Genomic DNA, 144,179 nt, shown 5'->3' on the forward strand with positions numbered 1-144,179 from the left:
ATTTACTAAAAAATATCCATTATTTGCCTTTGCTACTACTCTCATGCAAACAAGCCATCCAAGAAAAGTGTAGGATATTCAACATTCATATATTCCTAACTTCAAGATTGAAGCTCCAAAATTTTTGGATTATTTAATCCTCACTAGAACTTATCGTTAACTTACCAAAAAGAATTTTTAGTGCCAATTTAGTGGATATTAAAAAATGTTATTGAATAGATCCCACATAATGGAGATTTAATAAAGCGATTGTTTGATCAAATTAAACAAATCCATAATAGATTCCCTACCTATTGTTGTAGTGGAACTTGGTCTTTTAAAAAAAGATCTCTCTTTCAATTGGAAGAGACTATCAAGATTAATCGTTGGCTCATAGATTAGATATTTATCTAGGTTGGATAGAAGGTGTGTAAATAAACTTGTGGTATGCTGATGGGTTTCCATGCTCTCCACTTTGGTATCACCTTTATCTATTCTACTTTCAGTTTACATTTTGCCAAAAATTGGCTAAAAACCAAATATGGGATCTAGTAAGATGGTTTTCTCATTGTTATAGATACTAAGATGACATTGTTTTGCTCAATGTCCCTAGCCCTAACTACCTTTCTTAACACAATCAACACTGATAAGGATACACCTTGACTAAACTAAAAACCAATTCTATGTATTCCCATTAGATCACTTCATCTATACTTGAACAATATTTCTTAATATGGAGATAATTGTTGAGAAAAGAGACCATCTCATAAAACCCTTTGACAAAAGGGATCTTTTAACACTCCCTTGTGTCAAATTCATTCAAAACCATAGCAAACAATCCCTTTTTTTTCAAATCTCTCACATGTAGACATTTAACAAGATAAGGCTTGTATAAGCCTTGTTTTGCAACAAACATGCCACACATAACATGACTATTTTATCTCTAAAACAATCACTTTCAAGAGTTCAAGATATGATAATGATTCTTGAGGGATCTAATGTATCTACGTTTCTCATTTGGTATACATAAACATAAATAGCCAAACATGTATACATGGACTCATATGTGATTATTTTGAGTATGGTTAATTATCATGTATAATGTTAGAATTATCTTATATCTATAACAAATTACTCATGGAAAAATAATAATATCCTCTTGCCTAAGAATGATTTGAGGTGTCTAAGTTGCACTAAAATTTTTGAGTAAACTTATGCCTATTATGTACAACCATTCATGGCCCTGTTGGTAAGGATTTATATCAGCCATTCTCAAAATATCATTGTAATTGCAGAGGCAAAGCAGAAGCAGATAGAGAAAGAGAGCTGAGAGCAAACACAATAATTGAGGAGTTCGATAACTCAGAGCTGAGTGTTTGACAGTGATAGTGTGAGAGTGAGTCGTCAGATGGGTGTGTACCAGTGTGGTACACACAAAGAATAAAAGAATGTATTTATACTTAGGGTACAATACACTTACACCCGTTAGGGTGGGTTCATATGTGTGAAGTAATATATACACGGGAGAGTGCGTAAAGGGCCTTTACGCCCAACAACCTCCCACTTAAAGGTCCTAAGCAAATCTTTAACCAACTCCCACAAATCTAATGCAATGCTCATGTGGAACCTTTGCAAAACTTTTAGTGAGAACATCTACAGGGTTATCTTGTGATTTGATCTTAGCCAGGGTGACTAGACCACCATCCAGATTCTATATGATAAAATGATACCAAACATCAATATGTTTGGTATGTGCATGAAACATGGCATTCTTAGCTAGGCATACAATGCTCTGGCTATCACATCTAAGTACAGGTGTTTTGGTGGGCAGCCCAAAATCCTTGACCAAACGACCAAGCCAAACTACTTCTTTTGAAGCTTTAGTGGCTGAAATATATTCAGCCTTAGTGGTAGAGAGTGCTACTATTTTTTGCAATCTCCAACACCAAGAAACTGCCCCACCCATCAAGGTAAAGATATACCCGCTAGTAGTTTTGCAAGTATCCAAGTCACCTGCCATGTCTACATCACAATATCCTTGCAAATCCAACGTACCCTTGCCATAGCAAATACATTTTCTTTGTGTGCCCTTAAGGTACCGTAAGATACATTTCCGTGCTTCTCCCAATGTGCTTTGCCAGGATTTGACATGAACCTGCTTACAACTCCCATTGCATAAGCAATGTCAGGTCTAGTAGCAACCATAGCATACATGAGTGAACCGCAAGCTGAAGCATAGGGAACACCCTTCATCAGACATAGAAAAATGATCAAGTACTTTGCTAATGTACTTTTCTTGTGAGAGAAATAAGTGTTGTTGCTCTCTATCTCCTATGACATGCATGCCCAAAATACGATTAGCTGCACCCAAATCCTTCATAGAAAAGGTTGAATTCAGCTACCTTTTCAATGCATTAATCTGGCTTTTATGCTCACCAAAAATAAGCATATCATCCACATAAAGCACAAGGATAATAAGGCTTCCATCATCAGCCTTCTTAATATATAAGCAATGATATGCACTACTCCTTTTAAAACCATGTGAGAGCATGAAGGCATCAAACTTTTTATACCATTGTCTAGGAGCCTGTTTTAAGCCATACAAGCTTCTCTTAAGCTTACATACCAAATGCTTCTTTCCATGTATAACAAAGCCTTCGAGCTATTTCATATACGACTCTTCTTCTAGATCACCATGCAGAAATGTAGTTCTAACATCCATCTGATCAAGTTCAAGATCCATAGATGCTACAATGCCAAATAACACTCGAAGAGTGGTCATTTTGACAACAGGAGAAAACACTTCTTGAAAATCAATGCCCTCCTTTTGTGTATAGCCCTTAGTCACAAGTCTGGCTTTGTATTTGGGTTTGCCATCCACACATTTGATTTTATAGACCCATTTGTTAGGAATGGCTTTTCTATCCTTGGACAATGTAACCAAATCCCAAGTATCATTATGATACAATGACTTCATTTCTTCTTGCATAGCCAACTCCCACTTTTTCTTTAACTCACATAATAAGGCCTCTTTATACGTAAGGGGCTCTCCTTCATCTGTGAGCAAAATGCCGTCCAAAGAAGGATCAAATCTTTCTATAGGTCTTCTTACACGTGTAGACCTTCTTATCCAATGATATGTGTTATCAGGTAGTGGATCCACATCCAAGGGAATGTCAATGACCTCATTGTTTGATTGCTGAACTGCATGTTCAAGTTGCTATACTACAATTTTAGGCTGATGTAATTCATTTTTAGCATCTTGATTTTGGTGCTCAAGATAATGTTCAGCCTTCCTTTGCTGCCCATTTTCATTTGGCTAAATGATGAAACGTTGATTGTCATAATCAGCATAAAAAGGTGCTGAATTTTTAGTAGTAGCTGATGGCTGCTCAAGTAACTGATCATGCTGAAATTTGACTTTCTTTTTGTCTGAGTCATTAGATGTGACATTTTTCAGCAGCTTTCACTCATTGAATATCACATCCCAATTGCATAGCACCTTTTTTATACTTGGAACCCAAACTCGATAGCCCATTTCACCTTCACCTCCATAACCCATGAAGATGCCTTTATGAGATTTCATGTCAAGTTTGGCTCTACTATCAACACGTCATATGAAGTAGGTTTGCCAAGCCAAACCTCTTTAGGGATGCCACTGTCAAGTGCACGATGTGGAGGTCGGTTGCAAATATGCACCGTGGTTTTAAGTGCCTCTCCCCAAAATGATTGCGAGAGATTAGCTGTGGATAACATGCACCTAATCTTCTCACATAGCGATTCATTTGCTCAACCACACCATTAGAAGATGGATTGTAAAGAGCTGTAAGCTCTCGTTTAATCTCATTGTCATCACAAAACTTATTGAATTCTTTAGATACATACTCTCCCCCATTATCTATTCTTATGCATTTTAACTTTAGGCCTTTTTGAGTATTAACCAATGCATAAAACCTTTTAAAAGCATCCAATGCCTCACTTTTTTGCTTAAGCAAGTAGACCCATAGCTTCCTAGAGTGGTCATCAATAAAAGACACAAAATAATGAGAACCACTATGAGTTTTTATTGGCATGGTGCAACATCAGAATGGACTAAATCCAAGATACATGCCTTCCTAAAGGCTCCATGAGAGTAGGGACTCTTTACATGTTTACAAAAAATACAATCATCACAAAAGTCAAGCTTTGAGATTTTCACATAAACTCTTCCAAGTGAAGAGAGTGCTTGCAAACCCTTTTGGCTTATATGTCCAAGATGGTTGTGCCATAACTCCATGTGTGACTGTACTTCAACAACTGCAACAAACTTTCCAGGAAGTGCCTTGCAGTAGAGATAATACAGAGTCCCCTTTTTACCACCTCTAGTGACTAGCATAGATCCTTTCTGTATTTTCCACATACCACCACCTAAAGTAATGAAGTAACCTTTGTTGTCTAGTTGCCCAACAGAAAGCAAGCTCTTCTTGATGCTAGGAACATACCTAACAACATGAAGTATCAATTCCTGACTATTTTCTAGAGCCAGGTGTATGGTTCCCATTCCTTCAATATCACATGCATGATTGTTGCCAAGGTAGACTTTTCCAAGATGACCTTCTGCATAAGTAGAAAAACACTCCAGAGATGGAGTTACATGATGCTATCAACAATCCACGATTGTGACAAACCATCATGAGCTGACAACAAGGCATCTATCACATCTGTTTTGGAGATATACATGTCCTCCACTGTCATAGCAAGCAGATCTGAAAATGCAACTAGCAAATCAGCATCTTTATCATCTTCTATCTCCTCAATAACAACACTAGATACCACATTTACTTTTTGTATCTTTTAGGGGTAGAGCTACCATCCTTGTCATTCTTTTTGCCTTTTGCATTAGCATGCTTCTTACGTTCTTGTTCCTTTTTAAAGTACTTGTAATCAGGATTTTTATGCCCTTTGCGACCACATTGATAACAAGTTATATCTTATTGTTTTTCCTTGCTTTTGCTACGATTTTTGTTTTTATTTGCACCATTATACCTTTTTTCATATCTTCCTCTTACATTGTAGGCTGATCCACTGTTTTCCCCACTTGCCTTATGTCTAATCTCTTCATTCAAAATAGAACCACACACACCATCAAATGTCAAGTTGGGGTTATTGCTCAATGACACAACCAATGCTTCCCATGAATTGGACAAGGTCATGAGCAAGAAGATAGCCCTCAATTTAGAATCAAAAGCTGGCAAACTTGCATCCTGTATAACCGACTCAAAATACCAGTGAAAGCATTCAAATGCTCTAAGGTAGGTTTGAATTCATCAAGCTTCAAGTTGACCAACTTCTGCATGAGATGTACCTGATTGACAGGAGTTGTATTCTCATAAGCAACCTTAAGCTTTTCCCAAACTACATAGGTAGTATCAAGCCTCTTTATATCAACCAAGTTATCATCTGTGATGCCCATTTTAATGTAAGTAATGGCCTTTTTATTCATTTTAGCCCAATCCTCATCTGACAAAGCAATAGGCTTATGTTCTTCTAAAGCATCATCATAATCCTTTAGAAAGAGTGTACCATGCATATGATCTTTCCAAAGATCAAAACCATTTCCGTCAAATTTACGAATCTCAAAGAGATTCTTTGTGTCAGATGTAGATGCACTACTAGCCATCTTCAGCAATACACAACTACATTAAAGGGCTGAATGCTTTTAGCCAATAGTAAGATTTTTGAATTATAACAGCAAGTACACACTCTTGTACTTCCAAAGTGTCCAAGAAGCAAATGTTTAGCTGCAAATTTTAGTCTCAAGTACTGATTGTAGCATGTGCACTAATCAAATCTGATACATTTGCATTAAGGATAGCTCCCACTTCAGTAGCACATCACCAAAATTCCCAAATACAATGACCCAAATGCTGTATTTACCACTGTTTTACATTGCATAATGAGTATTCAGCAATGCATGTACCAAGAGAAGCTACACTTTTTCAACATTTGAAGCATCAAAACTCTGAAGACTCCCACTCAACAGTGAATCTGCTGCAAATTTCACTGTCCAGTCTCAAAACGACTAAAAAATACATCACCAATGTGAAAAGCCCCAAAATTTCTGCAGTGAATCTGCTCCAATTGCATAAATACATCATTCCGAGCATCAAATGCGGGCTATGTAGAGGTCTTCGTGCAACCTCGTCGGTTGTCGTGTAGCCCATTTGACATCGCGTTTAGGTCCCGTCCGTCTGGCCGCATGCAGATCCCGTTGCGCTGGTCTTGATTGCATGCTAGTCTTGAAACCTGTGAGTTGCCTAAGCTAGACTATGGTCGCCTGCCACCTGTCACATAGTCCGTTTGACCTATCATCAGTCTGCCATCGATTGCACCCATCAGTCACCTGTTTGTCAGTTGTTCTTTGCTTACCTGTTGTTTGCCCCTCAACAGTCTGCCAGACTGTTACACTATTATGCCTGCACCAGTCACTTGACCTGATGCATGCTCGTCTACTCCTCAATGGCTTGCTTGAGCCATTGGCTTTGATACCAGTTTGTAGAGGTGAAGCGGAAGTAGATAGAGAAAGAGAGCTAAGAGCAGACACAATAATCGAGGAGTTCAATAATTTAGAGTTGAAGAGTGTTTGACAGTGAGTGTGTGAGAGTGAGTCGTTGGATGGGTGTGTACTAGTGTGGTACACACAAAGAATAAAAGAATGTATTTATACTTAGGGTACGGTACACTTACACCCATTAGGGTGGGTTCACATATATGAAGTTATATATCATAGGAGAGTAGGTAAAGGACCTTTACACCCAACAGTAACATTAATAAGTGTGTCTCTTTTATGATTGATATGTGAGCACCTTGAATATCTATACCTATGCTTATACATCTTTTTAATGCAAGTCTTCAAAAATGGGTCTTTAGATAGAGACAATGAGTTGCCTATTATAATGAGACTCATGGTGTATAGCATGCTTATGAAAAATGTTTCAACAACAACAAGACTACAAATTCCTTTGAGATTGGAATTGTGTCTAGCCTAGGATAGGCCTCCAACAACAACTATACTACTTCTCAAGATCTTAAAATGAAAGGAATGCTTCTTAAATGTAGCATTAGGGGAGTTTTGAGGTCATGAAAGTGCCTTTTAAGATGTAGAGAGAGAGTGCTCTAGATCAATACGAGTAATGCTTCTGTAACAAAACTTCTATTTTTGAAATATAAAAAAACTATTTTTCCAAAAGATATAAATATTTATAATTACAAACTTTTTCTTTGAACATCTATTTTTTACCTCTTGTAATTGTAATTATGATAGCCTTAACAGTAATGGTAGAGGGTTTTTATCCACTTCATATTAATGACATGATCATGATTGAATGTAAATTCAAATCCCAAAAAAGCTTGGTGATTCAAACTTTCCTCTCATCTTTCCCCTCCTTTGGTTTGCTTCTCTCTCTCTCTCTCTCTCTCTCTCTCTCTCTCTCTCTCTCTCTCTCTCTCTCTCTCTCTCTCTCTCTCTCTCTCTCTCTCTCTCTCTCTCTCTCTCTCTCTCTCTCTCTCTCTCTCTCTCTCTCTCTCTCTCTCTGTGTTCACATTGGAGCACCTCAGTATTGGACCTTAAATTTAGGAAAATATCTTATGAGTTCCCTCAATAGTTTCCATGGGGATGTTGTACCTTAAATTTAGGAACATGTCTTATGAATTCCCTCAATAGTTTCCATGGGGATGTTAGACTTAAGTATAAATTGAATTTGGTGTTGCTAATGTATCCCAAGTTAACTTCAAATGACTATCATAAGCATACTTTACAAGTTTTCAAAAAGAATATTTGTTGCTCTTGAGAATAAGTTTCTAGTGCTAAAAATGGATAAGGAGTTTTTTGTTTACACCACCTTGCAAGTCCCTCACCATCCAGACACATCCTCTTGTGGATGAGGATGGATACAAACATTTGATGTTCAATAAAGCACCCAAGCTCTTAGATCACATCCATACTAGTGTTTAATTCATATCAAGATTATGGAAAATGGATCCATACTTAATTCAACGTCTTTAATGACAAACATTTGTGTTAAGATTTTTTGTAGATATCAAGAGGAGGAGAAGACTATACAATGCAAGGGTATTTATGCGGATATCCCTTTACATTCAATATAGTTTCAAGTAATCATATTGAAGCAAACCTCATTGCTTTCATCATAATTACATATAAGAGTATTTACAAGGCAATAAGAAAATCTATTACTTTTTGTGAGGACTTTTCCTAGAAGAGACATCCTTTCTAGGAATCCTTTAGGTTTTCTTTAATACTTTAGTTGCCATAGGTGTTGAGGACATGCCTTTAGTTGATGTGATTTTGACAGATATTCTTCCTTGTTAGGCTTTCACACTCTCCATGGGCTCCTTGCTTCTTTGATCAATATGATCAATATACTTTTCTGTATCTTTTTTAAAAATATTCTTGCCTTGATCATCTTTCTCTTGTTATGATTGGACTACAATTGTTGTTCAACAACTTTACTCTTAGATTGGCAAACATGCTCAATACTGTAACAATCCCATGAGGACTCTATAGATTTGAACAAAAAGAATGTAGTTTACCATTATTTTGAAAAGGACTAGCTTCTAAGTAAAACTCTATCTTAAAGCTTATTTTCTTTTATGTTATCTTTCTAAGTTTTTTCATTAAGAAAAATAAAATGAATCAATCTTCTTATATTTGTAATTACTCTCTAACCACATGAATGGGTATCTTCTTGATGAGGAATTTGAAATCAACAATAAGGGGTGATTATTTCAAGTAATTTATGGTAGTTTTTATAATCAACTATATTAACATCTTTTGATTAAGGACTTATCACAACTTGTCTATACTCCACCTTTGTAAGAAGATAAAAAGGCATTGGAGAGCTCTTCAATCAATCTTTTTGTGCTTCTATATGACAAATAAAATAATTAAAAATACTTTATAAGTAGCAAAAGTTCAAATGATGAGAGAGGCATTGAACCATTGCACTTGCATATTGGCATTTCCATGGGATCCCTTTAAAGAAGTAATGAAATAACATTGCTTGTCCTTGGAAGTTTGGTTGGCTTTAAGGCCTAATGAATCTTCTGAGATAATTGTCTAGGATTATATTTTGTATTCCTAGTAGTTGACATTGTTCTTGCTATGCTAAAAATGATTTATAAAACAAACAATGAAAAAAGTTTGTAAGGTCTTAGAATATTCATTTTTATTGATTGTTTTGCAAAAAAGAAAATCCTAATTATAGAAAAAATAACTTGGATCTAATAATACTCCATACCTGGTTTAAAGATGTGAATATAAAAAAAATTCTTAAAATTAGAAAATTTATTAAATTTGACCCCAACATTGAGCTCAAAAGGGCCATAAACCTCTAAAATTACATATTTTAGCTCTAGATAAAGTTTCAAGGTTGTAGTACTCAGATGTGTCGTTAAAAGTGAAATACCAAGAAGGTAAAGTAATACAAGTAATCATATTCATGTTTTTAAAGATAATGGTAAATAAGAACACAAAATTAGATGTGCTTACCCTTTTCTTAAGAAACATGATTTTGTCAGCCTAGTAATAGCATGCACATACCCCCAACAATCCTATTTTTAAAGACAATTGACTAGTTGATCATCAATCTTATAAAACTACAAATTTTTTACTTTCAAACTCACCAAACTCATAATTTTGTAGATTTGTTCCACCATCAAAGTTAGCACCAGCTTATTTTTACTAATTCAAAGTGGAATGAGAGTAAGATATCCATTTCTAAGAAAAGCAAGGCTTGCAATGATTGAAAGCCTAGGCAGTAATTTATTTAGCAATATCCAACATTAAAGTCCCACAAAAGCTTAGGAGGTGGAGGTTAGACCCATATATTTGTGCATGTCCCAATGGTTGATATCTTCTAAGAGGTATGCATTTGCCAAGATTAGACTTCTCCTTGTGGAAAATAGGTTTGAAATCAAATGAATTAAGTCCTTGTAAAAGTCTTCTTTAGAATTGAGAGATTTTTGATATAAGACTTCTAAACATATCCCTAGATTTTAAAAAAATACCACTTTTTCAAAAGGATGCACACTTTATAAGGCTAAAACAACTCCTTCCAACAACCCCTCCCCCTCGACGGCAAATTTGGAGTCCCTTTGTAAACCCTCATTTTTCTTCCTTAGCTAATTTCTTCTAAGCACTCAAACAATATAACCATAAGTAAGACATGATTATCAAAGCCTCTCATAGGTGCCTATTTGCTCCTTTGAGATGTTATGAATTAAAGCTTAACTATTTCTAGATACATTAGGATAAATATTTACATATTGAACTACAACGAAATGTATTTTATTACAATATGTGTTTGCTATTAATGTTGAGAGACTTCTTGTGAAATATTTTTGAGATATTTACATTCAAAATAAAACTTGGTTGTTCCATGAAACATTGATTATATTTGCCCCAATTAATGGTGTACATTTATATTTTTCATGTCTGATAACAAGATTTGGTCCATTTAGTACTTGAAATCTGGTTTTTCTTCCTTGTATGAAGAAATGCAATTTTAGTTCATGGCTCAGCAACCTATCTCTAAGAATTTTGCATTTCTTATAAGAGTACTTTTTGTATGGGTTTTTGTTTTGGGCAATAGAGAAAAGACACATATTAAATGTTTACGATAAAAATTGATTAAAAAATCGCTATCCTCTAAAGGGATGGAGCATGAATTGATTGAGAAGACAAGGGATGATATGATTTTTTATTTTCTTCACAAAGTAAGAAATTCATCTAACTTGAACTATCTCAAGGCAATGTTAAATGTTCCTTTCAACCTACAAGAGCTTATGGAAGATCTTATTGACAAGCTTCAAGTTACAAGGAAGATTATATTATGCATTAACAAGCTTCAAGTTACATAGAAGATTATATTATGTATGTAGAGAGTCTTACAATTAATAATTATGTGCATTACATTGATTCAAGCAACAAATGCTCCCAAGACATCTCTTATTACCAAGTGGAAACTCATTAATGAGAAGTTTAATATTAGAATATCTTGGAGATCTAATGAATGGGGCCTTTATTGACAAAGTAGGAATTAATCTAAGTTCAACTATATCAAGGCCCTTCAAGAGCTTATGGAGGATTTTATTTACAAGCTTTAAGTTTATAAGGAATATTATATTAGGCATGTAGGGAGTCTTGCAATTGATCAATATGTGCATTACATTGATTCAAGCAACCAATGCTCCCAAGACAACTCTTATTATCAAGTGGAAGATAATTGAAAGTAGGTTAACCTTTACTAAGCAACATGTCCATGGACATGCTAACTAGCACAAATCTAGCATGTGTTAACTAGACTTAAATATAATTGAGAATGTGAATTTTTTTGTCATGCTATATACAATTGGAAAGCTCTTTAAAAAACAGATCTTGATGTGTAATTTGCAACAAGCTATGATTTGATTTATGCAAATGTTACCATATACCTATTTTATCATGATAATTATATTTTTTTGATTTTGGAGATGCTTATTTATTAAAATTATAATATTAAAAAAACCAAAAAAAAACTTTCTTCCCATATATTTTCTCTCTCCAAGATCTCTGGCAGGGCTTTTTTGAGACCTCAAAACTCCCCTAATGTTCCATAGCTAAATTGTTACTATTTGGATAATCTTATACTTTACTATTGAGCACATTCATGTCAAAAGGACTATCCTTACAACAAAGCTCACTAGACAAACCTCTTCAAATCACACATTGTAGCAAGCTACTTGATACATGAAGCCTATAAACAACTTTAGAGAGTTCTTCTTTTTGCTAAATCATCCAAATCCCCCTGGTTTTTTAGAAGATCACTTTTGGATGGAAGTTTTGTCCTTCACCAAAAGATATTCCCTACAATTCTGTAGATACTTTTTGTAATCCTCCCCCACTCTACTTGTAATTTACCTTAGTATAAAAACTAGTATTTCAAAGTCCTACTCATGTGGATATTATAGACATCAATGTTATTAATGAAAAAAATTTAAGACTACTAGTATCTAGAGAACTCAATCACATACCTTCCAAAAACTTTGATATTAATGAAACCATGGAGTCCCTTTTAGTTGGCTTTGATAAATTTCTAGATATGTTAAGACTAGATAAGTATCTCTATATGGACTAATTTAAGTCTTACATTTTTCAAAAAATTGTAAGTGCCATAAAATACAATAATAAAAAAGTGTTGACATGTCATATCTTATTTGAAAACAAATAACTTTAGCCTTAATAATGATGTGCTTAAAGTTATAAAACACAAGGTACTATTTTACAAGGGATTAGGGCCATAGACAACCATACTGACCTATTTCTTGAATGAAAAAAAAAACTATAGGCACATCTAACATTGTACTTAACAACCTACCAAAAGACTTGTGTCCAGCATTACATGCATTTCATGAAGGACAAATGCAATTTTACCCACAGTTTTTTCCCCCCAATAATCTTGGGATCTAAGAATTTATATGCATTACGTTTGTACTTTTTGTACACCAATAAACATGCACATATAAACACACTATATTGGCAAAAAAAACCAAGCTACTAGTGGTTGCAAAATTGTGGCTAGATCTCTAACTAGCAACTCTCTCAATTTATTTGACCTCTTTTTGTATGCTCATTGGGCGTTTTTTTTGCCAATGTCTATAGCTAGCCAATATGTATGCATATCCTAGACTTGCTTATGAATTTTTGTAGCATATGTTATAATCTATATACTTATGTAACAAAAGAAATTTGAATAGCAAACTAAAGTGTTGAAGCTATAAAATAACATAGAGAGTACAAATGATAAATATTCATATTTTTCAAGCAAATTAAGAAGAACTAAAGAAGCAAGAAGAAGATAAGAAGAGATGGAGAAAATACCTAATTCTGGAATTGAAGAAGAAACTCCCTCACTTTCTTATCGATGCATGCAATGTTCCTTTAGTTAGAGATAGATTTCACTCAATGACAAACTTCAAGCCTATGCATACAAAGTCACTTTCTTATTGATGCATGCAATGTTCCTTTAGTTAGTGATAGATTTCACTCAATGACAAACTTCAAGCATATGTATACAAAGTAATATAGGAAAAGAGTATATTGTCTTTTGTTTTCTTGTTGCACTACTCTAAAGCTATATACACAACTATAGGCACTACTATATATGTTTCTATACATTTACACAAGAAAAGGAAATAGAATACATAGCTGAACTATCAAAACCATGAAAGAACATAAAGGAAGAACAACAAACATCCATATTACTCAAGAAACATAAGAAATAAGAAGTAGAAAAGTAAAAAGAAAAGAAGGGACAAATATCTTATATTAGAATTGAAGAAGAACCTTCTTCACTTTCTTGTGATGCATGGACCCTTTTTTACTTGAGATAGAAGAAAGTGCATCCTTTGTTATTTTTCTTGTGCCTACATATTTTCATCAATCGATGATTTTCAAGATCACGTAACAAAGTAATATAAAGAAATAGTACCTTATTTTATCAATTATATGCACTATCACCTATATGAATACGTTTATTATTATATGCACATTTATATGTACTATTACATATGTGTTTGTTGCACTATTCTCTACATCTTACAGATAGAAATTGTAGAATTAATGTACTATTAAGTGCAGTAATGTGTGGTCTTGCAATACATTCCAGCATAATAGAAGCTTATAACATGCTCATAAATGTAATAAGGCAAGGCTAGAGTTGTGATTTTAAATGCCAATATAAGCACAACCGAATAGTATGCATCTATAGGTGTGCTTAAATATATAGGAATAGCGAAAACTTTTGGGGTGTTTAGAACTGTGTTTAAATGTATGTGAGATACACTTTAGTGATTGCAAGTATAAACACAACACAATTGTTATCGTACTGTTAAACACACTCACTAATACACATAAAGCATCTATATATCTGATTTGATTATGTTGTAATGAATCCACAATCCATTCTTCTAGGAATTTAAGTGTATACATCTTACATAATGGTGCACTTGAAAAGACTGTGGTTGATTTGTTTATTTTTGGGATTGGACAAACCAACAACTCATTATCAAATTTACAATATCGAAAGGTTTAATGGTAACAACTTTCAAGATTGTTACATGGACGAGTTTTCCATTTGCTATACCATTCACAATATGTTCACCTACATTTACCTAGCACTCAAATGATCCTTCTTTATAGGCATCTTTAAAGCAAACAAAAACAAACTCAGACGGCTTAATAATGCTACCAATTGTGTGTACATACAAATATTGCTATGATTGCACATGTTCTCTCTTCTTGCAAAGAATTATTGATGTTGTTATGTGCTAAACATGGTGAATGCCCTACTTACAATAATAAATACCCAATCAATATGGATTACCAATATTAGTCAGGATCTTTGATCAATTTCCCTAGTAAAATTTTAGATGCATGCTCTACAAACATTAATAAATGTTACAAAGATTTGGTCTCATTATAGTAATCAATACTATTATGAAATTGACCTTCAAATATAAAGCTAAAAACTATCTATGCATCCACAATGATGTTGGCCATTGGTCCAATATGAAACCAATGCAATAACCTTCATTACCACTCCAAGGTTGTATACATCTCAATTTCTACATTGTCAACAATATTTTCATTGCACTTGCTAGTAGTATTAAAGGGCAAATACATGGTATTTTGATGGGTTTAGTTGCTCTTCCTTTTGATGCACTAGCATACTTCGAATAAAATTTTGTAAAGGCCTACCACAAAGCAACATATATGACATTTTGAAATGCTTTTCTCACACATTCAAGTACTATCATGATCTCAAAATGATTAATGTACCCAACCCCACCTTATTCCTCAAAGATGATCCAAATTCCTTCTTAAGTATCTATAAAAGTATATTAGAACAGTTTTATATTTCCCAAAACTCTTTCTTCTTCCTTGAAATAGGACATTTTGTCTTAGTATCCACACACTTCCTTAATGTGGAACTCTTGTGTGAAAGTGGGTTCACAATAATAAGGACATATGACAAAAAGAAGGTGATCCCTTTTACCTATGGCAGATTTATCCAAGAAGTAGGACATTGGCCAAATTGATGGTAACATAGGCCTATCCTCTATTCAAATAATCACATGCAGATACAATATATGACAACATTTGACTGTTGGCTAAAAGCTTTACAAGAAATGGATCGTGTAAGACTAGACTTTGGAAATTCATATAATAGAGGATTTATCTGAGCCTTTGAAGGTGCAAGTGTGGTATTACAGGCTCCATGCAATTTTCTATCCTACATAGCTCTCCCCAAGCACTACGTGATGAGCCTAGTATCTTATGTGCTTTGAGTGAGATGGAGGCATCAAGCCTAAACCAAATACCAAAGAGAGTCACTACCAAGCGACAGAGGGTACTTCCTTACATTTATGGACTACACATTTGTTGGTGTTGACTTTTGAAGACAATAACATGGGACAAGGGTAACCACCAAGCCATATAGGCTTCCCCTTGCAATGGATAGCCATGCACCGCTTAGTGGTGACCCTCGAAGATAATAACATGAGATGAGAGTCACCACCCCAGTGATGGAGGTTTTCCCTAGTAGTGGGTAGCCACACATTGCTTGGTAGTGACCGTTAGAGACAATTACATTGAACGAGCATCACCATCAAGCCATAGAGGATTCCCCTAATTGAGGGTGGCTATGTATAGCTTGTTGGTAACATTGATGATATGGAATGCGGGCCACCACCAAGAGTGCGAGGGAGGCTTCTTGTGGCCATGGGTTGTGAGGCTTCTGTTGGCAATGTTTAGCTATGCACCACTTGGTGGGGATCATTGGAGTCAAAACCAAGGGATGAGGGTTAGCATCGAGCGAGGGAGACAACTTGTGGCAAATGGATTGCTCCACAGATCACTCAGTGGGTGACCCTGAAAAACCATCCATAAAGCAAAACCCTAGTGCGAGGATAATCACCATGGGAGAGAAAATCTCAAATATTGGTGGTGACCTTCGAAGACAATAACACACAATGAGGGTTATCACTAAGCGATGGAGACTTCCCTAGTAGTGGGTAGCCATGCACCGCTTGGTGGTGTCAATTGGAGACAATTCAATTGGACGAGGGCCACTGTCAAGCCATAGAGGCTTCCCCTCACCGAGGGTGGCTACGCACAACTTGGTGGCCACCACCAAGTGATGGAGGATTATCCTAGCCATGGGTCATGAGGCTTCTATTGGCAACAGTTAGCTGCCATGCATCGCTTGTTGGTGGGGACCACGTCGGAGTCAAAAATAAGCGATGAGGGCCACCACTGAGAGTGATGGAGGCAAGTTGTGGCAAATGGGTTGCCACAAATCATTGGATGATGATACTAAAAGACCATCCACCAAAGCGAAACCTTGGTGCAAGAACCATCGCCATGGGGGAGAAAATCTCAAATATTTATTGTTCGAGGATGTTTATTGGAAATAAAACATGGCCTTATTGACGAGTAGGTCATGATAGAATTAGCATTAGTAGAATCTTTGTTTGGCACGACAGATTCTTGATGCGGATGGGTTAGAGATATTCTTCTTCTAGGGGTGGGCTTAATATGAGGGCCCAACAGATCAGAGGTAGAGCAGAGACTAGGTGAAGGTGAGAGTCAGAAATCTACAAAATGCATGTGTAGAGTCTAGTTTGGAGGATCTATTGTAGTAACTGGTTCATGGCATGAGCATCGAGTATTTTTCATTAACCTATTAAGGGTGTGGACATTAGGTATCGAGTGATTTTGCATTAACATGCTATATTTTTAGCTTTGTTTTGGATGGGTCCCTATCGGGACATAATGCAGGGCATGACAGAGACACATGCTTATTTCTAGGGGTTTAACAAAAAGTAACATAAAGTATTACTAGCAGAGAATAGTTGTTGAGCTACATATATTCAGGCCATTGATTCCCACTGTCTGTTGATCAATTTGGGCATTGATCCTCATGGGAGATAGTGTTGTGGTCCACCACCATTTTGGGAAAAAGGAAGATAGAAATTAGAATCCTAAAAGGGGTTCCCTTGTCATTATGTGTCTATCATTTAAAGACGTACCATTGAGCATATATGTGCAAATAGTTTATGGTTTAGGTGTGTGCCTCACACTCATGCTTTCTTGATTTCCTTTGATCATGTTTCCTCTCTTGCATCTAGTGCATCTGTTCTCATCTTTCTCCTGCTTCAAGCTTGCTCGATTACACTTGCTCCCTCGATGTTGTAGAAGAAGGAACCCATCTAGCGATGGATGCTAGATCTTCAAGCAAGGTGACATTTGACAACATAGTAGGTGTGGGCTACTTATAACTTTGTGCCATTTCTAATTCTGTGAACAAAAAGTGAGAAGGTCTATGAGAGACAAGTGAGAGGGGCCTCCATGAAGTGGTGAGTCATCTTATCATTCTCTGTTGGCTACGAAGCCCCCGTAGGCCTTGAATGCACTTAAACACAACGTGGGTTAACAACAACCAAGGGAGGCATCTCCCTAGGCTAAAGAGCTCCCACAAATTAGTATGGGTCACCACCAAGTAAGGGAGGCCCCTCACTAGGGCGAGGGCAAAGAGCATCACTTAGTGTTAACCTTCGTGTGCACTTGAATACACTATGGGTCACCACCAAGAAAAGGAGGCTTCTCCTTAAGCTTAAGAGCTTCTATATCACTTGGTTTTAATGCTCGTGTGCACTTGAACATATTATGGCTCACCACAAAGCAAAGGAGGCTTCTCCTTAGGTGTAAGACCTCCCACATCACTTGGTTTTAACCCTCATGTGCACCGAACACCATATGGGTCACCATCGAAGAGGGAGGCTTCTCCCTAGGGTTAAGAGCTCCCACATCACTTGGTTTTGACCCTCGTGTACTTTGAATGTCATATGGATCACCACAGATCAAGGAAGCCTTCTCCCTCGGCTTACAGGCTTCCACATCACTTGGTGTTGACCCTCATGTGCATTGAAGGCCATATAGGTTGCCATAGGGTGAGGGAGGATCGTCCCTAGGCTTAAGAGCATCCACATTGCGAGGTGTTGATCCTCGTGTGTACTTGAACATAGTATGGGTCACCATTGAGTGAAGGAGGCTTCTCCCTATGCATAAGAAATTCCACATAGCCTGGTGTCAAGCCTCATGTGCACTTGAATGTAGTATGGGTCACCACTGAGCAAAGGAAGCTTCTCCCTAGACGTAAGACCTCCTACATAACTTGGTTTTGACCCTAGTGTGCACTGAACGATGTATAGGTCACCTCAATCTCCCTAGACTTAAGGGCCCCACATTGATTGGAATGCACAAGTAGGTGCTAGTTGACAATGACGACTTCCTTACTTGATCAAGGGGTTCAAGGACATCGGCTACTAGTAGCTCTAAGACAACAGGCCACAAAAAACATGTGACTCTCTCACGATACATTGGTAAATTGGATTATACAAAGGTACATATATGCAAACACACTTTCAAGCAATATATTCCAAAGAAACATTTGTATTGATCTGAACAAATGATTTTGATGTTACATATTATAATTTTTCATAGTGAATATTCTCCAGACAATGCAAGGCTCCCCATTTTTGTGCTCAAGGTATTCATTAGGTTTTGTGGAGGATATGCCCTTCTAGTGAATGCAGAGAAAATAATTTTCGTCAAGAAGTGGCATGCATTGTGGATGTTTGGCATTGGATATAGATTCCAATCTTTGAGGGCCCCTTACTAAATATCATATGCCACTCATGCCATTTCAGCGGGAGTCCAAAAACTAAGAGACTTATACAAAATGAGAAGTCTTGTAGTGGAAAAAGTGTAGGGTTCCTATAGAGCCTGCCCCTCCATGAGTGCTAGCTATAGAGCCATTGCCTCTAACAGAGCTAGCACCACTTATACAGCTGCCGACCTCGAGTGACAAGGGTGATGAGGATGAAGAAATTTCACTAAAGAAGATGAAATCATCCCCTTGAAGCCTATCTATAGCAAGGAATGAATGCCTGCTTATCCGCTCCGTGAGCCCCATATCTAGCCTTGTCTCTCTTTGGAGGCCATCCATTGTAAAAAAAATTCATTTTTACACGAGTTATTGTATGCTTCTTATACAGCTGCCAACCTCGAGTGACAAGGGTGATGAGGATGAATAAATTTCACTAAAGAAGATGAAACCATCCCCTTGAAGCCTAACTATAGCGAGGAATGAATGCTTGCTTATCCGTTCTGTGAGCCCTATATCTAGCCTTGTCTCTCTTTGGAGGCCATCCATTGTAAAAAAATTTCATTTTTGCACGAGTTATTGTATGCTTCTTATCTCTTTTGTTTCAATATTTTTAGAGTAACAACAAGGTTTGAGTTTTGCGAGTCCTTTTTCCTTCTTCTAACCTCGTTTTATGTTGAATTAATTTGTAAAACCATTGGAAAACTTCTAGTAGGCTATTTTCTTTTGTGTACCACCACCGTGTCTTGTATGCCTAAAGTATCTGGTCCTTGCTTGGTGATGGGACTTCTCTATTCCCTTGGTGGACCAAATCAACAAACTTTCATACTATCTCACAAACCAAGGATCATGGCTATAAATAATATGCTCTCCATAACAAAAGAGATTTAATTGGTTAAGTGTTAAGTAGTAAGTTCAAAGCCTAGTGAAGCTCCATATGAAGTTTGAAAAAACTCAAGTGCTATCTACTTGATCATAGTTCATTGAAATTGATTATATGTGTCATTTACTTATCATCTACCTTGAATGGAGTGAGTTGCATTGTTGGCACCTCATTCCTAGAGAGGATCAGAACCAAGCAAAATGGGCCCCTACGTTAGTGAGGAAAGTCCCCATTTTGCATGGTAGTGACCTTTTTTCATCATCTACCTTGATATTGGTGAGTTGTAGTGTTGGGGCCCCTCATTTTTGGGGAGGGTCACTACCAAGAAAAAAAAGCACCTCCCTCAAAGAGGAAGGGTCCCATATCACTTGGTAGTGACCCCTTTTGTAGGTGTCACTAAAGCCTCATATTTGCTCTCTCTTTCGCCCAATTTTTTTTTAAAATCAAAGGAGCTTCCTTATCATATAGTGCGTGAAATAGTTTTCTCACCAGGAATCCTTCATGTAGGTTTTGAATTTGTCGACGGCCTTCTTGAAGGCCGAAAGATCCTCAATGGACCAAAGTGTTTTGTTACAATAAATGAACACTATGACCAACATCTCCAGGACTTCAGCCTTCCTGTTCCTTACTCTTCCATCATCCCCATGATCTTTGACTGTATTATGTAGCGCTTTCCATTACCTGTGATGAATGCGAGAAGAAATTTTTGGGCTTGCAATGGAAGCCCAAAAACCTTCTTGCCTTAACCCCACCTATTGAGAGTGTTTCATGGGAAACACTATTTCCATTTTTTGATCTCTAAGGATCTGCCTCAATCATAACATTCCCCCTACGGAGACTAATGTCTGACAAAACCCTCTCAATAGTCTTGATGGCACCATCCCTGGCCTTTTGGGGTTGCAATTTCCATGCAAATCTAATGTACAGATGCACAATTTTCTTAACTATTCTGCACAAGGCATGCAATGTGCACATGTGGATGTTTGTTAAAGGGCTATCTAAAATGGCCTAAAAGTTTGGATCTTTGGTGTGTCTATCAGGCATCCTGTTTCAACTACTAGCATTGCAATCCTTGGCCACGTCCATGTAGTAAATACAAGGACTCTTAGCAGTAGCACTTATTGACATATTATACAAGCACTTTAGTGTCTTTAAATATGCGGCTATGTGCCACTCCACTTTATATTTCCCAAACCCTTTGATGCTTAGTTCCTCCCTTGATTGTTGAGCACTTATTACCTCCGGTATAGAAGTTCATTGAAACACCTAGTTCAACACGATCTTTTGTGTCAACCTGAAATGCTCCCAACCACCAGATGTCTTGCTCCATTTGCACATTGAAGTGCATTGAGTCCTCGGAGCCTTCACTCCCCTCAGTAGGTGGCTGAAGAGCCCTATTCATCAAGGTGATAGAAACTCTCTCCATTTTCTTGCCCTTCACAATCTTTGTTTTATTCAGCTTGATAATGAAAAGGGCAATCCCATTTGTATTTGCATGCTCTAGCATATAAAACCTAATCATTGCTCTTTGCAATGTCCTTAAGTCAAATAATATGTTGTTACACCTGTCATAGTTTAGCACTCTTTTCTTTCCAAGATAGCTGTCTATGATGTGAAATGGCTCACAAAGACTTCTAAGACTCGCTGGTTGATGCTGTGTCTTGTTTGTTGAACTGAAACTGGCTTTGGAAGCAAAGACCCCTTGACCCCTTTCTTCTTCAATGTCTCTTGCATAACTTTGAAAAATTGGGTATATTTGTCTACTATTCCCCACCCTATCTAGGGTGCTTTGGATGTCCTCTTTGTCTAGGCAAGACCCTTGCAAGAACTTTTCAACACATTGCTCCTTGGCTTTCTTAAACCTCTTCTCAATCAACATGCTCCTTACAATTTTGGGAGGAATAATGTTGCTACAGGATTCCGATGCTTTTCCCACATTCCTTGTTTCTTTTTCGGGTGGAGAATGGCCTTGTTAGTTACAATGACCATGTCACATATATGAGAGTGGATTCATAACACATTCACAGAATGGCCACTTACTTCAGACTTGATGCTCCCTCTCGACATAAAATGGACTAATACAAGTAGTTCAGGGCGAGTGACCAACTATTATCATATTGTTCTGCAACCTTCGCTTTCAAGCTTGAGAGTCTTGATGTTCTTCAGAATTCTTTGCCTCTCACCCCACCCAAGTGTCGTTTCCTTCCGCCTAGCTACATGCAGCTGGGTTTCAAACCTCCTTATTTTTTCTTAGCTCTCCTCCAATTGTTTTATGATTGTAGCTCTCTCGTGGAGTAACCATTGGTTCTATAGCTTCAAAATGTTTGAATGGCCTACTAGATTGTATGTATAAGCTAGAAGCCCTTGGTTGCTATCTCCAACAAACCTCAGTAATGAGAAACATGATGAGAATGAAGGGGTGCTTCTCGTTGTGGGATCCACATGATATAGTCCATATAATTATGGCTACTTGACATGGAAATTACATATAACAATGGAAAGCATGGTAAATTCATGCCTCTTACCACTTGAAGTTCAAAGTTATAATAGAGAACCCACTTGAACCCTTAAGAGTAAAAATTTTAGATGTTTATTGAGCACATATTATATGATTTTTTAAAAAAAAATTTGGATGCGCATTCCTTGTTATTGCCTATCTATAAATATTTTTCCAAAACCCTTATAGTTCCATATATATTGACTATTTTTTAGGTTAACAGCCTAATGAAAAATTCTATGTTATTTTGCCATCCCTATATGACTAGTTGGTGACCCTTGAACTAGCTTTGTATCTCGAGTTTAATCTTGCTACATAAATCTTTGCTTCCCGAACCTAATTGAATAGTCAAGTTATCTCAATGGTTTCCTAGCCTATACTCTCTTAAAGCTAATCTTTATGAGCCAGCTCGAGGGAGGGTCCATGACAGCATGATTGTCTCTATTTTTGCCATGTTGATTTTAGAGCCAGACAAGACATCAAAGTCTTCATATATCTGAAGGAGTTCTTTCGTGGAAGGTTGCCCCAAATCCCATCACTTGAAAAAGATTATCCTAAAGCCCATCACTTGGAGGATTCCTAGTAGAAAGGATCATGAGAGCCTATCATAAGATTTTTCGAAATCCATGATTAAAAGGAGGTCTCCAATCTGCAAGCTTTTCTCACCTCTTGAACACAATTCTCATCCTCACCACATACAAGGGTCATGAGTCATGACCATGCGATATGAGGGCCCTCCACCATTGACATGGGGATCTCTCGCTTAGTGGTGACCCATACGGGGTTTACCTCACAAAAGGGTCACCACCAAGCGATATGGTACTTTGCCCTTGGGAGGGCCTCTCTCGCTTTGTGGTGACCCATTGTGGATTTAAACCACACAAGGGTCACACCCGAGCAACAAGCTCATAGGAATTGAAATAGTGAGATCAAGCAATAATGTTGCTTTGATGTCACATTTCACCACTTGTGCTAGTATAGCAAATTGCATGAAGTCCTAGCTAAATCTGAAAAAACACAGAACAAACAAAGTGAATCGCAAACAAAGTAATACCATAGAAGCTCACCTCTAGGTTTGTCAAGGACTTGTCTTCATCACCAAATAGGACTGATGTTTTCTTGGATTGCTCCATGGAGCAACCTTGCTTGCACTAGTGTTTGGGATACACGTCTCCTCCAGCACGGACCGTTGTGTCTTGTTGATGTTGTGAGGGGATTTCGTCCCCTCCTTATGCTTCATCATTGGGGGCTTCATTGGGATGGATTTAGCAACCCCCTTCCTTGATGGAGTCCTCATGGCAACAAGCAAACAAGCAAACTAGGTGCAAAGCACCAAGAAGAGAGTTTAAGTGGCATAGCAAAGAGCCTTGGGGGACTATGTTGAGAGCTTGATGGCTAGAGGGGGATTGTGTTGTATTTGGGGCAATGAGCTTTAGCATGTCTCCTATGCCCCATCAATTGGATGATGGCGAGATTCGTTTGCGGGATAGGACATTTCTCAGTAGTTCAAACTCGAGTCTACTTGATTGAACTCCATCCATATGTGATCATAATGATACCATATACGTATGTCGTAGCTTGACATTGTCTGCTCTGGTGGTCTAGCGATGTGCTCAAATTTTTTTACAATTTTAAATTTTCTTATCTAGGGATTTTCCTCCAAAATCCAAATTAAGAATTAATGGAAGCACCAACCAGGCACATGAAAAATTGTCCTTTTTTCTTATACCGCCAAACTATGCTTTCATGTATCAAGGGCTAATTTTTTTCTAGATTGTCATTTTTTTTCAATGGTGTATTTTATAAATTGCACAACACTTTCTCTCTTCTCAATTTCTTACAAGGCCAAAAATTGACCTCAAATCTCCCCTACTAAAGGTTGTCCCTACTTGTAACCAAAGTATAGGAATCGATATTGAGAGTCTCTTAAAATTCAAACTAGATGCTTACATTGTAAGAACACCTTTAGAAACTCCATGTCTACTTCAATAGCAGAGATACATGATATGAAATGTATCTTAGCTGATGAACCATAAGGAATATGTAGGATACACTAAGCTTGTGTATGGCTACATAATATCTGAGAAAAGGACAATGCATCTTGCATTGCTCACACATACAACCGACAAGTATCCATACATATTTGGTGGATAGAATGCATGCATATTCACATGTCGGACCAACTATGATGGCTGTTACATAGTATAGAAGAGAGCTGCGATATTCGACCTTAGAGGAGGATAATGCTTCATTAAAATTGCTTTTAGAGCAAATGAAAAAGAATAAAAACATTGCAAAAGCAAAGTTATAAAGGTGTAAGGAAACTCTCATGGGTTATAAATAAGGAAAGGAAACATCGATTACTACCAATGCCATTATTATCCTTGAATGGTGAAGCACGAAAAAGAGGTGTGCAAGCATTAAGGTTTATCATTTTCTATTGAAAGACATCCTAAATCTACTACATTCCATGAATATGCCTCTTTTTTTAAAGGAGCTTTTTAATGATGTTGGAGGTCAAGTATACCACGGAATATTCATCATGCTCGGTCCAACATGTGATATATACATGCTACGTCTAATAGGTCTATCCTCGCCCAGTTCCATAGCCATACATGATCGGCAGACCCCCTGCATATTATGGTCTACACTTGCCACACATACGGCACTTGATCATGAATGGATGGTATACATTTGCATAGGACACCCCTATCATAGCTTTTAATGTCACATTAACAATAAAATATTAAATTGGTAAAAATTATTGTCAATCAAAATTCTCTTATGGACTACAAAGTTTTAGCTTCCAACAATGGTCTGCCATAGCCTTGGAGTGGCAGCCCGCCAACTCTGATCACTAGAATCGCCAAAAACACCTTTGCTTTGTATTAGTTCAATAATGTCTAGTGTATTGTGCAAATGTAAATCATGTTATAGGGAAGGCATACACTTGGTGGGCGGGTCTACACTCTAAGTTGGTGACGTGGGCTGATTTTCAATCCTTTTTTCAAAAACATTTCTCTTGCATGCTGTAGCATATTGTCCAAAGGAATAGCATACACATAGGGTGTGTTCAATTTTGGTAACCTTGATTACTAATGAAATGTGGCTCCTACTCTTAGGAGAAGAGAATGTGTCAAACACAAGAATATATCATTTTAATCTAGTGCATGATGGGATTGCCACCCTTAGTATATTAAATGGGCCCTTGTTGCCTATTTCATCCTAATAGATGGAGTTCGCCCTATTGAATCTCTATATCAACTAAATCTACAAAGCTTAAGGATAGCAAATATGATGCTCAATGTTTCTATGGTATTTTTAATTATTTGAGACCTTTCATAAAATGTTCTTGTGATTTAGAAGATCACAAGGTCAAGTATAAAAATAACTCCAATTCTCTAGTTCGTTCATGCTTTGTGGCTTTTTCTCAAATGAGGATTTTGAAATTGGACATGAACATGGGCGTAATGCCTTTATACACCAATTGGATAAATTTTTCCAAAGAATTAAAAAAATAAACTTATAATTTTTTTGATTGGTTGCAAATGCAAAAAGTGCACCCTTGTTTGCCACTTTACAAAGTAGGCAGGGGAGACTCCCAGTCCAAAAGTGGGTGGGGAGTTTACTTGTTTAGTAGGTAAACATGTCATGTCCTCTCTAGTGTGTAAAGGGTTGTGGATGCCCAACACTTAAATATGTGTTTTGATTTGTTAAAGCTTACATTAAAGTGGGCATATGTTGTTTGGTGTGTAACCAGCTTTACTCATTTCATTGGCATTAGATCTAACTTTTTTATAGATTGGATAACAGATGTATTTGCTCTCACTCGACTAATAATTGAACATACAAGTTTATGTTTACAATAAATAGGTTTCTCTTTCTTTAAACTAATTGCTAATAAAAACACAAGACAATACACAAAGGGTAATCGATGCATGCAGTTTGAAGTCTGCTTCTGATTAGTACAAATATGAAGTGATATTTCTTAAATTACTAGTATTTATGCTTTGATATTGATATTTATTCCTAGGAAAAGTAAGTTTTGTAAACTAATTAGCCATGGTTACATATTACTGAAAGATTTTCTTTAAAGTGCTCAAATTGACTCGTAAATCTACACAACATTGAAATAGCCTCAACGTGCTTCCTGCTCCCCTCATATTCATCTACCCCTTACACCTGCTGCTTTTCCTTGCAAGTATAGCCCTTGACTGGTACGATGCTTCTCAAAACCTCCAGCTGGTTGAACCTTGTGAAAGATCGAAAGGGCTGGTTGTTCGACAGTCCCGCAGAGAGGCCCCAATAGAGGGATGGTCATGCCAAAGCCGGCAAAGCAATAGATCATCTGTTGCATTACATGAATCTAAACATGACCAGCACAGCTAGCGAGTATGTGGGTTGTAGCCAGGGGGGAGTCACCCAACTCAATATCGACAAGGTAGAAGAAGGACAGAAAGCCGTGTAGCTCTTGACTACACTCCAACTCATTGACAAGGTAGAAGGACAGAGAAAATCATATAAAGCACCATGACTCAACAAACATCCTTCACCTTCACTAGCGTAGTGGAAGTATTGTTCAACATGAATGGGGGAAAGTTTATAGTTCATTTCTCCACAATCAAGATTGGCATGCGCGCCCTTTGCACGAAGCGGCAAGTGAAGTTGCTGTCACTCCAATTTATTTATTCTCTCTCTCTCTTTAAATTCCCTATGTCTAATTTTCTCTCTCTTTTTCTCTGCCTTTTATTTTAGTTTATTTTTTCTCCTCTCCTACTTCTCTCTCTCTCTCTCTCTCTCTCTCCTTTTATTCTCCGCCCTCTCTCCTCTCTTTTCCTTCTCTCTCCCTCTCCTCTTTTCTTTTTTTCCCTTTTCTCTCTCTTCATTCTCTTTTTAAATTTTTTCTTCTCTCTCTCTCCCCTCTCTTTTCCTTCTTTCTTTTTAAATTTTTATATTTCCTCTCTATAATTCTCTCTACACGTTCTCTCTCTCTCTCTCTCTCTCTTTCTCTCTCTCTCTCTCTCTCTCTCTCTCTCTCTCTCTCTCTCTCTCTCTCTCTCTCTCTCTCTCTCCTTTTTCTTTCACTTTCTTTTCCCCCTCCCCTCAGTCTCTCTTAAAGTATGTAAATTTTATCTTTTCCTTATATATAATTCTCTCATTATGTTTATATTCTCTCTCTTCTGTCCTCTCTCTCTCTCTCTCTCTCTCCTTTTATTCTCGCTCTCCACCTTTTTTTTTTTCTACTCCCCTTAACACCATATTGGAGAATATGGGAATTTTCCATAAGTTTGGGACACATGGTCAAATCTTTGGATTTATCATAACTTGAACACTATAACTCCAAATCGAGCACTCTATAGCTCAATAGATTCCATTTTTCAAGTGCTTTCCAATGATAGGTCACATCATATGGTCTTGAGAAACTTATGGGCATGTTATCTGGGTGCCACCTTTTTAGTATTCGAAAAATGGGAATTGGGAGATTTCCAAACTCACTAATATTATGTTCCTTTCTTCTAATTTTCATTTTTTCCTTCTCTCCCTCTCTCTCTTTTCTTCTCTCATTTTTTTCTTTTTAATTTTTCTTTTTTTTTTAAATACTATCTTTTATCTCTCTATGATTCTCTCTATGTTCAAATTCTCTCTTCTCCTTTTCTTCTCTCTGTCTCTCTCCCCTTTTTCCTTCTCTCCCCTCCCCTCTTTTTCTTTTTTCATTTCCCCCCTCCCTCTCTCTCTTTTAAATTTTATATTTCCTCTCTCTATAATTCTGTTTCTCTCTATTCCCCCTCTCTCTCCCTCCCTCTCCTTTTCTTTCTTTTTTGCTCTTTGTATACTTATATATATATATATCTCTCTCTCTCTCTCTCTCTCTCCTTATCTTTCTTTTCCTCTCTTTTTCTTTTAAGTTTGTTTTCTATCACTCTCTTTTCCTTTCTCTTACCTTATTTTCTCTTTCAAATTATATATTTCCTCTGTCTCTCTCTCTAAGTTAAAAGCTATATTAAAAAAAGATTAATTTAAAAAAGACCATTCTCTTTTCTCTTCCCCCCCTCTCTTCGTCTTTTTCTCTTTCTTCTTCTTTTTTTAATCATTCTCCTCCTCCTTCTTCTATCTCTCTCTCAAAGTGTGTGAAAAACCATATCCAAAAAACTTTAAATTAAAAAAGCTTTAAAAATATTTAATTAAATAGTTTGATCTTATTGAGAGAGAGAACCTAGGCCCTACACATGAGAGAGAGGAGGAGAGTGAGAGAAGATACATGTTTAATTTAAAAAAGACTATTCTCTTTCCTCTTTCTCCCCCTTCTCTCTCCGTCTTCTTTTTATCCTTCTTTTTTTTTCTTCTTCTTATTCTCTCTCTCTCTCTCTCTCTCTCTCTCTCAAAGTGTGTAAAAAACTATGTTTTTTTCTCAAAGTGTATTAAAAACTATGTTGATAAAACTTTAAATTAAAAAAATATTTTAAAAATGTTTAATTAAAAGAAAAGTTTAAATTAAAAAGTTTAATCTGAGAGAGGGAGAGAACCTAAGCCTTACATATGAGAGAGGGGGGGAGGGATTCAATTAAAAAGGGGAGGGAAAAAAGAAAGAGAAAGATTATAAGTGAGTGAGAGAGAAGGGGGTTTTAATTTAAAAAAATGGGGGAGGGGGGGGGGGGGGGGGGGGGTGGTGGCTTTTAATGAAAAAAGGGAGGGGGAAGAGAAAAGGAGAGATTACACATGAGAAAGAGGGGAGGGGAGGGGGTTTTGATTGGAAAAGGGGGTAGATTCGGAAAGCCCTCTAGAGGTTCGAGGTTTTCCGAACCTACAACGAAAATAATATAGTAGTAAGATATGTGAATTTTAAAAGCTAATGGCAGTGCTTCTTTTTAATGAATACTAGTGCTTCATGTATGTCTACATATTCACCTTGCATATCTACCACACATGTGCTTAATGAATACTAGTGAAAAAATACTCCCTCTTCTTTGTGCCTCATCGCTCTTCCTTTCACAAAGACCCCCCAAAAAATGAATGCAAAATTATCAATACCCACTTCAAATTGTCCAATAAACGAAATCCCAAAAACTTGAAGGTGGCTGCATGTGTCAACCTAGTTTTAAAGTCCTCAGGGTTTTGGTTTTTCTAGTATCTTTGTAGATGTGATGGAGATGATAATCACGTCCTATGATGATACCTACAATATGCATTAGTAGCAAAGTATTAACCCTCCTCCCTTCACTTATACTGAGGCCTAAAAAGACTTCTAAGGACTACTTTCAACAAAACTAAACTTTTTTTCCACCCCCCTTGTATATTTTAAGAAACTTTCATTTATATACATTCTCAAAGTATAAATTGTATTTTTATTTTTTAATATACCAAATTCAATGTATTTGTACAAGTTTTTTATTTTTTTAAAATAATCATTATATGTTTTAAAATTTATAGTTCTTATAATTAGTTACTGAATTTAAGGTACTTTATTAATTATTCAACAATCTTATATGATTCAATTCTTCAATGGAAAATTTTAGTCAAGGACATACACTCCCACTTCCTAATCCTTGGCTAGGTTAGTATAAAATATAATTGAAATTTTAATAAATTATATAAAGACATGTAACCCCCAATCTGGCTTTACATTAAACAAGATGGGCTTCTACAAACATACCCCTTTCCTCCCCATGTCATCCACTTCACAATAAGAGCTCGCAATACAAAGAGCATTGCATGTCAAGGTAGCAAGGAGGACTACACTACCTAGATGCACACCACCACAACCTATCACGGCCCTATCAAGCAGAAATTCCTCAAATTCAAGCACAACATTGGAGAAGAGTGGAAGAGAGATGGGGGAAACTACTACAAGGTGGAGTAGACATGAGAACCCTCCTTGATCCCTTCCTAGTGTATGACATATTACATCCCATAATATCCACCAAATCGATCTAGCGATCGAGTGCTAAATTTCCATTGCTTTATTGCAATATGGGAGCTGCAGCACCCTTATAAATTACAAGCAAAGTTGTGCTTTGAGCATTAATATGTAGAACTGTATAACAGTCTTTGCCTGCCCTGTAAAGAGGGCAGTATCTTAGAGGAAGTTATGTAAACCATGTATTTGTTTTGCTGCCTGCATAGTATTTTGCAGAAGCATAGCGATAGTTACAGGTCCAACACCTCCAGGGACAGGACTTATAGCAGATGCTATTTTACAAGCTTCGGTAAAACAAACATCGCCTATAAGCTGGAAGTCATTGGATGATGGTGAAGTCTGAAGGTGGTCAAAAATGCCAAGAGTTAGAAACTGTCAGTATAAAAATTGCTGTCACTTGCCATCATTTAAAGTGATCTTTTTTTCATCAGTTTTAACTTCCAGCTGTAACAATAACCACAACATGCACCTGAATATGATTAATCCCCACATCTAGAATAACTGCATCTGGTTTGATCCAATGTCCACGCACAAGGTTAGGAGAACCAGCTGCTGAGATGAGAATATCTGCTGTTCGTGTATACCGTTCGGGATTGACAGTTAATGCATGCACCGTTGTCACTGTAGCATTATGGTGCTGTGATCACCAAAAAAAGAGAACTTTAATGTCCTCAATAACTAACACACGCTAAATTATGTCACTGTAGCATTATGGTGCTGTGATCACCAAGAAAAGAAAACTTTAATGCCCTCAATAACTAACACACGCTAAATTATGTACTATTTCACTAGCCACTTCATGCACATGGGGTTCTATCTGTTCCTAACAGGTTGCACTTGAATCAGACAAAGCTATGAAATACAAATGTACAAAACCCCTCAAAGATTACTAGATCAATAGACAACCATTAGACAGCCTGAAAGATTACTAGATCAACAGACAACCATTAGACAGCCTGAAAAAGTTCCATATTTAGTAAGCCATCTAGAAGGCATCCACTAGTATTACAAAAGCTTGCTCAAGTGTCAAAGTCTAAGACCAAAGAGTTGAGAGCAATCAAAAATTGGGTGTCTTAGGCATCCCGAGAACTTAGAGGATAATTGGAATTCTGTTTTGGCAAAATACTTATCCACTGTTCCACTCATCCATCCAATCATAATATATTTATATAACCAAAAGCTTGCCGAGTCCCTTGCAGTCCTCATAGGAGCACACACCTCTATTCTTCCTTTCTCATTAAAAGAACAAGCACAACTCATTGTCAGTCAGATGTTCAATATCCTAATTGCCTCAAACACATCGAGTACAAAATGGTAAATCCATGTATACAGCTCTTGGCATTAAAACACGATAATCATAAATTATAAATCCCTGCCCATGGTCGTCTGATGTGTACAAGAGAAGCTTGGTCTAAGATAAAAGCAGGTCTCAAACAATATTGCAGGTTCAGCGTATAACCTTTTCAAAAATGAGAATTTTTCAGGACCATCAAGAGATGGTGCATGTGAAAAATAATCACAATATACACTGGAGAAGCCGTTCCAAGCACATGAAAGAAAATGAACATGGTTTTAAGGCATAAACGAATGTTTGTTCTCTTGTTGAGTTAAGAAATGCATTGCAAACTTAACATTCAATTAGCTCTTTAAAACAACCCCAAAACAGTAAATTAACCCAATTTTGGGAGGATCCACATCTATAAATAAAAGGCTGCCCTTCCATTCAGCCCATCCTTATTTTGCAGATTGCTGGTTTCCACTGCTGTCTACACCTTTCCTTTGGTGGATACTTCAGTTCGTGGTGAAGTCAGACATCCTTCAGCATGAGGTTGCTAGTAGATTTGTCATCTCCCAAGTGAGTCTAGGCATGTGGTTCAATGGTTGGGTATTATAGATATTTTAGGCATTTTGTATTTGACAGTATTATAGTGATTTTGGCATTTATGGCTGGCCAACCAGCGTTTATTGCTGGCCGACCTGATGCATTGATGGCATTATTTATTGCCTATATATATTCCACTCCCTCCTCACTCTATATCATTCATCACTTGCAGATTCTCAATGCATGTCCTATTGGAGAGAGGTAGCTAGTGCCAGTGCCCACACAGCCACTAACTCTTTGTTGTACACAAGTCTCTCATGTTTTGATATATGGATTCCATTTTCCAAGTACATCTCTAAGCTCTCCCTTTGCAATTTTCTTCTATTTTCTCTTTTCTCTTGTGTTGTGCAGTCTTCCATGCTCACATCATTGCACCCACTTTTCACATGGTATCAAATGTCCATGTTCGGGCTTTGGGTGCTGTTTTATGCTGTGGACAGTTTGCTCTCACAGTTTTCTGATGCTGATCTGCCTTCGTCTATCTGCTACAGCCTGGGCGACCAGTTTCTGCCTGTTTTCAGCCGGCAATCTTTTGAGTTTTCATGCTACAGTCTGCATTTTGATTTTCCACAATATTGTAAGGCTGAATGACTGCATTTAATGCTCCTGCTGCCCATGTTTCTTCCAATCTGCATTTATGTTTTCAGCATTTCGTGATCCTACAAACTAGGCGACAATGTTTTCAGCCTCTATTAGTGTTTGTTGGCTGTCGTCACTTTGATTCTCCCAGATTTTGCGGATGTTTTATGATCAGCTCCCCTTGAAACTGCATGTGAACTCGTAATTCTGCAGTTTGTGTTGTGTTTGGGTGTACTCTCTCTCTCTATTTTTTATATTCTCTTCTTATCCTCTCTAGATGGCCCATCCTTGCTGTTTTACTGATGACCACTTCATGGCCCTAATTACTTTCTTTTTTTTTGCAAGTAAAATGTGGCTGATTAGATTACTCAAAAAACTGATTACAACAGAGTGCTCATGCTCAACAGACTAGCTGGAGTTGATGCAAAGTCACCAATACATCATGTATACAAGCCTCTCAGGCAGTCTAGGGGGGATGGGGGCAAGAAGCCCTTGGAGGGGGGGGGGAGGGGGGGGGGGTGTTGTATATCGCCAAATGGGGCTGCCTACCTGCATCACAAAGAACAGACCTTGGCTGCCCCAAGTACGCATGAAGTGACCACGGAGCTCCTGATGAGCCTTGGACTCGCCCTGCGCCTGATCCCATCGGCCACGGAGGGAGTGGATGATGGAGGTCCAGAGCTCTGCTAAGGTTGCATGTGCTGAAAGTCTCTCTCCGCCGAAAGCCTCCTGGCATCGCGCCTTCCATATATGCCATCCAGTAAGACTCCCTATGATCTCCCATACCTCCGAGCGGTCTGCTGTGGGCTCCAGTACTTGGCGGATGGGTAGAGCCTCCAGACCGACCATTGCGCACGACCCTGCCTCGATCATGAATATCGTGTCCTGCATCTCGGCCTCATACAAAAGGTGACGGCCCTAGCTGACTGCCTGCCAACAGAAAGCTCCCCATAAGATACACCCAAGGCTGGGTGCTATACGTCGAAGGATATGGCATGCTCCTCTACACACGAGTTGCGCCTCCTCACATGACCAAAGGCAGTGCTTTGGGGTTTCCAAAGGCTGTTGGGTGCAGTGCTTACAGCCTCCCTCCTGCATCTGGGCAAGCCAACTTCCCACCACCAAACCTCCATGTGCCACTAGCCATAAGAAGTACGACACCCTCCTTGGCCTCCAGCTATTCCATAGGCGGCGCCAGAAGGTCCATCGGAAGGGCTCCGTGATGCTGTGCTCCTCCCAATGCCTGCTGCGTGATGGCGCCCAGTCCATATCCTCCTGCATCAGTATATGTCTGCCAATCTTGGCAATGTACTCTAGGAATCTAGGTGGCTTTTTGGCGACCGCAGAGGCCGGCCATAGCTACTCTCCTGGATCCCACTCCAGCTCATCGAGTGGTCTGCCCTCCCAGGTCCAAAGGCGCCACTCCCTGAGCTCCTTCCAGAAAACATAGGGGTCTAGTCGCCATGTCTTCCCTTGAAGACCCACCACCCGAATCCTCCTCCACAAAAGGGTGGCAATCCCCTCATCCTGATGCCCTCTGTCAAGGGCCAGACGTCCCCCCTCCTGAACTGCGAAGAAAGTCCCCTGTGGGGCGCTACCCACTCTACCTGCCACCTAAAGGGGGATGCCTGCTGGTGAAAACCTAGCTGCCCATACCTCCTCGGGCTCTATCAGCTCTCGTATCGGGGGAGCAAGCCACTCCAGAGGTATTGCTGCGTCTATCTCTCTTCTCCTCAACTCCACTCCTCTCTGGCAGCTTGATACTCGCTGCAACACCTCCTCATCCGCCATCCTGTACACCTCCCGCCATGTCCTGATGGTACGAGCCGGGCCGGCCTCCCACCCAACCCACTGTATGTGGGGCCACTCACCTATATGTGCCCCTTCCTGATCTTTGACCTAGAGGTTCCAGATCACCAGCTGACGGTCTATTTCCTCCTGGCAACCTGGGGGGCTCTGGATTAGGGCCTTACGGAGGCCTTGCCACACGCAGAGTAGGCTGCGAAGGAAAGGTGATCTGGGGGGGGGTGATCTGGGCTGACGTGAAGATCCATCTCAGGGACGGCCTCCACTCACCACCAAGCCTCGGTTTGCAATCCTGAAAACCCTCCTACAATAAGACCTTCTAGGTCTGCCCGCCTGGTGTGAGACCGCAGACAACTAGCTTTCCCAAGAGGGCCATACTCTGATACTCTGGGTCTATGATCCCAAGCCCTCCCTCTGACCTATGTCGTATGATGGTCGCCCATGCCACCTTGGCCCTGGAATCCCTCGAGCCAACAGACCCAGACCAAAGGAAATTCCGCACTAGACGGCGAAGCTATACTACACACGATGAGGAGAGGCACCAACACGAGGCGATGTACCAGGCCGTCACTAGGAGGACCTGGTTAACCACCAGGGCTCGACTGGCTAGTGAGAGGCAAACCGTGCTCCAGTAGGTCAGTTTCCTCTGAATAGAATCAAGGACAGGAAGAAACTATTGGGCAGGAGTGATGTCGAGTCCCATTTGGAACCCTAGGTATCGGACGGTCTGCCCTCTGCTCACCCATCTAAATCCCAGGTGGATGCCCCACTCCATGCTGGAGTTTGGGTCTGTGAGAAAACCAACCGACTTTCACCAATTGATTTTCGCTCTCGCTGCAACGCAGAACAGGTCAAGAGCCAGCCTCATTCTCTCCAGCATCAACTCATCGTTCTCTATGTAGAGGCTTGTATCATTCGCGTACATGGAACGAAGATGGACGGGTACCTCAGGAATCTACTATATAGCTGCCCATCGGTTTGCATATCTTCAGACCAACGTAAAGAGGATCAAGTGGTTGGAAAACCTGAAAGTCGTGAAGCTGTTCATTTTTGTGGAAGCTCACGTAAACTCAACTTTACATATTTGAGGTCGGAGGGTTGAGCTGAACTCATATGTATATGAGGAAGTGACCCGTGTAATCCCCGCCAACAGGATCAAAGTGTTGGGGCACCATGAGAAGAATGGGTTCCAATGATTTACCGATTCCTAAAGATCCATGACCCGAAACCATACTATTATTTAGTTCCTATAGATAAATGTAATACAACATTATTCTCCCCAAACTAAATGTAAACAGTTGGCTTATCATCGCAGGAAATGTTATATTCCGAAAGGGCTATGCCCATATAAATACAATAAGACTTCTTTTTATCAATGTTTGTTTGTGCATAAGAATTGATAAGAAGTTAAGTGGTTAGATTACTTGGTCGATAGCTGAAATGGAAACAGAATATAATTCACAGTATTTAACGAGTAATAACGTTAAGAAATCTTTATCCAGGCACAATCCCAGGTAGTACAGAATCCCAGTTCGCCTCCTACATCAAGTACTGCTATAATCCAAGAGAAGAAGTTTCTTCTCAAGCAGATTAAGCCGCCCGAATTTGACGGGAGAGGCAGATCCGTCCAAGCAGATGCTGAAATTTGAATTGAATCCATGGAGGATTACTTTGAAGCAGCCGGTACTGCACCCGCCAACCAGGCTATGCTCGCCAAGCTGAAGCTCACCGGTGAAGCTAGGCTTTGATGGAAGCAATGGTGCAGAGATCAAGGGATCGCGGAAGGATCCGTTACCTGGGAGAAGCTGAAGAAAGCCGTGCAGGGAAGATACTTACCACCTGCGTATCGCACGCAGAAAATGAATGAATTCTACGAGCTAAAATAGCTGGGACTCACTCTTGACGCATACTATTCTAAATTCGTCTCACTTTTTAAGTATGCGCCATAGATGGACATGACATAGCAGGTGTCAAAATTTTATGCCGGCTTAAATCCGCCAGTGAATACCCGTCTTGAATCGCGATGCGCCCATCAGAACTTCAGGACGCACTCATTCGAGCTGCCCCTATAATTCAGAAGGTGCAGGCTAGACCAAGAGGCAACAAAACTTGGTCTTATAATGACCCGAACAAAGGAGCATTCAGGCCTCAAATGAAGAGAGTTCAATGTCAGAATCAGGGACAAAGAAAGAAAGCAAGGACTAATAACGTCAACAACTTTGTTCCTACTCAAAGCAATGGTCGAAACCTCCGTTGTTTCCACTGCAATGAGCCCGGTCATTTCAAGAGGCAATGTCCCAAGCTTAGAGGAGCACATCGCCAAGCACCTTTCCAAGGAACAGACTGTGGACAGGAAGCTGCTACCCGAGGTAGAGGAAGAACCGTCTGCATTGCCAATAGGCAGAGGTGCGAAGAAGAAGAAGATCCGACCATGGAAGCAGAGTTTGAAAGGGCGACAGTCCATGCTGCTCTACACAAGAAATGGCCGAATCGCCAGTTCTCGATGATTCAGACACCATCGAACTATCAAGGTAAAAGTTTCAAGACCTTGATTAATTGTGGCAATACACATTCCTTTATCTCACCAGCTTGTGCAAAAAGATTAGGAATAATCATAGTAGAAGCACCTACCTTGTGGAATTAGCAAATGGTCGTGAGGTTACTTGTACCAGGCAAACTGCTAAGGTGGAATTCTTTCTGGGAGGAAAGACGACTTCGGTCAAATTCAGAGTCATGAGCCTAGGTATCCATGAGTGTCTACTTGGAATAGATTGGCTTAAGCCTAATGACGCCCACATTCATTGTGGGAAGGGCCAAATTTCCTTTTGAAACTCTGAAGGGGAATTGGTCACAACTCAAGGTGAGGCTGGAAATCCAAAAATCCAATTGGCCAAAGCATCTCGGATTATAAAGGGAGTCAGAAAGGGACTACCTATCTACTTGATTAAGCTCAACAAGTTAGATCAAAAGCAGGAGTCTAGCGAAGGACCTTCTTGGCTAAAGGAATATGCGAATGTATTTCCTGAAGAGTTGACAGAACTCCCGCCTCAAAGAGAAGTGGATCATGAGATCAAGCTAGTACCAAGAGCTGCGCCAATTGCAAAGAGACCTTATAGAATATCCATACCGGAAGCAATTGAGCTGAAGGAACAACTCAAGCAACTGCTAGATCAGGGCTATATCCATCCTAGCTGTTCACCATGGGAAGCTCCAGTACTGTTCCAGAAAAAGAAAGATGGAACACTTCGACTGTGTATTGATTACCGAGGGTTGAATCAATCAACTGTCAAGAACAAGTACCCTATTTCTAGAATAGATGAGCTTCTTGATTGTCTTCAGGGTACGAAGATCTTCTCCAAGATTGATCTCAGGTCTGGTTACTATCAGATAAGGATCAAGGAAGAAGATATCCCAAAGACGGCCTTCAACACAAGATATGGGCATTTTGAGTTCCTAGTTATGTCATTCGGGCTTACGAATGCACCTGCCACCTTCAACAGGTTAATGCAGGATATCTTTAGGCCATATCTTGATGATTTCGTGCTGGTCTTCTTCGACGACACTCTAGTCTATTCTAAACATGAAGAAAATCATGAACCCCAACTTCGGATTGTCCTTGAGACAATGAGGGCACATAAGCTGTATGCTAAGATGAAGAAGTGTGCATTCTTCAAACGTCAGAATGAATATCTGGGATTCATCGTATCAGCAGAAGTAATCTCAGTGGACCCAACCAAGGTCAGAGATGTGCTAGAATGGCCAATACCAACAACTGTCAAAGAAATACGCAGCTTTCTTGGATTGACAGGATGGTATAGGGTCTTCATAAAAAACTATGCTTTGATTGCAGCACCTCTGACGGACTTACTAAAGAAGCAAATATCCATTGCATGGTCAACTCCCGAACAAACCAGCTTTAATAGATTGAAGCAAAGTTTGGTATCAGCACCTATCCTAAAACTTCCAGACCTCAATAAGGAGTTCGAGGTAGTAATAGATGCTAGCACGCTTGCCTTAGGATGTGTGCTCATGTAGGAAGGTCATCCTGTAGCATACTCTTCAAGGAAATTGAAGAGTCATGAGAAGAATTATGCTACGCATGATCTGGAATTGTTAGCTGTCATCCATGCTCTAAAGCTTTGGAAACACTACCTGTTGGGTAACAAGTTTACTCTAGTGACTGATCATAAGAGTCTCAAGTGGATCTTTACCCATAACGAGCTCAACATGAGGCAACGTCGGTGGATTGAAGTGCTAGAAGAGTATGACTTTGAAATCAAGTACCGACTAGGAAAAGAGAATGTAGCTGCTGATGCACTCAGTCGCAAGGCATTCCTTAATTCTCTAATCTTGCAAAATCCATCAACAGCTAGATCTCTAGCCACAAAGGTATCCATGCCAAACAACCCAATACTTGAGTTAGCTAGAGAGGAAGCATGCCATGATCCAGCCTATCAAACGATGCTAAGGGAGATCTCTATCAAGGATCAAGACCAAAAGCTGCAGGCTAAGTATCATGAATTCTCTGTCAATAGTGGACTTGTCTACTATAGAACGAGGCTATGTATACCAACAAGCCAATCACTTAAGCAGAAGATATTGTGGAAAGCTCATGATTCCCCTTTCTCAGGACATCCTGGCTATGCCAAGACTCTCAATGCAATTAGGAAGAGCTACCATTGGGAGAAGCTTAAAGGTAACATTCTCAAATATGTCACGGAGTGTTTGTCTTGTCAACGTATCAAAGCCGAACATGTCAAAATGCCAGGGAAGTTGTAACCACTTGACATTCTCCAAATGAAATGGGAATTCATCAGTATGGACTTTGTTGTTGGCCTATCCCAAGTTCAGGGAGGATACAACTCCATCATGGTTGTGGTTGATATGCTGACTGAGGTTGCACACCTTATTCCAATAAAGACAAACTATAAAGCTTCAGACATTGCAAGGTTGTTTATCAAGGAGATATTCAAGCTACATGGGCTACCCAGAAGAATCATTAGTGATCGTGACTCTCTCTTCACATCACACTTCTGGAGAGCTATCTTCGAAGCCATTGGGACTCAACTCTGTTTTAGCACAGCTTACCATCCCCAAACGGATGGCCAAACAAAGCGAGTCAATCAAGTTATCGAGAATATGCTTAGAGCACATTGCTGTCGTGAGCTAAAAAGGTGGATTCAATACTTGCCTTTGGTTAAATTTTCCTACAATGCTTCTTACCAACAAAGCATTCAGATGACCCCTTTTCAAGCATTGTATGGCCATGACTGTCGAAGCCCCCTAAACTTCTCAGATCCAACCTTAAGGGTTGAAGCTTCAAGGCAGATGTTGGAAGAGATGGATGACCAAATAAAGTCAATAAGACATGACATCCAAGCTGCCAAGGATAGACAGAAGGCATACGCAGATTTGAAGCATCAAGATAGAGTCTTTGAAGAAGGAGACATGGTCTTCATTCGCGTACACCCAAAATAGAGTTCCCTATCCTTAGGAGATTGCAAGAAGCTAAGTCCAAGGTATTGTGGCCCATACAAGATCCTCAAGTGCCTAGGACCTAATGCTTATAGATTGCAACTCCCTGAGAACCTAAAGGTTCATAATGTATTTCATATCAGCCTATTGAAGAACTATGTACCTAATCCTAACCATGTACTCGATGACCAACAAGTTGTAATGCCTAGTCAAGGAGTCCTTGAACTAAGGCCTGACAGGATTTTAGATGTTAGGGAGAGACAACTGAGATCCAGAACCTTGAGAGAATGCCTCGTCCAGTGGAAAGATTATCCCGAGGAGGATGCCACTTGGATAGAAGAAAGCACTCTCAACCATCAATATCCCCAGTTTATCTCGAGATGAGGACATCTCGATTCCTCCAAGGGGGAGAGAGTGTAACATTCACGAATCTAAAGCACGCATTTTGCATACAAATCTCCTCTTAGGAGGCTAAAAGATTAGGATAATGACAAATTTTTTTATTGATTATCCCTCTCTCCTCCAGCCGACTATCGTGCTGGAGGAAAAGGGAATAGCATGAGCCCCTAAGCTCCTTCCTGGAGCTCGCAAGGGGGAAGGCCATACATATTGACGCGTGGGGGAGGGAGGATCCCCCTCCCCTCACCTATATAAATGATATAGGGCATAGCCAGGGGATAGAGATACTGCCGTGGAGCAAGAAGTGGGCACCACCGTGAGAGAGAGGAGTGGACACTGAGCTGCTACCCAGAAGCTTGAGCTGCCATGCTGCCGAGAAGGGACGTCGTTGCAACGCCGTAAGCTGCCACACCAGCGCCGCTGCCATCCGTCTGCCGCCACAGCCCGCCTCCTGGCCATCATCACGCCGCCCAGAGGAGTCATCTTCCTCCATGTGCCCCTTTTCGGAAGCTTCTTGAAAGTTCAAAAGGGAGCTGGCATAAGCTCCCTTTCATATAACACCCCCCACCACAAATTCTTCTTGTGGCCTCCCTCCTAGCCCTGGTTCATGTGGGCTTGCTAAAACACCCCCCTGCCCCTAGGAATCCAAAGCCCCCTTCTCGTGTCCATTCTTAATACCCTTCCAAGTGGGTTAAAAGCCCAGTTACTCCATGATTTAACCCCTCACTGGCGAGTTATACATTCTCATTCTTTCCTTTTCCGATCCACTAAAACCGTTTAAACCCCCTCCCGAGGTTTAAGCACCCCCTTTTTGTGAAATCCTCACTTCCGGGTTTCAAAATCCTTTTCCCATCAACCCTACAAAGCAGGTTTTTTTAAAACCCGGAGTTTAAGCCCTTAGCATTTCCACAACATCATTCTTGACGGTTGTAAGGTCCTAATCGTGAAATCCCTACTTTAAGGAGGAAACCTTCTAAAAACCGTTTCCGAAAGACGGTGCAAGCTGTCACAAAGGGAAGTTACGCGTGCGAAGGAGACGGCCAAGGACATAAATCTGCATCTAAGACGGAAAGGCCGCATTCGCAATGGCTCCTAGGAAGGCACAAGGCACAGCCGCAGGAGGATCGTCTCCTAACATCCACGTGGATATCTCACCATAAGTCCAGGTTTTTCTTCCTAATTTTTATTTACGTTGTTATAATTCGAGCGTGCGTGGATGATTTTTGGAGATAGGATGCATTTTTCATCTTAAAAACTTTGGTTCATTTAAAAGAATTAGCTCATAACGGAAGAGTTCAGTCATTAGAATTTTTCAGTAAAACGAACAAAATAAAGGGAGCATAAATGCATTTCTAGCTTTTATGCATTGCAATGAATTGAAATTAGATTAATGTCCATGTTTACAAAATGGAATTATGATAGTGCACTTCGATTACGCATGGGAGTATAAATTGCATGTCGCATTATTAAGACATATCTTCTTCGCAATGAGTCATTATGGAAAGTGCTAATAATCCGTAGGAAATTGCAAGGCATGAAATGGTTCTTGAGCTGCATAACTCTAGTCAATTGGTATAAATATCGTTTCAACTACGTAATTGTTAGAAAAGGCTGCATGGTTCAAAGGGAAAAAAACCCTAAAGTTTAGAAGCATGAATGTATGTTATAAAGAGATCAAATAGAATTATGCTATAACTTATCGTATGTTTTGATTTTAATCCGAAAAGTTAGGATTGAAATTCAACTTATCCATAGATAATAAATCATGTGGTTACGGAAATGATAGCGTAATTATCTTCGAGAATAGACAAGTTAAATTGGTTTAAATCTAAACACCTAAAAACCGCGAAGGGACTCGTTTAGAAAGAGTTAATTCAATGCAACATAGCCCAAAGAGCTAACTAGGGTTAGCACGTTGGGGACATTACCTAGTTGCTCGTTTTACCAAAGCTGAAACTCCGATACCCTAAAGACTTGCCCACATTCACGTAATGTAGGGACATTGGAACATACTTGCGAGAAGTGATCTAGGGTTTTCCTAAGAATCTCTCGCTAAGAAAATGAAACTCGAAACCCTAGGACTGGCAATGTCAGCCTAATGCAATCAGGAACAGATTGTTTCGTGACTCCATTCGATGGGTAAATAGTCCCATAGTTGATGCAACACTTGTGCAACAAGTTGTAGAGACGCAAGATCTTATGATTTGATCACAAGGGAATGGCCAATTTCTCGAATGAGAATTGGCAGATTCTTACGCAAGTTTATCTTGCAAGAGGATGAAAAATTGTCCTGATATAGTACCTTTCTTAGGTAAAGTGACCAAGATATGGGGATTAGATATTTGCTTGGAAGCAAAGGACCCATCGATAAATTGGAATAATATATGAACTTAAGGTATTGACTAAGTCGGGTTAATAGGGTACGGCCCTAACCCAGGATATAGGGTTAACAAACAAACCCTTGGGGATCTTGCCAAGTCGCAATTGATCCCAGATCGAGTGCTGGATGCATTCGGAAAGAAGGATTCACTCCTTAGCAGTTGGCCAAAAATAACGACCAATGAAATTGTCTGTGCTTGTAACAGTTTTAAGAGCACTGATTTGCTTTGTTTGCTCAAAGAATTAAAGAATAAATAGATATCTAATGCTTCAGATTGAAGGCCTGAAGGGAGAGGCAGCTTCAATTACCCCCGACTGCCTGCCTGACCCTAACCAAGGGGGTTGTTAACCGCGCCGGGAAGGTGGACTGAATCCGCCGCGAGAGGTCTCTCCGTTGAGCGCTACTTGGAGTAGGAGGACGCTTGGGTGCCAGGGGGGGCTCTGGCCGTAAATCTCTCGCCTTCCGGGGGCCCTGCACAAGAGGCTAACATGACTCGGGATTGGATCTCGAGGCCCGCATACTAGTCTATGGGCGGAATCTTGGATTAGTAATCCCTATGGATTGCTGGATAGCCTTCGGACGGATTATGGATAAGCCTACGGGCTGGACTTTATATATTTCAAAGATAAATATGATAACCTATTGAAAAGGAACTTGTTTGACATTGCTTTTCTATGTCAAGTGCTATGATTACATGAAGGAACCAGTGCCTAACGGGTTAATTAAGAAAGCTGATTGATACATGTCCAACTAAATGTGTTAGGTAATTAAATAACTAAAACAACCTGAGAAAAGTGCGGAGGATGTGGCCATAGGTCCGTCCTATAGATGGGTGGTCCCAGTTGGCCGAGAACTTTTCTCAAATCACGATGGACAGCCAGAAGATCGTCAAAGAATACGAACAGCAAGAGCGTTGACCTAGAGTCTAAGTTATAGATGATTCCGATTTACGCTGTTTTAGGGGAACGGAATGGGACTATGCCTTATAGCAGAGAGGTTGAGCTTCGCATCCCTCTCGTTTCCCATTCTCCTTGAACCAAGTGCAGCGTGAATCCGCTTCGGACCTGGGGGTTTTGCGTAAAGTAGTTCGCTCGGGTTTGATGCTAGTTGCCGTTAGGAAATGACCAATAGGAAAAACACTAATTTAGGTTGGTCCTAAGTGGGAACAGCCGGAATACTTCCACTACGTAGCAGACGCGGAAAGTCCTAGATCGCAAACCCCGTAACATTCCATGGGAGTGCTGGGCGGAGCTTTCTAGACATCCTTTCCGATGGACTGCTAAGACGTGTCCTGAAGATAATAAATGGACACGTTACAGGAAATCCGTGTGTGGAATGCATTTACTCTTGCTGTACTTAAACAAGATCTCTGGTCATGGCTACACCCTTCTTCTACAGGGTTTACTTTTGATTCTGCGCAGTATACAACTACATGGTCGCGGTTGGACCGCATGTACATCATGCAGGATTATGCTTTTCTTCTTGAGATGCTAGAAATGAAAGTGCTGCAGCAATATGCCTTATCGGACCATTTTCCTCTACAGCTTGAGATGTTTGTACAACCCATTGCACCTTTTAAGCAATTTCTGGATAGACTCCCTTTGCGTTTCAACTCGTCTCATTTGAAGCATTCAATCTTTCAGGGTTATATATAGCAATTGATTGATAGATTTTTATTGGACTTCTCCTCTGAGGGCAATGCTTCCTTTGAACGATTGCTCTCTAATGTGCAGCGGGTTGTTCGGCAGTATGGTATACATCATGCCTCTCTTTGTCGGCATCGTCAACAAGCAGCAGAGGAATTACTGGCTTTGGTTCGATCTCTACTGATGGAGGCTCCAAATGATGTATTTCTGCTGCCATTGGCTACGCGTTTGGCTGATCTTATTAAAGAGTTTCAGTTGAAATCTTATCAGCGGGCCAAATTGCAAAATTTGACTGAGAATTTGCAAGATAGTGCTTGTCAGACTCATAAGTTCTTTCGAGCTAGGACTCCTTGCATGCAGGCATTTCATGGATTTCTTGGTCGCATGCATGTACCCCCAAACGCATGGGTGGTGGGGCTATTTTGGATGCCGAAACTCATATGCTAGCACTCCATTGGTCTCTTTTTCGTGCCATGTGCTTGAATCATCACCCGTGGGTCTTTATAGCCCGTTATTTTCTTGAGGATCACGGGCTTGTGCATGGTAATACCCAAATTCGGAGCTCCTGGTGGCATGTTCTTAATGTAGACTCTCGGTTTTCTAGTCCTTCATCATCCCTACTTGCTCATTTGGTATGTTTCTGGAAATTGGTTCTCCAGAAGGCTCAGTGGCATCCAGCGGAGGACCACTTAGCTACTAACTCTTTTCAACTGGAATTGTTGGTAGCCTCACGATTACTTTCTTGAGAAGGCAAACATGAGCTCAGACCAAAATTTAACCGCATGGCACATTTGGGCTTGACTTCAGTCGCAGATGCCACCCTTGCCAGTCACAATGTGTTGATATCGTTTTATGCAGCCAAGAGGCTTTTCAGGATTCCTCATGGATATCGTGATTTATAGGGACAGCTTTTGATGGTGCTCCAGAGCAGACAACCCTTTCCTGCCCTTGCTTCGGATTGTCCCTGGCAGGACTGGGACCTTGCAGGCCGGCTGAATTTGAAAAAGGCTTCAGCTAACCAGGTGTATCATCTTCTGATTAAAGATCATCAATGGCTGGTTACTAAAGCTAATACTGTATGGGGATTGCGTAAATCTCAGTCGTGGTGGAAGGTAACTGTGATGGAGGGCTGGTTGAACAAGACACCTTTCAAATGCAAGGTCTCTCTTAGGAGGGTGATGATTGGTGGTCTTCCTCTTGCTTCAGTCCTTTCCAAGCGTCGAATCTCCAACGGCAATTATTTATTTTGCACCACCAGTGTGGAATCGGCCCATCATCGATTTATTTCTTGCCCTCTCGCTAAGAAAATCTCGTCACTCTTGTCAGCGGTTTGGCGAGCAATGGTTGGTTTCTCGCTAAGCCCTTTTGATTGGGTTTTTGTGCGGCCCAAATACCCCACACCGGCATAGTCGCATATAAAGATCTTGTTTCACTTTCTTAGATACTAGGGCTGTTGGCACAATTGGACCATTCGGAATGCTTTTCTTTTTTATTCAGCCTCTAATGTTCAGGGACATATCGCTAGGCTTAAAGGTCTCTTGCATTGGCAGATAGATCTCATTCGGCACTCTGACTTACTCCCTCGGGAGGACTTACTTCCCTGGCATATGGCAATTTCCTCTGCATCTTTGCCATGACTTTTGTAACTCTTTTGTCGTTTAGTACTTTATAAATATAACATCCATTACAAAAAAAAAAGAGAGTCTGTGTGTGCGTGTGTGCGTGTGCGCGCGCGCGCGCGCGTGTGTGTGTGTAAGACCCTACATCATCTCAACAATGGCTATTGCGATTCTACTCTTCCAAGAGCAAACTACCTCATATGAAAACCAATGAGGGCCAACTTGGGATTCTTGCTCTTGAATGAGTTTCCACAAGCCTTGAGAGTCCAACACATGCCACGTCAAATTTGACGGAGTGATAAAGTTAGACCCGTTGAAACAAGTCTTGTCTGTACACACATTCTTGGTTGAAAATACATACAAGGCTATGTGAGTCAAGAAAGTGGGTGGTATGGAATAAAACTATGAGTGACTAGGCGCTACATGTGACAACAAAGTACCTACCATGGTAACTCTAGGTATTTTGCCCCCAAATGAGGTGACTGACCAATGTGTGATGTATGTGTCGAAAAGGTGTAGATTGGTTCACTAGGTATTGACATGTTTGCAAAGTGTGTCGCCACCTATGAGATAGTGTCAAGAAATGAGATATGCTCTGATACCATGTGATGATATGACTGCTCTGAAAGCAAACCAGAGAAACAATAGGGTTTGCAGAGGGAAACTCAGAGTGTATACGGCAAACACTAAGAGAGAAAAGAAACTCAGAAAACATAGAAGAAAAAGATGATGAAGCACTTAATCATGCTAAGTAAACAAAGTTGATACAATGGAGCCGAAGCTCTGAAGATGACTGCACTGTCTTGTTTGAATCAAGTGACAGCACTTGAAAGGAATTTGCACAGTGAAGAGAGCAATACGCAGTTCTCTAGGCAGTAGGATGTCGAAGATGTATGTTGAAGGTGAAGGATAGCTATCGAGGGAGTGGAACACAATCCTTAGATGCCGTCAAAGTCAAGGAAGAAAATCACCAGCTACAAATGTGTACTCCCCGGAAGTTGAGGATCAACAAGACGGCCTGCCAAATGAGGAAGTCCAACCCCTAATGGAGCAAGAACTACAAAAACCTACATATCTAAGGTAGCAAGTGCCTGCCAGAGCCGGAGCTGATGCCAAGAAGATGTCAAACTGTGAAACATAGGCTAAGAGACTAACGCCAAGTGGAGAGCATTGTCACTAGATAGAGAGAGGGTGATCTAGCAGCAAAAACGCAGGTGCCCATTGACACCAAATGGAGATGATGATTGCTAGGTGGAGGAAGAAAATTTGCAGCCAAAACACAAGTACAATCTGACACCAGATGGTGGAGATGGTTGCTAGGTGAAGGTAGAGAATCTACAGCCCAAAACATAGCCTGGAAGGTGTGGAAGATAGGATGCCTTGTGCAAGGAGAAATGTAGACCACGAACTACAATGTCCTCCAGGTGGGGTGGGAGCAACATTGGAGAGGAAGAGAGTGACAAAACATCAGAAGGAATGAATGTGGGTGTGAATGAATGTGTAGTGTCAATGCCATAAATATACACATAGACTATCTAGAGTATCGCCCACTGAAGTCTCTTACGTGGTGCCCAACTTTCTCAAAAAATGCCCATAAAGCCTTTTTGGGGCTGTAAATGAAAACCAAAACTAGAAATGGAGGGAAACTGTACTGAAGGATATGGTTTCTCAACAGACAGTAGGGATGTAAGGGGCACAATTCGAATGAGAGGGATACCATTGCATGCAAGTTTTTATTCGTGCTTAGTTTGGGAGTGGAGCTCCCACCACTATAGCATCAACACCACCCAACCAAGGGATAGAAATGTAACCTATGGGATATGTTCTTAATAATCTGGCACTCCCTGATGTGGTGAATTGTGGTATGGATCAATGTGCATATACAATGAAAGGATTTTGTGAAATGGGTGGGATAGGTGGGAATTGAACTTCTGAATTCAAGTTTGATTTAGAGATGATGAAGCACCAAAAGAACATTCATTAGGGTAAGACGTAGAGGTTAAAAACGCTAAGGATACAACGACATGTTGAACACAATCTGTAGAAGGCTGAATAACAATGAATTTCTGAGAATGAAGATATATAATCAGTGGGCCTCAAGCCTCCGTGTCTCTAGGACCAAGGCAGAGGTGACTGGAGTGGTCGTCAGAGTGTATTGTACTCAAATGGAACCTAAAATGTGGCAACAGTACTCTAGATGTCTAAAAATGATGATCACTTATGATGTGGGTAGTGGAGGTAGTTGTAAGGCAGCAAAATGCAGATTGCAGGCAACCAGTAGGGCAGCCTGCAATGTCATAGCTGTAATACACGTACAGCAACTCCAAAAGTGCACTGGCAGCAAAACGCAGGTCCTTCTAGTGTAAGTGACAGGCACTGGAGCTATGGCAGATGCTGGGCAGCCAGGAACAGCTATAAACACAGCAGTAGTGTGTTAGAACTGGTCACCAGTCAGCTGATGATGTGCGAAGAGTCCCAAATCAGCAGGGCGGCAGCTGAAACCTGAAAATGCAGCAGGAGGGTGGCTGGAAACAAGTCACCCAGCTGCCTAGGGGGGACAGCAGCACAGTACTCAAACAAGGCTCCACGAACTGGCAATGTCCTCTATAAGGGGCAGCAATGGGCAATGAGAGAGCTGAATGATAGCTAGTTGGAATGAAGGAATTGGGGATACACAAACACAAGACTCCTATTTATACACGATTGGGAGTGCATTTGTTCTACTACAAAAAATAAAGCCATTTATTTTTTGTAATTTAGCATTAATTTCTTTTGGGGCTGTTTTAAAGAGACTAAATTAGTGGTTCATGCACCAGAGTTATAGCTGAGTGCAAACCCTAATATCAGTGGCTAAGCAGTCTATAGTGTTTTGTGATGTTCTGTTGAGAGCAATAGGGTCCTCACTCTTGAAGAACGATACCTATCTTTGTGGCGTGCATGCATTAAAATCTCCAGCTAATAGATCATTCTCCCATTTGTAACCTCTAATCTCTTGTAGGCAAGCACCTGCACTCTAGCCTCTATGTATAAGATGGCATCACCATCTTTGAAGGTCTCCTAAAATAGGCCTGTGTGAAGTCCTCATGGCTCTGTTAGAGATTTATTCATCCCTTGGGCAGGCATTGGCAGTTTATTGTTGTATAGTTAGCACTCTTAGGCATAGCCATGCATTTCCTAGATATAGGTTGGGCAGTTTTATGCAGTCATCTGGTGTTTTGCAACAGTTCCGGGCAGTCAAGCTGGCCACACAGGCTGTGTAGATGCCATGTGGCATAGGCATTTCAGCACAACATCATTTTATTATTACTTGTGGCTGCGATTGTTTGTTTGCAGCAGTCTACCAATTTAACCTGGCCAACCTGGTTATCTTATTGTTATTTTTCTGCCTATTTATAGGCTGGCCAGCCTTTGGTCATCTCCGCTTTGGTTTTTCAAGTGGAAGAGAGATTGTCTCATGGAGATACATTCAACAGCACATGTACATATCTACCTTCTTCATTTCAGCGTTCACTCACTGTAGATTTCTGCATTCTACTGTATCTTTTCTCTCTCCTTCTTCTCTCCGTGTTCATTTTCTTTTAGTCTGATCATACACTCCCACATTCACTGCACTTTGAGAGGCTCCATATTGCAACTTATGCAGCAAATCTCAATTGTCTCATCATTTGTGACCCATCACAGGCACCTCTCTATGATAATGATTCGACCATCTTTGTGAATTGCTATTTTCCCCCCTCGCAAACCCCCATGGACAAATTCATGCAAGTGTGAAAAACCCTAATCTCCACCTAATATGCCTATGATGAAGGTGGCTTTTACAGACAAAGAACGACTATATGTGGTGGTCACATTGCCTTCTCTCTTACTTGGACCATTTGACTGCAGTTGAAGAAAACCTGCTGGAGTGTGCACAGACAAAGGGGAGAATACAGAGGTCACACAAAGCAGGGCTGAGGATAAGAGGATGCACACCATTCGCTCACACGCACAAACATATGTATACACAAACACAAAATCACCTTCTTACTTTGCGCCTATGTCAAAGACAGGATCTATTGCCAGTCTTGCAGCATGGAATATCTGGACAGCATGTTTCACCAGTCTAAACTTGTTGGATCTGGACATCTCTCATAATACACTTCAATGCCAATAGGACAGCTGTGAGTGCATCTGCCCATGCTATCAATGGCCCCCATACCTTCTTGGCCTTTGCGCCCTTTTCCATTCAGCATGCTTCTGACATACACTCGAGTATTTCCTCCCCAGTAGTTGATTCCTCCACCTTTACTTCATTAGTAATTTGTACAATGCTAGCCACGCTACGAGCAGCTGGCCAAAAGAGGAATAATATTATTTGCTTTCAACGCATGGTTGTACAGTGCTTTATTAACTAATGCAGGGGAACTTTCTATTAGAAAACATAGCAAATGCAGCAAAACACCATACATAAGTGGTCCTAGCAAATCAGATACATGGATTAACAGTAGGTGTTACCTGGAGCAGCAATCTCGTCGGAAGCCCAACAATGTTGCTGGATCCTATTACTACAGCGTATTTCCCTTGCAATGAAATGCCTGTGCCCAGGACTAAATGTAAGCAAGCCTTGGCAGCACAAGGAACAAACAAAGGTAGCTTCCCTTGTAGAGCCAAATTTCCTATGTTTAAGGGATGGCAACCATCCACATCTTTCTCTAAGCTGATAGAGCTGAAAATGGTGTCCTCATTTAGATGCTGTGAAAGCCCACGTTAAAGAACAAACAATGAGTTACTAGAAATAAAAATTCCACCATGGCACATTTATACAGAACAGTGCAATCAGCAGCACTTAAAGAAAATTGGGCTTCAAGCAGTAACAAACCACTAGACAAAGAATATATGCAGCTGCTCCATTGAATATCCAAACTATTATCTACATAAATACATTCTTATTACAGGCATTGAAAACAAAAATGAGCCAGCCTAGTCTCCTCTGTAAAAAGCTCCTGACACAGGCCTGCTACCATTTTTCTGATAAGGAGTGTTTCTGCAATCCTCTTAAACTTCACAATTGATTGCTTGATAGAAGATTGCAGTTACTGAAAAGCTTCATCCTATCTATGTTGAGATCCTAGCAAACAAAAAATACCAGTTGATATATATCCCCATTCAACTTCAGAAAAATATGGAGTTTTGCAAATCAGTAAAAAACTTCATACAGCACAGTGATAGTGAAGCCAGCTAAGCTATATGAATTTCCCAAGGTGGGATATAGGTCTCAGCAGTACTTAAAAGGCATGTAGAGATTTACAAACTCTCATTTTCATATTTTCATATTCTCTATGAGTATGATTCAACACCATCCTTCTTCTCACCTAAAATAGACTCTTCTAGCATTAGTTTGAGTTTGATAACAGTACAGATTTAATGCACAAGAAATGTCTACAAACCTTTGGGAGTGGAAGCTGCACCAATACTCCATGAATTGCTGGATCATTATTATAATGTCTTATAACATTTATAATCTCCTCTTCAGTTGCATTTTCTGGCAACCTTGTACATGAAGAGACAATCCCTATTTCTGCACATGCAATGGTCTTGTTATGCACATAACATTCAGAGTCTTTACGCATACCAACAAGCACCACTGCCAAACCAGGCACTTTTCCAACAGCTTCCTTCATCTTTGCAATTTCTGCTGATATTTCTTGTTTGATCTTCTCTGCCACAGACTTTCCATCAATGATTGTTGCTTTATTGCCTGCCATCAGAAGTGGAACCTTAGATCTCATTAAAAGACTACAAAAGTAAAATACCAGGCCTTCCATAAAGGAAACTAGATCTATACATTAGAAGTGTAATATGCAGCAGAATAATTAGAGAGAAGTGCTTGTGAACTGTAAATGCAAGACGTAAGTATATCGTAATACAAATCCACTGAGAATCCAGAGCTCAACAATTTATGCCACCTCATACACTCCATTGACTCCCTCCCTCCATGCCAAGAATCTGTTAGCAGTCATGTGTCTTGCATGGTCATCATCATCATCATCATTATCTTTATCTTCCTCTGTTGTCTGATCATGATCAGAATAAGGTGCCATTAGTACGAAATTGTCTTCAAATTTTCACCTGCTTATTGCTACTTGTGATAGCATCGTCTTCATGATTTTTTGCTACCCAACATCATCTTCTTTTGTTGATCAGAGCACACTGTCTATTGCCTATAGGGCATCATCTATATAATCATGGTCTGCATCAAATTGTGTCTACTGCTATGTATAATCAACATCATCATTTGATGCTCATCATCTTTCTCTACTGATGTTCATTGTCAAGGTAGGTGCTTGCTATCCTAGAACGAACCCTGGTTTAGGGGCTGCGACCCATCCCCTTTCCTCTTGTCCTTTCTCATCCAATTTTGCAACCTTCAACTGAAGATCCCGCATGCCTTTGACTAATTCATCTAATACAACTTCTCTAACAGTGGGAATAGCAAGTGCAGCCATAGGGTTAGCCACAGAAGTAGGTGGCTTAGTAGATACATCAACTATTTTGCCCATAACAGTGGGCAAGCTGGATACATGCAATCTTTCTCTTCTTCTATGCTTTTTCACCAATGCAGTAACAGCTTCCTTAACATGCCTCCACTCTATTTTAAGACCTGTCTCTGTAGTCTAATCCTCTAGTAAATCATCAAGCCTCTCTTGAAGCTCAGGATCTGCTGCTTGTAGAAACAGTTCAATTTTCTACCGCAAAAGGATTGTTCTGCAAGATCTAATTGCTCAAACCGACTTTCAAATTCTCTTAATAACTCTGTAGCCACAAGACCTTTATTGGGTTGTAAAACCCACTCCTGGAAATTCTTGCGGGTAATCAAACTGGTGTCTTCAATGTAAAATTCTTCCCTGAGTGTCTTCTTGAAAACTACCTAGTCAACATCCTGCATGTACAATTCAATAACTCAAGCTTTCAATTCATATACAGTAGCCCGTATAAAATATCGGCTCCATCCAAGTTGAGCTATCCCAAAGAACTCCATCTTTTGAGCATAGGTTTGTAAATATGCGGATACATTTCTGCCATTAAACAACTTCATCTCATGCTCTATTGCTAGCAGAGCATTTATCACAACAGTTTCTGTTTGAGCAGAAGCTTGCATCACCTATTGTTGTTGCTGTATCTGCATAAGCATGTTCATATTCTGCACTAATCGCTGCAAAACATTACTAGAAATTGTACTTGAAGGTTCTCCTATCTGTCTTTCCTTTTGATGACCTTTCACGTTGGGTTCACCAATGTCGAAGGGGTTTTAGTCGAAAGGCCGTATCCACCGCGGATTAGAGATAGAAGGAAGTAGAGAATAGAAGATAGAAGAGAAGAAAAAGAATAGACAAGAGGTACATAAGATAAAGACAAAGCACAATGAATCAAAGCACTATGTATTGATAGAACTTAAGAAGTTAAACAAATTCCTTGTCTGGCACTACTCAAAAGCAATCTCCAAGCATTAGATCTCCTGGAGCTCCCTTGTAGACAAAAAACGTGCATGAAAGACTAGCTTATTCTCTACTGCTCAGACCGCAAATCTGATGGTTCCGTTGGCTCCAAAAGGGGGATAAAACCCCAGGACGCCTCCAAGACACCTGGTTAGAATTCTCCCAGATCGCTCCTTCTTCTTCTCCTAGTTAGAAGTGTTGTTTGCTGCCTGTAAACTGCGATTGCGCTCTGCGTGATTTCGCAAGTTCTTCTTTTTTGCTGCATGAGCTTTTCCAAAACTCGCTAAACAACAACTTGCTTTTTGCATGTCACCCTATTCTAGAAGTTTTCTGCACCTTTTTTGAATATTTACGAAAAATAATATAAAAAATAGACTAAACTTATCCAAAAATCCCGTATTTTAGAACTAACCATACTATGGGCACTAGCACCAATGACTAATATAGCATTGACTCTCTAGATTAATAAGAAATCCGGATGATGATGTACTCCAAGTTTTTTCACACTGTGTCTGCGTAGCGGCACGACATCCATCCCCTCCGAACCTGCATATCCTCCGGTATGTGCCACCAATGCACCACCTGGGTCAAACACCCATAGCATTAACTTGTCGCTTATCATACATATAAGAAGGCATTCCCCTGGATCGTCGATCAAAATACTCAGCATTTGTACAACTCTTGAGCCGTACCTAGTACCCCCTCTAGGGTCATAAAGACTCGGGTGCGTATCATATACTAGAGGCTGTTGAATCTCCATATACAAACTATCAATACACCCATCAATAAATACATAGCAATATGCCTGCTCTTTCAAAGTTCAACACGTGGAAATATGCTTATATTGACAATTATGTACCATATTAAACATAAACTGAGCCTCACTTGCATCCAATACATGCTGATCATTAACAAAAATAGTGAAGTAGTCCATATCTTGAAGCATCTTTGAATTGCCTATCAAGACCTCTGACAAAGCATTTGAAACAATTTTCAGCTGTGGAGAATTATATCTTACATCCTCTAAAGGCATATCCTCGAGCTCATAAACTGTCTAAAAAAAAAAGCTGTTTCTTGCAAATCGTGTACATCTAGCACTTCATCAATCTCCCTCTAAGTCCCTGCATCAAGTAAAACATAAGCTTCATAAACCTCTTCACATGCATTAAGAAAATCTACAAATGCAATGGCTGACTCTTCCACTACGGGATCTTCCAAGGTATCCATGGTTGTCTCAATATCAGACTGCAACTTATATCCCAGTTGTTTGCCATCTTACTTGCTATCCTGTTTTTGCTCCTGCCCAACCATTTCCATAACATGCTTAAGAGGTGGTTGATTTATAGCTTTAGGAGGATCCACACTTCTTCTTGTCACTCTCTTAGATATCCCTCCATTATCTTCATCTCTCTTATATTCTCTTCCACAACTACATCCGTGTTTTGCCCTTTTTCTGAATATGCATCCACTGAATATGCATCTACCGGTGATTCCCAGCTAGTTATGTCACGAATATCTTGCCCTGCATAAGACATTTCACTGTCAGTAGCTTTTCTCTTTTCAACTGACAAAGCATGTACTCATATTGCAGCTTTCGAACCAGCCATTACTTGGCCATGCATTCTATCCAATTGCAGACCAAAAGTAGAAGCATGTACAGCTGCATAAGCATTTCGGACAGCCAAGTCTTGCAACAACTTTTGCATACCTCCCTTTCCAAAATTCAAAGTAAGAGGCAATCCCGTTTCTTGTGCATGGATTTTGCCATCTTTCCAAAAGATGAGTTGTCGTGCCAAGGCTTCCTGATTTTTTTGCAAATAAGGTGTGGCTAATTATATTACTTCAAAAAAACCTGAATACAAAGAAGTGCTCATACTCAATAGACTAGCTGGAGCTGATGCAAAGTCACAGATATATCAAGTATACAAGCCTCTCAGGGCGGTCTAGGGGAGATGGGGGCAAGAAGCCATGGAGGGGGGGTGTATCGCCATGTCAAGCTGCCTGCCTGCATCATGAAAAACAGGTCTTGGCCGCCCCAAGTGCGCATGAAATGAAAACGGAGCTCCTAACGAGCTCGAGACTCGCCCTGCACTTGGTCCCAATGGCCGCGGAGAGAGTGGATGATGGAAGTTAAGAGCTCTACCAGAGTCGCCTATACTCAAAGTCTCTCCCCGCCAAGAACCTCCTGACACCACACCTTTCAAATGTGCCATCCAGTAAGACTCCCTACCATCTCCCATACCTCAGAGCGGTCTGTTGTGGGCTCCAGTACCTGGCGGATGGGTAGAGCCTCCAAGCCGACCATTGCACATGACCCAACCTCAATAAACAATATCGTGTCCTGCATCCCTACCTCATACAGAAGGTGACAGCCCTGGCTGACTGCCTCCTAGCAGAAAGCTACCCATGAGATATATCCAAGGCTGGGTGCTATACGGCGGAGAATGCGGCATGCTCCTCTCCACACGAGCTGGGCCACCTCACACAACCAAAGGCAGTGCTTTGGAGTTTCCAAAAGGTACTATGTGCAATGTTTACAACCTCCATCCTTCTGTATCTCGTCTAACCAACTCCCCACCGCCAGGCCTCCATGTGCCAACAGCCATAAGAAATACAACACCCTTCCCGGCCTCCAGCTGTCCCATAGGCGGCGCCAGAAAGTCCGTCGAAAAGCATCCATGATGCTGTGCTCCACCCAGTACCTGCTACGCAATGAAGCCCAGTCCATGTCCTCCTACATCAGTACGTATATGCCAATCCTGGTTGTATACTCCAGGAACCTCAGTGGCTTCTTGGCAACCGCAATGGCCGGCCATAGCCACTCTCTTGGGTCCCACTCTAGCTCATCAAGTAGCTTGCCCTCCCATATCCAAAGGTGCCACTCCCGGAGCTCCTCCCAGAACACATTAAGGGTCCAACCGCCATGTCTTCCCCTGGAGGCCAACCACCCGAATCCTCCTCCACAAAAGGGCAACTATCCCCTCATCTTGCTGCCCTCTGTTAAGGACTAGACGCCCCCCCTCTTGCACGATGAAGAAAGTCCCATCATGTGGGGCGCCACCCACTCTACCTACCACCTGTAGGGGGATACCTGTTGGTGAAAACCTAGCGGCCCATACCTCACCGAGCTCTACCTGCTCTCGTATCGGGGGGTCAAGCCACTCCTGAGGTATTGCTACGTCAATCTCCCTTCTCCTCAACTCAACTCCTCTTTGGCAACCTGATGCCCGCTGCAACACCTCCTGGTCCACCATCCTGTACACCTCCCGCCATGTCTTGATGGTATGAGCCCGGTGGTCCCGCCTCCCAACTGGGCCACTGGATGTGGGGGCACTCGCCAATTTGTACCCCATCTCGATCTCTGACCTGAGGATTCCAGATCACCGACTGACGGTCAATCTCCTCCTGGCAGCCTAGGGGGCTCTAAATTAGGGCCTCACGGAGGCCCTGCCACACACGAAGTATGCTGCATAGGAAGGAGGATCTAGGGGCGTGATCTAGGCCATCGTGAAGATCCATCTCAAGGACGGCCTCCAATCACCGCCAAGCCTCGGTCTACACTCCTGGAGACCCTCCTACAATAGGACCGATGCCAAGCCCTCCCTCTGACCGATGCCGGATGATGGTCGCATGCGCCACCTTGGCTTGGGAGTCCCTAGAACCGTCTGACCCAGTCCAGAGGAAATTCCGCACTAGGCGGCGAAGCTAAACTACGCACGACGAGGAGAAGCACCAACATGAGGCGATGTACCAAGCCATCGCTAGGAGAACCTAGTTAACCACCAGGGCTCGGCCCGCTAGAGGAAGGCGAGCAGTACTCCAATAGGTCATCTTCCTCCGAATAGAGTTGAGGACTAGAAAAAACTGCTTGGCGGCAGTGACGTCGAGTCCCACCTGGAACCCTAGGTAACGGACGGTCTGCCCTTTGCACACCCATCTAAATCCCAAGTGGACTCCCCACTCCGTGCTAAAGTCCGGGTCTGTAAGGAAACCAACTGACTTTCGCCAGTTGATTTTTGCTCCCGTTGCAGTGCAGAACACCTTGAGAGCTAGTCTCACTCTCTCCAGCATCAACTCATCGTCCTCTATGTAGAGTGATGTATCATCTGCATACTCTAAGCCTAACAACTCCATCTCGTCTCTCACCGGAAGTCGGAGGCCGTGTAACTTGCTCACACGTGACCTGAGGAAGTGAGACATCGCCAATGCAAAGAGTAGGAATAGATACGGGGCCAAAGGGCAGCCCTGCCGGACCGATCTCTCCAGTCGAAACTTCTCCCCTCACCTGCCACCTATGAGAACCCTGCTGGTAGCTTATCTATAAAGTGCAGAGACCCTGTGGATCCATGCCTGGGGGAAGTCCCAATCCACCCTGTCATAGACTTTCTCGAAGTCCAGGAGTAGTACCGCCAATCCCTGACCACTGTGTTGGGCCCACTCTTTCGCCTCAAAGAAGATGAAGACATTGTCTAGGATGCTCCTATCCTGGACAAAGCCTGTCTGTGTGTCATGAATGATGTATGGAAGCACAGGGCAGAGTCGCCTACCAATCATCTTTGCCAGTGCCTTATAGGCCACTAACAACAGGGTGATCAGTCTCCATTGGGATAGCTCCAATTGGCCTCCCCCTTTGGGGAGGAGACTGATAAGACCTACCAATAGACTCCCTGGCATTCGTCCTGAGCTGAAAATCTCCTGGAAGGCCAACAGTAAGGGGTCCTTCACCACCTCCTAGTAGGTAGTGAACAAGGCCTTAGAGAGGCCATCCTCTCCCGAGCATTTTTGCCCATCTTGTGTATGGAAAGCCTCCTCTAGTTCCTTCTCTGTGAAGGGGGCTAGGAGGGAGTGTCACATCTCCTCTATGACGAGGGACGGGATGTGATCCCATACCTACTGTCTACATCTCTGTCCTCTAGCTGAAGCTATCTCCTGCTGAAAAAGGCATGTGTAATAGTCAGTGGCAATCTCCATCACCTCGTCTGGGCAAGAGCAAATCCTCCTATACTAATCCCAAAGGCTGCGTATCTGCTCTCCTCAGGTGCAAGGCTGATGCACCTTAGGAAAAACTCCCTACACATCGTGTCCCCCTTCCGCGCACAGAAGGCTGTTGAGGTGCAGAATGAGAACTCCGAGCACCTGTCCTCTAGGCCGGCGATGGCTGCTCGTGCACGCACCTCCTGTACATGGAGGATGGGATCCCCTGGTGCCTCCTGTAGTAATCTCTGCATGGCTGCTAGTTCCCGCAAGAGTGCTCTCTTCTCCTCCCAACTCTATTACTTGGCATATAGGGCTATCTCCTGGCAGATATTGCTCGACTCGGCTAGGACCTGTGCAACCTCCTCTGCGATCCGGCCCCTCCTGCCCCACTCCCTGGTCCAAATCTACTCGATCTGTCTCTTCACCTCCTTCCTCCTGTAGATCGAGTCAAGGATTCCACAGGATCATGTGTCTAGGGCAGATGCTGGGGGATCAAGTGTCAAGAGAACTGGACAGTGATCGGACAAAGTGGTGTCAACCAACTGCCCTACTTGGCCTCCGCGAGAGCATCCCCACTCTCCCACATAGAACCTGTCCTGCCGCTCCAGCAAGACTCCCCCTAGCCACCTATATCCCCAAGAGAAATCCAGTGACCTCTCCCTCCTATGGAAAGCTGGGTCTCTCCAAGCCTCACATGCTCCTACTGCCAGTAAGAAGACCTCCCATGCCTCCTGCTCCTCCCCAGCCATGCCCTAGTAGTTTTTGCCTCTGCCCTACTGGTCCTCTAAGGCCTCCAGGTTGTTTAAGTCTCCTCCAACAATCGAGGAGTCCACCTCTAGGAGTCCTGCTGCGATCTCCACCTAGAACCTGCTGCGTGCCCTAACCTCAATAGGGGCATAGACATTGAGGACTCCAAGGCACGAGTCCCCAATATCCAATTTGATCCATGGAACCCCCACCACAATCGTCCCGTGGTCCTGTACATAGGCAGTGAGGCTCCAGGCCAAGAGGCTCGAGCCAATAGAGATGCATACACCTCCACTCTTGCCATGGGTACCGATGGCACGCTTCCAGTAAGTGTGTGAATTGCTTGGGAGTACCTTCCCTACCCGCTGGGCCTGGGCGGGAGTAAGCTTATGCTCCTGTAAAAGTAAATGTCGATCTGTCCGGCAAGGGCAAGCTCTAGCTCCTGCCGAACAATCAACTTCCTAGAACCGCGTGCTCCACTATAGTAGAGGTTGTTCATATTCCAGGATGCAAGATGTAAACTCATAGTAGGGAAACCTGTGAAGCATCTGTTCGGTGTGGAACCTGCTGATGAAGAAGAGAAGCTATGGGGCATGCGGATACGCTTTGCTGCAGGCCTGGACGGTGAACTCCATTCCCCCATGGTGGCCCTCAGGCGGACCATGAGGGTGATGGTGTTGAGCTAAAAATGCATTAGCTTTACTTAAACAGCCCCAAAACATGCTTAATTAATGAGAAACCTTGTTTATTTAAAAGAAACGCGATCCTAGAGAGTTTCTGTGTCCCATAAGCACAAACCCACTTAGAAGGGCCCAAACTTTCTATAAATGCGTTTGCTACCCTCCATTCAGTCTACAATCTTGTTTTTGCGGATTTCAAGTATTTCAGCTTGCTGCCCACACCCCGTTCGCGGAGGATATCTCAGCCGAAGCTGTCCATTGCTGTCTCCATCAGTTGGTGCCTGATTTCCAGCCCTCTTCACGCAGTTTGGAGCTGATTCCAGCCAGATGACTGCTATTCCTATGCAGACCTGCTGCCGTACAGCTTGCCACGTCATCACAGTCCTATTGCCTGCATTTTTAGTATTTCGCAAGTTGTCCTGCCTGCGTTTTTAGTCTTTCTCTCTCTCCTGCAAGCTGTCCTGCCTGCGTTTTTAGTCTTTCTCTCACCTGCTACCTACGTTTTTAGTCTTTCTCTCTCCTGCAGGCTGTCTTGCCTGCGTTTTTAGTCTTTCTCTCACCTGCTACCTGTGTTTTTAGTATTTCTCTCTCCTGCAAGCCACCTGCTGCCTGTGTTTTTATTCTCTCTCTCCTCACTGTTGTCTGCATCAGATCCAGCTTCTCACTGCTGCGTTTGCTAGTGTTCAACATCCAGAGGCTACCTTGCTGCGATTCAAGATCTGTTTAGAGTACGACACACTCTCCAGCTCATTATCCCTGCCCTGATCCTTAAGATACATGAGTTCAAGATACAATATTCATTCACTGCATAGTGTGTTTGCTGCATGAGTATCGTATATTCAATAGTCATATCACTTCATTCATTCACTGTGTTCATTGTCTCTAAGTTATCCTAACCCTAACTGTGTTCTTTTATACAGTTTCTGTTTATGTTTCTGTGTTAGGGCATTTCTTTACATGGTATCACAGCCTGGTACTTTCTACGAAACCTAGGCCTTTGATCTGAAAGCTCTACACAAGAAGCAAGAACAACAGTAGGTTCAAATGACTTCGAACACAACACCACCGATTCAGTCTCCAAAACCAACTATGCCGAGAATCGAGCGAGAGTAGGCCTATCAGCTTGCTCCACAAAGTTCCGACATGGTGGAAGGCACTTCTGATTACATGGAAGAAAAGCTAGGCAAGGTGGCCTCTGAAGAATACAAATTGATCATAGCTTATAGATGAAAGAAGATTGAGGAGCTCGATCGAAGAATTGCCCTTCAAGAAAAGCTTCTAAATGAAGGTATGCATGAATTTCTCTCTTCAGATGCTGCACGTAAATCTGATAATGTTGCAAGGCCATCGAGACCTCCATCAGGGATGGGCCCCTCTCTTGGAGAACAAGTCCCGAAGTATGTTCCTTTCTTTCATCCTCTTCCGTCCACTCCGGTGCAAGGTACTTTAGATTCGTCTTTTGTTCCTTCTTCCTTTACCTCTTCTGCTTTGCAATATTCTGGTAGAGATCATGTGGAAAAAAGAGTCCAGCCAGGTATCTCTTCTTCTAACCTTCCTTCTTTTCTGTCTACTTCACAAAATCAGAATGAATTTGGTGTTCCTTTTTCTTCATTGCATGGTGCATCATCATCTTCACATTTTTATTTCCAATCATTAAATGATAAAAATGAACAAAATGCATCTGCACCTCACGCACCACATTTTCAAAACCCACCCATCCCACCACATTCTTCCGCTGCATCTTCACTTTCATTCACACCATTTACATTTCCATTTCACACACTTCATATTGCACCGCACATCACACCGCGGGATTATGGAACATAGGCACATCCTTTAAGATCTCATTCTTCCCTCAACCGGGTAGTATTCCACCTACTTCACACACATTTTCAGGATCATTGCAACCTGGGTATCCCCCCCAATCTCTCCCGAGTGTGGATCAGTTGACTCCATAGTTTGCCTCCATGGGTTTACCTAGTGAACCTTTTGGTCATACTCCTGTGCCCCAGCCTAACTTTGGACAGGGCTTCCGCATCCCACTGCCTCCACCTACACCGGCACCTTATGGAAACATTCATGTTCCAGTGCCTCCGCCTCAATCAGCACTCATTGGATACTCACAGCCTACTTCTACCTATCCACCTCTACCCCCTCCTACCTATCAAACATATCCACCTCCACCATCTTATCCCCCACATCCATCTTACCCCACCTACCCGACATCTCATGGTTCTAGCTCATCTTCTACCAAGCATGCATTTAATGACAAGACTCGTTTTAACAGGTCAAACTTTACCACTTGGTCGAACTTGATGAGACATGTCCTTGACTCCTAGAACCTATGGGATCTTGTGCAGGGGTTGAAACCCCAACCCGATCCCGCACTTGTCCCATACGAGTTGTCCACTCATGGAAGGCTAGGAATGCCTCCGCTATTGTCGAGCTGATGCAAGGCTTATTGCTTGAGTTTCATTCTCAGCTTCAGCATTTTGACTTCGCATCTGAGCAATGGGCACAATTGACTGACCGCTATGCGGCTCAGGATAGGACTTGTCGTATCAATCTTGACCATAAGCTCCAACTTTTCAAAATCACTGACCGTGATAACTTGAAAGTCAAGTTGGTCGAATATCAGCGTCTTCTCGCTAAATTCTCCACTACAGGGACTCCGAAGTCCTCTGACGATCAGGTCACATTGTTCCTAAATAAACTCCCCAGGAAATATTTCAATTTTGTAGAAGGTATAGTTTCAAAGCCTACCATACCTACATTCTATGAATTTGAGCATCAGTTGTTGCGTTACGCATGGTTGTTCGATCAGCTTCATGTGAATTCCTCTTCAAAGGGGGCTCTTGTTGCTCATTCTCAGAAAGGGCAATATGGGAAGGGAAAACAAAATCAAACCTCCACTCAAAATCAAAATCAAAATCAAAATCAAAAGCAAAATCCATCTGGGGAATCACAAGAAACATCCCAATCTCTCAAATCTGGGTGGCAGAATGTACCTAAAAAGAATAGGTATTGTCAACATTGTCAAAAGGCTCGCCATTTTGACGACGAGTGTCGATCAAAGGCCAGAGGCACAGCACCAAAACCTAAGTCACAGACCCCCAACCCTCAGTCGGGCAACCCCCAACAAGGGAGGCAGGGTGATGGCAAGGGGCAGTTTAAAGGTCAGACTCATACTGCCACCGCTCAGCCATCTCAGTCGACAACGTTCTCAACTCCAGAGGGCTTGTCTAATTTGTCTGCAAAGGCCCACATCATCTCCGTAGAGACATCAGATACGAGTCTCGTCCACATCTGTGAGTTGCCTCCTGATGAGGTTACCGCAGAGGCCCACTTGTCACAGTCGAGCACTTCAGCTCCTGTTTGGATTGTGGACAGTGGAGCTACACATCATATGACTCCTATAGCGGACATTTTCCATTCCCGAGCCCCTACAGTCGGACCGGTCCGTGTAGGAAGCAACTCCTCGGTTAAGATTCAGGCTCAAGGTTGCGTCAGTTTTGGCACTGACAAGGCTCTAGATCTGGCTTCACTGGACAATATATATCATGCCCCTCAGCTTGGGGTGAACTCGTTATCTGTTCAGCAGCTTTGCCGGTTGGGGCGAGCAGTCTTCTTTACAGCAACCACAATCGAGGTCCTTGACTCTTAGACTAGTTTAGTGATTGCTCGCAGTGAGGCACAGCCTAATGGCCTATACCACATGACACATTTTCTAACCGAGCCGACAATTGAGGGCTCTGTGTGTTGTTATGCTGTGACCTGGTTAAGGGCCTTCCACGCCTGAAGCTAGCTCGAGATGTCTGTAAAGCATGTCAGCTCGGAAAGCAGCACCGTACCCCATTCCCTCAACAAACCTCACATCGTGCTGAGGCACCTCTTAGATTGATTCATGTTGATCTTTGTGGGCCGACATCCACTGCCGCCTTGAACAGCACGCTGTACTTCTTTTTTATAGTGGATGATCATTCCAGATACATGTGGGTGTACTTTCTCAAGCATAAGTCAAATGCTTTCACGTATTTTTCTACATGGGTGCTAGTCGTCGTGTCAGTTGCATGAGGAGTGATACTGGTGGTGAGTTCATCTCCCATGAGTTTTCCGAGTTTCTACAGAAGCATGGCATCTCCCGCCAACTCACCTCTACCAACTCCCCTTCTCAGAATGGAGTCGTAGAGCATAGGAACCGGACAGTCATGGAAATGGCACGCTCTATGCTGTTCATAGCAGAGCTCCTTGAGCACCTTTGGGTCGAGGCTGTTAACACTTCAGTGTACATCTTCAACCAATGCCCGATTGCGGCTCTTTCTCAGAAGACCTCGTATGAGGCATTTTTTGGCTCTCTACCTGTCATTTCCCACTTCAGAGTCTTCGGGTGTCGTGCCTACACACACATGCCTGATGACAAGATAGGAAAGCTCACTCCCCAAGCTGATCTCCTTATTTTTGTGGGATATTCCTCTGAAGCGAAAGCCTATCGTTCGTTTGATCCTAGGACAAACAACGTGATCGTTAGGCAAGATGTCGTCTTTGACGAGAGGGATACTGTGCAGTCCTCTACATAGGACTCCGATTCGATTCCTTCTTCCACATCATCAGAGATCATGCCTACTGAGCCTGGTCTACTTCCCGCTCCTAACATTTCCGTAGATTCTTCTACTCCCAGGCCCCCTCCTCGAGACTCGTTACCTCGCTAGTACCAGCAGACCTTGCGGGATTCAGGGATCTTACCACTAGATTCCACTCTGGAGGGACCTAAAAGATCTGCCCGCCTTGCTCCTCAAGCATCATTTGCATCGTTGTTTACAGCTGATTATATAGCGCATTCTGAGCCGCATACATGGCAGGAGGCTCTTCAGCACCCTCAATGGCGAGAGGCCATGGAGAAGGAGCTAGAGAGTATTGACCGAAATGAGACTCGGACATTGGTGGATCATCTGAGCCAAAAGAAAGTCATTGGGACAAAGTGGATTTTTAGGACCAAGCTAAAAACTGATGGGACTTTAGACAAGTACAAGGCTCGCCTTGTCATGCAAGGGTTTCGACAAAAGCATGGCATTGATTATGAAGAGACCTTCGCTCCTACTGCGCGATTGACTTCCTTTCGGTTGCTACTCGCCCTAGCCGCTCACCATGGTTGGCCGATACATCAGATGGATGTCAAGAGTGCCTCCCTAAACGCTTTCTTGGAGGAGGAAGTCTATGCGGAGCAGCCACCGGGCTTTCCTTCAAGGAACCCTAGGGATAAGATATTCCGCTTGCATAAAGCTCTTTATGGGCTGAAGCAAGCGCCGCGGTCTTGGTTCCATAGGATGGATGAGTTCTTGTGCAGAGTCACGAATACCATTCTACCCCTTATGACCCGAACTTATATGTTCGATCTACTGCAGAGGGGGTTAGCTATATCCTGCTTTACATTGATGACTTACTCATCATAAGCTTAAATTCTGCTGCCATAGCCAAAATCAAGGCTAAGCTTAAAGCTACATTTGAGATGACAGACCTTGGTTTGTTGTCCTATTTCTTGGGAATGGAGGTAGTTCATTCTGGGGGCTATATTTTTGTGTCACAACAAAAGTATGCACTTCAGCTCGTGGAATAGTACACTCAGGATTAGACACAGCTAGTGGCCACGCCTCTAGATTCTACTGTGTTGGGTATCTCACACGCCTTACTTACGCCTACGCTCATATGGGAGTGTGCGGGTGATCACTAGGACACTGGGGCACTTTTTACTCTCGGTAGGAGAGGTTTTTTCCCCCAGATTATGTGTACTATTTTGTATGTGCTTGTGGTGCACACTTACGGGCACTTACTGTGTTCGGGTGTGAACAGCCCCTTATAACCCTAAGGTATAAGGGTTATCATTTGTACTTTCAGTTAACACTCTATTCAGTACTATAGCATTGGGTGTCGTGCTCAACTCTGTCTCTCACTCTCACACTGTCTACTGCACTTCAGCTGCACCTCGATCCTCTCCCATCTGACATTTGGTATCAGAGCTGAGCTCTGAACTCAGCTTCTGCAGCACACGCCAGTCCTGCTCCAGCGTCAGACGTCACCTCAGCACAGGTACAACCTGTCGTCAGTTCTGTCAGCAGTGAGGCGCTGTTCCACAGAGCTGCCTCAGCACAGTACAAGTCGTCGCCAGCCTCCACCAGTACCCTGTCCGTCAGCAGCTCGCGAGCAGCACCAGGTCCACGTCAACGTTAGTCTCGTCAGTCACGTCTGACATCTGTCTCATCACGTCAGCTGCAGGCGCTGACGTATGCCAGCGCGCTGTCCAACAGTGCAGTCCTCGTCAGCCCAGGCGCCGCCTAAGTCGTCTGTTAGCCCATACGACTTCCGTCAGACCACCGTCAGTCCACCCGTCACACGCGACTGACCTGCGCCCGCCCGTCAACGTCACGTGCAGCCCGCAAGTCTGACATCAGCCCGTCCTCCCCGCCGTTTTGACCACGCGCAGCCAGCTTGTCTGACGACCACGTCAGCCTGTCCTGCGCCAAACTGCCCGCCGACCAGCACACGCCAGTCTGCTCCACGTCAGGTAAAATTTTCAACAAATTTTTTTTCATTTCAGCCCAGAATAAAATTCTGGAAGCGGCGGTTCACACGCGGTTGGCACAGATCTACTGGAAAAGGAAAATTCATGCAAATTTCTGGACTGAATGGTCAGAAATTTTGGGGCTTTTGTGTATTTGGAGGACAGATGCATTTAAACTGCTGATACAGTCACAGAACGACTGTTTTTGACAGAGATTTTGGCAAAATTTTGGGGTTTTTGATGTTTTAGTGCTGCTGAGCACTAATTGCACCTTGGGAAGCGTGCATCAGTGACAGTTTTTTTTGACAGAGTACCCTTTGCACATTAATTGCAGACTTGTGTTTGCTGCAATTTCTGGAAATTTGCAGATTTCCAGCCCGTACTGCATTGACATTGCTCTATTACCTTTTGGGAAATAATGGCAAATCAGGGAGGAGATGTATTCACCTATGTGTCCAAGGAAGACCGATTGGATGGAAACAATTATTCCCTTTGGTCTTTCATGATGAAGAATGTATTAGTGGCCAAAAATTTGTGGGATTATGTCAGTGGAGACGAAGCACGACCGGGAGTTGTGGCTCCCGCTACTCCTCCTCCAGGAGGACGTGCAAGAGGGCAACCTTAGCCCCCTCCACCTCACCCTGCTCAGCCACTTCCCCCAAGAACTGCAGCTCAGAAAACTTGGGATACACGGGATGCACAGGCTATGTCGCTGATTGCATTGGCAGTTCAGCGTTCTATCATTCCTCATATTCGTTCAGCAGCTTCTTCACAAGAAGCTTGGTTGATATTGGAGCAGATGTTTGCAGGAAAGAATGAGACTCGCATCTCTTTCTTGAAGAAAGAGCTAGAGACTCTAAAGATGAATGAGGGTGATTCTATGCAGGATCATCTCAACAAAATTCAGGACTTGCGGGAGCAACTCATGAATGTGGATGAGTACTACTCAGATGCGCAGCTGATTTCTACGACATTGAATTCACTGCCTCCCTCTTACTTGGCTTTTCATACTGCCTTGAACCTCACTATGAGGATTTCGAAAGAGCCCATCACTTTCATTCAGCTTGTCAGTTTGCTTCTAGAGGAGGAACAAACTAGACGGAACAGTGGTGTGGATGGTATAGCCTATGAGCAGGCTTTTATGTCAAGGCAGAAGGGTAAAAACAGCCAAGGGAAAAATGCTTCGCAGAGTTCTGGTAGTAGTAACACTTCACAGACAAGTCAGAAACAGGGGGGCACGCAAGCCAAGAAGGGAAAATGCCATTACTGCAAGAAGCCTGGCCACTACATCACTGAGTGCAGGAAGCGCATCGCCAAAGAGAAGAAGAAGGAGTCAGGGATGTCTGTTTCTGCAGCTCCTTCCACTGCTAGTGAGTCCGCGTCCTTTGTTGCAGACAGGGACTATTGTTTTTACACTTGCGGTTATGATGTCTCTTGGGCTGATAGAGCATTTAGCTCTACAGAAGATGCTGACACTTGGTTCTTTGACAGTGGTGCTTCACGGCATATCACATCTCGTAGAGATTTGTTTGCTTCTCTTGGTGCACCTCCCGTTGGGAAGTCTGTTCAGTGTGCTAATAATGCATCATACCCTGTTCGTGGTATTGGGGAAATTCAGCTTACAGCCATTGATGGCTCTATTCTCTGCCTACAGGATGCTTTGTATGTGCCTGGCATTAAGAAGAATCTGCTTTCCATTTCTTCTATGGCACGTTGTGGTTTGCAGGTCACCTTTGATGATGACCGTTGCATGGTCCGTGACAAGGAACACATGACATTGGTCTTGACAGGTTCTCTGTGTCATGGGTTATATGAGTTGGATGCTCTTTCGTTAGATCAGTCTGCATATTTGACATCCACTCTTACTCCTGCTATGTTAGAGGCAGAGTTATGGCATGCTCGTTTGGGGCATGTAAACTATGGCAGCTTGATGCTATTACAGCGTACTCAGATGTTGGATGGATTACCTCTCTTGGAGAGACCTCCTGAGCATTTATGCGAGGGTTGCATTTTGGGGAAAATGCATCGTTTCTCTTTTCCCCGTGATGTTGCTTTTAGAGCAACAGCCAGATTGCAGCTTGTGCATTCGGATGTTTGTGGGCCCATGCAGACACAGTCATTGGGTGGTTGTTACTATTTTGTAACATTTATTGATGACTTTACACGTTTTTGCTGGGTCTACTGCTTGAAAAAGAAGTCAGAAGTGTATGATGCATTTTTGGCTTTCAGTGCACTTGTGGAAACTCAGTCTGGTTGCAAGATTAAGACTCTCCGTTCGGACCGAGGGGGGGAATACATGTCCTCTATGCTGAATTCTTATTTGCAGCAGAAGGGCATTATCCATCAGTACACTACTGCATATACTCCACAGCAGAATGGGGTAGCAGAGAGGAAAAATCGGTCACTCATGGAGATGGCCAGATGTATGCTGAAGGCAAAGAGTTTGCCTCATAGTTTTTGGATGGAAGCCGTCATGTGCGCTTGCCACATTTTGAACAGATGCCCTACCAAGGCCTTGAAAACCGTCACACCTTTTGAGGCTTGGCACAGCCGCAAACCTTCTGTTGGCCACTTCCGTACTTTTGGGTGTCTTGCATATGCCCATATTCCAAAGGTACTTCGAAAGAAGTTGGACAACAAGGCTGTAAAATGCATCTTTATGGGATATAGCAGCGAAAGCAAAGGCTACAGACTCTATGATCCCGTGACCAAGAAGGTTTTTGTCAGCAGGGATGTTGTATTTGATGAAAAATCAGAATTATCCTTGGCTGGTTTTGATACATATCAGGCTGCCCGTGATGTCTTTGAAGGGCTGCTGCCCATCACATTTGGTGATTCAGCTGGTACTTCAGCAAATGAACCTAATGTTCAGCCAGCTGCTCCTATGGAACATGCAGTAAATCAGCACATTGCTGAAACTGAAATTCAGCAGGAACTTGTACACAGTCAGGAAGCAAGACAGGTGCCTAGATGGTACACGCAGACTATGAGAGATAGTCATTTGGAAACACCCTTGGCTGGTCGTACTCGAAGGCAAACTCGACTGCATGATTCAGCACATTCCATGGAGTTTGTTATGGCAGCATGTACTCATGATAATGAGGAGCCTGAATGTTTTGAGGATACACGACATAGTGTGCATTGGATGGCAGCCATGCAAGCTGAATTGGATTCTATTCATAAGAATCATACTTGGGATTTGGTGTCTTTGCCAGTTGGCAAGCGTGCCATTGGTACGAAATGGGTCTACAAATTGAAAAGGAATGCAGATGGATCCATAGATAAGTACAAGGCACGGCTGGTAGCTAAAGGCTACGCACAGAAAAAGGGCATTGACTATGAGGAGACCTTTGCTCCTACCTCCCGTATGACGACCATTCGGTCTATGATTGCCTTGGCTGCACATTTTGGTTGGAAAGTGCATCAGCTGGATATAAAGACTGCATTCTTACATGGGGAACTTCAAGAAGAAGTGTATGTACAGCAGCCCATTGGTTTTGCAGTTGAAGGCTCAGAAAATTTAGTATGCAAGCTGAAAAAAGCTCTATATGGTTTGAAACAAGCTCCACGAGCTTGGTACGCAAAGATAGATGCTTTCTTGCTTAGTCAGGGGTTTGTAAACAGCCCATCTGAGTCTACCCTTTATGTACATAAAGAAGGGGGATCCATGCTGATTTTGTGTCTATATGTAGACGACCTTTTGCTCACTGGAACACGTGCTGATCAGATTTCAGCATTCAAAAATAATTTACAGCAAACTTTTGACATGTCTGACTTGGGTATTTTGCACTATTACTTGGGCATCCAGTTTGTACATGATGCTAGAGGCATTGGATTATGTCAGTCAAGGTACATTGGGCAACTTCTTGAGAAGTTTGGCTTACAGGATTGCAAGCCAGTTTGTACACCCATGGAACCTGGGCTCAAACTGTCATTACATGATGACAGTGATTTGTTTGATATCCATACTTATGCTCCAGCAGTGGGATGTCTCATCTATCTATGCCACACTCGGCCAGACATACAGTTTGCCGTTTCAGTTTTGAGCAGGTACATGCATCAGCCTCGTATGTCGCATTGGCAAGCTATGAAGCGTGTGTTTCGTTACTTGCAGGGTACTAGAGCTCTTGGATTGCTTTATGCCAAGGGGGGACCACTGCAGTTACATGCTTACAGTGACTCTGATTGGGCTGGTGATTTTGATACTCGTCACTCCACTAGTGGCAATTGTTTCTTTCTTGGCTCGTCATGCATTTCTTGGCTTAGCAAGAAACAATCCACTGTTGCCACGTCGTCATGTGAAGCTGAGTACAAGGCAGCCTTCACTACTGCAGTTGAGTGCGTATGGCTTAGACGCTTACTTGCTGATTTGGATGTATCTGTTACGGAGCCTACTCCTTTATATACTGACAGTCAGAGTGCCATTGCAGTGGCACGGAACCCTGTGTTTCATGCTCGCACGAAACACATAGAGATTCACTACCACTTTGTCAGAGAGAGGCTACATGCAGGTGATATCAGCCTTGTCTACTGTCCTACCACCAGCAATGTGGCAGACATCTTCACCAAAGCTCTTCCACGAGACAAATTTGAAGCATTTCGCGATGCTTTGAATTTGACGCCCTTTGGTGGCGGATGATCCTTGTACACTTGATCACTCTTCACTCCAGGGGGGTTTGTTGGGTATCTCACACGCCTTACTTACGCCTACGCTCATATGGGAGTGTGCGGGTGATCACTAGGACACTGGGGCACTTTTTACTCTCGGTAGGAGAGGTTTTTTCCCCCAGATTATGTGTACTATTTTGTATGTGCTTGTGGTGCACACTTACGGGCACTTACTGTGTTCGGGTGTGAACAGCCCCTTATAACCCTAAGGTATAAGGGTTATCATTTGTACTTTCAGTTAACACTCTATTCAGTACTATAGCATTGGGTGTCGTGCTCAACTCTGTCTCTCACTCTCACACTGTCTACTGCACTTCAGCTGCACCTCGATCCTCTCCCATCTGACATACTGTCCACTTGTCGAAGGATACTCTAGGACAGCCCTTCGATGAACATACCTATCATTCTGTTGTAGGAAAACTTCTTTGGTTAATTCACACTAGGCCAGATTTAGCTTACTGAGTTAGCATACTTAGTCAATATTTCACAGCACCTAGGATGTCACATTGGATTGCATGTATTCGAGTATTGCGTTATTTGCGATGTACTTATTCATATGGCTTAACATATGGTTCTAGTTTATGTTTGCAAGGGTACACTGATTTTGATTGGGCAGGAGCTCTTGACACCCAACGTTCCCATGGCGGCTACCTCTTTACCTTGGGCACGGCTCCCATTTCTTGGTCCAGCCGTAAGCAAGAGACGATGGCAGCTTCCACGGTCGAGGCTGAGTACCGGGCTCTCTTCGATGGCACCACCGAGGCCATCTAGCTGAGGAGTTTACTGGCAGCGCTTCACTTTTCATGTGACTCTCCCACAATTATCTACTGCAACAACCAGAGAGCCATTGCCCTTGCAGGCAATCCGATCATCACACCACAGACACGGCATGTGGGAGTCCACTTCCACTTTTCCAGAGAGAAGATTGAGCTAGGCACTATTCACCTAGAGTTTGTGCCATCGTCACATAATTTTGCAGATATCTTGACCAAAGCGGTCAACCGGCCGGTTCTTCAGTACCTACTACCCAGGATTGGCTTGGGTACACCCTCCCGTACTTCTTCAGCTTGACGGGGAGAGGGTGCTTCCCTCTTGCTTTCCCTTTCAGTTTGAGAGGGGGCGGCTTCTACTCTTGATAGTAACAGTGATGATGCTTACAGTTTTTTTTAGACATTACATTCATTTATTCTTTTGTGTTGTATTATGGACATTTGTAACTTCATCCGCACTGTCAGGATGACATGATTGTAAAAGGGCACTTGGACAAGTGAACAATTCCCCTGCGAGGGCACTGTCCCAGTGGCACCATTGCATAGCATTTTGCATGAGCATGATATCTTGCATCTCCCTTTGCATTATCCCATGCATTGGCATTCTATTCATGTAAACATGCATCCGTGCGCATTTATCTCTTTTCGGTCTTTTGGAGTGGACGACTCTAGGATCCACCATATTCATGGCATTGCACATGGCAGTCTCCAAGGCAGTCTTTCCCAGCTTGCTTGCTTTGCTTGTCTTGCTTGCTTGACATATTTGCTATACGCACACCTTAGCCATTTTCTTCATCATCCACACCCAGTAATGGTAGGGATAGTATGCTTGTCTTGTGAAGGTCTTGGGTCTGACCATCTCTTATCTCTCCCATTTGGGGCACGAATACTCAATAGGATGAAAACTGATTTGAAACCCTCACTTAAATGCTTAATCTACAAACTTAAAAAGCCCTTCAAAAAAAAAAGTCCATAGTTGATCCCATCCGCCTTTGTAGGGCTTGGTAGGCCACTGGGCAGCCGACTTGCATCCTTTGTCCGATGCCCTATCCTCTTTGGGGTGATCACTTGGTCTCCCTTGGTAAGATAACCATCACCTCTGTAGTCTTAGTAGGCCATTGGGCAGCCGACGCGCACCCTTTGTCCGATGCTCTGGCCGCTTTGGGATGGGACGCCTTGGAGTAAAAGATAAACACAAAAAGGGCTTGGCTGGTCTCTATTCTCGTGGCACCGTTGTTGGGCCTGAGAGGGGGTATTGAGCTAAAAATGCATTAGCTTTACTTAAACAGTCCCAAAACATGCTTAATTAATGAAGAAACCTTGTTTATTTAAAAGAAATGCGATCCTAGAGAGTTTCTGTGTCCCGTAAGCCCAAACCCACTTGGGAGGGCCCAAACTTTCTATAAATACGTTAGCGCCTGATTTCCAACCCTCTTCACGCAGTTTGGAGCTGATTCCAGCCAGGCAACTGCTGTTCTTGTGCAGACCTGCTGCCGTACAGCTTGCCATGTCATCACAGTCCTGCTGCCTGCGTTTTTAGTCTTTCTCTCTCCTACAGGCTGTCTTGCCTGCGTTTTTAGTCTTTCTCTCACCTGTTGCCTTTGTTTTTAGTCTTTCTCTCTCCTCACTACTGTCTGCATCAGATCCAGCTTCTCAATGCTGCGTTTGCTGGTATTCAATATCCGGAGGCTGCATTGCTGCGATTCAAGATCCGTTCAAAGCACGACACACTCTCAAGCTCGTTACCCCTGCCCTGATCCTTGAGATACATGAGTTCGAGATACAGTATTCATTCACTGCATAGTGTGTTTGCTGCATGAGTATCGTATATTCAGTAGTCATATCACTTCATTCATTCACTGTGTTCATTGTCTCTAAGTTATCCTAACCCTAACTGTGTTCTTTTATCAATCCGTGCTTTGTCATATGGTTTCTGTGTTAGGGCATTTCTTTACAGATGGATGCACCTGGTGGTACCACCAGGGCATCTATTAGCCAAGCTGAGAGATGAGAGACTGTATAATGGTAGAAACGGGCCACCTGTACCGAGAGTCACTCGATCACATCCATCAGAGCTCTTCACTGTTTCGAAAGATAATGCTCAAATGTGGGACCTCGACCCCAGCCCACTAACTAATGTCTATCATGCAACCTAGCCACTGTTAGGAAAAAAGTGCCAGTCTTCCTTCTCCCATTCACTGGGAGATGTAGTCTGCCACTTGGCTCTTCACCTCCTCCTCTATCTGTCATCGTCCAGTCTCCTATATGAGAGGTCTGAAGGAAGAAAGCGTAGTTTGGTCCATCCGGTGGTGCTAGTAGATGGACCTTGCCGCTCCTTGACTTGCATACCACAAAGATTCCCACCTCCAAAGGTAGTGGGAACTCTCCACACTCCGCAACTCTCAATTAAGACCATGGCCCACTGCAAAAAAACTCCTGTGGTAGCAGCTGCGTCTATCTCGGGAAAGTGTGACGGGCAGCATGGACAGATGAGCCGGTGGCTGTTGGGGGGGGTCGCCTGTTACTGGGAGGGGATCAGGGGGGGCTGGTCGGCGGGGGTAATGGTGGGGAGGGGAAGGATCGAGGGATGGTGGGGTTGTTGGAGGCACAAGGCGGGTGTGGGGGGGGGGCGGTGGCTCTGGAGGGGGGGGTTGTGGGCTAGGGTCGGGGTGGGTGGGGTGGGGGGGGGGGGGGGGGGGGGGGGGGACTGTGGAATGGAGAAAGGGAGAGAGGGTGTGGGGGATGTGGGCCCTCGAGTAAGGTGGCCTGTGACACCTCCGTGGGAGGTGGATGTGTAGGCTTGTGGTCCTATCGGGTGGGGCAAGGAGGGGGGGGCCTGCATGGTGCTCTACCGGGGGGGCGACGCTCGCCCTCCTGCTTCCTACTGCCGTGACTGTGTCTGAGGGGCTGACTGCGGTCCCCCCCTGTCATCTCCCTCTCTGTCGTCTCTGGACCTGTATAAAGCCATCCGCGTCCACCTATGGGCCTATCGGCGAAGCCGCCTTGGCTCCGAAACGCGTGCAATCTGTTGCCCGATACCCAAAGTCGTGGCAACACAGGCACTACCTTGGCTGCCCAGTCACAATAACCTGCTGCTTGAAAGAGTGTCCGCTTACCTCAATCTCTAAAAACTGTGGTATATTCTTTGTCTCTTTCACTGCCACCCATACATTCGGGACTCCTGCGGCTCTCACTGTGTCCGCAAAAGAGGCGGGAAGGACAATGCCAAAGAGCCCTCCAAAGTCCTCTACTAACTAGCGATACTTTATCGCCAGTCCGGGGAAGAGTAGGATGACCGTGTGTCCAAGGAAAGTGTTGTGGAGTGTGAATGCCTCCACTGTGAAGCCACTGTACCAGGGAACCATGTAGATGACCCCCTTCGTGGAAGCATAGGGTGAGCTAGCCAGTAGCTCACGGGCTGCGTCTGCCGAGGTGAGTCGTACTATGAAGATTCCTTGACCCATGAGAACCGCCTCCACGATCTGCTTTGTGCCGATGCGCAGCGTGGAGTAAAGGCACTCCCAAAGCACCTGACCAAAGATCGTTGTTTCTTTTAGCTCCATCTCTGTCGCACGGATGGCTAAGAGTTGTTCCTCAGAGAGGAGGACGCGCAAGGTGTTTGACTAGAGGCACTCGCAGAATGCACCCGCATCTGACCAGAGGTTTCCATTATGCGTCCCTACTGAGAACCTACCAATCACTCTGCTGTGATGCCGGAGGGGGGAGTGTTGCTGCAAATGGAGGGAGCAATGGGGGGGGTGGGGTGTTGTTTTCCGGCGGTGGGGGAGGTGCTAGAGTCTACGGATGGCCGGCTCCCTACGGGGATACGCAAGTGGCCTACCGGACCGGGCCGCAAGAAGCCGAGGGAGGCGGGGGCAACGTGGAGGTGGGGGAGTGGGGAAGCATGAAGAGGAGCTGGCAAGAGGGGGGGACGTGATGGCTGCCGAAAGGGGGGAGGCATGATGGTGTGACAGAAGGGGGGAGAGGAGGCACGATGGCGGGCAGCAGCGCTGGAGAAGGGGGGGCACGATGGTTGGGGAGGGGGACACGATGGCAGCCAGAAGGGGGGGAGGCGTAATGGTGTGATAGGAGGGGGGAGAGGAGGCACGATGGCGGGCAGCAGCGTGATGGTAGGGAGCGTCTACAGGATCGTGTACAAGCTTGTTTCGCCCAAGACATCCTGATAAGCAGCACAATCCTTCCTTTCATGTTGCAAAAACTATCACACCACATACATCTTTTCCTTGGTTTAGGAGCTGTTGCCCATCCCCTTACTTCTTGTCATTTCTCATCCAATTTTGCAACCTTCAATTGAAGATCCCGCATGCCTTTGACCAATTCATCTAATACGTCTTTCTCCCTAACATTGGGAACAGTAGGTGCAGCCATAGGATTAGCCACAGAAGTGCATAACTTACTAGATACATCAATTGTTTTGCCCGTAACATTGGGCAAGCTAGATACATGCAATCTTTCTCTACTTCTATGCTTTTTCACCAGTGCAGTAACAGCTTCCTTAACATACCTCCACATTATTTTAAGCCCTATCTCTGTAATTTGAACCTCTAATAAATCATCAAGCTTCTCTTGAAGCTCAAGATCTGCTACTTGTAGAAAGAATTTAATTTTTTGACTTGCAAGAGCTTGCTATTCTGCAAGATCTAACTGCTCAAACCGACTTTCAAATTCTCTTAATAACGTTGTAGCCACAAGACCCTTATTGCGTTGTAGAACCCACTCTTGGAAAGTCTTGCGGGTAATCAAACTCGTGTCTTCAATGTAAACTTCTTCCCTAAGTGTCTTCTTGAAAGCTACCCAATCAGCATCCTACATGTACAATTCAATAACTCAAGCTTTCAATCCATGTACAATGACCCGTACAGAATACTCGCTCCATGCAAGTTAAGCCACCCCAAAGAATTCCATCTTTTGAGCATAGATATGCAAATATGCAGATACATTCCTGCCATTAAACAACTTCATCTCATGCTCTACTGCTTACAGAGCATTCATCACAACAGTTTCTGTTTGAGCAAAAGCTTGTATCACCTGTTATTGTTGTTGTACATGTATAAGCATGTTCATATTCTGCACTAACTATTGTAAAACATCACTGGAAATTGTGCTTGAAGGTTCTCCCATCTTGTCTTTCCTTCTGACAACCTTTCAGATCGGGTTCACCAATGTCGGAGGGATTTTAGTCGAAAGTTCTGTTGGGTATTTGACTCACACCTCACTTACGTCTACGCTCATATGGGAGTGTCGATGATTAGTAGGACACTGGGGCACTTTTTACTCTCGATAGGAGAGTTTTTTTCCCCCAGACTTATAGTCTTATTTTCGTATGTGCTTATGTGCTTATGTTACACACTTATGGGCACTTACCATGTTCGGGTGTGAACACCCCCTACAACCCTAAGGTTTAAGGGTTGTACTTTATACTTTCGTTCCACACTCTTTCAGTCTATTCTATTGGGTGTCGTGCTTCACTCTGTCTCTCTCACTCTCACACTGTCTACTGCACTCTCAGCTGCACCTCGATCCTCTCACCCCCTCACATTTGGTATCAGAGCTCAGCTCTGAGCTCAGCCACTTGTCTGCAGTCTGCAGCCCCCGACTGTACCTTCTGCCCCAGCCGCCAGCTCTGCCCAAGCCGCCAGCTCTAGTCGCCAAGTTTGCAGGCGCCGTCAGCTCCAGCCGCCAGCGCGCCACTTGTCTTCACCCGCCAGTTGCAGGAGCCGCCTTCTCTGCCCAGCGCGCCACCCACCAGTTGCAGCTGCCGCCTCCTCAGGCCCCGCTAGTCCCTGCGCGTGCTGACACTGCTCCTGCAGGCGCCGCCTCCCTGAACCTGCAGCAGCCCGCCACCATGTTCGCCAGCCTGTTCCTGTGCGCAGACATTGCCTCGGGATCCGTGCACGTCGTCAGTCAGCTGCAATCATTCTACAGAGGTAATATTTTGCATTTTTTATTTCAAACACAGGAGTTCGTGCAGCAACAGGATCAGTTTTCTGCATTGGGACACGTGCTTGTGTCTGTGACAGAGACACATTAAATGCACATTCTAGGGTATTTGTGACAGAAATTTTGGCAGAAATTTTGGGGATTTCGACATTACAGTGTTGCTGAGCACTGTTTGCACCTTGGAAAGCGTGCATTAAAGACAGTTCTTGACAGAGTACATCCTTGCACATTAATTGCAGAAGTGTGCTTGCTGCAATTTCTGAAAATTTGCAGATTTCCAACCCTTACTGCTTCGACATTGCTCATTTGTCTTTGGAAATTTGTCATCATGGCAAATCAGGGAGGTGATGTATTTACCTATGTATCCAAGGAAGACAGATTGGATGGAAACAATTATTCGCTATGGTCATTCATGATGAAGAATGTATTAGTGGCTAAGAATTTATGGGATTATGTTAGTGGAGAGGAAACTAGACCGGGAGTTGTAGCTCCCGTTACTCCTCCTCAAGGAGCACGTGGACAATGGGGACCTCAGCCTGCTCCACCTCAGCCACTTCCTCCAAGAACTGCAGCTCAAAAAGCTTGGGATACACGAGATACACAGGCTTTGTCGCTGATTGCTTTGGCAGTTTAGCGGTCCATCATCCCTCACATTCGTTCAGCATCTTCTTCACGAGATGCATGGCTGACTTTGGAGCATATGTTTGCAGGAAAGAATGAGACTCGAATCTCTTTCTTGAAGAAAGAGTTAGAGACTTTGAAGATGAATGAGGGTGATTCTATGCAGGATCACTTGAACAAGATTCAGGACTTGCGGGAGCAGCTCATGAATGTAGATGAGTACTTTTCGGATGCACAGTTGATATCCACCACCTTGAATTCCTTACCTCCTTCGTACTTGTCTTTTCATACTGCCTTGAACCTCACCATGAGGATTGCCGAGCACCCACTCACTTTTATTCAGCTGGTTAGTTTGCTTCTAGAGGAGGAGCAAACAAGGAAAAATAGTGGTGTGGATGCTATAGTCTCTGAGCAGGCTTTTGTGGCAAAGGCAAAAACAGCAAGGTAAAAAATGCTCCACAGAGTTCTAGTACTTCTGGCACATCACAGAATCAGACACAAGGGGGCTAAAAGGAAAAATGTCATTATTGTAAGAAACCAGGCCACTATATCAATGAGTGCAGGAAGCGCATTGCCAAAGAGAAGAAGAAAGAGTCAGGAATGTCTGTTTCTACTACTCCTTCCACTACTAGTGAGTCCGTGTCCTTTGTTGTAGACAGGGACTATTGTTTTTACACTTGCAGTTATGACATCTCTTGGGCTGATAGAGCACTTAGCTCTACAGAGGATGGTGACACTTGGTTCTTTGACAGTGGTGCTTCTAGGCATATTACATCTCGCAAAGATTTGTTTGCTTCAGTTAGTGCACCTCCCGTTGGGAAATCTGTACAGTGTGCCAATAATGCATCATACCATGTTCGTGGTATTGGGGAGATTCAGCTCACAGCCATTGATGGCTCTATTCTCCGCTTGTAGGATGCTTTGTTTGTGCCTGGGATCAAGAAGAATTTGCTATCTATTTCTTCTTTGGCACATTGTGGTTTGCAGGTCACATTTGATGATGACCGTTGCATGGTTAGAGATAAAGAACGCATGAATTTGGTCTTGACAGGATCTTTGTGTCATGGTTTATATGAGTTGGATGCTATTTCAGTAGATCAGTCGGCATACTTGACATCCACTCTTACTCCTACTATGATACAGGCGGAGTTATGGCATGCTCGTTTGGGGCACGTACACTTTGGCAGCTTGATGCTTTTGCAGCGTACTCAGATTCTGGATGGCTTACCTCTCTTGGAGAGACCTCCTGAGCACTTATGCGAGGGATGCATTTTGGGAAAAATGCATCGTTTCTCATTTCCCCATGATGTTGCTTTCAGAGCAACAACCAGATTGCAGTTGGTGCATTCAGATGTTTGTGGGCCTATGCAAACAATGTCATTGGGCAGTTGTTACTATTTTGTGACATTCATTGATGACTTTACACGTTTTTGCTGGGTCTACTATTTGAAAAAGAAGTCAGAAGTGTATGATGCATTTTTGGCTTTCAGTGCACTTGTTGAAAATCAATCTGGATGCAAAATTAAAACTCTCCGTTCGAACCGAGGGGGGGAATACATGTCCTCTATGCTGAATTCTTTTTTGAAGCAGAAAGGCATAGTCCATCAATACACTACTGCCTATCCTCCACAACAGAATGGGGTAGCAGAGAGGAAGAATCGGTCACTCATGGAGATGGCCAGATGTATGCTGAAGGCAAAGAGCTTGCCTCATAGTTTTTGGATGGAAGCAGTCATGTGTGCTTGCCATATTTTGAACAGATGCCCTACCAAAGCCTTGAAGACCATCACACCTTTTGAGGCTTGGAAGAGCCGTAAACCTTCTATTGGCCACTTCCGTACCTTTGGGTGTCTTACCTATGCCCATATTCCACAAGTACTTAGAAAAAAGTTGGACAACAAGGCTGTTAAGTGCATTTTTATGGGATATAGCAGTGAGAGCAAAGGCTACAGACTCTATGATCCCGTTACAAAGAAGGTTTTTGTCAGCAAGGATGTTGTTTTTGATGAAAAATCAGAATTATCCTTGGCTGGTTTGGACACATATCAGGCTGCCCGTGATGTTTTTGAAGGGCTGCTGCCCATTACTTTTGGTGATTCAGCTGGAGCTTCAGAAAATGAACCTAATGTTCAGCCAGCTGCTCCTATGGAAAGTGCAGAAATTCAGCCATTGGCTGATCGGAATATTCAGCATAATGCTGAAACTGAAATTCAGCAAGAGCTTGCACACAGTCAGGAAGCTAGACAGTTACCCAGATGGTACTTGCAAACTATGCAAGATAGTCCTTTGGATGCACCCATGGCTGGTCATACTAGAAGGCAAACTCGTTTGCATGATTCAGCACATACCATGGAGTTTGTTATGGCAGCAAGTACTTTTGATAATGAAGAGCCTGAATGTTTTGAGGATGCACAACACAATGTGCATTGGATGGCAGCAATGCAAGCTGAATTAGATTCTATCACTAAGAATCAAACTTGGGATTTGGTGTCTTTGCCATTTGGGAAGAAAGCCATTGGAACGAAATGGGTCTACAAACTGAAAAGGAAAGCAGATGGATCCATTGATAAATACAAGGCACGGCTTGTAGCTAAAGGCTACGCACAAAAAAAGGGCATTGACTATGAGGAGACATTTGCTCCTACTTCCCGTATGACGACCATCAGGTCCATGATTGCTTTGGCTGCACATTATGGTTGGACAGTGTATCAACTGGATATCAAGACTGCATTTTTACATGGGGAACTTCAGGAGGAAGTTTATGTATAGCAGCCCATTGGTTTTGCAGTTGAAGGCTCACAACATTTGGTATGCAAGCTCAAAAAGGCACTATATGATTTGAAACAAGCTCCTAGAGCTTGGTATGTAAAAATAGATGCTTTCTTGCTTGGTCAGGGGTTTCTCAACAGCTCATCTGAGTCTACCCTTTACGTATGTAAAGAAGGGGGATCTATGCTGATTATATGTCTTTATGTTGACCTTTTGCTCACTGGAACACATGCTGATCAGATTTCAGCATTCAAACAAAATTTGCAGCAAACTTTTGACATGTCTAACTTGGGAATTTTGCATTACTACTTGGGCATCCAGTTCATACATGATGCTTGAGGTATTGGGCTATCACAGTCAAGGTATATTGGGCAGCTTCTTGAGAAGTTTGGCTTACAGGATTGCAAGCCAGTTTGTACCCCCATGGAACCTGGATTGAAACTGTCATTACATGATGACAGTGATTTGTTTGATATACATACATATGCTCTTGCAGTTGGATGTCTTATCTACCTATGCAACACTAGGCCGGACATACAGTTTGCAGTTTCAGCTTTGAGCAGGTATATGCATCAGCCACGTATGTCACATTGGCAAGCTGTCAAGCGTGTTTTTCGTTACTTGCAGGGTACTCAATCTCTTGGGTTGCTTTATGATAAGGAGGGACCACTGCAGTTACATGCTTACAGTGATTCTGATTGGGCTGGTGATTATGATACACGTCACTCCACTAGTGGCAATTGTTTCTTTCTTGGCTCTTCTTGCATTTCTTGGCTTAGCAAGAAACAATCCACTGTTGCCACATCGTCATGTGAAGCTGAATACAAGGCAGCTTTCACTACCACAATTGAATACGTATGGCTTAGACGCTTGCTAGCTGATCTCGATGTATCTATTACGGAGCCTACTCCTTTGTTCACTGATAGTCAAAGTGCCATTGCAGTGGCACGGAACCCAGTGTTTCGTGCCCGCACGAAACACATTGAGATCCATTATCACTTTGTCAGAGAGAGGCTACATGCAGGTGATATCAGCCTTGTCTATCGTCCTACCACTAGTAATGTGGCAGACATCTTCACCAAAGCTCTTTCCCGTGACAAATTTGAAGCATTTCGCGATGCTTTAAATTTGATATCCTTTGGTGGCGGATGATCCTTGTACTCTTGATCACTCTTCACTCCAGGGGGGTTTGTTGGGTATTTGACTCACGCCTCACTTACGCCTACGCTCATATGGGAGTGTTGGTGATCAGTAGGACACTGGGGCACTTTTTACTCTCGGTAGGAGAGGTTTTTCCCCCAGACTTATAGTCTTATTTTCGTATGTGCTTATGTACTTATGTTACACACTTATGGGCACTTACCGTGTTCGAGTGTGAACACCCCCTACAACCCTAAGGTTTAAGGGTTGTACTTTGTACTTTCATTTCACACTCTTTCAGCCTATTCTATTGAGTGTCGTGCTTCACTCTGTCTCTCTCACTCTCACACTGTCTACTGCACTCTCAGCTGCACCTCGATCCTCTCACCCTCTCACAAGTTCGTATCCACTGGGGATCAAAGAGAAAAGGAAGTAGAGAATAGGAGATAGAAGAGAAGAAAAAGAATAGACAAGAGGTATACAAGATAAAGACAAAGCTCAATGAATCAAAGCACTTTGTATTGATAGAACCTGAGAAGATGAATAAAATCCTTGTCAGGGACTACTTGGAAGCAATCTCCAAGCATTAGATCTCCTGGAGCTCTGTGGTAGACCAAAAACGCGCACCAAAAATTAACTTCTTCTCCACTGCTCAGACCACAAATCTGATGGTTCCATTGGCTCTGAAAGGGGGGTAAAACTACAGGTCACCTACTTAGAATTCTCCCAAATCACTCCTTCTCCCAATTCGGAGTGTTGTTTGTTGCCTATAAATTGATTGCAATAAAAAGCAAGCTGATATGAAGGCAAAAGGCAGGCAACATGGACATTATGCATCTTCCAGTGGTACTCAGGATGACCAGGGAGATAGATTGTTTGCTATGCAACATATATCAAAAAATATACCTAAGCAAGGCAAAGATGAGAAATGGTACATAGACTCAAGAGCATCCAATCATATGACTCCTCATGGAGAATGGTTTGATGAGTTAGTAGCAGGGTCTCATGGATTTGTATGTACTAGTGATGATACACAGCATGATATTCAACATACAGATGTGGTTTCGTTGCTCATGCCTGATGGCAGAAAGAAGAGCCTACATGATATACTACATATACTATTGGAAGTGACTATGGACTTGATGGAAACACTAGGTCTTCTGCACCGAGAAGATACCTCCACGGAGTAGGAAGATGGAGGGCAAAGACATGTATTCGAGTGGAACAAAAACAAACATAAACTCCAAAGAATGTAGATTGGAGGCAAGAGAAAGGGAATGAGCATTGAGCACTCAAAGATTTCAAATGAGAAGAGACTTCCACCATATTTTTTCTCCTCGGCAAGAGAAACGGTTGAAATATGATGGCAAAACATTACTATCAGAAAATGAAAGCTGGGATTGGCCAATAAGGTGGAACGGAGGCCAAAGAGAGATGTATACGCCATGCTAGGAGTGGACAAGATGAAGGTCCATACCAACAATGGCATCAGCTTGGCAGATATCCCCGACGCTGAGATTCAACTCCAAGCGAAAATGGTGCACGCATTGTTCTCTAGTCAGAGGTACAACACCATCATGACCCGCATTAATGTCCCTCTACTAGAGAGCATCGCAACACGATCACTGGATGAGGTGAATCTCGATGGTTTTGTGAGAAAGTACATCGAGACCTCGACTAAGTCCCTGGCAACAAGAGGAGGGCCAGCAAGAGAAGAGTCCCCAGCTATCAAGGCCAAAAGGAAAGCCTCATCTTCTAAGGCCTCAACCATCGGATTTGGTGGGGTCCTTACGGCCATCATTAGAGAAGCCTTGGGGCAAGGGCAGAGAGAAGAAGAAGAAGAAGAAGAAGGAATTGGAGAGACGCCACTAAGATCACCTCCTCAACAAGAGCAGCTGACGCAAACAAGTGAAGAGACAGAGACTGATAATGAAGGAGAAGGAGAGCTGTAGACTAGCCGACAAAGGCGCAGGGAGCAAAGGAGAAAGGCTTCACAAGGAATGACGGAAGAAGAATGGAGGAAAAAAGAAAAAGTAGATTTGCAAAGGGCTCGCAGGGAGTCCAAAAAGACCGAAGAAGAGAGGAAAAAGAAAGCAGAAGAAGAGGCAGAAAAGTTGAGAGAAGAATCAAGAAGGTCCGAGGAGGAGAGAAAAAGGAAGGCAGCCAAAGAAGAGGCATAGCTGAAAAGAAAGAAGGATGAGGATATGGCTCTAGCTATGTGCCGATCAATAGAGCAACAGAGCAGGAGAGAGGAGCTGAACACCATGAGTCCCCCCAAGAGAGGAAGGGCCAAGCTCAACACCCATATGCCAGAAATCACATCGCCTCCTCCAAAAAAAGGCAAGGGCAAGGAACCAATCATGCCCATTCCTACCCTCCTAGTGCCAACCACGCCCACGATCACAACCACCTAGGGCTCCATGCCAAAAGTAGACCCCAGCAATGTCTTAGCTTGGGTGCAGTACCTTCTAAATAAGGAGATGACCCAAGGGACCGAAGAGGGTACCCCAATAATGGAGACCAAGAGACCGGCTACAGCTGATGCCGAGTCAAGGCAAGATCCAAAGAGGCAAAAGGTGGAAGCCTCTACCACCTCCGTACCCACAACAAAGCTGCCAAGTAAGGAATACGATGAATACGTAAAACAGTTGCTGTCGCAATTGGAAAAGGCTAGGGAAGAAAAGAAAATAGCAGCAACAGAGCTCGAAGCCGAAAAGGAGGCCATGGCTGCATTCCAGTTGGAAAAAACACGCCAAATAGCCATGGCCCAAAGGGAAATTAATGAGCTGAAGGAGCAGCTACAGGCTAAAGAGGAGACGGAAACTGAATGGTAGGCAAGACTGGATGAAGAAACCAAGGCCATACGGTGCCTGCGAAGACACAACGAAGAGATTGTGGGGCTTCATAAAGATCTGCAAGCTAAAATGGAGAAGATCACTAAAGCCACAGAAGAATTGGAAGCGCTAAGAGAGAAAAGAGCGCGCAAATATAAAAAAGAGGTGGAAAAATTGACACAAAAGGAAGCCTCGGCACAAGAAGAGCAGCAAAAACTGAAAGGAGAAATGAAAGATCAAGAATGGAGGATGACAGTGCTAGCTCAGAGGTAGGGGGAGAGCCTCGAGGACATGAAGAGCAGAGTGGAAGAATGGGCCAATCAGAACGAAAGAAGAGTCAAAACCTTGGCGCACCGTCTAGCTCAAGTGGAGAAAGGCAATGTATTGGTTGAAAGCAGAGCAGCGGCCGTCCACATGAGTTTCGAGGCCCAGCAACGCACCTTCCTCAATATGCTACTCGACATCACTCAGTCAAAGGAAAGGAAGGCCGTTGAGACAATTAAGAAGAAGCTTGGAATTGCACGCAGGGCCCTGAAGGCAGGCCTGCAGATGCCAATGCAACCAGTGGGAGTCCGCCTAAGCTCTGAAGAACAAAGAAAGTATCTATTGCAAGCAGGCCTGACCCCACAAGAGGTGGATGCATTAGGGTTTGCTGAAGGGCACAGCAGGAAGCCCGACAAGAGGAAGAGGCTGGACTGAACTTCGAGATGGGACCTCATGAAGAGGAATTAGTCCCACCACCTCCTTCTCCACCCCCAGAAGACCAGCAACCAACGGACACCTCCACCGAGAGGAGAGCAGCGCTAAAAGAAAAAAGGAAACAAATGGTGGAGGTAGCTAGGAGAAGATTAAATGCTAGACCAGTAATAGGGCCCATTGCACCCGTTCCACCAACCTCAGATGAACTCCCAACTAGTTTCCGCGCAGCTCTCATCGTCTGGGAGTAACAAGAAAGTGCACGGCAGCCTTTTGATCTTAACTTCCACTTCCCCACCAACTTGCGCCGAGTCCTCCCCATTAAGGTGGTGGAAGAGGTGATTGCCATTGGAAGCAGGCTAGGAGATAGATGGCTGAAGGAGAGAAAGTAAAACCCCACCCTCTGAGGCACGGAGGGTGCAGAATTTTGGCAAGGTAAGGTTTTTGAGGTCCCGAGGTCAGTGCCGAGCTATGAGTGCCAGTCTACATGGAGAAGGCGCCTCTGTGACATAAACATGGACACTTGGACGGCGTTCTGCAACACCCTCCCATTCAAACGCAACAACTCGATATTCATGCCATACCCCCGAAGAATGGGAGTGGATTTTGACCCCAACGTCCATGGCCGGTATGACTTCAGCGTAATCTACAACGCAAATTGCACCACGCTGGACGAAGCCCTTATCTTTACCCCAAAAAATCCGAGTGACTCTATCGTCCGTTTTGTGGATGAATTCTCCTCGTGCCCCGACCCTGCATTCATTACTACCTGCAATTACCTTAGGCTACTTAGACCCCCACCCCACAAGAACGCAACCTTCCACTCCTTTTCTTTGATCCCAACGCATAGACAACTGCACCATGGCTCGACTAATAATGCGCGCTACTTTTCTCCCCTCGTTTTGTTTATCCCTTCTAGAGGATATGACTGATAGCCGCTCTATGCGTTGCAATCATTAATTCCTCTCTACCACCACTTTGCAAGTCCGCCTAAACCTCAAAGGGTACTTGCAGAGTCGGCAATTCCTAAATAAGTCTCTTAGGCCCCCTTCTCCACCCCACTCGGACGACAAAGCTTAGTTCTCGTCCTGCCTATATAATTTTATTTTTATTTTTTTAAGAAGAAAGAAAAAGAAAAAGAAAAGAAAATGAATGAGAAAGAGAAGGAAAGAAGGAAAGAAAGACGAAGAAGAAAAGAGAAGAAATCACAACGAACAGCAGCTTACCCCACATAGGCCACACTCACTGCACCTAGGGGTTCTCAAGTTGGGTGCGTCCGGTGGCTTCAGTGGCCGGCTCCATCCCTAAACCCCTAGCCTCATTTGATTCCCCACTTTACGCTTAGGGCACATCAAGGGCAAGACATACCTAGGGAGGTAACACTCAAACCTGTCACCCTAAGCTACACGTACCGCACCTCCCTTATGTACAAACTGAGTCCTTAAGTGAGGGACAATGCCCAGGCTTGCCTACGATCCAACTCCTAGTCCCACTAACGCGAGCACAATGCACCACACGGAAAACCAAGCACACCCCCAGGTAGTGCACCTTCTTTTCTTTTCAGGTACAAACAAAGGCTCCGATCACCAACTTCAAAGGCCCCATCATCCATGCAATGTGCTCCCGGCCTCCATCACCTTAACCGGGTGATCCCTTTCTTCCCAAGCCCAATTCCCCAAGACCCCATCATCATCAACTACAATGTCACCATGCAGGCGAAACAAGGCAAAGGTAGACCGAGGCAGCCCCAGTCAAAAAGTGAATAAAGAAGCTTATTTGAAACAGCGCAAGAGAAGGCAACCGCGGAGGGCCAAAAGACGGATCCGTCTAACACCATCGTCAATTTCAAAGATGGATCCGCCCATCAGCCTCTCTCCAAGCAGGGATCTGTTCAACACGATATTCAATTTCAAAGAACAAATTCCCTCAAGGCCAGCAACAAAGAGGGACCCACCCCAACTACATCTTCAATTTCAAGGGCCGGTCCATCCAACACCAACCCCCACAAGGGCTTGTATACAAACTCAAAAAAGCCATCAGGTTACACCCATCCCTCCTTCCAACTCCTTCACATCAGTACCCATGGGACTGGCACTAAACTAAGAGGAAGGTAATATTAATCTAAGCGCAAGAAGAAACCAAAAAAAGTGGAAAAGCACAAGTTGGGTCACCTAAAAGAAGGGCGGCCTCTAAAAATCAAGTCAAAGACAAAAGTGCATTTTAAACGTAAGGCGCCCCCAAAACTGTTGTAAAAGAGCGCCAGGCTCCCTCCTGTGCAAATTGCAAAAGGTAGGTGGGCATTAGTAAGAAAGAAGGCAAATAGAAGGCATATAGAGGAAAAGGGAAAAAGGACCTTGGCACAATGGCCGGTCATGTGGAAAAGGGGATAAGGGGATGACCACCCAAAAGGAATTTAGGGTTTTGTATATAAAGTTGAAAAGTGAATGAAAAGCTTATTCATGAGTGTGTGGCAAAGAGGACTCTTCTTCTTCTCTCATTCTCTTCTCTTGCTTGCTTGTGAGTGCTTGAGGAAGAGAGTGTGGGTGAGTGAGGGAGTGAGTGTGTGAGAGTGAGGGATCTTGGAGGTGAAGCCCTCCACCATCTCAACTCTTCTTCTTCTCTTCTTTTCTCTTCTCTCGTCTCACGCGTGGCTATGGAGGAAGAGGCTTTAGGATGCTTGAGCTTGCATCACGAATCGTGGAGCTATCGGAGTGCTTGAGAGAGGAAGCAACTCAATCGGGCATCAAGGTAAACTCACTACACTCGTAGAGAGGGATAGCGCGTCGGCTATGTGAGAGGTAGCCATTAGTGCTCGCTTGAAACGCTTGAAGGAATAAGCGGTCCGTGGGTCTTGGCGGTTGAGTGAGAGCTCCCTTTACACACTTCTCGGCATCTGAAAGGGGATGTTAGCTCCATCAAAGTGAGCTCTGACTATTTCAGCCCATGCTTTTGTATGCATTTCATTTTCGGTGAGTTTTGGATATGTTTACACTGTCGGAGACTAGTTTCCAGCCCTTTGCATTTCTTTTTCAATGGCTAGGAGGATCTATTCACACTTGTCAACTTTCTTGTTAGTCGACTAGCATTTTCACCCCTTTCCTGATTAGGTCCGCCAATTTTCAGCCTCTTCTACTATTTATAGCGAATTGACTGGTAGCTACCATCATCCACATTCATTCTTCTACAGATTACTTCAGCACACTCCGACACTTCAGCCTCTCCTCTGTTATTGGTGCTGCTACTTGTCATCAACCTAATCCAATGCCCTAATTGACACCTTGTGTCATGAGGACATGAAAAATTAATGCTCTCCAATTGCTTCTAAAACCAGGCTTCCTTCAGAACCTCATTACAACTTAATTACAACACCAAGCATTTATTGCAAAAACTGAAAAATACAAATTTACCTACTAATCTTTGGACAATGGACACTTGGTTGGCCCCAAAACTAGCACATCTTTTGGTATTTCTTTAGCTTTATTGAAGTAGAAGTTGATTTACAATGGGATTCTCCCAATCCCTTTCGCAATCCAAACTCCCCTTGCTATCCAAAGTGACTACTAAATCTTCAATTTGATTTGCCCCTTGATTCAGGCAATCAATTGGCCTTGACCCAGTTCGAGAAGAGTGAAAATGCCCCAAATTTGATGGTTGGCTGGTTCTCCACTTGATTTCAATTGTAAATCACCTTCAGCCTTGAATAATTCAGGACTTTGAGTCTTCAATGTCTAGTATCTTCCACTTCATCTCTCGAGTGTCCCTGTGCTATTTTTTACCATCAAATTGACATTAAGTACCATTAAACGCCACATCTCTAGTGTCCACTGTCATCAACTAACACTTATGGCCAAATAAATGACTTGGATCATTAATTGGCACCTGATAGCACCTGGTATCTGTGCAACTGTAACTTTTGCCTTTGGCATCCATTGATTGTCTCGAGTCTGGGGCTCATTAATTTGCACTAACCTCAGTTGCACCTCATATGTGCAACATTTGCTTAAATATGTGATTAAAAATTAATCCATATGTTAAGTGAGGCTTGCAAAAATACATTTCCTCATGACAACTTTCTCTTCCCTTTCTTCTACTTGGCTTGTCCTATACCTAGAGAGAAATCTGCATAAGCACAACTATGTGCATAGGCTCCACAAGAATCTGTCTCACTATGATGTGCATCCTACTTAAGCACCAATGGAACTAACTCCTCCCAAGTGAGAGTCTCCCAACTACGCGAAGTGAGAAGACTAGTATAGAACACATCATATGATGGTGACAGAAGATGTAAAAGAAGTGCCATAGCTAGGTCCTCTGAAGAAATATCCATCAAAGAAATGTCTGTACCAAGGGATGCAAGCTTATCTCGAAGCTTCTCCATCCTATGGATGTGATCCGTCATCATAGGAAATATGCATGTCATGAGGATATGTATTTTTGAAACCTCACTTAATATGTGGATTAATTTTTAATCACATGGTTAAGTAAATGTTACAAATGTGAGGTGTAATTGGGATTAGAGTAAATTCACGAGCCTAGGACCCAAGGAAATCACGAGATATCAAAGGCAAAAGTTGCTATAAGTTATACCGCACATGTACTTGATGATATCTGGAGCTTATTGTTGGCCTAGGTCATTCATTTGGCCATAAGTGTCAATTGGTGACACTAGAGAAGTGGCATTTAATAGTACTTAACGCCAATCTAATGGTCAAAGATAACGTAGAGACACTCAGGAATGGAAATTGCCTAGATAATTTAATTATTGGCTGGTTAGACTATTTTTCTAGGCACCGAAATAATTATTAGATTAATTTTCGATATTTAAAGATTAAAAATCAATATTTAATTATGGATAATGCTGAAAAAACCATTTGGGAAGACTGTCACTTATCAAAAATGCCCATGCGAGACTGAAAACGTCTTTAGATGCTGGAGAGAGGCATTTTAGTGCATCCAGCCTACAAAGAGAGAGAAAGGAGATGCTACTGATCTGATTTGAAACCATTGAAAGACCTTCTAAGGCAGCCAGGAGCAGGAGAAGACCAATCTACAATAGGTATCATCATCTACAAGATGTTGAGACAGGACAGTAGAACTAAATGACTGATTTTCTTCAGTTCTTTGCATCTATATGCTGTTGAGACAGGGCAGCAGCAGTAAATGACTAATTTTCTTCAGTTCTTTGCAAAGAAAGTTTGAATTTTCTCTCTCCTCATCATTCTCTCTCATCTTCCAGTCTTGCTTCGAAGATTATAGCATTGAGATCACCAAAGGCTGAGAAATTTCAGATTTCTCTGTTGTAAACCCTGATTTACAGTAGCAAAAATTAGGATTTAGCAGCAAACTTGAGAAGCGTGCCAGAAATTGGAAGCTCTAAGACTTGGATTCGACAAGTTTGAAGCTGTTTTCAGTCCAATTCAGATAGCGAGACCAACAAATCAATGAATTTGGGGTATTTTCCGTCTCCATCAAAGCGAGTGAAGGCAATTGACTACTTGAATCAAGGGGCAAATCAGATTGAAGACTTGTTGGTCATTTTGGATAGCAAGGGGAGTTGGAATACCAATAGGAATTGGGAGAGTCCCATTGTACATCAACTTTTTATTCAATTAAGTTAAAGAAATACTGAAAGGGGCACTAATTTTGGGCCAACACGCTGTCCATTGTCCAAGATTGTAAGTTATATTGCATTTTTCAGTTTTGTAATAAATGTTATTGATGTAACCAAGTTGTAATTAGAAAATTACCACCCATCTATACAAGGAAGGTTGGTTTCATTGCGACAGAAAGTTGTCGTAGCTTCAACTCAAGAGATAATGGATGCCCAAATGTCTAAATCCGAAAGAGATGCCAATCTCCTCCAAACCTCGGTGGTGGTACAGATACATCTAACATGCACAAGCACAAGATCTATACAACTCAATAAAAGAAAAGAGTGGACTCTGACATTCAACTAATCCCATAAAGCTACCGAATCTGTGGTCACACTATCATGAGGATCCACAGTAGGTCGGGGTATAGAGACAGCAATAAAATCCCCAAGGTCACAATTGTCGAGTAGACACTCTGTGCAACACAACCATAATGGCTAGTTCATTCCATCCAGCTTGCTAGATGCAGATAGAGAGGGTAGGACTGGCACTTTCTTAGAAAATGCCATCAATGCCGATTGGGGACTAGAAGCCCCGGAAGAATATAATGAGAGAGAATGATAGGATGGTGGTCGGTCTAAACAGTCCTGAACCACGCAATCCCCCAATGCATACACATCGGCCATAGATGTCCTTCAAAGAACCTACAAGAAAACAAAGAAGATGCTGCCACTAGAATCAAAACAACCAATAAGAGGTGTCCTCGGGATAATTGGGTCCGTCTGGCCACAGTACAAAAGAAGATTGACTGAGGCAAAGTAGATGGGGAGTATTCAATGCTAAAGGGAACACACAATGCCGGGCAAAAAGAGGGAACAGTTAATGCAAGGGAAAACAGGACTTCGACGTGTAATCGCACCCAATACACTGGCCAAGAGTGCCCGCAAATGGCGTACCTGCAATAAACACAAATCTGCACTACTGCTGGCCTAAAAAAGAGGCCCTCCAGCAGGTCTAAATGGACGCACAGGCCTGTATACCTGCTGCCCAGGTCAGTAGGATGCTGCCCAGATCTGAAAGAGTGCTGCCCAAGTCTGAATAGACCCCTGCCTTGATCTGAAAAAAGCCGCCCTGACCTGAATAATGGCCACCCTGGTAGAGAATGCAAGGTTGAGAGCAAGACTGCATAAAATGCAAATACGGGTGTGCTACCTGCATAAAAACGCAGGCAATATAGGGGCTTATTCCAGCAAACCCAAAAACGCAGCAGACAGGGGGGCTTTCCCTTCAAAAACACAAGCCTGAATGGGCAGTAAACAGGCTGCCCAGCTTGGTAGAGGCCGCCCAAGTGCAGAGCGGTCCCTATAAAACGCAGACTATTGTGGGCTGAAAACAGGACCGCCTTGCACTGTTTGATGCCAAATGCAAGGTCTACAACACCTATGGATGGTGTTGAGCTAAAATGCATTAGCCTAACTTAAACAACCCCAAAACTGTTGAGATTTATGCAATCACACTCCTAAGACAGCCTCTTTGCATGGAGCAATAGGGCAAGGGACATGCAACAGCCTAAGAGAAGTTGCTTGAATCCCATAGGCACAGTGAGAAAAGGGGAACCATCCTACAACTATAAAAGCATGTACATGACATTGAGTTAAACGAGGAATGCTATTGTACTTTGTACTTTCAGTCTTGTCTCTCTACTCAAGATTGTGTTTATGAGTCCAACCTAATCTATCTTGGAACCTAATTCGCTTGAGTAACAGTCGGTGTGTCTAGTCTCAGTCATCATCATGCTTCTTGTCACTGACTTCCGTCCTCCATAGCTAGACCTTGCTCAAGGATCTATGTTTCTCAACATGGTATCAGAGCCATGATGAGCTTGGTTCAGCTTAGCTCATTGCTCCTCCAGCTCCCCACAACCTTTGGTTAGCTTAGCTTCATAAGAATCTTTCTTCTCTCACTTCATTTTCACTCTACCATTCTAAATCTCCATAGCCAACAGCACCTACCTGTGTTGGAGCAGCCATATCTCTTCAACCAGGCCATATCTCTTCCATTTTTCCTCTCGGAAGTTGTTCTTCAGATCAAGGCGCAACTTCTTGGCATAAAAATCAAGGAGATTGATGCGCATCATGCCCGACATTTGCATTTCCCCAAATCTAGGAGTAGTTTTGACAGCGACCACTTCGAAGGCTTAGATCTCTCAACTCGAGTAAAATGAGTATAAACCCTCTTAGGGGGACTTAGATCCATTAGTGAGGATCCTGCATCTCGATGGATTTGAGCAAATTTGACCTGTGGAGCTCGTCGGAGCTGATTACCAATCGCTGGTCCCTATTTTGACAGGACACTCATAACCATTTTGATCTCAATCTCAAAATTTACTTCATTTTCTCACTCCCTTGGCTCAAACAGCCCACTGCAACTTTGATCCACTATACCACTGAAGTTCTAGCAAGTGCAACCCTCAAACTCAGCAAGAAGAAGATTCAAGAAGATCAAGCATCAACATCCAACATTAAGCTTCAAGATAGTATCTCTTGATACTAAATAGTGTTGTTTAAACACTAATAGCTATTGTGTCTTTTGGCACAATTTTTTATGTTCCAACTCTCTCGCTGAATTTGCCTCAATTGTTGAAGCTGATTCTTAGTTATTGCAATGACAAACATGAAGATTTTTATGTGGATGCCGTTCATGGAAAGTAACATGATTCTTGTTACTCATCTGTACTACACAGGAAGATTGTTTGCTCTACCTGCAAGAGGAAATGAAGCTGCTCACACTCAAGTGCAATCAATGTTTCCATTTGAAGATTTTAAATATATTTTAGCTACCTTGGTCATTATGCAAAACTCAAAGATTGCAATATCTTTGCTTGAGGAGGACCACAAGAGCAAAGTCAAAGAAGATTCAACCAAAGTGAATAACATCAAAGCAAGCAAAGTGGAGAGCATCAAGAACAATGAAAAGAAGATCTGTATCAAAGTTAAGAAGGATAAGAAAAGAAGATCTGTTATGCTGAAAGAAAACCACAAAAAGCTTACAAAGTCATATCTAAAGATGAAGACCCCAAGGGCTTGCAGGTCCTTGCCCTAAAATTTTACTAGATCTTTTTTTTTTAATTGTATATACTTGACTCTAATGTTCTTATCATAAGCTTTGTAACCCTCGTATAACCTATGCACTACAGCCTCTGCACACTTAGTGAGGCCTTGTGACAGCCTCTAGCTTCATATGGTTGGTTTTTCCACGTCTACACTTAGCAAGGTTCTACTCATGACAGCCTCTGTATACTCGGTGCTTTTTATGTTTATGATTGAGGAGGGGTATTGAGATTTATGCAATCACACTCCTAAGACAGTCTCTTTGTATGGAGCAGTAGAGAAGGGACATGCAATACAGCCTAGGAGAAGCTGCCCGAATCCCATAGGCACAGTGAGAAAAGGGAAACCATCCTACAACTCTAAAAGCATGTACTTGACATTGAGTTAAATGAGGAATGCTATTGTACTTTGTATTTTGAGTCTTGTCTCTCTACTCAAGGTTGTGTTTATGAGTCCAAGCTAATCTATCTTGGAACCTTATTCACTTAAGTAACAGTCAGCGTGGTCAAAGCTAGTGCCTAATTTCAACCTTCGGCTTCACTCTGCAACTGTGGCCTGGTACCCTAGAGCTGTCGCCTACAATCAAATTGCTGCATTTATTGCTGGCGTTAACATCTCGTGCTATCGCCATCAATCTGGAGTTGTCGCACTCATCTTCTCTCTCCTCACTCGGCTACGTTTATAGTTTCTAATTGCCGCTCTGACTTTCTCTCTCTCCTCTATTTGTTGTGTTTCCATCTAGAAAACTGTCGCCCAGTTTTTCTCTCCTCAAGTACCTACGTTTTTAGTATTTCTCTCTCCTCCACTACCATCTGCATCAAATCCAGCCTTCCTTGGCTGTGTTTGCCGGTATTTAACACATGGAGACAGCCTTTGGTATGATTCGGGATCCATTCAGAGTACAACACACTCTATAGCTCATAATCTCTGCCTTGATCCCAAAGATATGAGAGTTCAAGATTCAGTATTCACTACACAGTGTGTTTGCTACATGAGTGTTGTATATTCAATACTCATTCACTTCATATTCATTGTGTTCATTGTCTCTAAGTTACCCTAATCCTAATCCTAACTATGTTCTGTGTTTATTAGTCTATGCTTTGTCGTACAATTGGTTTTGTGTTTTCTGCATTTAGAGCATTTCTTCACAGATGGTCCCAACTGCTTTTGTCGTGGAGGATACCATACTCCTCTTTAAGATCTCCAGCTTCCACGTGTGGCACTTATTCCACGTGAGAGTGCACCATGAAAAGAGAAAAGTGAACACTAAGAGGAGACAAAGAGAATGCAAGAGAGAGAAGGAACAATGTGATTGCAATGGCTGAAGGTACAAGGCTGCAACAGTCAACCCCAACACTCAACTCTACGTATCACTGTGGGCGCCAAACGATAGTAGGGGGGTGAGAGAATGAGGAGGGCTAGCTAATTACGAAGGATTAATGATGGATAATGAGAGTAGAAGGGCAAATCGCCTATATTTAGGCAAAAAGTAGCAAAACTCTAAATAGGATCAAAACCCTTAAAAATGGGCAAAAGCGCCCAAAAAGAAATGCATTAATATGCCCTCCATCTAAAGTGTCTAAAACACATAAAATGACAAACAAAGACAATGTCAGAGATCCTAATATCCTCGCCTGACTTAGACTAAGGCTCACAAGTAGGAGATGACCACACACGACACATGACTGCTAACAGAAACAAGGTGAACGCAGATAGGACAGCAATTGCTAGGGTGTGAGCAATAATCATCAAGCTAAGTGGACTCCAGAACGGCATTGGAAGGTTGACCAACAAGTATCATTGGTGGACAGCAATCTAGGACAACTCCAGTTGAGATTGTGAGAGTGCGCAACAGAAGAAGTGTCACCAGGTGGTGATACTTTTTACAGTTGCTTTTCTTATTTACTTATATAAATATTTTATTTTTCTTTTCTTTTGTTGCTGTTGCTTCTTACCCCCAAAGTTCTCTTGGAATAAGCCAGGATCTTTGCATGGCTAGAAGAGACAGTCATTGGGACAAATTTGACTAATGGTTTGTCTAAGCCTTAGGACCGGTTCCATATTGAATGGGCACTAAAGAATAGAATGCCAGTGGTTTGGGACTGTGTGCTTAGCCACAGGAGATAGTGCACGATAATGAGCCTGGCCAAGACAGAAGATACACATGTGAGAATGCTCACGGAAAAAAAGTCACCATAACTGAGCCACATTACACTTTTTGATGTGGTCACAATGATAAAAGTTGCTCAGAACAACTTGAGAAATGCAGGGGTCACCATCCCTAAAATTTAGGGAGTTACTATTTTTGGACCCCTGAATCTATTCACGTCATTATCTTCGTTTTTGCACGAGGATTAATTCTCTGGTCTGTGCCGAGGTCAAATTTTGCACCGATCATGGAGAATTTTAGACCAGAAGGTTTAAACGAGAAAATTGTTACATGTATGCCATGTGGCACAAATTCCCAAAAGAGAGAGAGAGAGAGAGAGAGAGAGAGAGAGAGAGAGCATTAAAAAAAAACGTAATAGGCATAAGGGGCAGATGGGAGAATGAAGTTTTGAGGAGCTGAGGGCAGATTGCTGCAAGAAAATCAGCCATGCAAAGTACTTCTACATCTCTAACTCAAGTACAGAGGTAAAGCTTGCTCCCTCTGATCAACTCTCTCTCTCTTCTCAAAGGAACTGCTTCACATGATGGGCTGATTCCATCGAAGAAAATGCAGGACATGCTGGACAATAAGAACAATGAATTCAAAGATCTGCAGACTATAATTCTGCACACGAATCATTGATTTTTGGTCACATCCTGAATAGTAAGAACAGTGAATTCTGCACATGTTGGACAGTAAGAACAGTGTGCTGGACAGTAAGAACAATGAATTCTGCACATGCTGGACAATAAGAACAGTGAACTCACGACATGCTGGACAGTAAGAACAGTGAATTCAGAGATCTGCAGACTGCAATTCTACACAGGAATCATTGAGTTTTGGTCACAGAAAATGCTTTCCTAAAAGGGATGTTGATCTGGGCATGCTGTACTGTTCTTATGTAGCTGGGATTTACTCAGAAGAGATGAAAACCAATTGTTCACTGGTTATGTATTTTGGAACATTATCATTTTTATAATTTTCCATCTTTTAATTAATAAAGAAATACCAAGAGGGGCGCCGGTCTTCGGGGCCAATCCGGTGTTGAGCGAGGGAGTGAGGTCTCTACTTATATGTGTGTGTGTCTAAAGACCATGTGTTAATTGAAGGAACTACCACTTTATGTGAGTCATAGACCCGTTTCGTGGTTCCATCCCCGGGATTTGAATTCTTTTCTGTAAGAATTTAACCTCAGACAGTTTTGGGTGAAAAGGCCATTCACAGGTTTTACAGAGATTACAGGACTAGAGAGATGATAGACATGGATAAAGGCAAAGAAAAACTCCCTCATGAAGAAGAGATTTCTTCTTCTGCTTGTAGACACCGAAGAGAGAGTATTTATGCACAGGTGTCAGCATCTTCTAGAACCGACATTGAACCACAGGATGAGGAGCAAAAACAGGAGGACTTGTTTATGGCACAACTCCTCAGTATGGTTGGCTCTTTCGAACAGCTTGTAAAGAATCCTCGGATGCAAAAAAATTTGAAGTCACATAATGAGGATTCTCAAGCAGCTGAGTCATCACATCATACCATGGAGCGCTCAAAAAGGCAAACTTCTAATGTGCATGAGCATGTGGAAAAGACACCAAACATGGAGACAGAAGGTTCAGTGCAACAAGAAGCATGAGCATAGGACCAAGGAGTGAATGGTCAAGGCAATAATGCACAAGTGGCATAGCAAACTATTCCTCCTCAGTTTGCTACCTATCCTGGTTACTTTGGTGGTGGGTCAGTTTTTCAGCTGGATTACCCACGGGTTATCAAGGATACTTGCCTAGAGGGCCACCAAAAATGATACCTATTGAGGCAATGAACCCACTTTATGCTAATATTGGTCTACATCCTGGTTATCAGACTCTGCAGAGCCCTTATTTGATGCCTGGAGTACAAAATGCAGCCGCTAGTTTTTTTCAGCCTAGTGGACATATAGCAGCTAAGACAGGTGAAATGAATGTTGATAATGCACATAAGGGACTCCCCTTTTTACAGCCACCTGTCTATGACAACCTGACACCAAAAAGGGCAAAGCCTAAAGACTATAAAGAGGGTGGTCATGCAATAAAGTTTGAAACCTTCAGTGGTATGCAAGGTAAGCTGAAAGCTTTGACATTTATACAGCAGTTTGATGCAGCTTACACAGGAGGGAATTTTACTGAGACTTCTAAGGTGCGGAAAACTGCAACTTTTTTTAAAGGTAATGCTTTGCAGTGGTGGAACATATTGCTAAGGCAAGGATATGCACCTGCCACTTGGGTCCATTTTAAACAGTTGTTAGCAGCCTCATGGTTAACTAACACGTTTGAAGTAGATGTCATGACTGCATGGCATAAATTGGACGTGGCAAATTGTACGGGTTTAGAAGAGTACAATAAGAAATTTTGGAAAGCACTTTTGCTCGTGAGTTCTTACAGGACAGTGCCCCTATCAGAACAAATTGAAAAGTATTGTTGTGGCTTGCCCGAAGCCATCAGGGATTATTGTACCAAGACTAGGGTTACAAATATGGTACAGTTAATTGAAAATGCTGGTGTGGCAAATGCATTGTTGAAAGGAAAAGCTGACAGCTTTAAAGGCACTAAAAAGAAAGATTCTCGGTTTAAGTAGGATTCTAGCAAGAAGAAGCAGCAATTTCCAAAAAAGACCAGCTTTACAAAGAAGTCTTTTTGGAAGAAAAGATTTCAGCAGCAACCTCAAACTTCTTTTAAACAGGGTAAAGGACAAAAGAGGCCACTTTTTGGCAAATCATTTGAAGAAAGAAAGGCTTTAATGATGGCTGGTAAATGCTTTATATGTGAATAGAAAGGCCATATTGTTGATTTGGCATGCCCAGAACATACTAAACATGTCACCCCCATTCTTAGTAAACTTCGTATGCATATTTAGAGCTATGTAGACACAGAGGAGTTCCATATTATGCCTTTAGAGGGCTGTGATGTTATGTTGGGTATCCCATGGTGCCACAGAAAGCACGCTATCTGGGATGCTTACAATAGAACGATTACTCTTGTACATAGGGACAAGACTCATGTGTTAGATGTGAAGCTTAAAGGAGAGTCTGTCCCAATTGTTTTTGCTTCTGCAATTACTTCTATAATGAAAAAACATATTTCTACGTACTTGGTTTTTGCAAAGCAAGTTAATGAAGTTGACAGTAATGTGTCTATACTAGATGAAAGTAGAAGGGCTTTCTTGGATAAATTCAGTGACTGTTTCTTAGATTCGTTACCAGGAGAGTTACCCCCTAAGAGGCCTGAAGATCATACCATAGATCTTATTCCAGGGACTAGTCCATCCAATAGGCCACCGTACAGGGTCAGTGCGGCACAGCAGAAAGAGATTATGACACTGGTTAATGAGCTTTTAGAGAAGGGACTAATTCAGCCCAGTAGTTCTCCGTTTTGTTCACCTGTGTTGTTAGTTCAAAAAAAGGACGGCTCTTAGCGAATGTGTATTGACTACAAAGCCTTGAATAAGAACACGATCAAGAATAGGCTTCCGATTCCGAGGATAGATGACATTCTTGATCGATTACAAGGAGCATGAATGTTTAGCAAGATAGATTTGAAAAGTGGGTACCATCAAATCAGAATCAAGCCAGAGGATATCCATAAGACTGCTTTTAGAACGACATTTAGTCTCTATGAATTTTGTCATGCCATTTGGATTGACCAATGCTCCTGCTACATTTAACAGGATGATGGATAGAATTTTCCGCCCTTATCGAAGTTTTGTTGGCACATTCTTTGATGATATGATTATCTTTTCAAAGAATGAAGAGGAGCACAGAAAACATATAATTGCAGTCTTTAATGAGCTTAAGTATAACAGATTGCTTATTAATGGTAAGAAGAGTGAATTCTTTTTGGAAGAGATTCACTTCCTTGGGCGCATAGTTTCTAAAGATGGTGTGAAGATGAATCCTGCAAAGATAGAAGCAATTATCTCTTGGCCAGACTTGATAACAATTCATGATGTCCGTAGTTTTCTTGGCCTATGCTCTTACTATAGAAGATTTGTAAGACATTTTGCAGAGATTGCTTCTCCTTTACATACACTTGCAAAGAAAGATGTCAAATGGCAATGGACTAACAAAGAGAAATCAGCATTTAGATGTTTGAAGGGGAAAATGACTACAGATCCAATATTTATTTTGCCAGATCTGTCTAAGCTATTCGTAGTGCAGTGCGATGCATGTCGAAACAGCATTGGTGTTGTATCAATGCAGAATGGCCAAGTTGTGACATACAAGAGTAGAGTACTTTCTGTCATTGAAAGGACTTACCAAATTTATAAGAAAGAATTATTGGCTGTGATCCATGCACTCTCTAGTTGGAAGCACTATTTGCTTGGTGCTGATTTTGTAGTGCAAAGGATCATCAAATACTTAGATACTTTCTCACACAAGCTAAATTGTCAGAGAAACACATGCGTTGGAAAAAATTCCTATTTATGTTTCATTCTCAGATAGTGCATGTGGAAGGCAAGAAGAATGTAGTTGCAAATGCTTTATCTCACAAACCACAGGTGTTAGCTGTTTCAATTCCTTATCACCATGAATTGAATGATATGAAAGAGCAGTATGCCGATGACGAAGATTTCTTTGAAATCTATGAGCAGTTGATCAATGGCCAACATCATGATCATTATGTGTTCAAAGAAGGCTTTATCATGATGCATGGAAGACTATGCGTTACAAAACAGTTGAGGCCAAAAGTTTTATTGGAAAGTCATGCTCCACCGTATGTAGGACATCGTGGTATTGATGCTACAATCAAAGCGGTAGAGACTTTTTTCTATTGGCCAACCTTGAGATCTAATGTTGATGCATATGTCAGATCTTGCCTTGTATGCCAAAAGGTCAAATTTAATAGACAGAAGGCACCAGGGTTACTGCAACCATTGCCTATTCTAGAAAGGCCATGGGAAAGTATTGCCATGGATTTCATTTTTGATCTTCCAAGAACTTCTTCAGGGAATGATGGAATCTGGACTCTCATTTGCAGATTCAGCAAATAGGCACATTTCATTCCTGTAAGGAAAAAGATTAAGTCAGAACACATGGTAAAGATATTTGTGTAAAATATCTTCAAGTACCATGGAATGCCACGGTCAATTGTGAGTGATAGAGACCCAAGAATGACTAGCTTGTTTTGGAAAGCATTGTTTGAAAACATGGGCACTACACTGAAATTTTCATCTTCTTTCCATCCACAAACTGATAGACAGTCTGAAGAATAAAATTTTCATCTTCTTTCCATACACTGAAATTTTCATCTCCTTTCCATCCACAAACTGATAGACAGTCTAAAGAAGAAAATTCAACTGTTTTAGATCTACTAAAGTGTTATGTTTCAGATCATCATAAGACTTCTTGGGAACACCACTTGCCATTGGTTGAGTATGCATACAATAATACAATGCACTCATCTACTAGCAAAGTAACTTTTGAGATTGTGAAAGGTGGAAAGAAATTGCCTCCCATTTTGCAGACAAAAGATAACATCTTTGAAGCAGATCGTTATGTAAAAGATTGGGAAGAAGCATATAAAAAGGTCAAGTATGCCCTAGAAAAGTCACAAGCTAAACAGAAAAGAGCTGCTAATAGTCATCGTCGGGAGCTCTTGTTCAAAAAGGATGATTGGGTCTTATTGCGTTTTGAAAAGGCACATTTGAGAAAACAGAAGGGCAAGGAACGTTTGTTTCCAAAGCTGAGTATGCGTTACTATGGCCCTTTTTAAGTCTCAGAGAAGATCAATGACATAGCATATAGGCTGAAATTGCCAGAGAATTGGAAAATTCATAATGCATTCCATGTGAGCCTATTGAGGCCTTTTATTGGTGAAGTGCCAGAAGATATGGTTCAAGAGGAACAGCTTGAAGTAGAGGAATTAGATGAGATTCTAGTTCCTAAGCAAATCCTAGCACATAAGGATAGGAAAGTGAAAGGTAGAGTTATAAGAAGATTTTTTGTGAAGTTCAAAAACTATTCACCAATGGATGCCAAATGGATGGAAGAGGCTGAATTGGCAGATTCGCCTCAGTTATTACAACTTTACCGAGAAGCTTTCTTACTGGAATCTACAATAACTTAGAATGCTTTTTAAAGCAATGTACATTCTCTATTGTACAGTTGAATACTGCATCTCATTAAATTATGCACAATGTATGGTTTACATTTAGCATTAACATGTGTATCATTGAATGAAATCTCAGTGCTTTGAAGTTGTATTTGTTACACTTCAATTGAATGAATATGCATGTTGACACTAATAGTTCGCGCATACGTGCTATCGCCCTGTGTTGCAACTTGCATCCAAAAACATGTATATTAGAAAGACTCCTAGTAATCATAATTGGATACAAGATATAATCCTCCACCTATGTGAGACTTGAACTTGCAATGACACAAATGGTAGTGGGAAAACTCCTACCATCGCTCCGTGTCATCTACTAGCAAGTGATACATGCGATGGCACTAATAACATGGAGAATCTTGTTATTGCCCTGTGTCATCCGTTAGCATATGTGGCATGCAATCGAGGTTGCTTGCTTCTTTCAAGAGGGGGGTATGTCACCAGGTGATGATACTTTTTACAATTGCTTTTCTTATTTACTTATATAAATATTTTATTTTTCTTTTCTTTTGTTGCTGTTGCTTCTTACCCCCAGAGTTCTCTTGGAATAAGCCGGGATCTTTGCATGGCTAGAAGAGGCAGCCATTGGAACAAATTGGACTAATGGTTTCTCTAAGCCTTAGGACCGGTTCCATATTGATAGGCACTGAAGAATAGAATGCCAGTGGTTTGGGACTGTGTGCTTAGCCACTGGGAATGGTGCAGGACAATGAGCCTGGCCAAGACAAAAGATGCACATGTGAGAATGCTCACGGAATAAAGTCACCGTAATTGAGCCACATTACACTTTTTGATGTGGTCACAATGATAAAAGTTGCTCAGAACAACTTGAGAAATGCAGGGGTCACCATCCCTAAAATTTAGGGAGTTGCTATTTTTAGACCTCAGAATCTGTTCACGTCATTATGATAAAAGTTGCTCAGAACAACTTGAGGAATGCAAGGGTCACCATCCCTAAAATTTAGGGAGTTGCTATTTTTGGACCCCAGAATTTATTCGCGTCATTATTCTTTGTTTTTGCACAAGAATTAATTCTCCGGTCTGTACCGAGGTCAAATTTTGCATCGATCATGGAGAATTTTAGACCAAAAAGTTTAAACGGGAAAATTGTTACATGTATACCATGTGGCACAAATTCCCAAAAGAGAGAGAGAGAGAGAGAGAGAGAGAGAGAGAGAGAGAGAGAGAGAGCATTAAAAAAAATGTAATAGGCATAAGGGGCAGATGGGAGAATGAAGTTTTGAAAAACTCAGGACATCTACAAGAAAATCAGCCATGGAGAGTACTTCTACGTCTTTGACTCAAGTACGGAGGTAGAGCTTGCTCCCTCTAATCAACTCTCTCTCTATTCTCAGAGGACATGCTTCGCATGATGGGCTGATTCCATCGAAGAAAATGCAGGACATGCTGGACAGTAAGAACAATGAATTCAGAGATCTGCAAACTATAATTCTGCACACGAATCATTGAGTTTTGGTCACGTGCTGAACAATAAGAACAGTGAATTCTCCACATGCTGGACAATAAGAACAGTGTGCTGGACAGTAAGAATAGTGAACTCAAGACATGCTGGACAGTAAGAACAGTGAATTCAGAGACATGCTGGACGGTAAGACCAGGTGTTAATTGAAGGAACTACCGCTTTGTGAGTCATAGACTGGTTTCAAGAAGGAACTCGAACACAGAGGAAGCGAGAGACAATCTGCAAGAGAAGAAAAAAAAAAACCTGCACTGAACAAGGAACAAATGATGAATACAGAGGGAGGACTAATTAGTCCCTGCACGCAGCCCACAGCCTCAGTGAGGGCACTAGATCAGGCTGATGATGATGACAACACCGAAGACAGAGGAAGATGACGGAGTCGGAGTATGCACCTACCAAGGAAGGAGGGAAGATGATAATCTAACAGACTGCCAAGTGGGAAATGGATATAAATAGCCAAAAATCCCAAAAACTAGCCGACCTGAAATTTGGGGCCAAAAATAGGACCAACATTTAATGCCGGTAAAAAATCCAGAAGTGCTTTAAAAATTTCTGAAAAGGGTAGACAATGTATGGCAGGTGAGGCACGCTAAAGAATGCAAAAACTGCCCCGAGAAATGCACATAAATCTCGACTGGAGGAGAAAATGCACTAAAATGCAATAAACTGAGTGATCTAGAATAAGCTACCTCCTCTATCAAAACAAGTGATAGACAAGTCAAAGCTCCTAAAGTCCTCGTCTGACTTAGATTGAGGCTTACCGGCAGGAGATGACAAGGCATGGCAAACATGACTGCAAACACCCCCTCTCAGATCCTAGATATGGCAGAAGGCCAAGGGAGAAACGGATCATGGGGTGGCATGAGAAATGCCAATGTCGATGAAGTCCGTCGATGAAGATTGCTGATGAAGAAGCTCCTCACCATCTTGGAAAACCCCCTCTAAAACAATAGGGGCCAAAAAATCCACAGCCACATCACCGAGATCGTCCCCCTCTGAAAAGGATGGGGGGTACGAGGGGACCGTCGGAGAAGAGGGTGGGGGATGGGAAGGAACCTGTGAAAAAGAGGGTGCACAAGCGAGAACAGGTGTAGCAATAGAAGGCTGCCTTGGAGAACCCTATATAAGAGAAGGGGAATGGAGCCTGTAAAGCCCGCTCTCCTACCAACCTATCGCAATAACAGCCCCTATAGAAGAATCCTCAATACAAACGGCCTACTTAGTGAAGACAACCCGGGTACCAAGCCTTGTAAGGCCATAAACTAAGAGGAGTGGAAAGCCCAAGTCCAGAACATAAAGAATCTATGAAAGGGAGCTCAACGCGCGGTTGGGAAACAAAGGCAAAGTGCCAACACCACAAATAGGCATCGAAACAATGTCATCAATAGTGACTGAACCTACAGAAGGGCATAGATCCTGCAAAAAATCACCTCGTGGAGTCATATGACTAGAAGCTCCACTATCAACCAACCAAAGCCTCTCAAAAGATGAGGGAACCATGGGAGAAGACTCCTCTAAGTCAGCAATATGAAAGAACACTGACTCATGGGTAACCGCTAGAGTAGAGGTAGAAGGCTCGGATGTTTTAGTGCCATCCTTCGCTCTCGAACAAAGATGAGAGTACTTCTTCCAACATTTCTCCTCTGGATGTGTCCCCTTCCCATAGTATGGGCATTTAGGCTTCTCCGAGCCGAAGTCGGAATGTGAAGAACTCTCCTATCTTTTAGCCTGTGACTTCCCTTTCTTCTGTCCCCCCTCCCGAACTTGCAAAAGCTTTAGCGGAGGTGGATCCACTAGCTACCTCTTTGGTGCACTCGTCATTCTCCAAAACAAGCAGGGCAAGCTCCTCCCATAGAAGCTTCTCTCACGGGTCCTCGATGTAAGAAGGCTGGTGTAGAAGACATCAAACCGGGGAGATGGCAGCCAAGTCATTAGACATGGATGTACTCCGGATTTTGTCTCATAGGTCACATTGGCCTTATGTAGATATTTACACACATACACATAGAGGTATGTATGCATGCATGTATGTGTGTGTGTGTGTGTGTGTGTCTCTCTCTCTCTCTCTCTCTCAAGAATCATGGCCATATCCTCTGAAGAGATCGTCCTACCAAGGGACGCAAGCTCATCCCTCATGTCCTCCAACTTGTTGATATGATCCTTCATGGAAGAAGAATCATCAACAGCGAGCATCCGTAATTTCTTCTCAAGAGTAATCCGATGGGCAAATGTCTTCTGATGATACAAAGAAGCAAGCTCTGTCCACACTTCTGCTACTTTCCATAACCTACACACATGCACTAGGACACAATCCTGTAAGCTCATAAAGAGGAAAGATCGAGCTCTTGAGTTGAGCTGATCCCATAAGGCCACACAATCCATCGATGATCCAACGATGGGATCCTCCATTGGACAGGGAATAGGGTGGGTAACAAATGCCCAAAGATCGAAGATATCAAGGATACACTCCAACTTACACGACCAATGCGAGTAGTTGGAACCATCAAGCCAGTCCTCTTTAGGCAAAGAAGGGAGTACGGGCACCTGCATAGAGGGTGCCATGGAAGGCATATAAAGGCCAGCAAAACGAGCATTCTATGAAACATGGAGAGAACGGGGAGGAGTGGAATCTCATACATCAGGAGCATGAAAATCTCTTTGTTTCTCAAAGGAAGGAACAAAGACCTCATCCTCTGAGTCAGCAAAGAACTGGTAATAAGACATCTTCGTATATATCTGCAAAACACCCACAAAAAGTTGCGTTTGGCTATGGACAGCCCCAAGACAAGAGGAATCGGCTACAGGATACAGAGAGCTCAATGTAGAAGGTCCGTCTGAGGGAGAAAATACTATTGACTACTCATGAAGGATGCAGAAGCACCAAAACGTTGATGTGAATGCTGTCGCTTGCTCTTGAAAGGTTGCGTTTGATTGCAGAAGGTAGTCGCCTACTACTTGGAGCTTGCGTTTTCAGCAAATGCGGATGTGGATGGCCTCACGAACTTTGTGTCGCTCTTAGATACCATGCTTTGATACCATGTGAGAGTGCGCAAGAGAAGAAGGAACTCGAACACAGAGGAAGAGAGACACAATCTGCAAGAGAAGAAGAAAAGAAACCTGCATTGCACAAGAAACAAATATTGAACACAAAAGGAGGACTGATCAGTCCCTGCACGCAGCCCACAGCATCAATGAGGGCACCAGATCAGGCTAATGATGACGGCAGCACCGAAGACAAAGAAAGATGATGGAGTCAGAGTGTGCACCTGCCAAGGAAGGAGGGAAGATGATAATCTAACAGACTACCAAGTGGGAAATGGCTATAAATAGCCAAAAATTGGCCAACCTAAAATTTGGGGCCACCGACCAGCATTTAATGTTGGTATGCCAAAAATGCTCAGAAAAATCCCGAAAAGGGTGGACAATGTATGGCAGGTGAGGCAGGCTGAAGAATGCAGAAATTACCCCGAGAAATGCACATAAAATCCCGACTGGAGGAGAAAATGCACTAAAATGCAATAAACTGAGTGATCTAGACTGAGCTACCTCCTCCGTCAAAACAAGTGATAGACAGGTCAGAGCTCCTAAAGTCTTTGTCTGACTCAAACTGAATCTCACAGGCAGGAGATGACAAGGCATGACAAACATGACTGCTAACAGAGATATCCTCCCCAAATGGGGTGTGGACAGTGAAGCTTTAATACTTGCAAACTAGAAAAACGAGATTAGGCTAAATGGAGGGCAACCTCTCTTTTATAGAAAGTTTGGGACCTCCAAATTAGGGTTTGCATATGGGACACAGAAACTCTCTAGAACGACCAGGTTTCTTTTAATGAAGTTTGGTAAAATTCCTTAATTAAGCATATTTTGGGGCTGTTTTAAATAAGCTAATGCAATTTTATCACACTCTTGTTCTTTCGCTCCAAAACACCATTTTCTTGAGGAGTGTTGGTATTGCAAAATTCTTGATGAGTCCCTCGCTTCATACAAAAACTAAACATCTCACTAGAGAAAAACTCTCCACCTTTATCAGATCTCATTGTCTTTAATCTCGAAAATGAGAGAAGGCTTCAGACTTCAACTCCAAAAACTAGGCCCAAGTCATCCTACTAAAATCACCAACAATTAGCATGAAATAAAGAACCCAATTGAGAGACTCGTTCCTCCACACAAATCAGTGGAAACAAGTTCCATGGGCTTAGTAGCCCAACAAGAAGCCTTGTTGGGAGCCGAATCACATTGTTGTTTGCCTTGAATGTAGGACACATAAGAGGGATGGCTCAGCCTAACATCTAGCAAACCACAAACAAGATGGTCACGAGCTATAGAGGGAGAAGGGAAGAGAAAGATTCCCATGAAAGAGGAGAATGGAAGTGATCAATTTGCACTAAACTCTAAATGAAAGCTACATACAAAGGTGGACTAATCAGCCCCTACACACAGCCCAAGGTGTCAATGAGGGCACTTGAACTTTGCACTTAGTTGGCCGCCCTCTTTGGTCTCTAGGGTCTATGCTACACTGTTTAGCTCGATCAGGGTCAAATGGGGGTCTGGGGAGTTTCATGGCTCTAATAAGGACTTAAAGTTGAAGTGATTGTCAGCGGTCGTGTTTAGCCATTCGCTTGTGATTTCTAAGGTCAATTGCACATGTAAGGCTTTTGAATCTATCCTCGGATGCAGGAGGTGTTTTGCCTTGCCCAAGATACACTAGATTTGTCAATTTCCCTTGTCAAAATTTTGGTTTGATTTTATAGCGTTTGATCCTCAGGGTTGGACGCCTAATTTTAATTGTCCGATTTCAGAGTGTCCGGGTGCCAAGCATCCGATTTTCATTTGTCCGAGTGGCCAATGGTCAAGTGCCCAAGTTTAATTCTGAAAGTGTTTGATTTTAATGAGTTTGATCATCTAAATGGGATAGGGTGAATGTCCAATCGGAGAGGCAAGGGGTGGTCCGATTTTCGGGATCGGACAACCAACCTCTGATTGGACAAGTCAAGTTAATCTGAATGTCCGAATTCCAGGAAGAATCGGACGTCCAAGTGTCCAATTTCGGGAATCAGACCCTTGTGGATCGTGTTCAATTTTGCCGACACCCAAACAATAACAACGAAAAATCGATTCATGGCAATGATTTTGGCCTTACCCACATGCAAGGAGCTCCAGAATCCAAGGATAGATACAGAGAAAGGTTTCTACATACCTGATCTAAGTGGAGAACTCCTGGGGAAGCCTATCAATTCGTTGAAATCTTGAAGTCTCACTCTCACTCTCAAGTTCTCTCTCTTTCTACTACAGAAGCTAAAAATGCGCCTTCCATACCCCTTCCTTGGGTCTTAAACCTTTGTTCTAATGCCCGTCTACTACCCTGCTAATGCTTATGCCTTGTCAATGGATTGCAAGACCATATTTCCCCTATTTTTGCCTTGTTTTAGCCTGTTTTACATCACAAACCCTAAAGCTTTTTGCTTCAATTTCTTGATCCTATTCTACTTTGAATGCTACAAATATCAAAACCCAAGTACAGAAATGATTCCTCCTACTTGTCTTCTCATCAAAAACCCAAAATACTTACTTGTTTTAAAGATTAAAAAGCCCAAATCTCCTACCTATATCAAGCAACGGTTCGGGGATGCAATCCTACTTTGACGCTCGATTTGAGGCAGGCAGTTGCTCAAGCTTGAATGCGTCAATGTATAACAGCACTAGAGCAAAGTATCGAAAGTTGAAGTATGCTGAATCTGCAAAAGATGGATGAATGACCAACCAACTATGGGGTGGCTATAAATAGCCAAAACCCAAAAAAACTAGCCGACCTGCTTTCTAATCGCCAAAAGCTGGTGGACCTGCAAATAGATAACAAAATAATGCAAGCGACCCACAAAAATGCTGATCACCCTCTGTTAAGTGTGAACAAACTATCCAACCACACTGAAAAAGAAACGCAAAAGCTGGAAAATAACCACCGGCCAGTGTGAACACACTAAAAGATTCATTTGAAAGTGTAATGCATTGTCATCCACACTATAGAATGGGTAAAAATAGTCAGAGTTCCCATATCTCCATCAAACTCTGATGGAGCTCACAGAAGGAGATAACAAACTAACATAGTGCATGCTCACACATCGATTGTATTGTGTTATGGATTCCATTGCCCATTTGTTCATTGTTTGAGTATTATGTTCTTTGCCAGCTTTTTCTCCATTCTTTGTGTTCTTGCAATCTACTAAATTAGTGTCTCTCGCTTCCATTGCTGCCCCCATTTTGACATGGTATCACACATCCATGTTGGTGATCTTAGTGTTATGTGTTGTTCTTCTTCATGTCACGTCCACTACACTCTATTCACTATTGATCCTGTTTCTATATGCTTACTTGAACTGTGATTGAACTTTTGAACCTTTTCTTTTGATTGTTCGGGCTGGTTGCCCATGAGTACTCTAGGTATCTCCTCTCTTTCTATTCTCTGTCATCATCTTGCATATCACCAATCTTCATTTTGACTTTTCTATCCAAGTGGCTCGCAAATTCTTCATCATAGTCTAACCTTGATCTTCTGAGGCTTTCTTTTCGAGCTTGAAGAATGCTTGGTCTTTGGTTTGCAGCTACAAGTTCTTCATCTACCTCTACATCGTATTCACTTTCTTCTAGCTTTGGTGACCTCATCTACATACTATCCAAATGAGATGGTGCCATGCTTCATCTATGGTGATCATGCTAACCGATCGATAGTTGCGAATGATCTAGAGAGGGTCACCATGTTCTTTGGTGCCTTGGCCAATTCTATTTGGCCACTAGATTGATGGCTATCCATCGACTCTTGACTCCTTGAATTGACTCGGATGGTAGTTCCATATGAGGGAGGGAAGCCAACTTCTCCTATGGCATGGCTAGGCGGGACCAGTGCCTAGTAGGTTTGCCTCAGCAGGTTCTGGCATTCCCTAATCTCCTGCACCACGACACTTGTTCTCTTTCGGTGCATGGCTTGGCACGGAACGAGGATATCCCTGTCCTATAGTAGTGGAGTGATGCTCCTCACACATCCCCATACCAAAGAGGGATGATTATGAGAGGGCAACTATCAAGCACATCAATGTCCGCTATGCATTCATATGATGCAATGGATCCTCGTGGAGGTTTTATGCATGCATAGATATAGCGATTCAAATCTTGGAGCTCAGATTGACTTCCAAGTTCATAATGAGCTATTTTGTTTGATAGAGAGCGGTCTTTGCTCCTAGTCTGAGCTCACATGAGGGGTCAATTTGGCAATCTGCAAGGAATCCATGAGGAGGCCATTTCGATGGTTTGGCATGGTCATGGTATGATTCTACAAGGCATTGGTGAGAGACATAGAGATTCAGCTATTTCCACTTTTGAGTGCAATTGACATGACTTGGTGCTTCTTCTAAGATACCTTTTGGACTAGGAGTCATGACCCAAAGCTGGAGACTTGGAGTACTTCTGATAGTGCATTCAAGTGCTTTGAGCGTCTTCTCAAGCATCCTTTGTCATTGTTGTATGTATTATGGTGGTACAAGTTTCTTATGTTGCCCCTTATGTTGACAAAGGTCATGGAGGAGTGTTATGAGGAAGAGGGATAGCTTTTGACTCGATTCTTCCAAGTGTCTCGTCTATCTCTATCACACGACTTCCATGTGTTCATCAGTAGGTGAGAGGTAGAGTAACCTAGAAGGAAGGACTTCCCTTGATCTTTGGGCATCGTCTAAGGATACCAATCCCTTGAGGTAGAGTCACCTGGAAGGGAGAACTTCCCCTTGAGCCCTCGAGGGTGGCTACGGGTACCAATCCCTTAGAGCCTGGAACAAAGGAAGAATTATATCTCTAGGAGCAAGCTTTGAGTGGGACTGCTTTGGTGATGTTGGTTGAGATATCTGAATAGTGCTCTCGTGTGCTCTTGAAAGCCAAGCTTTCCAGATCAAGGCTCAGATGTCAGTCAAAAGCGTGTGGCTCTAAAACCAGGTAACCACGTAAGTAAATGCTGAGAGCAAACAAAGAGAAATGCAAAATGTACGACAAGCTATCTCCACAAACTTAATAGTAAGCAACAAGTCTCACAAGTGAGGAGGAGGTGAAGGCATAAACAACATCAACAAAATACAATGTCTATCCGGTTTAAAAGGCTTAGTTGAAGGCCAAACGACATGCAAGAATTGGGAATTCCAAGGACATGAGTAGCTGGAAGCTGCTACTATCTCTGCTAATCAACACAGTACGCCATGACAGCAAGAGTCCTGGAATGGACATGACTTCAGAAACAATGCTGAAGCTCAACTTTGTTCCTTCTGCCGGTTAATGTGTTGGGCTGAGAAGAAAGCAGCTGACAATGTCCTTCTCTTTGGCCAAGTGATGCACAGGATGCAAGGAAAAGTTTTTTAGGTACTTCAAACACACACACACACACTCTCTCTCTCTCTCTCTCTCTCTCTCTCTCTCTCTCTCTCTCTCTCTCGTATGCTTTCGTCAAAGATCGAATAGACTCACGTGTGGCTAACCCCCGACAAGCAGCAGGAGAGATGGAAGATGATGCAAACAATTTGACAGCGCGAAATGCTGAGCGGCAGGTCATGGGCTCCCCTTCTCTGTCTCTCTCTTTCTCTCACACACATCCAAAGGCTACATCCAAAGGCTATTGAATTTCCAAAGGCTATTAAATTTCAACGCTCCGTATGGTTATCCCATCATTTAATTCGTATCATTAGAATTTAGATGATAGGCTTCCTGTTCATGGTGTTATGTGAATGTGAATGATTTCTCTCGAAATGATTTCATAGGTCATTTTCGTTGTAATGCAAATATTGCACCTTTCGGCCGTATTAATTGATAGGAATAACAACCATCTTTCAGTCAGAGGTGAGAAAACCCCTGAGCTAGCCAATTGTGGGTTTTGAACATTTGACCTCCCACAATTCACACACTCATCTCATTGGTGATTTCATAGGGTTCGCCCATAGGTCTTCCATCAATGATTCATATGGTTAGCCCATGGGCCTCATATTTCTATTGAGTATGATTTGTTCCCATTTTACAATGATTCATTGATCGACCAATAAGACTCCCACTAATGATTCATATGGTTAGCCCATGAGTCCCCTATCAATGTGGCAATGTGGATGTAAATCACTATTCCCATGTGTCCTAATTCTTTTGGATTCAACATTATGGTTGCCCAAAGGCCCCTTATTAGTGTGGCACTCTCTGATATCCTCTAGAGTTCCACATTTGCTAGCCCATAGGACTCACTATATCACTATTTGTTTGCTACCGTGCATTGTGCAGTTTGCATTCTAGTAGAGCTCACGAGGCTTCACCTCATTCACTTTTCTTTTTAGTGAGCAAAGGGAAGCAGTTGTGCGATGCTATCGCATGGCCACTTCCCTTTGCCCATAGACGAATTAAGATTTAGAATAGTGCGCTTCATGCGCAATGCATAAAGTGCTCCCCATGTAAATTAGAAAATCCCACAATTGTGAAAAGGCTATTTGTTCAGTTTATTCATCGAAGCATGTAACAAATCTTATATACTCATAGTCTACAAAATACATCTATAATATCTTATAATTAACAATCCTCATCTCTACAATATTCCCCAAGCCTCCTCTATTATTTTTCAAGAAATATAAAATTTCTCAACCCACACTTCTAGCAAGGCTCCTATGTATCATCTCTATAATCCTTCCCAAGCCTCCTCTATTATTTTTCAAGAAGTATAAAATTTCTCAAACCACACTTTTACCAAGGCACAACTCAATATATTAATGACCATCAAGAGGGCTTGCCCCATGGATTTATATATTCATCTCTCCTCTGCTCGAACACCTAATGCAGGTCTAGAAAGGTCAACTGTAGTTGCACTGTTATTAAAGTCTCTCTCTCTCTCTCTCTCTCTCTCTCCCTCCCTCCCTCCCTCCCTCCCTCCCTCCCTCCCTCCCTCCCTCTCTCTCTCTCTCTCTCTCTCTCTCTCTCTCTCTCTCTCTCTCTCTCTCTCTCTCTCTCTCTCTCTCTCTCTCTCTCTCTCTCTCAATTGTTTGATGCTACAACCCCAACATTACCTACTTTCTATACTATATTATAATTGACAAAATTTGCAAACCTAAAACCAATCTTATTTGTCATATCCACAATACTCCCCAAGCCCCTTCTATTATTTTTGAAGAAATATAACATTTCTCAAACCACACTTTTAGCAAGGCTCCTATGTGTCATCTCTACAATAGTCCCGTCTTTTTGGACACTTATTGCAGATCTACAAAGATCAACTATAGTTGCAGTGTTTATTAAAGTCTCTCTCTCTCTACATGCATGTGCACAATGGCTCATTGGGTTCATTGTTCTCTCTCTCTCTCTCTCTCTCTCTCTCTCTCTCTCTCTCTCTCTCTCTCTCTCTCTCTCTCTCTCTCTCTCTCTCTCTCTCTCTCTCTCTCTCTCCCCACATTCGTGGGCACCATAAACTATTGGGTTCACAAACAAACACACACACACACACACACACACATCCCCCTTGCGGATCCCAACACTCATTTGGGAGCTAGCATAACATGATTGTCTTATAATTTATGAGTTTTACAAACCTAAAACCAATTGTGTCGTCTCTACAATACTTCCCAAGCCTCCTCTATTACTTTTCAACAAATTTAAAATTTCTCAAACCACACTTTTAGCAAGGTAGAACTCGGTATATTAATGACCATTAATTGGGCATGCCCCATGTATTTGTATATTCCTATATACTCTTTTGGGATGCCTATTGCAACTAGAAAGATTAGCTGTAGTTGCAGCATCTATTAAAGTCTCTCTCTCTCTACATCCATGGGTACGATGGCTCATCATGTTCATTGATCTCTCTCTCTCTCTCTCTCTCTCTCTCTCTCTCTCTCTCTCTCTCTCTCTCTCTCTCTCTCTCTCTCTCTCTCTCTCTCTCTCTCTCTCTCTCTCTCTCTCTCTCTCTCTCTCTCTCTCTCTCTCTCTCCGTTGTGGCCCCCAAGAGTAATTCAGGAGCTAGCTTAACACGATTATCTTATAATTGTCAAATTTTACAAACCTAAAACCAACCCTATGTATAACCTCTACAATACTCCCCAAGCCTTCTCTATTACTTTTCAATAAATATAAAATTTCTCAAACTAGAATTTTAGCATTGCTCCTATGTGTCATCTCTTCAATACTTCCCAGCCTCCTCTATTATTTTCCAAGTAATATCAAGTTTGTCAACCCACCTTTTAGCAAGGCACAACTTGGTATATTAACGACCATCAAGTGGGCATGTCCCATGGATTTATATATTCATCTCTCCTCTTTTCAGACACCTATTGCCATCTAGAAATATCAGCTATAGTTGCAGCATCTATTAAAGTCTCTCTCTCTCTCCACATTTGTGGGCACCATAAACTATTGGGTACACACACACACATCCATCCTCCTTGCGGATCCCAACACTCATTTGGGAGCTTGATGAATTTTACAAACCTAAAACCAATTGTGTCCTCTCTACAATACTTCCCAAGCCTCCTCTATTACTTTTCAAGAAATATAAAATTTCTCAAACCACACTTTTAGCAAGGCACAACTCGGTATATTAATGACCATTAATTGGGCATGCCCCATGTATTTGTATATTCCTATCTCCTCTTTTGGGATGCCTATTGCAACTAGAAAGATTAGCTATAGTTGCAACATCTATTAAAGTCTCCCTCTCTCTCTACATCCATGGGTACAATGGCTCATCATGTTCATTGATCTCTCTCTCTCGTGTTTCTTTGTCTCACTCATTCGAGAGCTAGCGTAACATACCTCTTATAATTGATAGATTTTACAAATCAAAAACCAATTCTATGTGTCATCTATACAATACTCCCCAAGCCTCCTCTATTATTTTTCAAAAAATATAAAGTTTCTCAAACCACACTTTTACTAAGGCTCCTATGTGTTATCTCTACCATATTTACGAAACCTCCTCTACTATTTTTAAAGAAATATTAAATTCTCAAACCACTTTAGCAAGGCACAACTCAGTGTATTAATGACGATCAAGTGGGTGTACCCCATGGATTTATATATTCCTCTCTCCTCTTTTGGGGCACATATTATTGTGGGTCTAGAAACTTCAGTTGTAGTTGTAATGTTTTTTAAAAGTCTCTCTCTCTCCACATCCATGGGCATGATGGCTCATTGGGTTCATTGATCTCTCTCTCCCCCTTCCCCTCCACCTCTCTTTCTCCCCCCTTGTGGCCCCCAACACTAATTTGAGAGCTAGCGTAACATGGTCATATTAAGAAATAAAAATTTTCTCAAACTACACTTTTAGCAAGGCACATCTTGGCATATTAATGCCGTCATGTGGACTTGTCCCATGATTTATATATTCCTCTCTCCTCTCTTGGGATGCCTTTTGTGGGTCTAGAAAGATCAGTTGTAGTTGCAAAATTTATTAAAGTCTCTCTCTCTCCACATCCATTGGCATGATGACTCATTGGGTTTATTTCTCTCTCTCTCTCTCTCTCTCTCTCTCTCTCTCTCTCTCTCTCTCTCTCTCTCTCTCTCTCTCTCTCTCTCTCTCTCTCTCTCTCTCTCTCTCTCTCTCTCTCTCTCTCTCTCTCTCTCTCTCTCTCTCTCGGCCCCCAACACTGATTTGGGAGCTAGCATAACATGATTGTCTAATAATTGACAAATTTTACAAACCTAAAACCAGTCCTATTTGTCATCTCTACAATACTCCCCAAGCCTCCTCTATTATTTTTCAAGAATATAAATTTTCTCAAACCACATTTTTAGCAAGGCATATCATTATGGCATGAATCACACATAGGAAAAGTGAATATACCCAAGGAGATACTCCAAGCCATGGATATTTGTGCATGGGCTAGACTTCATTCTACGTGTCTAAAAGCTTAATGGTTTATGGAGCTACAAATGTCAATGAAAAAATATTATGGATCCTTGTTAGAGAAGTCTTTGGAAAATTTGGCGCATTGTCATGTTGTGTATATGTTCAACATAAATGGTTTCTTCATGTGCTCCTAATATCTAGTTTATATATAAAACAATTAAAATGGAAAAGTCAATACATTCATTTTCACATGCCTTCATGACATTGTATTATAGAACTATTCTTATTGGCTTGAAGCACGTAAGCTTGGCTTGATCCTTAAACATCATTGATCAATGTTAGGAATTGGTCTAAGCTTTAAATTCTCAAAAACCCAAAACATTTATTATCTTCAATAAACTTATATATGCATCTTATGTATAAGCAACCTTCAACAATAACTTATTTTCTTCAATACACTTATATATACATCTTATGTATAAGCCATTTCTACTAAGATGATTAGCACATTTTCATGTTCAATAGTGCAATGGGACTAATATTTGCTAGTTATAAGTAGTTCTATTGTGATGCCTTCTAGTCATAATAATCTCCTTTTAGGATAACCACATGTATCTTTCTCCCCATGTGAAAATCTAGACCCTCTCTATCACACATAAATGGGCAATAGATCAAAAGAGGTCAAATGGGTAGAGTTGCAACAAAAGACAAACTTTTAAATGAATAGTAAACTTATTAAATTGGATCTATACTTAAAAACAACTTATCATAGATCACAATAATTAAGGGGGAACCTCAATAAACATTTCGAGAAAATGGGAAGGCTAGAATCTTATGAGGCAAATATATGCTTGAAACATATCCAATGCATGCAAGTTACATCTAATGAAATGGACATTCACACATAGTGTCGTGATATACATTTCCAATGTGAAAATTTGACATGATATATATTCTAAAATAATATTAAATGTTTATTCACTGTGATAACCACAATCATGCTAATCCAACATATGAAATCTCCATTCAAATTCAAGGTTGTACAACATTACTTGTACCATGCCAAATTACCTAAGTACAACTCAATGACTTTAACAAATGGCCAGCAAAGAGTAATCCTCGACAATTCTTATGCTTAGCTTGTAGGAGTAGATTCAAAGTGACCAAATAATTAGACATAGAGTACATTGAATATCATTAAAGTAAGTTTAGACTTTTCCATATTGTATGCAATTTCCACACAAAATGGCATCCCCTTTAACATCTTCAACCACTTTAATGGAGTTCTGAAGCTTATCAATGGTCTCCTCTAATTTTTGTGATGCAATCCTTCAAGCTCCATAAGTGCTCTTATACCCAAGGTTCGAAATTTCGAATTGATTATCATCACATCCATCACATTTGGGCAGAGCATAGAGATATTGATGGCACTATCTCTACTTAGCAATCCATCTTATTTGTGAATACATGCATTGTTAGCTTAGTTAGATCTCCATTTCCACCTTAGGCTCATAAAAAAAGCAAAGCAAGCAAGGTCCAATTTGCAAGCTTCCTAGTGATGCCAATCACATGAAGCATGGCTAGCAGGCCTGGCTAGCAACGTTGACCATACCAATTTTAATAATATTATGGACTATACATGCTTTATCCTATTAAAAAACCATACATTGAGCTTGAAGGATATCCTAACAAAAGGGCAAGGATAGAGCTTATTAAATTGTGTCTTAAGTAACTTTGAGTTCAAATAAGCTAAGAGAAACTACTTAAAAGATAGGACTACCCTCCATTTGTGGCAAGGTTGGATAGTATAATGCCTCCTTGTCACATCATCATAATATATATAGGGTTACAACAATGCACATAGAAAATACATAATATAGAGGAGAAAATGAAGAGAGCCTAGAAGGGACAAAGTGAAATATCTTTTTAAAATGTCATGAAAAAACGATAAATTGTGTTGCTCACATAGAAAACATGAATAGTACTACATTGCATGGAGAGAGAGAGAGAGAGAGAGAGAGAGAGAGAGAGAGAGAGAGAGAGAGAGAGAGAGAGAGAGAGAGAGAGAGAGAGAGAGAGAGAGAGAGAGAGAGTTCACACATTCAACATCCCAAAAGTGAATGCATTATTGCATGTAAATAGACATATATTGCTTATTGCAGTGCACAAATGTAATGATTATTTACATGCTTTGATGAATAAGCTCAATAAATAGCCTAACCACATTCCTAACATTTTACATGTTACCTATGAAGGGCATCGTATTTTGTGTGTGAAGTTGCTCTCAAAAGTGCAAAGTGAACAAGGCAAAGCATCATGAGCTTGCAAGTTTGTAAGCTACACAACATGTGGTTATAACAATCAGGCAAGCTAGTTTGTATATATGCAACAATCCATTCATTTGCGAGAGGTTGATCTGTGTGTGTGTGTGTGTGTGTGTGTGTGTGTGTGTGTGTGTGTGTGTGTGTGTGTGTGTGTGTGTGTGTGTGTGTGTGTGTGTGTGTGTGTGTGTGTGTGTGTGTGTGTGTGTGTGTGTGTGTGTGTGTGTGTGTGTGTGTGTGTGTGTGTGTGTGTGTGTGTGTGTGTGTGTGTGTGTGTGTGTGTGTGTGTGTGTGTGTGTGTGTGTGTGTGTGTGTGTGACCTTTATTGTAGTATTATTACACCTCCCTCTATCTTTGTTAATACATCTAGTTGTACATATTGCACAATTATAGTTAGTTCCTAGCAAGTCAAAAATTCATTTAAGGAATTATATTATATATTTTTGCATCATTTTTAAAAGAAAGACTATGCAAACAATATATTAAGTATTATCATAGGAAGGGACCCTCCATGTTAGGTAAATGCAATGTGCAAAAGAAGAAGCATAAGCTCACTTCCCAAAAAATGTTGATATGCATATCATGAAGGTTTATTAGTGCAAGATCAATCAACAATTGAGCCTTCTTAAACCTCATTTGATCATCAAATGGTACAAAAGACAACAAATTTTTTTATATGAGTCACATTAATGGAATAAAACCATCAAAAGTTGTGAGTAGCACAAAAGCACTACAACACCAACAAGCAATCATAGTAGAAAAGTAAGGAAAAAGGAACACTCCATGTTTGCATCAAATTGGAATTTTCTCAAAAAAGATTTCTTTTTCTCAAGCATATTTTTTTGAAACCAATGGTTCCTCAATAACATTATGTATTGGAGAAGCATTGAACCTCTCATAAGAATGCTTGGAATGCTCAAATTTGGCATCCTTGGTCTTAAAAACACCTCTTTTACTTGCACAGACATGCACAACTATACTTACTAGCAAAAAGGACCACAAAGAGCAATGGAATGTCTAAGAAATAGCAATATTACTTACCAACATTTGAAGAAGGAACACGAATCTTTGGCTGCATGATGACTTGATTAGATGCAAGTGCAATTGATGCACCCTAACTAGGCTAAAAAAATCAAAGAACTCATGATATTGAAAGGAGAATGGGATTTGTGATGAACAATGCATTTTTTGGATCGAGAATTTGCTTAAGGAGCTCAAAACACGAAGACACTAGACATATCTTCCATGTTGTACCCCTACAAAAGCATGTGTTGAAGGATCTAAGTATGGCAATGTGGAAAGTTGCTCAACAATGCGAGCCAAGGTTCTATGCATAATGGCATTTGATATAAGGGGTGTGAACTGCTCTTGCAAGCACAACTAGGTTGATGAAGTAGGGTAATATCCATAGGTTGGTGTGGACATTTGAGTCAGCATCATAGGGACCTGAAACATGTGACACAAAAAAAATTCAAAATATTTCAACTAATCACTAAAGAGGAAACATTGTTAGGTTCCAAAATCTAATAGGAATGCATACTCTTACCATTAAAGGCCATTAAAGATTCACTTAGTGCATTAGCAAGGAAACAAAAAAGACAAAGGTTCGTGAAGTAGTAAAAATGAGGTTGTTGCAACCACACATGTGAAATGTCTTTAATAAGAGTACAACAAAGTGCAAGAAAAATTTTGCTAAAATACAAATTGTGGAAATAACGAGCATCTTTGTCATATTTCTTGATGGAAATCTCCTAGACCTGCAAGCACATTGAAGAGTGAGCGTACATACTTTATATGAATTTATTAGGTGAATACTTTGATATCATAGAAAACATGTATTGCCATCTCATATAATCTGCATGGTGATTACGATCTCTTCTCTCATCACCATAACCCAAGAAGATACATTTTGTGCTTTTTGGATTTAACTTGTTTCTCTTATCCTTTGGAACATGTGCATAACATTCACATCCAAAAGTTCTAAAATGTGAGACATATGGTTTCTTACCAAAATAGGCATCATGTGGAGTTTTGCCCTTTAGAGCTTTTGTGTAACTTTGATTGAGAATGTAGACTACAGCATTAATAGCTTCTGCCCAAAACTGGTTAGGCAATCCATTGCCCTTAAGCATGCACCTTGGCATTTCCACATTCAACAATGCCATTCTGTTAAGGTGTATGAGGCGTTGTCAATTGACACTTAATCCCTTTGCTCTTACAAAAGTCTTCAAACTTGTTTGAGTTAAACTCACCACCACCATCTATTCTAAACTTCTTCACACTTTTCATTCTCAACAAGTTTTAGCCATTCTTTTAACTTACCAAAAGATTAAAGCCTTATCATGAAGGAAGTAGACCCATATCTTCCTACTATAGTCATTGACGATCAATATAAAATAAGAAGATCCTCTGAAGGCTTTTTTAGGCATTTTACCACACAGGTTAGCATGCACCAACTCTAGAGGAGCCTTTGCTCTACCCTTGCTTTCTTGTCGAAATGCCTTTCTCTGTTTCTTGCCCATCATACAAGCTTCACATGGTTCCTTCATTTCTGTTGGTTACTGTAGGTAGGTGATCAACCATGCCTTGCTTATGCATCTCCTTCAACATTGTAAAACCAATGTGACCAAATCTTTCATGCCAAAGTTTACTTGTGCCCACACTAGCGGTGGCTGTAAGAGCACTTAGCTCATATAGGTTGTTTCTTCTTTTTCCTTTGCCGACAACTTTGCCAACACTCTTGATAATTTTTGCACTTGTCTTAATGAACCTCACCTCATGGCCAATATCAGTTATAGAAGCAATTGATAGCATATTTCTCTTAATCTTTAAAATATACAACACATTTGAAAGATTCTTGGGTTTACCATTTGGACTAAACAAAGAAAATAGTACATGTGTCCTCAGCGGGACATTTTGTATCATTCTCAATCATCACAGTGATGGACTCTTGAAGAGGCTTCATAGAACTATATAGACCTTTCTTGTGGTCATGTGATGGGAGGCACCACTATTCAATAACCATGAGTCAGTATTAAATATTTCTTGTGCTGAGAAACACACTTCCTCAATGGTCACCATGAATAACTCCGACTCTGCTTCAGCTGTATTGGCTGTCTCCTTCCCTTTATTCTTCATAGTGCCATTTTTTTCATTTGCCTTCTTGACACATCAATCTACAACTGCATGTCGTTTCTTCTTGCAGCAGAAGCAATCTCCTTGAAACTTTTTCTTACCACTCTTCTTCTTTTTGTCACCGTTAAAGGAACAATCTTTGTCCTTTGCATTGGCAGAGAATGCGGAATCTCCACTGCTGCTATCTTCTCAATCTTTAATCCTCAAATTCTCCTCCATTAGTAGTGCACAAAATTTCTCAAACATCAAAGCTTGGGGTTTCACTTGAGTGTTTAGGGTAGTTACCAATCCATCAAACTTTGGTGGACAAATCTGAAGACATCTTCGAGCTAGCTCCCCAAATAGTCTTTTGTATCCTAGCACTAGCCATCTGGTTGTGTAAATTCTTGATTTGAGTGATGAATGCTTTAGTTATCTCTCCTTCAGCAAACTTCTTTGTTACTAATTGATTCTCCAAGTTCTAAATCCTTGTTTGATTTCATGTTTCTTACTGACTTCTTAGTACGTTCCAAGCCTCTGATACCTTGGTTGTATGTTGAATCAAGGTTAAAACATTGTCAAAATAGCTTGTGACTAAGACACATAGTGCATATGCATTCCTTCATTTCCAAGCTCATAGAAGATCTGCATTTGGAGAAATCATAACACTTGGATTTGATGGGCCGAGGGTGGGTTGTGATTCTGGGTTAATCCCTAACACCGTCTCTAGAAGCTTATAAGAATTAGGGATAGTCATGATTTTAAACTTCCACAAAGTATAGATTGTACCATCTAACTTGCCTTCACTGAAGGTTAGTGGATGAATCCTCAATGTTTGGATTGCCGATAAAACACCACCAACTGATGCGCCAGCATCGCTACTTGATGCAACATACAATATTTCTCCTCTTCCCTATTGAAGACCTTGTCTCTTGTGTACTCTTCACTCCTCAAAGCCTCCTGGGCTCTGATACAATGTAGAAATTACATTGCGCAGTGGAAAAAATCTGAGCAAGGAGTAGAGAACACATATAAAATATGAGAAGAATAGAGAATGCTTTAATTTCGATACAAAGATGGCTTTGTCCACCCGTGTGCTTCCACTGTGAAGCTTAGATGGTGATCCAGACAGATGATATGTAAAGAGCTTAGGGTAGTCGGAAGAACTCTGACTAGGTGAAAGATAGATTGACGATGACTCTAGAGGGGTCCTCCTTTTATAGCTTGGGAAGGTAGTCTGGTTGGCAAGTCCAACCATATTATGACCTTCCCTAGTCGACTAGGGAATGTTCCACTGAATATTTTCTTTATCGTCGGGCCGAGGCGCTGCCTTCAAACCCCACAATAGCGACCCTAATAACTCCCACACTGTCCAACTTGATGCATTGTGCCTCCAGTTGCTACCAGCATAACTCCTCTATCTAACCCAACAGCTAGATCCATTAAGGTCACCTTTTTGCCACTTGGTCATATAGACCTCATCTAACATACAAGTCAAGACACATCCAATGTCCATGCTTACACATGGCTTCTCCTCATAATGGGAGCCTTACAACTTAGAGTATCGTGGATCATTGGTGGCACCTTATGAGGGTGGGATATTGAGCATATCTAACAAAATTGAACAAACCAAAAAAGAGATAAAATAGAAACCCTCTTTAGATGCATGTGTAAAAAAGCTTCAATATATGAAAAAAAGAAGCTTTTCAAATCCAAATCTCCACTAGACATGTCATCAAACTAGTGTGTAAAAATTGTGAATATTCAACTTGCGGAAAGTGCCTATGTCATGGTACTAGCTCTAACAAGCATTCTAAAAGTGGTATGTCATGACTATCCATCATAGGACCAGTGCCTTAAAAGGCTTACAAATTGTATAACCAAGAGGCAAACAAGATCATAGCGAGCCATGATGTGCTAATCCTACTTTCAAGGAGGAGGAAGCATCATCTTTGGATGATGAGGAAAAAGTTCACCAACTTGATCATGCCATCCAAAAAGCCATTGTCCTGATGAGTGAAGCAGTTATATGATCACACTAATTCTATGCCTACAATAGTTGGAGGAAAATGCAGATGGACTAAGGAGGTCTTTGGGAATAGAGGAGCAAAGAGAGGCTTCTCCTCACATAGTCAATATGGTCTTAATGGTTGAGATTATGAGAGAAGTAAAGGAGACAATAGACTTGGAAGAAGCACTTGTCAATCTAAAATGGAAAGCATCTATGCAAGCTGAGTATAATAGCATAATGAAGAATAATACTTGGGAGCTAGTGGATTAGCCAAAAATGAGAAAGATTATTGGCACCAAGTGGATCTAGAAGGTAAAGTACAAAGCTTATGGTAGCTTAGAAAAGTACAAAGCTAGATTAGTTGAACAAGGAATTTCATAGGTTGAAGGATTTAATTTTCAAGAATCATTTGCTCCAATTGCTAGAATGACCACTTTTTGCACGATACTTGCAATGGCTACTCATAAGAAGTGGCTAGATTACCAAATGGATATCAAATCAACATTCTTGAATGGTGATCTCAAGGAGGAGGCATATTGGCTCAACCACTAGGGTTTGAGGTCCCCCATTTTGAGAAGAAAATTTATAAGTTGAAGAAGGCAATGTATAGGCTAAAACAAGCCCCTAGAGCATGGTACCATCGGATAGATAAATTCTTTCTAGGTTTGAATTTCAAAAGATGTGTCTCAGATGCTAACTTGTATGTTTATAGGGATAGTGAAAATAATAAAAACTGAAGTGGAGGGAGTCCGTGAGATAAATCAGATGAGAAGTCAGGAGCTCCATGTTTTCTTCTCCTCCATTATTCTTCTCTATTTCTCCAAAAAAATCAACTACCACAAGTGGTATCCTCAAAAGATAGATACCCCAAACTTAAGGACACTTTACATATGCTTCTATTTTAGATGCATATATCCATAGGATATGACTTAGGATATGTCGTATTTATCAACACTCCCCCTCAAGCTCAGAATGAGCTTGCACACATAAGACTCCAAGTGCACTCCTGAAGTACTCAAACTTATCTTTACCTAATGCTTTGGTAAAGATATCAACAACTTAGTCATTTGTTTCACATGGACCAAGTCAATCTCTCCATCAATGACTTTTTCTCTAATGAAATGATAGTGCACTTCTATGTGTTTTGTCCTTGCATGGTAGACTGGGTTCTTTGCCAACATAATGCTACTAACATTGTCACAATACATAATGACTCCACCATCAATCTCTAACCCCATGTCATATAAGATCAATCTTAGCCATGTCTGCTCACATGCTGCCAATGCAATGCCTCTATACTTTGCTTCAGTGCTTGATAGAGCAACTATAGGTTGCTTCTTACTGCTTCAACTTACCATGGCTGATCCAAATGAGAATGCATAGCCACTAGTAGATCTTCTATCCATAAAGCTACCTGCCTAGTCTGCGTCTGAGTATCTAAACAATGTAGGCTTGATTCCTTTTTCATAAAACAAGCCAAATCCAACTGTCTTCTTCACATATCTAAGAACTCTTCTCACTACATCCAAATGTGATTTCCATGGTTTCTGCATAAACTGACTTATCAATCCAACAGCATAACTCAAGTCTGGTCTTGTAATGGTCAAGTAGATAACACTACCAACCATCTTTCTGAACATAGTGACATCCTCAACATAAGATCCATCATCCATCAACTTAACATTTTGATCCAATGGTGTATCAACCGGTTTGCATCTTGTCATGCCATATTTTTCCACCTCCAATGCATATTGCCTTTGTATTAGCCATATACCATGAGGTGTGTCAATAACCTCAATATCCAAGAAGTATCTCAACAAACCAAGGTCCTTTATATCAAACTCTTTATGTAACCCATGCTTGACTTCAGTAATCTCCTTCTCAAGTGTACCTGTAATAATGAGATCATCAACATAGATGACAACAACAACAACCATACCATCTTTTGTATGCCTCACATAAAGTGAATAATCAGCTTTGCTCTACTGAAATCCCATAATGCATAAGAATTTGCTAATTCTATCACACCATGCTCTTGGTGCTTGCTTCAGTCCATATAAAGCCTTCTTCAGCTTGCATACATAATGTGGGTATTTTGGATCCACATAGCCCTCTGGTTGATCCATGTACACTTCCTCTTCTAAGTTGCCATTCAAAAATGCATTTTTCACATCCATTTGATAAAGCTTCCAACCATAGATAGAAGCCAAAGCAATTACCGATCTCACTGTCGTCATTTTAGCTACTGGACTGAATGTTTCTTCATAGTCCAAACCATAAGTTTGTGCATATCCTTTTGCAACTAGCCTTGCTTTATACCTTTCAAGAGAACCATCCGACTTACATTTGACCTTATAAACCCATTTACATCCAATGGATTTCTTGCCATGAGGTAGTTTCACCAAATCCCAAGTCTTGTTTTTCCTTAGTGCATCCATCTATTCATCCATTGCTTGTCTCCACTCTTTGCTCTCTACTGCTTCTTCAAAGAAAGTAGCCTCCACATGTTGTACATAAGAAACCATGTATGCATAATGCATCTTCATGAACCCATTATAAGTCAATCTATCAACTGGATACCTTACCCTTTCTGACCTTCTCAATTGAGGTGCACTACCACGTGTCTCATCTAATCTACCATGTGGTGGCACATACTTTCATGCACTTCTAGTGCCAGGTGTTTTAACATGCGGAATGCCATACTCGTCATCTATAGATTCATCATCTGAACTTTCAGCCATAGGTCTCTTTCCTTTTGCAGCTTCTGCACTCCTTTGTGCATTTCTCAATCTACCACTCCATGGACTGTAGCTGCCACTGCTTTCCACATTCTCTTGAGGTCTTGAAGCATCTTCCACATGCTGATTTTCAACCTTGTTGTTTGCTGAAATTTTCCTTCCATAGCCATCATCATCATTGCTTTCATAGGAATCAATATCCACTGCAATTTTGGGCTTGTACCATGATTCATATTCACTGAATCTGACATCCCTGCTTATGTATACTTCCTTACTCATTGGATCATAGCATTTGTATCCCTTCTTCTCCAGGATATCCAAGGAAAATGCATTTTGTAGCCTTAGGTTTCATCTTCTTTCTCAAATCATCCGGAACATGAACATAACAAACACATCCAAAGACTCTAAGGTATGCAACAGTGGGTGTCCTGCCATACATTCTCTCATATGGTGACATATTATGAGTCAAGGCTGTAGGTGCTCTATTCATAATGTGAACTGTAGTATGCACTGCTTCTGCCCAATATGACAATGGCATGTTCATTTGGTTCATCATTTCCCTTGCAACCTCTGCAATAATCCGATTCTTCCTTTCAGTCACACCATTTTGCTGAGGTGTGTACCTGCATGTCAATTGCCTTTTGATACCATGATCTCTCAAGAAGTCACGAAACTCATATGACATGTACTCTCCACCATTATCTGACCTCAAACATTTTATGTAGCATCCAAACTACTTTTCAGCCAATAGATTTTAATTCCAAGAGCTTTTCAAATGCTTGACTTTTATGCTGCATAAAGTACACCCAAGTCATTCTGCTAAAATCATCAATGAAAGTAATATAGAATCTACATCTTTCGCTCATGGAAACATTCTGACATGGGCCCCAAATATCTAAGTGTATTATTTCCAAAGGATAGCTGCTTATTCTCCCCCTCTTTGGAAATGGCAATCTGGACTGCTTGCCAAATTGACATGCCTCACATACATGATCAAAATTCACATATCCAAAATACGGTAGACCATGGACTATCTATTTTGATTGCATTTGCTTCAATCTTTGCAAATTAACATGATCAATCCTTCTATGCCATAATTCCACATCCTTATCTTGCCCATGTCCTCTCTCAACATACATAGAGTTTTGAATCACTGGAGTATCTGCATCCAAAGCAAACAATCTCCCTTTCTTTCTACCATGAGCAATCACCCTGCCAGTTCTCCCATTATGGAACTCTCCAATGAAACATCCAAACTTATTGAATCTCACCTGCAATCCTTGATCTGTCAACCGATGCTAAGTTCTTAGTTATTGTGGGCACATAAAGTACATCACCAAGCTTGTTCTCAAACCCATCTTTAGTAACAAGTGGCACACTACCAATATGAGTAATTTTATGTAAAGTATCATCACCAGTGGCAACATATTCCTTATTCTGCATTTGCTCCTTGCTATCAAACTACTCAGCATGATGAGTCATGTGGTTTGTAGCTCCTGAATCCAAAAACCAGTCATTCTCATGAAGAGGGTAAGTCATGCTCCCAAGCACATGCTCCATAGCAAATAGGTGACCTCTAGGTGATCCACCTCTAGGTCCATAACCTGTACTACCATAAGTGCCTGCATAGTGGCCATATTGGGTCCTTCCAAAACTCCTAGACATGGCATTCTGTTTTTGATAACAATCCCTCTCAAAGTGACCAAACTGCCCACAATAATGATAGTGCCATCTCTTTGTGAAGGAGGACTAGACCGTCCTCTACCTCTAGGGAAAGATCTCCCCTTGCCTCTATGCATGAAGTCACCACGACCAAAGTTACCTCTTCCATGAGCAAAACCATACTTACTATGACCAAGTGAAGAGCCTCTAGCTCTAGATGAGCTGCCACAAGCTCTCTGGTGATAGAAAACACTGTCTTCAGCTGCATTTTTGCCACTAGTAGATGCATTCAATCCCAACTTGATTTCTTCTGTAAGTAGCAATCCAATAAGCTCCTCAAAGTCAGGCATAGAGCCTCCTCTAACTGAAATAAAGGTATCCAACGATTTGAAAGCTGGTCGAAGTCCATTTAGTGTCACTGACACTAAATCATCATCATCAACAAGTGCATCAATGGATGCAAGGTCTTCTGCAATTTGCTTGATTTCTGCCACATAGTCACTGATACTGCGATTGCCTCTCCATGCACCATGTAATCTTTGCTTGAGTTGTATCTTACGAGCCTCTGTACATGTTCCATACATTTTTTCTATGATTTCCCATGCCTCCTTACAAGTACTTTCCTTTTTGATATGAGGAATCAATGTTTCTGAAATACATATGGAGATCCAATGCAAAACTTTTATGTTCTTCCTTGTCCAATCCTTGTACGCTTTCTTTTGCTCTTCAGTTGGATGTTCAGGAACTTCTGGACATTCATCATCACCTGTTATGAGATCCCATAGACCTCTACCCATCAAAAAATTCTCCATCCTGTAAGACCAAACACTATACTTGTCTTTGGTCAATTTGTCTACCACAATCTGGGTGATCTGTGCCGTGTCAGACATTATGGCTACTGTAAATTTAGAAAAAAAACAGCAATACAAACTGTCCACAAATGATATTCAGTAGTATGCCCCAATCCGAAACACCAATGGTCCAATCTGAGACCAAAAGGCATCAAACATAGTCCAAAAGTGCATGTAAAAATAGCTTCCAGCAATATGATTGTCATACATTCAGTTCCCAACAAGAACCATCCAATTCAGATCCCAAACGGTGTTCGTATGACCCAAAATGCATCATGGCATTATGACCCAAAAATTACAAGTAAATCATTCATTGTGGGTGATCGGGATGTTGCATCATGGGTATCCTGATTGTTTACCTCATCATCATAGGTGATGTCTTATCTGGAACAACATCCTCAGGTGTTCATCATTCAGGGGTGTTAGAGGAATGGGCTGGAGGCTCGACTTGGTGGAACTTTAGACTTTCAGTTTTCTTGTTTACAACATTTTTTGTCCTTATCCCATTGGTCTCCTTCAAGCATGTTGATTCTTTGCGGCTCTCATCTGCCTTGTCAGTGGCACTAGCTGTGATGTTTGTCATTGCGATGGCAGTCATCACAGTCGCAAAGGTTGCTGTAGGACATGTCAATACACCAAGAATGTTTTCGGATATTACGGATCGAGAGTTTGCACTACTTGAGCTGTTTGCAGTTATTCCTGTTGTCGTGACTGCATACATATGCCATCAATCTGTTCATCCAGTACTAAATGAGCTTGAGAATCCACCAGATTCCCAAGGTGTGGTAAGGATATCTCTGGTAGTGACAACCTGCATTTATGTAGCCATGAGTGTATTCGGTTACCTTCTATTCAAAGAATCCACAATGGAGGATGTGCTATCAAATTTTGATGAAGATCTAGGAGTCCCATATAGCACTGTGCTGTGTGACATTGTTCGTGTTGGTAATGCCCTTCGATTTCTTCCTCTTTCTCATCTATCTGGGGTCCAAAAATTTGGGAGCTCTGGAGGCACAAAAATCTATTTGGGAGTTCTGGAGGCACAAAAAGTTGTTCGTGTTGAAAAATTGGAGGGTTTCGAGTCCTTTTCTCAGAGAATCTGCTTCTTGTAGGGTTTCTACTCAATTTCTCAGTTCTAGCAGTGGAGTCTCAGGGCTTTGCCTAGTTCTACAACTCCTTGGTTAACTTGAGCTGTCGAGGAAGTGCTGCACCTATAGTGGCCGAAGCTTCAGAATTGTCCTTTTCATGGCTTTTCTTCCTCAGACTCATGACATTTATAGTAGCTAAGGGCTGTTAACATGGTAGGTGGAGTAGTAGAATAGTTGAATGTCTCTGGGCCAATTTTTGAGGATAATCCTGAGAAGCAGTATGATTTTGGAAGTGTGTCTTTGGTTCTGAGCATGTGCTTGTATGTCCTCGATGAAGCATGCCTTAAAGCGGCATTATCAGCTACTTACCTTCTCTCAAATCTGATGTCTGTATCATGTGCACACCACCATATGTTGCTAGAAGAAGAAGTGGATGAAGAGATGATGATTTCTGTGGTTGCATCAAAGCATGGACATATTGCTACTGACGAAACTCTCTGTGGTGCTGTTGAGGGAAGAGCTTGGCCCTAATACCATAATAAAAACTGAAGTGGAGGGAATCCGTGAGATAAATTAGATGAGAAGTTAGGAGCTCCATGTTTTCTTCTCCTCCATTATTCTTCTCTATTTCTCCAAAAAAATCAACTACCACAAGTGGTATCCTCAAAAGATAGATACCCCAAACTTAAGGACACTTTACATATGCTTCTATTTTAGATACATACATCCATAGGATATGACTTAGGATATGTCGTATTTATCAACAGAAAAATATGTAGTGATGTCCTATATGTGGACAGCCTTCTTATTATAGGTGACTATGAAGATATGATCCATCAAACTCAAAGACTTTGAGCTCTAAGTTTGAAATGATAAACTTGGGCTTATTGCACTATTGTTTGGGGATTGAAGTCTAGCAAGTGCTTGGAAAATCTCATCTTTCAAAAGAAGTATGCATGGGAGATCTTAAAAGCATTTGGTATGATAGAGTGTAAGGAGATAGCTACACTTATGGAGGTCAATGTGAAGTTATCCATTGAGGATACATTAGCACTAGTACAAATTGGGAGGTAAAGGAGATCAATTGGCAGCCTCATCTACTTATGTAACGTGAGGCCAGATATTAGTTTTACTGTTGGTATTTTGAGCAGGTTCTCAAACCAACCACAATAAAATCATTAGAAAGCTGGGATTCGGGTGCTCAGATACTTGAAGGGAACTCTTGACTATAGTATCACATACAGCTCTAGAAGTACTCTTTTGGGAAATTGTGACTTAGATTGGGAAGATGACAGTGATTCTAGAAAATTAGTTTTTGGATATTATTTCTCTTTAAGTTTATGAATTTTCTCTTGGATCAGTAAGAAGCAACCAATTGTGGCATTGTTTTCTACCGAAGCAGAGTATAAGGTAGCTTTCTTTGTTAGACATAAAGCAGTATGGTTAAGAAAGATCCTATGGCATATGGGAGTACAGGATGAAGATCTAATAGTGCTTAGATATGACAATCAGAGTTGCATCACCATTACCAAAAATCTAGTTTTTCATGCATGCACTAAACACATTGAGATCTAGTATCACTATGTGCATGACTTGATTGAGGATGGGATAGTAGAGCTATTGGTGTACTTTCCAACAGAGGAGAATGGGGGATATATCTTCACCAAAGCTAACTTACAAAGGATCTCCTTCAAACTCATCTTCTGAGACTTGGCATTGGGCCGAGAATGTAGTTCACTTGTAGGTGGACATTGAGGGAGGGTGCTAGATATGCTCAATGCCCCACCCTCATAAGGTGCCACCAATGATCCATGGTGCTCTAAGTTGTAAGGCCCCCATTATGAGGAGAAGCCATATGTGAGCATGGACATTGAGTGGGTCCTAACTTGTATGTCAGATGAGGTTTATGTAACCGGGTGACAAAAAGGTGACCTTTGTGGATCTAGCCTTTGGGTTAGATAGAGTAGTTATGCTAGTAGCAACTTGAGGCACAATGCATCGAATTGTAGGGTGTGGGAATTATCAGGGCCCCCTAGCTCGATGGTAAAGAGAATATTTCTTGGCCCGACTAGGGATCGTTCATAATATGGTCAGACTTGCTAACCGAACTACCTTCCTAGGCTATAAAAGGAAGATCCCTCTAGAGCCATCGTCAATCTATCTTTCACCCAATCAGAGTTCTTCCAGCTACCCTAAGCTCTTTGCTTATCATCTATCTGGATCACCATCTAAACTTCACAATGGAAGCGCACAGGTGGACAAAGCCATCTTTGTATTAGTTAATTTGAAATTAAAACAATCTCTATTCTTCTCATATTTGATGTGTGTTCTCTGCTCCTTACTCACATTTTATCCGCTGTGCTGTGTAATTTCTACAAATTTTTCTCTTATTTTCAAAACATTAATTTAGCACTAGATATAATTTTTTCTATAAAATGAATAATGCTAGCTTTTGCTTTTCCCACATTTGCTTTTGCATCCAACAAGTGTTCATTATTATCTACTCGTCATGAATTGATCCTTGAGACGTTGATTAATGAGGTAATCATCCTTCTACTTCTCCTCATATTTTCCATGTGTATAGTTCAAGCACGGCAATAGCCTATCTTGTGGCAAACTATTGATTAATGAGGTAATCATCCTTCTACTTCTCCTCATCTTTTCCATGTGTATAGTTCAAGCATGGCAATATTGCTTGGAGGCATGTTTTGTGGCAATACCTCCCCTTTTCCTCCTACTTGTGCACCTCCTACTTATTATCCTCTTGCATAAAATACCTTCCATAGCTAGAATGTATGGATTTGGACAAGACATGTTGTTGGGACTATAGTTATGCATATGTGAAATCATTGAGATGCTAAAACCTCTACAATTGTGTTGTCAATCACTTTTTTGCACAATAGGCCTTGTGAAATCAGATATCAAAAATAATTTTGATAGGCACATAGATGTGATGTGGATGCAATTTCAACCCTTGCAAGACTAGTTGTATTATGGACTTGTGTTAATCACTTCTTTGTGGTGCAAACCTACCTAAAACAAATGAAATGCGTTCAGTTCTTCCCTTTTCAACTCATCTATTTCTTCTACATGCTTTCAACCCACAAGAAGATGTGGCTTGAAACCTTCAAACTCTATCTCTTCAAGGCATCATGATGCTTTCTTGTAAGTGTGATTATTAACATATCCTACTAGTATTAGTAATGTGTATTGTGGCAATGCATATCAGTGAGCTTGATAGAGTGAGGTGTTACATGATTCTCATTGTCTTACATGCTTGTTAAAAAAAAAAAACCCACAATTGAGTTGTTTCTTGACAAGGAAACACTACATGATGGCCTTATAACAATGGGCAGTCTATATTCTTATGTATGCACACATGTTGTTATTAGGCTCCACGAAGAAGCATAGTGGCCTTTGCAATGTGAGGAATCTTGGGACTAGGTTGCTATGTAGACAGTTTCATAGTAAGGTGTTGGAAGTGAAAATTATTAATGAAATAAATATTGGTGACACTATTTTTATTCCTAGGATCATGTTTATTTGTGTCTCAATAGGTCTTCCATTCATGATGAGAAGGAGAGAATTTCCCATTCAATTGGTGTTTTCAAGGACAATCAATAAATCACAAGGACAAACTCTAAGCTACATGGGGTTGTATCTAAAGACTTCTGTGTTCTCACATGGACAAATATATGTTGCATTTTCTCAAGTGAGATCCCCTGATCCAATCAAAGTTTTGTTGTTTACTCCAATAAGAGTATGGAGTCACACTCCACAATAAACATTGTGTACCATGGCATTTTGCAAAGATCAAGATTAACCATGTTGTGTAAGCCTTTTCATTCATGTTTGATAAGTTTACTTTTGATCATGATTCAAACAATAGTTTTTTACTTTGGGTTCTGAATCTTCCATTTTGTTGTTTGCATGCTACTATGCATTTCTCTCGAAGGTATTCTTAAAAAAAAAGAATGGGCGTTATTCATAATTTCTCATTGTTTCGTGTCTTTTATAATTGGACTTGATTTTGTGGTTCTAATAGAGTTTTGCATGGAGTTCGCCAATGGATAGCCCTCTATCCCTAACATTGCGACCATTTCAAATTTGGTGCTCACTACCTCTCCCAGCAATATGAGTACCTGTGGCTTGAGGAAGGATGCAAAGATGAAACACGGGCGAATATTGCTTACTTGGTGCTATTCAACAAGGCATGGAGAATTTGATAGACCATGTCATGACCATCTGGTCTTCACGACTAGGATCCTTCCAGTGTCTGAATTGGGAACCTTGCCAATGCCCATCATCATGACTTCATGTCATTTGGGTGCCTTACAACATTTGGCACTTAAATCATAGGCAAGTGAGTTGAGACATGGGCATTTTATTTCAATAATTGAATGGCTTGAAGCAAACATCTCAAGCATGGTATGAGAAGATATATGTATACCTAGCCACATGTGGTTTTTAGAATGGTCCAATAGAGAGCACTTTATATGGTTGAAATTACGGTGATGTGCATCTAATCATTGTGATTACGCTACTTATTTGTCCTAATGAGACACATATTGTTAATTTTGAGGCTAAGTTAAATTTAGCTTTTTTGACATGTCAACTTTAGGCCTATTACATCATTATTTCAGCATTCAACTCAAGCAGTGTGATGGAGGTATTAGTTTGTGCCAAATTTATACAAAAGAGCAATAGGAGTGGATTATAATTGTGCTAAAGTGATCTAAGGATCAACATTGCTAATGTGAAAAAAATAGTAATACTAATGTTTTGTACATCATGAAGTGGTTGCAGTACTTGCAATATTATTTTTCCAATAGTCAAGCTTGATCCCATGTAATTTGTAATAATAGCATACGCTCTCGAGGAAAAAACGAAGAGGCACTATTCTATTTTAACCTTAGTAAAAGCATGCAATAAGAGGTGACTAGTCATTTTGCTAGTAAAAGGGCTAGATGCCCAAGGGGGAATGCAAAAACCCTAATACTAAACCTCATGTATATAAAGGATGAGAAACAATATAATAAGCTATTCATGTGTGTGCAAACTTTGCTTCCTATCTCTCTTACTACTCTATTGCCACAGAGAGAGAGAGAGAGAGAGAGAGAGAGAGAGAGAGAGAGAGAGAGAGAGAGAGAGAGAGAGAGAGAGAGAGAGAGAGAGAGAGAGAGAGAGAGAGAGAGAGAGAGAGAGAGAGAGAGAGAGAGAGAGAGAGAGAGAGAGAGAGAGAGAGAGAGAGAGAGAGAGAGAGAGAGAGAGAGAGAGAGAGAGAGAGAGAGAGAGAGAGAGAGCATCCTCCTTCTCAAAATGTTTCTTGTATTTACACTTCAGCTCACCCATTATGAACTCTTAGATGCACATAAAATAATATGTCATCAGCATCTATAATCAAACTTTGCAAAAGATCACGATAGCAATCACGATCCTTGCTTTGAATTTTGTCACAAAGTAGCCTAGTTCCTTCATGACCCACTTTGATGACAATACAAATTTGAGCCTAGTGATTTGTAGACACCATGCCATTATTGCAAGCTAGCATGGGGTAGGTGAAACTAGAACCCAATGGAGGTTCTAGGCTACAACTTGGTTGCAGCCCGATTTGAAGGGCCACACTACCTATAGATAGGGTTGGCCCACAATGTGGTTTTGGGTATATTGGAAGGGTTGAATAGTGTGCATGAATTTAGATCGAACTAACCATAGTCTGGAAGGGCCTCAAGCAATAGCATAGTTTGCATGTGGGTAGATTTGAAGGGGTGCAAGCAATAGCATAGTTTGCATTTGGGTAGATTTGAAGGGGTGCAAGCAATAGCATGGTTGTGGGCTGATTTGAAGGTCAAACTGCTTGTATTCTCATCATGCCTAGTGTAGCACTTGTTGATAGTGGTAGGTGCTGCCTTATGTGCATATGCATGGCTAGAGAAGGTAGGTTCCAAGTCAATGGTGACCACCACACAGGTGGTAGAAAATGACTTTAACCATGAATCCTTGTTGCTGACATGTTTGTGTGTCATCAATTCATAAGCTCTAATCAATGACAATGGGCATGCTTGAGAAATTGTGTTAGGTTACAAACATTTGCACATTCATACCCCATGAAGGGCAAGTATCTAAACACACACTCTACCAATGAAAATTGCTTAAGTTACTTAGATGTTCATTAATAATATATTGCAATAGAGTATTGGAGATGGGTTCTATTTGTCATGCTCGTTCATTCGATAAGATTCTTGTAACATTATAATTAAGGTTTGCAAGTTTCTAATCATTTAGTGTGCCTTCTTTTCCTACCCACTGAGTCATTTAAAAGTACTCTTGAATAGTGCCCTTGTGCATGTGAACTTATGTGCACTCTGCACCCATCTTACCTTGTGTGCATTTATACTACACACTAGCACACTTGCACCTTGCACTCATGTGAACATGCACTTGAGCCTTGCACTCACTTGTGTGCACTAGACTTTGCACTTGCCTTTGTGTGCATGTGCACTCAAACCTTGCACAATTGTACTCATGGTGCAACCCTCTTGCATATCTCACACCATACATGCACTCTAGTGCACCCACCATGCATTGGCCTTCACACACGCCATGCACATAACACCTTGCCCTAGTGCTACAATACACTTATGTACCTGTTAGGTTTCTTTTTCTTTTCTCTCTCTTTGGCTTGATGCCCACCCTATCTACAAGGGGGGGGACCGACAAGGGGAAGAAGGAAGGAAGGTGGGTAGCACCCAACACTAGTGTACTACACTCACCGACAGTGCACAGTGCATGGTGCACATGCACATGTGCACATGTATTGGTGCACAGGGTTGATGGGTAGGAGAAAGAAGGAAAAAGGTACCTTGTAGTGCCTTGCACACCATGCTATGATTCCACACCTAGAACCTTGCACTTAGGGTACATCACACAAGGACCCCATCCTACTGCACATATCTTGTGCACTAACCCCACCCTAATGCATTGCACATAGTTCACTGGAAGTATAACATTGCATCTCTTTGCAGATAGCCTAGTAGACAAGGCCATTGTTACATTACACCTAGTCATTCACCTTGATGCACTATACCATGCATTAGTATAGATGTTGGCACATAGTGTGCAGTGCACAATGTACATAGACTAGTGTACCCATACTAGTGCACACAAGTATTAGTACATCCACTTATAAGTAATCACTAGTGTAGTTGCCTATTTTTCACTCTAGTGCACTCATGATGCAAGACACCCACAATCTAGCTCATTGGAACATTAACGTACTTGCATATAAACTTTGTGCACTAGCTCCATACTTATAGTGCATAGTGACAATGTACACATGCATAGTGCACTAGCTCCCACCCTTGCATTAGTCCAAGTAATTAACCTACCTTGCACCAAGGCTAATACACACCACCCATAGGACACTTTGTAGGTGCGCAATCATAGTGCACTACACGATGCGCATTACACAATAATGCGCATTGGATAGTTCACAACACATAGTGCACATGCATGATGCACACATACATATGTGCAGACTACACTGGCATATCACAATCCCAAATCCACACAGTGCATTCACCTATCATCACACCACCTAGAACACATTAATCCACCCTAGTGTACCCATGTACTAGTGTACACAATACTAGTGTGTAATGCACATCACACATGCGCATGTGAACATGTTCATGCTTCACATAATCATGAGGCACTCACACTTGCATTGATACACCACACTTAGTGCATACATTATACACCACACCTTGCATTGTAGCCATTTAGCACCTGAGACCTAGCCCCACACACCATCTACTGCATAGTGCACACATGCACAATGCACAATGCACACTAGCCTATACAATAGCCTCATTAATTCATCCATCCTACACCTTGTCTAAGGCATGTCACCCTTAGGACATCCCACACTTGCACCATCCCACTACACTACACAATGTACTAATACATGGATTGGCATATAGGGCATAGTGCATAGTGCACAGTGCACAACATATAGTGCATATGCACAATGCATACATGCACATGAGCACACCTAGACCTCACACTTGAATCCCTTAGGGCATACCCCTACTTTGTTGCCCATCTACACTCACTTCACCCTAGTGCACTACATTGTGCACTAACTCCGCACACTTGTGCATTGGTGCATACACACTAGTGCACATCACTAGTACACATTGCACACATGCATGGTGCACACAACCTTAATGCATAATGACCCCTACACATGCAGCTTACTACACATTCCCCCATTGTAGGATAACCCTCACACACCAACTCTTAAGCTTGAAAACTGTTGCACTTAGGATAATGCATGTAGACTTGTGCATTGTATACTTGTTCCCATACAACCTTTGTCCACCCTTGTGCACTCACACTTTAAATATGGCACACATTCCTTAGCACACATTGCACGTGCACTACACTAGTGCACCAGCACACTAGCACATGACCTTAGTACAATATCCTCATGTAAGTGCATAGGTGCATAGGTACACTAGTGCACTACAACCCCCATGCACACCCTACACCCTTGCACACTACCTTTGGCATAACACTCTGCTACACACATATAGGCATAGGGCACATAGGTCAAATCACACATTTTTGTAGACATACACCCATGTATACACAACCAATGCAAGTGGACCCAAGGCATAAGTCAAATGATAATATATATAATTTGAGATTGAACATAGAATGAAGGATTGAATCATAATAACTGAGAGAGCCAAGTGAGAGCTAACCAACTCATTGGAATCAAAGGCTAGATTGAATTTGACTTGTATGTTGATTGTCCAATGATTACTATAGAATTGGTGTGTTGTGAAATCACAAATTGTTTGGAAAGAAGAAAGCCTAGATGAGCACTGAAGCACTGAAGTTTAAGTTGTGGTTGTTATTGGTGGATATAAAAGATAACAAAATCCTATCTAAAACCTTGACTAGATGCCATGAATTTAAGAGTGATAAAACCTAGAGAAGAAATCTCTAGTTCAAATACACATCAAAATATAGAGAATGTGTTGTGTATCAAATTAGAAGCATAGTACAAAATAAGGATGTCTAGCAATCATCTTATGACTTGCTACTCCAAAAATTCCTGAGGGCATGACATGCAAACTTAAAACTTGTTAGAACTACCATGAATTGGACCATGTGGTCTGTTATTGCCCAAAATAATGCCAAATCACCCAACAACCCAATGCAAATGGCCTCTGATGCATTGACTATGGCTTTAGTCACATGTATTAGGATTGTTTGAATGCAAGCCATCTAGTAGCACCCCATATTAATCGAGAGGATGTAGGGAATACAAATTTTATTGGAAGACCTTTCAAGTGTGGAACAAAAGGCAAAGTGGACTAGTAAGCACATGGAATATACTTGACCTATGTGATCTCAAGATAATCACTACTTTCACCAAATGCAAATTTGTGAATGCTCAAGTGAAGGGTAAGTAGTTGATCTCCAAGCTAGAAAGAAACCCTAGAAAGGTGAGGAAGGAAGTTCTTAAAGAATTTCTATTGGCATAAGAGGAAAAGCGAGTTCCACTCAGTAAGAACTCTACTTATACAAGTAAGGGAACCTAGCCATTAAGAGCCCAAATGTAGCTCCTAATCTTTTTAGAAGGCCATCATGCAAAAAGAGGTGAAGATGTTTGGAGTACCACCACACATGTCGATGGGAGTTAGCACAATGCCATGATGGGTCTCAAAGCAGCGCTACATGCTTAAGGGTACTATGTAAGAAATCGATAGATTTGATTACCTAAAAAAACAATGTCCACCTCCACCAACCATAGTCTAAGTCTCACTCAAAGCAAAGAAAAAAAGGGAAAGATCAAAACATAGATTAAGGTCAAGGACCAAAACTATTGAGGAGACTAGCTAGTTAAGATAGAAATCCAAAGGTCAACAAACCCTGTCTACTACCAAAAAACTGAATATGAGCTCAATGTGACTAAGGTGGAATTTCTTGATGGAGTTGGGAAATCCAAGGAGAAACTGATAATACTTGATGAGCCATAAACTTCAAGTGAAAAGAAAATGGAGCCATCTAAGAAAGATAGGCAATAACCTAAGGCAATTGCTAGTACTCTTAAGAGTCCAAAGTCTCCTAAATCTTGTAGTAGAAATAGGAAATATAGCAATATTAGCCTAATGAAACTACTCAACTTAAGAAAATAAATGCAAAAAGGATAATCAAGGATACTCACACTCCCCATTAATCTAAGGATTTGACCAAGCAATCATCCTTGACTACCAAAGTACTTGGTCCGTTGAGTTAGCTATTACTACCCAACGAAAAGTGGAATCTCCATATCCTTAGCCTTTGGGCATGATGAAAATTGTCAATTCGACAAACGTCACTACTATAAGTGAATATAATCTCTAATGCTGGTCTCACTAATGGATTTTGGGCTGAAGCTTGAAAGCCAACAATGCATTTGATCATAGGTCTCATAGAGGAGCAAGCCATTGGAAGAGACCTAGTTATGATATGGATTTTGGGTTGAAGCTTGAAAGCCAACAATGCATTTGATCATAGGTCTCATAGAGGAGCAAGCCATTGGATAGCAAGACATTAGAGGAGTTATGACATGGCAAGAGACCTAGTTATGATCATTTGCATATTTTTAACTCAAAGACATTTATGCATTATATACTTAGGGACAAGCAAAATAAGCTTTGATCCTAAGTATATGAAATGCATTTTCTTGGTTATGTAGAATTAGGTGAAATGGGCTACCACTTATGGTCAAGAGACCTACTTACGATCATTTTTATGTTTTGGTTACGAGAAATTTAGGCATACACTTAGGGAGGACAAGTAGAGTGAGCTTAATCCTAAATCTAAGAAATGCATTTTTCTTGGCTATGGAGGGTTAGGTGAAATGGGCTATCACTTGTGGGATCCTGAATCTAGAAGTGTAGAACGTAGCCATGCCATTTTTAGTGAGGATAAGATGCATAAACATTATTGCTCAAATATATCATTCATATGTGGAAGAGGGCCTTGTAGTCAGAGATAGATTCTTTGGAAAAGAATGCTACTTGGGACTCAGTTCATTTGCCTAAGGGCAAACATACACTACCTTTTTAGTGGGTTTACAAGCTAAAGGTATCTCCATTTAATGTGTAACCTAAGTGTAAGGCAAGATTGGTGGCCAAAAAAATTTGAGAAGGAGAAGGGGACTGACTTTGATGAGATCTTCTCACCTTTGTGAGATGTTGCCTTTCTTCCCTAGTTGTAATGATGACTCCTTGTGTGGCTTTTACCTTGGTAACTTTAGTAATCTATGTCTACATGTGCCCTATTTTGGCCATTTTCCCTTGGAGGGATACTAAATCAACTACTTGTGATTCATCTATTGCTTTCTCCTTCCCCTTCCTAGAATTGCTCTCCTTTTTTCGGCTAGGATTTTTATCACTTGTAGTGAAATGGACCGATCCTTTTTTTGTGCATCACTTCCTTGAAGGATTCCCATATTACTCTTTCATATTCTTCTTGACTTTGATTTATCTTGGCCTCTAGATTCCTCTACTCCTTTTTATTCTTCTTTGTAGAAGCATGGATTATTAACTATTGCTGTTCGATTTCGCCTTCATCAAAGTTTTCTAGGGTGGATCTCAGTTGCTCTTCATCCCTTTGCTTCTTCCTTTTCATGTCATGTTATTTATTAGGGTTGGGATTTTCTACTTCTTCTCTCTACCTATTTTATCTCTCTTGAGTGCCTTGATCTCCAAGTAAGTCCCTTTGTGGTGTAGGTTGGTTAACAAATTAAGATGATACGATTTCTTAAAGGGAGACCCCTAAAGTAGTAGTTATGATCCAACTAAGAGTTGTACCATGGTTGACAATGTTCTTCCTTGCTTTCACATGATTGAACTTGAAGGGAGACTCCTAAACTAACAGTTATAATCTAATTGAGAGTACTACCATGGTTGACAGTGTTATTCCTTGCTTTTATATGATTGAGCTTCACCCCTAGATTATTTAGGAGAACCTTATGGGGTTTGACCATAGATTTGATGATACATTCCAACCAGAGGGTATCTTGATTGATCAAACTTCTTTCCATGATATATCATATCCTCCAATAACCATTTTGGTATCCTAGCTAGAATGGTTGTGGATTTGTTATAAGTGAATATGGAACACCTATGTTGTTGTGACCCTTAACTCCTTTTTTGGAATTACCTTCAATAAGACCCCTTCATTGTCTAGTGGTGGCTCATCCCATTTTTGTGATACTTGGGGTATTTGCTATCTTTTGGCATACTTTCTTGTTCTTGCTTTGATGCTAAGGGCCTCTTCTATTAGCTTTCGAGTGAATTCAATTTTCACCTCCTTATCTTCATAGCATTGGTAAATTTTAGTAAATAGTGGTCTTGCTATTCTTGTGGTTGGATCATAATTCTTGATGACCCAATTACATTAGGCATGATGAATTTATGTACCTTGCATTAAGAAAAATAAAAGTTACAATTGATGAATAACATTTTTGCACCAAAATACCAAGAGTAGGGATTGGCCATCTTATAAGTTTTTTGATAAGCATATCATGTTGCCATGAGCTTACGATCCCACTTTAATCTTGAGACTAGAATAAGCTTGGTTACCATACTAATAAGGATTTTATTGGTGGAACATTCTTGGCATTTTTCTTGAGGATAGTACATGCTACACTTCTTGTGCAGGACTAGGAATGTGGACAATAGGTGTTCAATGACTATTTAGGAGTGGGTTCTTTACTAGCTAACTATCTCAATGGGATAGCAAATCATGACAATACTTGATTTCATAAGAATTTTACTATAGTTTGGGTATTATTCTTGTGAGTGGCTCTAGCCTTTTCCCACTTGGTCATATAGTCAATGGCCACAATAATGTAGCGAGCTTGGGAATATTGTGTAGCAAGACTAGTAGGTCCCATGAAGTTATACTTCAATTTTTAAAGGATTGGTGGGTGATAATAAGGGAAAGTACCATTTTATCTTTTTGAATAGGTAGTTTAATCTTTGCTAATTTTCATAGTATTGATAGAATGGACTACATCCTCGAATAGGGTTGGCCGCCCCAACGGTGAGTGCAAAATATTCCTAGGCATAGTATTTGAATTAAAATGACCTACAATATTCTAAGAATGGATGGGTCCACTAAATGTGTGCTCTTGGATGCAAGGAGTTAGGATGTGATTGATCTGGCTTGGTGTGGTTTTTGGTGAATGCCCAAGGATTGGGTCTCGAGACTTAGGTGTAGAGGGAATCATGGAATGAGATAGATGGGTGAGTCATGATGACCTAAGGTGGCATGCAATCCATTCATTTGCTTCTT

General features: G+C 41.8%; 1 protein-coding gene and 1 pseudogene across 2 annotated transcripts; one reads left to right on the forward strand and one right to left on the reverse strand.

Annotated features, from left to right (window-relative positions):
* Positions 1-29,732: 29,732 nt before the first annotated feature.
* LOC148040988 (bifunctional protein FolD 1, mitochondrial-like) lies at positions 29,733-112,838 on the reverse strand. Of its 2 annotated transcripts, XM_087675346.1 has the most exons (7): positions 112,691-112,803; positions 110,002-110,031; positions 109,795-109,926; positions 51,251-51,561; positions 50,319-50,555; positions 30,508-30,675; positions 29,733-30,377 (listed from the first exon to the last, which is right to left on the reverse strand). In XM_087675346.1, the coding sequence occupies exons 4-7, from the start codon at positions 51,482-51,484 to the stop codon at positions 30,198-30,200; spliced, it is 819 nt and encodes a 272-aa protein (XP_087531472.1). In that variant the 5' UTR covers positions 51,485-51,561; positions 109,795-109,926; positions 110,002-110,031; positions 112,691-112,803; the 3' UTR covers positions 29,733-30,197. The 2 variants fall into 2 exon arrangements, with proteins under 2 accessions (XP_087531472.1, XP_087531470.1); XM_087675344.1 differs by lacking the exons at positions 109,795-109,926; positions 110,002-110,031 and having other exon boundaries at positions 112,691-112,838.
* Positions 112,839-130,067: 17,229 nt separating this feature from the next.
* LOC148040989 (amino acid transporter AVT6A pseudogene) lies at positions 130,068-130,841 on the forward strand (annotated as a pseudogene).
* Positions 130,842-144,179: the final 13,338 nt, after the last annotated feature.

This window comes from Lygodium microphyllum, chromosome 1 (genome assembly GCF_053477565.2).
Source record: "Lygodium microphyllum isolate KBCC chromosome 1, Lygodium_microphyllum_v1.1.10, whole genome shotgun sequence".
Taxonomy (NCBI): Eukaryota; Viridiplantae; Streptophyta; class Polypodiopsida; order Schizaeales; family Lygodiaceae; genus Lygodium; species Lygodium microphyllum.

Coding starts and splice junctions, on each gene's coding strand:
- LOC148040988 (XM_087675344.1), bottom strand. CDS start 112,775: ATGACCTGCCGCTCAGCATTTCGCGCTGTCAAATTGTTTGCATCATCT. Junction 51,562..112,690: donor TTGTCGGGGGTTAGCCACAC/GTGAGTCTATTC, acceptor TTCTGATGGCAG/GCAATAAAGCAACAATCATT. Junction 30,676..50,318: donor CGACGAGATTGCTGCTCCAG/GTAACACCTACT, acceptor TGGTGATCACAG/CACCATAATGCTACAGTGAC.